The sequence below is a fragment of the Agelaius phoeniceus genome, chromosome 1 (genome assembly GCF_051311805.1).
Source record: "Agelaius phoeniceus isolate bAgePho1 chromosome 1, bAgePho1.hap1, whole genome shotgun sequence".
Lineage (NCBI taxonomy): Eukaryota > Metazoa > Chordata > Aves > Passeriformes > Icteridae > Agelaius > Agelaius phoeniceus.
This window is the reverse complement of record NC_135265.1, coordinates 135033062-135177240: the sequence shown is the minus strand read 5'-3', so window position 1 is coordinate 135177240 and position 144179 is coordinate 135033062. Positions and strand designations below refer to the sequence as shown.

Sequence of the window (144179 nt, the reverse complement as noted above, 5' to 3'; positions counted from 1 at the left end):
TTATTTTGATGGTGATTAGCTTTTCCCAATTCTAATTTCCTAAGTCATTATTGGGTGCCACCAAAAAGCATGGGCTATGATGCTACATTTGGGATAATGTGTTTTCATGAGAGTTTCTCAGAATTATCCATATTCCTAACATAGTAGGCCTCACCATCATTTTTTTTTTCTGTTACAGACATTTGCAGGTGAAACCCTTAGTCATGCCAAGTGGATAATTCCTATAGCAGTGGCCATGTCTTGCTATAGTGGCTTAAACTCGTCAATTATTGCAGCATCTCGGTATGGAATAGAAGATTTATTTTAAATAATTGAAGAGGAATCTATAATCTGCCTTCTTTATTAGTTTGGTAATTTTTGCCATGTGAAGTGGTACATTTATGATGGAGGTATTGTCATAATCAGATGTCTTCTCATGATTAGCAACATTTGATAAACTAAAGCCACTTAAGAAGAGAACAGCACTTACAACAGAGTAATAAAAGAATTGTTTCTTTGCTTTGTCAGGAAGCAAAAAGCTCTTCCTGTGGTTGAGTTTCCTTAGTCTTTTTTTAGGCTTTTCTATGTTGGAGCCAGGGAAGGACACCTCCCTGTCAGTCTGAGTTTGATTCATGTGAAGTGCTTCACACCGGTCCCTGCTCTCCTGTTCAACGTAAGTGACACCCAGCCTCGTGCCTGGCTGGGCACTTGGGGTTTGCACCTGAGCTAAAACACCTCTGCTCTGCCCTGGACTTCTCACAGACTTCTCCTGCCCTGGAGACATCTTCTGCATATGCCCACAACTTTTAAACTCATTGAGGGTGTGGGAGTGGTGGTTATTTTTTTTGATCGAGGGGGGTTTCTTCAGTGGAAAGAGAATGGCTTGATTTGTTCATGTGCACTCCAAACAATATTAGTGAGAAGTACAATAGCATTGCTGAGACAACAGAGAATGGCTAAAGATGTAATGGTATAGACAAGAGCTGTTTATGTCTCTTATGTGAGCTTTTAAAGTGTCACTGGAGGAGAATATGTCAGGAACATCTCTTCGACCCTGCCATAGGCTGATGTTCTACAACTGTAGTAATAACAGGAATGACAAAGCTCTTAAAATTAAATTTCTACAATTGGATGCCTATAACGCTGTTGACTTTTTTCCTGTTGCCACTATACAAATGAGATCTTGTGTTATAGAATTACTGGAAATTATTTTCATAAATAATCCATGTATTTAAGCATGCATTTAATTTGGTGTCTGCCATTGCTCTGTTACATATTGTTTATGAATATCATACTCATCCTGCTTGACATCAAAAAATTTACTAAAAATTATAATCTCATTATAAAGACTCTTCTCACAGGAACTCTGTTTGCACTAGCAAGTTGATTTATACTCTCTCAGTATACAACCATTCACATTTTTCATGTGGAAAGGGGAAGTTTTTCTGCTCATCTGTTAAAATAGACATTGAATTCCTGGTGGTTTAGGTCTTTCTCTGCAGGCAGTATACCACACCTGCAGGGCACAGAATTTACTCTAATGGTCTCAGTTTATGAGTAGACTTATATATAAACTCTCAGTTTATGAGTGGACTTTATATGAGCTTAGGAAAAGCTCATATAAATAGGCTGAAACAGATCCGTTTATAATTTTACTCTGTCCTTATTTTCACCTTAAAAAGTCTTTGTTTTTTATTGTTTCTAGGGCTTAATGACTTTGCTTTATCTCCTTGTGGAAGATGTTTTCCTCCTTATTAATTACTACTGCTTCAACTACTGGCTATTTGTGGGTCTATCTATTGCAGGACTAATCTATCTGAGATATACTCAGCCACATAGACCACGACCTGTTAAAGTAAGTAAAAAAGTCAGGAAGAAAGCTCTAAAAGCCACCTAATGCATGTGTTTATATGACCTTTAATATCACAACCATAACAGTACCAGTTATATTATAGATTATTTATTAGCCATAGAAATTCTTTCAAAATACAAGATGAAGGAGCAAAACCCATTAAGAGTCCACAAGAACATCTGTTCTGGAAGTTTTGCTGTGATATTGAAATGATATATACCATTTATTCTTCTTTCATTCAGACTTATTATAATTTTTGTTTCAAAACAAATAAGGAATAAAAAAATGTCTGAGGTTTTTAGCCCATCCTGGGAGAACAGCAGACTCAGTAGAGCTGGTGATGGAAGCTCCAGAGAGGTTAACACTCTGATCAAACCTACATGATTTAACAAACACAGTAAAATCCATCCAAAGCCCCTAAATGTCCACAATTCTGCCCACACAGAAGTTAGCTTAAATTATCAAATATATTTTGAAGGTTCCCTCCCACTGGGTAGTGGTTATAGACAGTAAAGTGCAAGTTTAATGATTGACTTAGAAGAGCATTTGACTATCAGTTAGACAAGGGCGACTGCACAGAAACAAAGTGTGCCTAAAACCTGTTTCTAGTTTTAATCCAGTGATTGTCCAGGAAGCAAGGATGGAAACACACAGCAGGCACACAAAACCTGCACTGCCTCCTGTTTATTGGCTCCATGACCTGCATTTTGGCTCTGCAGTGATGCAGTAAAAATCAAGAGAATTACAAATTAAAACCCCCCAAATATTTCTTCTTTGTCAATCTCTCTTCCTAACTCCTGCATCATTTTTACAAACACCCTTTCTTTCCATTTAAGTGTCACATCCTGATTAATTTTTAAAAAGTTCAAACAAAGGCATAAAATATTCTAAGTATCTCCTGCTAGAAACCTTCCTAATTTTCCACAGCAGACTAAATTTTCCTGAAGCATGTTCACACTCAATTTCCAAACTTTCCCACAAAATATGTGGAAGATAAAGATTAAATCTTGCCTTATTGGCAGTTTTGCCTCTGATTCTACTAAGGATTACGGTCCGATTTTACACAAAGACTGTTTAATTCCTGTCAGCATTTGCCAGCTTAGTCAACACCACAACTCCACATACACCATTTCCTTTTCTGAAATGCAGTAGTTGGTTTTCATCAACTTACATTTTTAACCTTCATAAGGAAAAGAAAAAGTATTTATAACAGTAAATTCTTACTCTCAATTTCAGCTGGAATTCAAATGTCAACACCTGGACCCTTGAGAAGGCTTACTACTAGAGACAGGAAAAATAAAAAGTGAAAAATAAATTCATAAAGAGGTTTTTGAAACCTTCATAGAATCATAAAAAGTCAAGGTTTGGAAGGGACCTCAAAGATCTCCTAGTCCTAACCACCCCTGCCACAGGCAGAGACAATTTCCACCAGACCAGGTTGCTCAAGGATTTGTCCAACCTAGCCTTGAACTACTGCCAGACTTGAGGTATCCACAACCTTCCTGGGCAGCCTGTTCCAGTGTCTCACCACTTTCACAGTGGAGAATTTCTTCCTAATGACTAACCAAAATTTCTCCTCTTTCAGTTTGTACCCATTGTTCCTTATCCTATCACTACAGCCCCTGGTGAAGAATCCCTCTCCAGCTTCCCTGTAGGCGCCCTTAAGACACTGGAAGGTTGCTGTGAGGTGTCCATGCAACCTTTTCTTCTCTTGGCTGAACAGCCCCAGCTTTCTCAGCCTGCTGTTGTAGGGAAGGTGCTCCAGTCTTCTTATCAGCTTCATGGCCCAACTTTCCTTATTTGTCATATGACATTTGTTAAGTGCCCACAAAAAGGGTTGTAAATCAGTCCTTTAGTTCTACAACATCAAGAATATAATTGAAGGTCTAGAGAGGTAGTTCCCAACCAAAAATACACGTAACAATTCTTAACTGAAGTTGGAGAGAAAGCTACCCATTACTTAAAGTACTTCTTTCAAAGGTTGATCTTTTACTAATTGTAAAGGAACTGAGTTTATGCAGGCCTGAAAGAAAATAAAATAGATGTTCAGATATGTACCAAATAAGAGATTCTCAGTAGTGTACACAGAAGTTAATAAATTATGCTGACTGTAAGCAGTCAAAAAGATTCAGTACATTTATTATTGACATGTCTAACTTTAATCTGCAAAGCCTGAATTTTTACAACAGAGTGTTTGTTGCATCTTTTAATAAATGCTGTATTTTTTTTTGTCTTCACAGCTTAGCCTCTTCTTCCCTATAGTATATTGTTTGTGTTCCCTATTCCTGATTATAGTGCCTCTCTACAGTGACACAATCAATTCCCTTATTGGGGTTGGTATTGCCCTCTCAGGCATTCCTGCATATTATTTGGGAGTCTATCTGCCAGTTGAAAAACGACCTAAATGTCTACTTTGGCTCTCTGGTAAGCAACATCATGTTCCAATCACCATGTCAAAACCTTGGTCAGAAGAAGGAAAGAATAATTTTTCCTAAAATCCTTATTTATATGAAGTTTGGCTATGCTTTGGTATGTGGCATGTCTGAGATCATCTGCTTTAGCACATGGTCCTGAAAACAAAACCATGCTCACCTGTACAAAACAGGCCAATATGTAGGTGTCATAACTATGTTGGCTCAATAAAAGCCACGTAGGATTGTGAATACTAAACCTAATCTTTTTAATACCCTGGAAGGCAGAAATACCAGAGCATCTTTGCTTCACTTTCCATCCAAGAATGGAACAATCCAAATCAGAGGAGTGCACAGATTTTCAAAAACAGTGAAATAATTAATTATTGGTTTGAAGGGTAGTTGCCAGTCCTCAAATTCAGGCAGTCTTGAAAAGCAAATCTTTAATATTTTTATTTATTATACTTTGAATTCAGCTATCAATTCAATGAAAATGTTGATGAAAACCTGATTAAACAAGAATTTCAGTTTAATAGCCTTATAGCCTTTAATAGCCTATAAATAGCCTTTAGCTATTTATAACTTATGCCTAATTTTATTGATTAAGGTGTTTCAAGATTTTTCTAATATCTGTGTAGTGTTTTCAAATCCTCAAAATCCAGATGTATGTCTAAGATATATTTAAATTTCTGTCACACATTTTTGCCAGTACAGCTACAACAACGAAGTATGTTCAGATGCTCTTCTACTGTGCTCTGTCAGACCTGGACATTGACGTGGAACCCACAGCAGCTAAGAGTAAATAGAGTTGCCTCAACATTGAGAATTGTGCCTTGACATCTCCTATCTGGAACAATTTTTATCATCTGAAGTTCTCCCCATATGTTCAGTCATACTAGAGTACCAACCACTGTACTGTGCATCAGTTTGATGTCAGTTAAGTTGTGATGGTTTTATAAAACACTCTGTTTTCCAGGATTTCTTTTTAAAATTCTGTTTGTTAATACTGAGTTATCATGCAACATGTTGAAACTATAAAGCACTTTGTTGGAAACGATGAAAGTTTAACAAGAAAGTTTCACAGATATGTATGCTTGGCAGAAGGCTCTTTGAATGTAGAATCTGAGAATGAAATAGAGATGGAAGCAAGTTTTGATATAGAAGAATAATAGATGTCTAAATTGACAGCTGCTGAGCCAGTCGTTACTGGACAACGAAGAAAGCAAAGGTTAAGTCGAGTTAGAAGGGTGTTTTATGACTAGAGCAAAGGATATGTTGACCACAAACAAAAAGATATTTTTACCAAGCAGAAATAGGTCTTAGGAAAAGCAGAAAGATACCATAAGCAAACAAGCATCCCAATGTGGCAAGTCGAAAAAAGATCTAAGAATTTTCCACTGCAAGAAAACTGAAAAACAACTTTAAGTTTAAACTGTAACATACTATGTTGTGATTGGATAGTATTGACCATAATACGGTAATGATAGTAGTTATGATAGGCTATAGGTAATAGTAAAGGTATTAATTGGTAATGTATTAAGATGCTCAGCAAAGAAAAATATATAATGCAATGTAACCAAAACTAAAGGGTCTTCAGGCTTGTCTATAGCTGAAACTGACAGCTGTAAGCATGGCTCTGTCTCCCACAACCCAAGACTGCTTTAAAATCTTGTATACAATAAACAGCATTTTGAAGAGCCGCCTGGAGTCCTGCATCTCTCGTCTCAGGCTCTTACTAATGGCGCCCACATTTTAGTAGGCAAACTCGGACTTTTAGCAGTAAGAGACCTCCTGGTGAACTCAGAAAGAAGAGCCCAAAGGAGGAACAGGCACCTGAAAGGAAGGTGACCGGAGGCTGGACAGGTGTTGCTGCTGGACAGGACCTGGATCGGAGCTCAACGTACGGCACCTGCTCCAAGGAGGACAGCAGGTGAGCACCGGGGAGTCAATGGGGCAGAATGTGTCTGCCAATCAGAGAGATGTGTATCAGCATTTAAAATCTCTAATTAAATCCAGTACAAGTAAATTACCAAAACAAGAGCTTAAAAATCTTCTACCATGGACTGAGACCAACTTCCCAAATGCCGATTCTACAGCTGTTTACCAGAGACCTTTGGGACTCTGTGGGGGTCAAATGATATAATGCTGTTTCTCACCACGACAAAACAGCAGCAGATTTACTCCCCACTTGCTGCGTGCTTGTAGAAATCTTTTCCGGGAAACCCCCTCTGCAGTGCCCTTTCCCCCCACCATTCCACCTGAACCCTCCGTGCCGCCTCTCCAGCCAAGAGAGGGGGGAGGAGGAAGAGGGAGAAGAAAACACCAACTGCAGCTGCAGTAAGAGAGGCAGACCAAACTAAAAGCTACTCTGCCTCAGAGGATGAGAGGGATCCCTTAAATCCAACACCAAATCCTTAAATCCATCACCAATAAACCCCAAAAACCAACCAGATTTGTTTCCAAATAATGCCAGGGCTTCCCCCATGACTGGAGGAGATCTTTTAACCATGTTGCCACCGCCAGCAGGAAGCACTGAGGGACCCACCAAATCATCCCCTAGATCTCTTATGCCTGCAGCTTGCAAAGTTTTAGAGAAAATTACTGATGCACTGCAAAATAGACAAGCACATCGCTATGTTCCAGATAAACCTTTTTCCTTGCAGTTTTAGGAGAAACACTGAGACTGTCCCATCTTTCAATGGGACTCCTCTCAAAATGATCTTTTGCTAATAACTGAATGGGTTTTTCTTGCTTACAGGTCACCAAAGACAATCTTTACATCTTTAGAGATGATTTCTCAAATCATCATCAAAGGCAGAGCAAGGCTTCTTTTTATATCAGGTTGCAAATTTACAATTGTCTATTTACCTATAATTAAATCCTATTTTGATTGGGCCATGCAAAAGTCAGAAGATTTGTTGTATGCCTTGTTAGATTTTCCAGGTGTTTGCTCCATTCATTATCCAGCACACAAATTGATCAAAGCTAAATTATGCTACAAAGAGAAACCCCTTATCAGAGAAGAACCTTTAGAATCTCTTCACTGATGGGCCAGGACAAACACACAAGGCAGTAGTTACATGGCAAAATAAAAATACTAAATCCTGGGAACAAGATGTTCAAAAAGTCAAAGGTTCTCCTCAGATTGTTGAATTGGCAGCAGTGGTAAGAGCATTTCAGCTCTTTCCAGAGCCTTTTAACCTAGTCACTGATTCAGCATACGTTGCTAACACTGTCAAGAGAATTGAAGGATCTGTTTTAAAAGATATTAGGAACAAAAAATTGTGTCTTTTCTCACCTGTCTTTATCAAATTTTGTTACACAGAACTAATCCCTATTTTGTTGCCCACATTAGAGCTCACTCTGGTCTCCCAGGATTTATGGCAGAAGGGAATGCACGAGCTGATGCATTGGCATCAGCAGCATGTGGTGAGGGAGCTGCAGGAGACATTAAAGATTCCACTTCAGTGCTTCCTGCAGCTACCTTGCCTAACATTGTTGAACAAGCTAAATTGAGTCATGCATTTTTTCACCAAAATGCACAGGCGCTCAAGTGAGATTTTCACATTTCCCTAGAGCAAGCACAAGCCATTATACAGGCTTGCCCTGACTGCTAGCTTGTCCAACCTATCCCTTCTACAGGAGCCACCAACCCAAGAGGGTTGGAAAGTTTTCAAAAATGGCAAACAGATGTCACAAAGTACCCTTCTTTTGGGAAATTTAAAAATATCCATGTCTCTGCTGATACCATTTTCAAAAGCAGTTTTTGCTGTACATGTCCATATGTCTGTACTTATAGGAGAAATAGCTAAGCATGTTTGGCAGCATTTTTCACAAGCATTTTCCTCATTAGGTGTCCCTCAAGAAATCAAAACTGATAATGGTCTTTCATATGCTTCACAAGAATTGGCCACATTTTTAAATGACTGGGGTGTTTGCCGTGCATTTGGTATTCCCTATTCTCCCACAAGCCAGGGAATGGTAGGAAGAGCACATCAAACTCTGAAACACATTTTAGATCAACAGAAAGGGGGGAGCCCAGGATATACCTCAAAGGAGATTGAATAAAGCTTTGTATGTTTATAACTTTTTGAATAGCTCTGCAGAAGAGCCTGATCCCCCCATTTACAGATATTTCATGAACAGCAAAAAAGCAAAACTGAAAGAGTACCCCCCAGTTTTAATTAAAAATCTAGAATCAGGACAAAAAGAAGGACCATATGGTCTTATAACATGGGGCAAGGGATTTGCATGTATTTCTACAGATACAGGATTCAAGTGGCTGCCAGCAAAAAACGTGAAACTGCACCACCCATCAAAGCCCATTGATGCTTCCACACCAGCCAGTGACCCTGCAAGTGGAAGCTGAGAAACCGGCACCCAAACATGAGCTACGCAGAATCACCCAGCGAAAATTGTCTGCCAGAAACAGTTCAAGAAAATAATGGAATTTTATTATTATTTGTGTGGGTGAATGCAGCTTTTACCCTTTTGTTTTTATTTTTACAGTGAAGCTTTACCTGTAACTCAACCAAAGATGAATGTTTGGGTTTCTTTAGCCAAGTCTGCAGGCTCTGACACCATCTGCTTATCCAACACAGTCCCCTAATAAAACTCTTTCAACTTGTTTGGTTGGAGTGCCTTTCCCAGAAACTTTTGATAATGTCACTTTTGATAAATATCAGCCATATGACAATCATCACATTTCCCCAACTCCCAGCCTGAGACACCAAACTTATATTGGTAATTATAAAGTTGATAAATCTGACATTCAAGAATTAGAATTTTTAGGCTGATTAACTATGGACACTTGTTACTTGTTTCATTTTGTGGGAAAAAACAGCCCTCATCTAAATGTTACTCCTTATCACCCAGTTTATAGTAATATGACTTGGTGTTGTCAAACTAAGCTTCTTACATATGATGAACCTCACACAGATTGTTTAAACAAACTTCCTATTCGATTTCTTAAGGAATTTAGCTCATCTGTGGAGACAGGGAGACAGGGCAAGGTATTCCCTCAGAACCAGATGGTGGCCCTTGTGCCCTGGGACAACTTACAATAATTGCTCCCAGTGTCAAAAGAGCAATCAAAAAGAAAAATAGAAAAATAAGATCTTCCTTGGGGCATCATTATCACAGCAACTGTGATAGTAAGTTTCACCCTTGGAACTCTGGAAAATCAATTGCTACAAGCATTTTTTTGCCTCAGTTGTCCTCAATTGCACTGAAACAGTTAAACAAATTAGGGTGTTGGCACAGTAAAGAAGTAAACTTTGCTATGATTAGTGATTTCCTGACAGCTGAAGAAGTCAGACATGCCACTTTACAAAATAGAGCTGCTATTGACTTTTTTTTACTAGCACATGGGCATGGCTATGAAGATTTTGAAGGATTGTGTTGTATGAACTTGTCTGATCATTCTACTTCTATTCATAAACAGCTGAAAAACTTAAGAGATTTAGCTAACCAAATTTCAACAGATGAAACATCTTGGCTAGACTGTTTGATGGTTGGAGCTTTGCACCTTGGCTGAAGGAACTTTGTAAAGTAGGCTTGATTATTTTAGTGGTGGTAATTGTAATTATAGTAGTGGTGCCCTCTGTACTTCAATGTGTGAAGAGAATGATGAATAAGAAGATATTTTGTAGCATCTTTGTTGTTCATCAGATTGGGGGAGATGTTGGAAAGGATGAACGTTTGACAAGAAAGTTTAACAGGTATGTATGCTTGGCAGAGAGGTCTCTGAATGTAGAATCTGAGAAAGAAATAGAGATGGAAGCAAGTTTTGATATAGAAGAATAATAGATGTGCAAATTGAGGTTTGCTGAGCTGGTCTTACTGGACAACTAAGAAAGCAAAGGTTATGTCGAGTTGGAAAGAGATTTTATGACTTAGAGCAAAGGATAAGGTGACCACAAACAAAAGGATGTTTTTACCAGGCAGAAAGATACCACAGGAAACAATACATGTCAATGTGGCTAGTATAAAAAAGGTCTAAGAATTTTCCACTGCAAGAAAAACTGAAAAACAATTTTAAGCTTAAACTGTAACATACTATGTTGTGATTGGATAGTATTGACCATAATATGGTAATGATAGTAGTTATGATAGGCTACAGGTAATAGGAAAAGTATAGATTGGTTCTTATGTTTTAAGATGCTCAGCAAATAAAAGTATACAATGCATTGTAGCCAAAACAAAAGGGTCTTCAGGCTTTCTATAACTGGAGCTGACAGCTGTAGACACAGGCTCTGTCACCCAGGACCCTGGACTGTTGTAACATCTTGGATACAATAAACTGCATTTTGAAGAGCCACCTGAAGTCTCACATCTCTTGTCTCAAGCTCTTACTAGCCACACCTGCTGGAGGGAGGGAGGGAAGGAAGGAGGGAGGACAAAAAGAGTTTACACTGGAAGAAAACCTGCTTGATGATGTTTGAAAACATTCTACCTACATGCAGAGCCCAGAGGGGGGAAAAAAGAAAAAGGAAAAGAACATGTACTGGTTTAAAACTGTAATAAATCCTTACTCCATGTAGAAATGCAAAGAGTCATTTAGAAACAGAAGAAGGGCAAATTTGATAGTAATGGTCATACGTTAAAGGACAAGCTGCTGAACCAGATGCCTGATGTGCAAAAGAATTTCAGAACTATTGCAATTCACAGCATGTGTTTGGGTCAGAATATGGTCTTCATAGTGATATTACCTTATTTTTGATTAGACCTTCCTCTTGCCTGTATTGAGCCATCATATGAAGAATCCTGAAAATTGCATCCATCTCTCACTTGCTATCTTAGGATTTCTGTCCTGTCTGTCTCTGAGACTGGGTGATCATGGAAGCAGAATTTAAATTGCCAGTTGAGTCACATTTGACTCCACAAGAGGGAGAACTCCTCTGCCTGGTGCTCTCAGGAAAAAGAGCCTGCTGTTTTCAGATCTTCTGCTTGGAGCAGTAGAACCAGAGCCACGTGCATATTCCTGCCCCCTGCAAAAGTACTGAGATGTACAGGCTTAACTCCAATGTAAAGTGTCACCTACATATTCTGAATAATATGTATCTATAACAACCTGCAGCAAGTCCAATGAAGATGAGGTTAAAGTTCAAACATTCCTCTTTCTTTACAGCATTGCCTCGATGTCTGTAGCAGCAGACAGATTCTTTTCATTCTGGCTGTTTCCAATATGTAACAGCATGAATGAAAAGGATCGAGGACAGACTTTTCAGAATTTCTATATTAACCATAAATAATAAATGAACTAATCATATCTAATAGATAATAAATTAGCTATTTTATGGAAATGAAAAAAATTGTTCTGCTTGAATGTCTGAGTAGTTTTCCATCCTTATACTCCCCTTTTTTCTTCTCTATCTTTTTGTCAGATAAAACTTGTGAAATATCCAAGTCTCTCTGCTATTTGGTAGTGAAGAAATATTTATAAAGACACTCTTTGGAAAATACAATGTTGGTATAAGATTCCTGTTGACCTGCTGCCAATATGATGTCAGTACATGGGCAGCTATAGCCTTTGTTCTATATTTGTTATTTTTCTGTATCACTCTGTTGAATTCACTTCCACTTTAACTGCCTTCTAGAGCAATCCCCTCGCTCTGCTCACTTAGTGGAATACCAAGCCATCCTCACCTTCCATCTCAGCTTATGATATTCATCTGCTGCCAGTAATTCTCTTGATACATGAAGGTACTCTTAATCAGCTCCTCCTAGTAATATCTGCAAGTAAACAGTAGGCACAAAGTGGGCGAGATATCTGTAAGAGGTAGGCAGCAAAAGGTAGCAAAAGGGGAAGGGTATGCAGATTTCAAATTATTTTCTTCATTTTGCTTACTTTACTCCCAGGCAGAGTATCTGCATTAGTTGTTCTGCTTGCTACAAATCCAGATGGTAAAGAAATGGAAGGAGTACAGGGATGATTGCCAGTTTTGTATGGGCAAGGTCAGGAAGGCCAAGATGCAGCTGAAGCTGCATGGGATGCAGCTGAAGGGATGCAAAGGGAAATGAAAGGGTTGCTGCAGGTGTGTCTGCCAGAAAAAGAAGCTTAAAGAAAGCCCCATCCTGGAAACATTCAAGAGCAGCTTGCAGGGGCTCTGAGCAACCTGATCCAGTTGAAGATATCCCTGACCATGGCAGGGTGGTAGGATTCTTAAAAGGTCCTTTCCAACCCAAATTATTTTATGATTCTATGAGTCTGAGTCTATGATTCTTCATTATGGCTGAATTGCTGAGGGGAGCAGAGAGAGCCCTGAGCTCCTGCACTGTAATTCTTTTGTCCTGTTGATATCCATGGCAATAAATTATTAAGTTCCAGTTTAGAGAAAGGATGGGGACTGACAGCTCAGCCTCCTGTGTGGCTGGGAAGATGTATCAGCACAGGCCAGGGTGGCATAGTGCAGCTTCCTGAATACAGCACAGGCAATCAATTTCCACTAATGGTTCAAAGCAGGGTGCTTTTGCAAAATCAGTTCCCTGGAAACAAGACATAGGGCAAAAGATTTTGACATCATCTTCATGGCTTCAACACTCTGGACTCAAGCCATGCTGGTTTTCAGCTGCTGTGTGGCTCTACCACATTGCTTTGGTAGAACAAAATAGGCTGGAACACAAACATGGGCACTAGGAAATAATCAGCCAGGAATGATTTCGGTGTGAAGTAGAGCCACAATATATATTTCTCATCCCTAAGTGCACTTTAGGGCACTGTCAGAGAAATGCTGTGCTCTGGCTGAGCACAAGCATCAGAACAGTCCTGTGGTGCCAGGGAGATCTGAGGATAAATGACAGTAGCTTGAGCAGAGCTGAAGATGACAGCCAGGTAGACAGAGCAATAGTATTGCTGAGGACATGAAGAGGGGTACAAGTAGCTTTCTGCACAAAGGGAACAGACACTCAGCATCCTTCAGCCAGAACAGGAATACTCACACTCTGACATCTACCAGGATATAAATAATCCTAATGAAGTGGCTGCTGCATTGATAGACTGGAGGCTGTCAGCCTTTAAGTGGTGTGAGCTCTCTGTGAGAGCCAGCATGGGTGGGCAGTGCCTGTGGGGAGCAAGGGAGGACAGAGCTGGTATTCAGGCTCTCAAATTAATTAACCTAAAAAAACCCTGCAATCTAATGGAGCAGTGCTGAATTCTTTCCTGTGAGGCCTTTTAGTTTCTCTGTTTATTCTTTAGCTGCATTTCAAACCTTGCACTGCAATAATGGGGCATGGAAAGGGCATTTGTTCAGGTAGGTTTGTTCTTTTATTAGTTACTTTTTGGTTTTAAAAGGAAAAAGTACTATAGAATCAAAAGATTCAAGTTCAGGTTTAACCACAAATACAGAGCAGTTAAAAGCAGAAATGCAATTAACAATTCCAGAATGCAGAGAGCTGATATGGAACAAGGGTAGAAATCAGCAACTGGTGTGGAAGGAAAACATCAACGTTTCTGCAGCAGCTATGCCAGCAGAAAGCCCACAACAGTTTTAGAATGCCATATGCCTGGTTTTTTTTTTTCTTTCTCCTTTCATATACCAACAGTTTACTCCTTTTTGTTTTCTTTCCCTTGCTTTTCCCTTACTCTTCCTTTCCTTACCGTTTCACTGCCATAACTAGAATTCACATGAGAGTGATTTTACTTTGTACAGAAGTATTAAGGACAGCAATTTCTTCTCATTGCCTCCTTTTTCCCCTCCTCCCCCTCAAGATTTGCTTTAATGACTTGTCCTAATTAAGTTTGAAAAAATTCTTTATTATGTTCCCAGATTTTCTGTGGTATGATCACTTAAACCTGTAAATTATAATTGCAGATTTGGTACCCATGCAGACTGATTATTATAATTAGTACCTGCTACCTCCCTTTTAGCTTTCATTACATCTGTGCACTCAAGGAAGCTAAGACAGTTACATTTTAGGAATAAACAGGATACAAAAAATAATATGTTTGCCTTTCAAGTGTTTATTGCTTTCATATAATACCATTAACTATTAAAAAGAGAACCTGCTGAGTACTATCTGGGTATGGTAAGAATTAGACCACAGTTTGAAATTAAAAAATACTTCTGAGCACATTACAAATGGACCAAAAATCAAGCCAATGTTTGTGGGGTCAAAATGAGCTATGTTACCTGAAAACTTGATTAAATATATTTTCAAAAACAGCTCTGCCTTGCTGTTGCATTGATAAATCCAGTGCTTTTCACTGAAAAGATGAGTGATGGATGGTACAGGCCTTCTTTCAGTAACTTAGCTTCCTTGAAGTCTTCCATGTAATGAAGAGAACTGTACGAGATCTGAGTTAAAGAACTTGTAGGAATGCCCTGCAAAGCAGAAAAAAAAATCAATACAAATTGATCTGAGTTTGGTCTAGCAAGGAAAGGATAAAAAGAAAAGTGAAACAAGGCTCTGAAACAGTCAAAATAGACTGGTTGACAAACACCATTAAAATTGCCACTCTTTTTCATAAAAATCATGCTCTTGTAAAAAGTGTTGGACATGAAAAATTAATCAAGTAATCTTCACAGAATTTGGCTAAAGATTTAATTGGTGAAAATTTAAGATTTTTTTCCTTTCATTCACTCTGAACTTGGGTAAAAGGGTAGAAGAAAAGTTATTGAATTAGAAAATTATTTTAAGCTGTGATATTTTTAATTACCAGCACATCACTGATGATGGGTAAAAATAGGAGCCCATTTTCATCTGCTATAAATGGCAGAAATCAATACAAATTGACATTATTCTCTTGCCATCTAATAGTATGTAAAACCAAGACACGAAGATTTAATTTATAACTTTTTTTGGCTTTGTCTTTGATTGCTTGTTGTACCTCTTGTGCACTACCATTTCATTCACAACAGCACTTAGATCCCACCTTAAAGGTTTTAAAATGTTACTGACTTTGTATCTGTATCTTCATTAACCTATCTGATTTAACTCCAAACTTTTATCAAACCTAGCCTGACAATTTTGCCCTGCATTCTTATTTCTGAAGGTGTTTTACATTTCTGTCTGTATTCAGTCTTAGGAGATGCAGATTTGCCAGTGGAATGGAGAGCTGCAAAGGCCTTCTATTGCCCTTGCCAACACATTGTTTCCAGCATCAAGTTTCTCTTATTTAGTTCTGTGCAGATTTGATTCAGATGTGGTTTTTCTTCCTCAGAATGGGAGAATCATAGAATCATTTATGTTGGAAAACAACACTAAGATCATCAAGTCCAACTGTTAATCAAGAATTACCACTGAACCCTGTCCCTAAGAACAATGCCTTCTATCTTTTAAATAACTCCAGGGATGGTGACTCCACCATCTCCCTGGGAAGCCTGTTTCATTTTAATAAAATTAAAATGCAATACATAAAATTCATGAAATGATAAAAGAAAATAAGTGAGAACTACACTACTACTACTACGTAGTACCAATATGTACTGTTTCTATAAAAGAGAGATATAAATAAAATGTAGAAATGTACATTTCAGCTACTGCTATTGAGCAAACCATTTAATCCTACTGGTGAAATAGTTCTTGGTACCAGCACTAACTCTGCCCTGTGGCTGTTTTATGTGGTGCATTCACAGGCTAGTGCAGCTTTCCCAGTGCAATGATAACAGAGACATTCTGCAACTCATCCAGCAGAGCTCAGCGAAGCAGTACTGTGCTCTCCCTTCCACATTTCCTTTTCTGTGCAGCTATTCTCCCTTCCTAGGGAGCTTGGAAGGAATCTACCTGCTTCCCCTACCGTTTCTGTCTTGGTTTCCTCATTCCTCCTTGCCCTGATGCCTGTCAGCTATCGCATCATTCTCTATCCAGCTGTTTTTCAGCCCTCCTCTCCCCTTTCACCCAGTCTAGTTTACAAGCTCTGTGGGATGTGGAAGCATTGCACTTATGATTGTTGCAAGCCTATTGTTTATAATGCAGGCAGTCTTCTTAAGCTATTTGCAAATTCAAAATTCACTGTGTTGTTGCATATTCACAAACCTTCAGCTAAAAAGCATTCCTGACTGTTGTTGTAAACATCAGTTCACACCAGGGACATAAGAAATCACCTCCAGGAAAGAAATTGTTTCCACTGGTGATCATGCTACTTTAAAAGGACAGAGACCCTGTTCCATCACAGAATATGGACATACTATGGACACGTTGTCTAGATTAATTTCAAGCTGTGATAGCATAGACTGTGTCAAGCTTTTCACAATGGGTAATGTGCTAAAAAAATTAGAATCAGAGGAGTGAAATCTGCTGAAAGATTTATTTTAGCTGTTTTTCCCTAAGGAGCAGCCATGTCCTGCAATGCTGTGGAGGGAGCTCTCCTACAACAACTGGCACAGAGTGGAAAGTTCCCTTTGCAACCCAGGGAGGGCCACTGCTGGGACCAGATGAAAGAGAAGCAATGACAGCCTGGAGAGGTGGGAGGGGAAAAGTCCAACTGCCAGGGAAGAAGGGGACACAGGGCTAGCAGGTCCCCACAAGTGAACCACAGAGCCATACCAGCCCTTGCTGGAAATGGGTGGCCATCCCAGTCCAGATGAGAGCATTCAGAATGGATTTGCACTCTAAGAAGGGCCATGTTATTTAAAATTAATTAAAATACTAAATAATGAAGCTGGACTTGTGCTAATAAATGGTAAAAATTGGCTGAGAAAGGCCTGATATCCACTTGTCTACAGTACAGTTGCCTTCAGAAAGAACTAGGCTGCTAGGTCATGGAGCTTGGTTTACTGATTGTATAGATGCTGACTTACTCAACTAATTAAAATCCTCATTAGTGAACTTAACTGAAAATCTGCAATTTCCAGGTCAGGCTTCTGTCTGCATTCATTTGTCTGATCCTGGGGTTAAAGCACATGGACTCAATAGCAGAAAATAGCTCTTCCCAGCTACTTCACTCTCTTCTGGTGCGTCCTTGACAAGACACTTGATCTATTTGACTTTCTTTGCCAGGTTGTAAATGTGAAGGCAAGAACTTCCCACTTGTCAGACACACAGAAGCTAATTTCTTAGCCTTTGAAAAATAAAGTGTCTGATAAAAAGGTGTCAGTTGTATTTATTTAGTCACTGACATTAGTCTGAGCAGTGTGTAAACATAAAGAGGGTGACTGGCTAAGTGCCCTGAAGACTTTGTGTTGCAGCAGACCTTAAGCTGTTTACACACAAGTTGCAATAGCACTCTGAAAACCCGTGACTGAGATACCCAGCAGTAATATTGTTGTGTGCAGGCAATACAGACTAGCTTGGTTAAACAGGGAGAGTGAAGGATTTGCACACAGAGGTGTGCAAGATGAACACTGTTGAAAGTCAAGTACTGAGTCATCAGCTTCCCCAAAGCACATTGATGAAATAAGTTTTCCATGGCTTGCCATGTTTTTAAAAAAGGGAGAGTGAAGGATTTGCACACAGAGGTGTGCAAGATGAACACTGTTGAAAGTCAAGTACTGAGTCATCAGCTTCCCCAAAGCACATTGATGAAATAAGTTTTCCATGGCTTGCCATGTCTTTAAAGGTGTGAACAGACCTCTGTTCTTCAGGTAATCAGTTCACAGTACAGTGTGGCTGCAGTGCACTTCAAGACTTCTGCCTTTAAACAGATTATTCTGAGCCAGTATAGTAAATACAACTGCCAAAATTTATGCTGATTGAAATAAATGAATGTCTGTTAAAGCTGAATGTAGCTACAAAAAACAGAAATGGTACACTTGAGTTTATGCCCTCTACCTCCTCCTCATTCTCTCAGGAACAAAGATTAAACTGGGTCTAAGAACATTTGAAAAATTTGTGTCTGTGGTGAAAATCTTACCCTGTTATCTTGTCACCAAGGATGTTTTGCAGTTTGTTTCACCTATATTTGAATGTGTAGTCTACAGCTGCAAACACAAAAAACAAAATAGTGAAGAAATCTTTCCTTATTTTTTAAATACTGTATGTTTATAATGTGTAAAATCCCATTAAACCTTGCTGATTAATACTTCATTTTCTACTTTAGAATTATTATTTATTATTATTAATTAATAATGGCAAAATGCTAGTGTAAATTGCATTTCTCTAGAAAATAAATTTTTACCAGTTACTTTACTGGAGAATTGCATAGTATTCTCAGCTAATAACAAAATTACATGCTTTCTGTTGTTTTCTAAACATTGGGAAAAAAAGCCCTTTTCCAGATGACAAATCCTAATACTTAATAAACTTATAAGAGGTCATCTGGAATTAAACCATTTTTCTGCATCCCATGTAGGATATAATGACCCAGACATATTCTGAAAAATGATTTCATATTCTGAATGATGATTTCATAGACCAAAGAGAAATATCACTCAGGGAGGTGATGGCTTTTGAGCACAGTGGTGACTGGGGGAAAGCATGAGAGGACCCTCAAAGGTGTCCCCGGGGGGGGGAGAGCCTCTGCAGGTATGTTCTTAGGGGCTGCTGCTCTTCAGACATTTTGTCTTCCACAAAAGACTAAGAATTTATCTCACATTATACTTTGTATTGAACATACACCATTACAAATGGCTTTCCATAATATATGTCTTTACTGGGAAAGGATGAAACAATTCTGGTAGAGCCAGCTGGAAGGTATAGAAAACACTGTGGGAAGTTTTGACATGAAAGAAGACAAATTTAAAACAAAAGGTTTCTGCTCAATATTTTACAATCAGACTATGAAGTACAGGTCACAAGAGCCTTTATTCTTAAATTAGTATCCTCTAAATGCTGAAAACACCAGCATATGATGCCATTATTAAAACCGCAGGCTTTTTCATGTTTCCTGTGATCTTGAAGGATGAAAAAAAAAAGAAAGGCATTTTGGAAATATATTGTTCTAGCTGCAAATAAGGCAGTTGCACACTATGAATTGCTTTTGAAGTGTCTGGCTTCTAGTGAGAAGTAGAGAGAGAAACAACTTCAAGTTCAGGAAGCACTGGACATCAAGAACTGCTGCAATGCTCCATGCTCCTTTTTTACTTTTATTATTTTATTTTCCCATGAAGAAGTGTTACCTTTATCTTCTCAAAACTCATGGTCTATCTGAATGCAATCTCTCCTTTCCACTCTTTTCAACCAATGAAGACTTAGAAAAAATTCTGCCCCAACTGCAAGTTCCTTAGATCCTTCTCTCAGATGGGACACAGCCAGAACATTTTCACTGCCCTTTGCCAAATAATTACAAGCTCTTTTCCCTTGTGCTCCCCTAAGAAATATGATGCTTTGTGGAAGTTTTCCTGAAAAGCACTGTCATCTCCAAACCCTGAAAAATTACAAGTACTCATAGCATCACTTCAGTACATTTTCCAATGTTTAATACTAAATAATATTGCTGATATTATTTGCTGTAATACTCATGTTACAAACATCACAAAAGTCAATTACCCACCTATACTATGTACTTGATGAAACTCTAGAGACTTTTCCCTCTTGTGGAACCCGTGGTCATGTAGGAACAGAATATACAACTGGAGCTTCAGGGAACAAGGATTTGAGGAAAATACTTGGCTGAAAGAGAAGATATCATGAGACAGCTTTATGGAAACCAGGGAGAAGTGGGTTGTAAATCATGACTCAAATAGAGGAGGCACAGTTGTCTGGTTATTTGGACACAGATTGGATTCCCTACAGTGAACAGGACAGTGTAGACTATTCACTTGGACTGTATGGACACAGTATTTCAGCACTGTCACCAAGAAAGATCCTTGGTAGCAGAAGTGAAAAAGGTTGATGAAGATGAGGTTAACAAATGTTAACAAGGCTCATATACACTGATCATCATGTTGTACTCCTTCCTAAACAAAAAGATTTAGGGAAAAGGTTAAATGTAACACTAGAAGCAAATCCTCCCCCACGGAGTGATTATTAAATGTTGTTTTAACTACAGTGCAATCAACATTCTTGGCAAATGGTGACACAGACTGTACAAAAGCTAATCTTAACATCATTTATCCTATTTTTTTTTATGTTAGGACTTATTTTTTAAAAGCAAGTGCGTATAATTATTAATAATACACATTTCTATTATTAATAATATATTTTATTAGACTGACTGTTACAAATAGAAAAACAGCTCCAACTGTAGGACATGCACAGTGTTGAAATAGCATAGTGGTAGCAGATCATCAAGCCCTTGTACATCCTTCCCACTTGAAATTTCATGTACTGGAACACACATACAAACATTGAAAGATGTGTTAGAAAACAATCCTCTTTTGAAATAGGGCTCTCCAGATCCTGCCTTCCAATTGCACAGGCCCCAGCCTCACTAAAACCACTAGGAGGCAAGCTGCCTGTGGCCATAACAAACTAAATGAATTTAGGGCCTTCACAAATACAAAACTTAACCAACATCTCTCCACTACCAGCACAACAAATATGCTTTAACAGTCCAATCTGATGCCTGTAATTCTGGGACCTTTGATCAGGTGCATTGAGGGCTCTCAGGGTAACCATGCAGGTGAAACTAAGCAACTGCTGGGCAGCTGAAAGAAAGAACACACACAAGTAAAGGACAGAAGTTCCCCAGTCATCAGGGAGAGAGTATTTCTCACAAGATAACCACTGAATTTTGAATATCTTAGGCCAGACCCTCAAGGATTCCTACAACATTTTCCAAAGAAAAACTTGGGTGCTTTCACAAATCTGCTGGATATCAAAACCAATGAGTTCGGAGTCAGTGCTTCTGGGAGAAAAAAAACTTCCCCATCTTCCCCTTGATGTATCATTTCCTCAGACTCTTCTTTTTCTTACTGTTCCCTCCTTTAACTTTCCCTTTGAGATGGTCTGAGCAAAACTAATGTGATAAGACAATGTGCTCAACTTGTACTTAGCTTTGAAGACTTCTGATTCTATTTCAGACCTGAAAAAGGACTCACATGCCCAAAAACTCATCTAATTTTGCCAGTGGTACAAGCTGGTCTAATAAAAGATACTGTTTTCAGCAAGAAAATCTATCTTGATTATGTCTTTAGGCTGTCATAACAACAGCATCACCACCATTATTTTTCATGTGATACAGTCAATCAGTAGATATTTTCTGTCTTTCCATAAGTGATCCATAAAGCTAAAATAAACCAGGCACTGGGGTTTTTTTTAGATTGATGGCTCAGAGAAAGGAGAGAGCACTACAAATAGTAGTTCAACCAGCAGAGCCACAGAATGTGTGTGGGGAAGGAAGGGGCAGAGGCAAGGGAACTTGTGGTTTCAGAAGACATATAAAAAACACCTGAATTAAAAAACTAAATTCAGAACCACAGTATGGGGATAACAGACAGATATGTTCAACCAATGACATCTAAAGTTCAAATAAACACATGAATGAATATTATTTGTGTGAAACTTATAATGTTGAATTAAACTGACTGTTACTCTTAATCAAACACTGAGGTTGAATACTTCTGGTTCCAGATTTCTTTTTATTTCTTTTCAAGACTCACATCTATTAGGAGTGTCGTTTTAAAAAAGAAACAGAAGAGAAAAAAAAAAAAACAGATGTAACAAGAGAAGGAGATAATTTGCCAAACAAATATGGGGGTGAATACAACCATAGAGAGAAAAAGGATATAAGCAAAATAAGGAGTCAGGAGTGTTTGAATAAGCACACTGAGGAAAAGGAAAATGGAGAAAATAAAAGAGATGCAAATATTTTATTAGATGTTCAAAAAGGCAAAAAAATGGTGACTCTTAAAAACATGATGTAGATCAAAAGAACTTGTGAAGAGACAGAGGGGAATGATACACAGCTTGATTAGCAAGAGAGGAAGATGATTCCTGTGGTAGCATTGTAACCTCCATAAAAGACCATACAGCAAAAAGAAACAGAACCAATAGCTTTACTAATTATGCATCACCTGAAATTCAAGAAAGCCAATTTTTTTCCACTGTTTTCACATGATTTCTGTTATAAAATGTTAAAATTTACTGTCAAACTACAGCATTTATTATAAAACTCAGCTTCTAAATGTGATAACTGCTTCATATATTCAGATTAGTTTACTTTATTAAGTGCCTGATCTGCTAAATGTAAAACAAACATTGTCACATCAATCTTTTTCATTGACTACTGTACTGCTTTCAGGGAGTAACAGCAACCTGTTTCCAAGTATGTATTTCCTTGAAAAAGATGTCTATTTAAAGAAATGAGTGGGGTGATTTTCACATGTATTTTAAGACTTCCAGCTTGGATCCATCAGAGTTTTAGTCATACAATCATTCTTCAGCCTTCTCCAGGGACAGTCATAACAACCAGACATCTGAATTTCAGCATAAGAATTTATCTCTACTGAGCATCATCTTCTACCCAGGTGCAATTATACTCAATTGTCAATGTTAAAAAACGTGGATAAGTCAAGAATGCCTGTTATATCACCACCATTATTTTTCATGTGACACAGTCAATCAGTAGATATTTTCTGTCTCAGTAGATACCTTCTGTCTCCACTCCATTAAGACATGGAACTCTAAACAAAAGCTCTGAGATGTGAATTACCTATTGTATCTAATTTCTGCTCTTCCTTAGGGTATTTGAGACATAAGTCCTGAGCTCTCCAACACCATGTGAGCAGCAGAAAGGGTGTTTTGAAAAGGACTCTGAGCTGGGCAGTGAGAACATAGTACAGTAACAAAATTTTCTGCATTAGTTTTCCTCTGCAAGATAATGCTCCTCAGCTATCCTGTTGTGGTTTCCTTTCACTGTTTCAGGTACAGTGACCTTTTCCTTTGATCTTGCTCCTTCTCACATATTACTTTGAACTATGAGGAGCTTACTTTCTTTTCTCATTCATATTTCAAAATACCAATCATGCTTGCTAACTCTCTTGCATCCCCTTTACTTTTTAAAAGTTTGCATTTTTCCTGTTAAAAAAAAACAACAAAACAAGAAACACAACATAAAACCATACAAAATACCTCAACCTTAATGTCATAAGTCCAATTATCCTAGGGCTTGGATAATCATCAGGAGAGGTCCTGCTGAAATGTACAGAACTGAGCTAACCACACCAGTAGGTTAATACAAACTACTCAGTTTTTTTTCTCAAGAGGCTCAACAATTGCTAAAGATACAGGCATGTTGCAGAAAAACATCTAATTTCCTAAAATAATGCTGTTATTTCTTGCACTCTGGTCTTCCCCTACTAAAAGTCCAATTATGTGACTATTTTCCAAAAGAATTCCTGTTGGGTTTTCTGGTCATGCTTTTAATTTTCTGTTCATGTAATCATAATAATGAATTACTTGGGCAGCAGCTTTCCTTCTCAAGAATGAGGTGTCAACTGAGTTCATTTGTAATCTGAAATATGTGCACCTAGCAACCAAGCTTAAAAAATGCTGTATTTGAATTCCAAATGGTGCATTCATTACTCCCAGATTTCAACAATCATATCAGCTTATATAGAAGTGGAAAGTCTGATTGTATGATGTCAATTTAAAACAACACTATTTTGGTAAATTTTGTATTCAAATTCAGACAATTTTTTTATAAACTTTTCACTTTAAGTACTCTCAAAAAAAAAAAGAGAAAAGAAAAAAGCAACAACAAAACAAGATTTTGCTTTTTAGTATCTCTGTTAATGCTGAATATCTACATATTGGACAGTCTTGTAATTTAATATTTATAGATGTAATTTAATATTTATAGAAATTAAAGTAAAATTTAATAGTTCTGCCAATAGAGTAAAGTTTGTAGTATGTAGCATTTCTTTTTATAATCATTTACATCCTTAAACTGTGATAAATGACCAAAATAATTCCGGTCAGGCAACAGGGTAAAATTGTTTACTAGCTAAAATTCATTTTATGTTTGAGTTCTTTCTTGATTGACACACATCAAAGCAAGTAATGTACAAGACAATTTCTCCTTGCTCATTGAATTGCTCGTTTGTAGTAAGACTACTGTGCTTAAGTAAGACTGCCAAGCTACAATAGTGAATTCCCTGTTTTTAGAAAGAAAAAAAACAGATGTAGGTTTTTTGCAAGTAGTGTCTGTTCAAACAGTAATAATGTGGCCTCTGATGAAAAGACCATTATAATAAGTCTGTGATTTGCAGTGGAAACCTACTACAAATACAAGAGAGGAAAAAAAATAAGTAGCCTGCAGTGGAACATGTCCTTGCTCTCAAAATTCATCACTTTCTGTTCTAAACTGAATTATTAGTAATACTTGCAGAAGGGACTTCTAAGTTACAGCTTTCCTACCTTCATTTTGATGAATTTGTTGGCATGAACAGGAGTCTTACATAAAAATAAGGTTTGTGGACTAAAATTGGAAAACATTTGCACCACCAGCATATTTAGGTATTAGCATATGCACAGTTGTCATCCCATTCCTGTTTCCAACCATGAGCAAACCTTGCAACAATGCTTTCACCAATTAGACTATATTTCTTATTTGAAATATAATTTGGTCTGTTGATGGGTGCAGACAGTTCACCATTATGGGGTTCCTAACTGGCTGGGACTTTTTCACTAGATCAGTGTTGTACTTCTGCTAATAAAGTCCTCTGGCAAGGGTGGTATTCACATTCTCTGAACAGAGAGAGACATAATTCTCTCTCTCAGGATTTTTCCTAGGGAAGGCAGTGAGAAGCAGAGAGAGAAGAAGAGAAAACAATTCTTATCTATATTCACTGCTCCTGTTGTTTTGCACATGTGGAATGTGTTATGGAGATTGTTTACCCAAAGTGATTGTTAATTGGACACCAGTGAAGGTTGTTTTGGTTCCTTGGCCAATTGGGTCAAAACTGTGTCCTGGCTGTCTGCAGACAGTCACAGGCTTTTCTTTAGTATCTTTATAGTATGTAATTTAGTATAGTATTAGTGTAATATAATATAGCTTAATAAAGCAATTGTTCAGTATTCTGAATCATGGAGTCAGAGCACATTATTCCCCGGCTGGGGGATTGCCCTGCTTCTACAATAGGAAAGCAGGGCTTAGACACAGTCATTTATTCAAGTGTTCTGCTTTCAGACCAGAGCAGAATTAAAATCTTGCCACACACACTACAAACACAGCAAACATGTACCTGCCTATCTGGAGACAGCATTTTATTTTTCTACAGTGACAGGAAATGCTTTAAGCAATATTCATGTTTGGGGCTTTTCCCCCTATGTTTGGCAAAGCATTAAAACTGCGAATTGCTAGAATAATATTTTAAGTATAATAGAAAAAAAGTAGGAATATAGGAACATAGTCAAATAATGTTGTAATTTCAATAAGGACATCTTGTAGAAGAATAATAAAAAGTAAGACTCATGACGCCAATAAAGCTGGTAAGATGGAAAATCCTTGCAAAAATGTAGTTGCTCAGACTAGCAAATCTGATATGGACTTAGTTTTTATAACACTGCTCTATTTTACACAAATAAATGAAGTTCTGGCAATATTATTCACCTAGACAAGGGTGACTTTCAACCTCCAGCCCATGCTTTGTGTCATGTATACTTATCATCTGACTGAATAAACAGTTTAAGTTATATATTAGTGGTAGTAGGTTTTGGTATGAAGCTATAATTTACCACTAAAATGAGCTTGAATGTAACTTTTTCCCCATTGATCTCTGCTCCAATTTGATAGCTCTTTTTAGCAGATGGCATTTTTAGAAAACAACCAGATTCCAACTGTTTCTACCAAAAAGAAGGTCTGGATTCAAGGGGAAAAAAAAGGTTTGGCTAAATGCCAGTTACTACCAATTCCAGATCTGGTAATTTAAGCTGAACTCTGTTGACTTGGATGAAACAGCAAATTGATTCACAGGCAAGAAAGAATTCTCACAAATCCCTGCTCCCCAGCTGGCTGTTAGCTACTAAAATAGGGTCAGTGGTTTGGTGAATGGTTCTCCAGAGCAGGGAAAGGGACGTAAAATGAGAAAGAATTATATATTTTTTTAGCAAAAGACTTAGAAAAAAACCTCCTGAATTTAACATACAGAGGAATAATGGCTGGAGCAAAGTATGCCAGAGTTTATTTGTAAATTACATTAGACAATAATAATGTGAACCTAGATGTAATAACAGTGTCTACACACTGAAAACACAGGTGTGCTGATTGACAACAGGAAACTGAAGGATTTAACAGTGTAATAAAAAGTACACAAAATACAGATGAGGATGTATGTTCTGCAGTAACAACTCCACTGCAAGTCAGATGCTTCAATATGTACCAGAAACTTTGGAAATTAACAAAGTGTCCTCTGCATAAAAATTACCTATTCATTTTGTAATAAGTGTTCTGTGCTTATTTTGCCAAAGAAATTAATTGAGCATTTAATCAAGTATGTGAAGTGTTAAAATGCTATATTTAGAAAGAACAATCTTTTTGTTTGCCAAACTGGCAATTTGAGCAGCAAGTATTACTGGTTTTCTCTTTCTGGACTAAACACTACCTTACTTACAAGGTGAACGAGTGGTACTTGTGGACCCGTCAGTTGAACAGCCCTGTGATCATAAGATCAGAGATTTTCCCATTATTTCAGCCACATTAGTAACAGCTCAGCTAATTAGCAATTTTAAAAGGCTCAACTCACTAACAAATTAAAAGAAGTATCTGTATACAAAGAGGGATTGTTCGATTTGGCTCCAGTCTTGATAGTAATAAATAAAAGCATCTATTGTGTGAAAGCAGGGAAATGTCTCATCTGTAGTGATAGGGATTCATTTTGGATGACACAGTCACATTTTCTATTTTCTCAGTGTTTTGTGGGGTATGTTTTGGTTTCTGCTTATTGAGAGTGAAATTTAAGGTCAGAGGCTAAATGATGTAAAAATGCCTTCCAATCATTTGATGTGACAAGGCAGCTGAGCTGTTCAGGATGTGTCCCGAACGCCACAAATATGAGGCAATGTTTAAGGGCGCACTGTTGGTGGATTTACCGCTTCTTCTTGCAGATAATTTTTCAAAAGTAAAGTTAACAAGGACATATTTGAAAATATTGCCATACCCCTCTAAAAGTGGAAATGCTTTTATTCTAAAACAAAGAGAGTGCAATATAAAAAGTGATTCTAGAGGCATTGGCTGAATGCCCTGTTGCCCCAGGCACTGTGATGTCTTTTATGGATTCTATGAAACATTTCAGTTTGCCTTGGATTAGGACACTGGCAGTACAGAGCATGTGATCCCAGCCTCAGCAAAGCATTCTTTCTCTTTGGGATACAGCTATGGAGTGATTTTTCCTAGGAGATTAGATGAATTTAGCCCGGGCATCTGCAATACTTTTTTCTTTCACATAATGGAAAGCTTTTAATCAGAAATGCGACACAAGCTAGTTACAGGAGCCCTCTTGGTTTTCTCAAAGCAAAAGCAAAGACATCAAACAAAATAAAAACTCCAATGACCTTAAACTAGTACCCTAAATATGCAGCAGAGACCTCTTATTACTGGGAGAAAACAAGGAACCACGTGTTCCAAGAAGAGGTTGTTACTGCAAGTTTAAAAAGTATTCTAAAGCAAGCTACTTGCTTAACATAACATTATCCTTGTATCACAACTGAACAAAAAAGTTTAAATTACTTCATAATTGCTAGTCTGAACATATCAGGAGTCTATGAACACAGTGCTCTGACTTCCAGGGGGGCTGGTATTAGGCACTAGGGAAAGAATAGATGGCCAAAGCCACAGGGCTTTACTCTGTGACTATGGAGTCAAGAGATTTTCTAAGTGAATGCCATGACAGGATGCCTAGACTACAACTCAGCAATTTCTGAGAGGAAGATTATGAAAATACATTGCTTTTAATATGTTAAAAGCTCTGGTGATCTTTCATGCAGAAAGCGCTCTCATGATCTGTCATCTTCTGAGATGAAGCCTTTCTGTCACTGTTTCATACTGAGCACAGTAGCCCACTGCTGCCACAAGTAACATCAGACCAAAAAAGCTAAAATTTTGTCTGGTGGATCTCCAAGGATTGATTTCAAACTGCCCAGAAAGAGTCCTGTATGTTTCGATTGTTGTTGAGATTATATACAGTTACATATATTCTGCTAAGATAATTTCTTATAGCAATGGAGTTTTGTTGTTCTCAGCTGAAGCATTTCTAAACAATATGTTAGATAAATCACAACAAATAAAAACAAATAAAGGAAAGGTATTAGCATGAAGAAAAGTCCTGTAAGAAAAGTAAGTTTAATACAAGCAACCTGAACACTGATGTTCATATGCTGGTGGTCTGAGGCATGAAGTATTGGAGAAAGGGTTTGGAGAAACTGAAATGGTTTTAAAGCAAGAGAAGAAGGAAATTATTTCTGACATTTAAAATAGAAACAGTATCATAAATATCTTCAAGTATTTAACCCAAATAAAAAAAGCTGAAGCTAAGTGAATTTTTTTAAATAGAGAACATAATTGAAGAGTGAAAAAACATTAGTGCATATCAGAAAAAGCAAAATTATATAATAATCATATAATAACCATGGAATCAAGAAACTAAAGGCAACCAGAAAAAATCTGGTTTTCATACTAAAAATTATCAAGAGAAGTAATTTTAATTGTAACTAGTGACCCATACTCAGGGAAAAAAAATCACAAAAACTAAATTCTAAACATATAAAGCTTTGCTTTTCTCCTTCCATTGTCTCTAGTTTATTTTATACCAGCTTTACAATGTAGAATTTACAAACATGAGCACATCAAGGACCCAAAAGGACAAGTGCAAATAAAGAGACTCTACACTATTTACATCACATTTTGCTAAAAATCCTTTGCTAATTTATCAATGCCTTTGCATGCCAGAAGAGCTGTATAGGTCAACACTAAATAGGAAAGATTATGCTTTTCCCAAAGCCATCTGATACAGCTGTGGAAAGCAAACCTGGCTGGCTCCAGCTGATGCAGGCTGCACACCTAGCTGGGCTCTGCAGGCAGCAGCTAGAAATCATTCCTAATTCCACTTCCAGGAGGGTTACTAGAATCTCATACCTTCCTTACCCTGCCAGATCAGTGTAAAATGAACAAACCTAAATTCTGTCCTAGAGTCCCTGGAGTTTCCAAAAATTAAAACAGTATCTTCACTTTCATCTGAATATGTGACAGCAAAATTGAAATGCATATATAACACATCGTTTTCCAAAGATGAGGTCCCCAATACTGATCACCCCAGTGCATCAGGGCTAAGTATTCAGATCCCACATTGCCAAGTAGTTTGGCTGAATGCTACTGAAACACTAAATGCTTGCAATTGTTTTCTGTAATATGCAAGGGCCAGTTGGCTGGCATGTAGAACAGTTAAGCCTTTATTGCTGCTAGACTTAACATTTTCAGCAAGGTTGAATAAAGCTATTATCAGTGAGACTTCCATCTGTTGTTTCAGGAATATAGCATGGGGCTTTTTAAGCAAATGCAGAGACCTATGCGCATTACTGAGGCTGAGCCCAAAACAAAGGTACCAGAAACACTAAGACACTTAAGAACAGGCAAAATTAAGGGTTCTTGTCTGCTTCTGAACCAATTGTTCACAGCAACTTGTTTACAAAGATTTTCATGTAATCCCAGCTAGGAGGTAGATGACTTTATTTCCATCAGGCATTTATCAAAAAAAAATTCCTTGAAGATGCAAATCAGTACATCTGGTCACCAGGAAAGTATATTTGACTACTGAGATAAATACTTCAGGGGGGAAATAATAGCATCTATTTTTACCTGGTACTGAACACTGCTTATTTATTTAAAATATAATTATAAATATGCCTTTATATTGTAGTATTCCCAATGATTACAATCCAGATTACAGTATAAGAGCACTGCATGCTCTAGAAATAAAGCAAAAAAACATTACTTTTCCTTCAGATTCTGTAGAATTTAGTACCGAAGTGACAAAATATAAAGAACAGAGTGATGAAGATCATCCTATAAGTAGAAAAATAGAAATATTTGTTATAAATACTTTAAAGTGTTATTATTAAATAGCCCTTAGATTTTATTTCCCTACTTTTCTCCCTAAAGTAATTGCTATTGTTTTCCTTCAGACATTGCTAAGGTGAAGCAAGTCTTACTGTTGAGTTCAGGTAATGCACCACGGTTCATTTGGATGGTTTGGATTTTCTTATCTGATTGCATCATTACTGTGTTACTCATGCAGATTTAATGAAAAAATCAGATCGCTTGTTCAGGGTGGTTACTTATACCTCTTTCACTTCTTCCACAGCTGAAGACTCCCTAACTCCATAAAAAGTACACATTTCAGCTGTGAAATGTGTAGGAGGTGGCCAAATGTTTTACTTTGTTTTACAGCTTGCTGGAAAAAAAAAGATTTGCAGTGGTGAAGCTGCTAATTTTGTCAGACAGAAATGCTCTTCGAGGAATTAATGTCTTTATATAATACTGATCTTAAAGTATCTAAAGAGCAGTTTCTTTAAAGATTTCTTTTTGGAATTCATCCCAGCTATTACAGGTGGTCTGTGACATGATCAGTTGTCTGTATCAGAATCAGGTGAGCTTAGCAAATATTTCCTACTATTCTTTTATATCAAGGAGTTTGGCTCAATGATCCTGATGGGTTCCTTCCAACTCAGTATATTCTATCCTTTTGTCTTCATCATATGGGCTCTATAGCTTAAAAGCATTTGCCGCTCCTCACCTTTGGTACTAAATGCCCTTTGGTATAAAAAACATTATTGGGTCAGGTAATTGGCTTGATTTTTAACAGCTGTTTTAAAACATGAAGACTTTACAATTTTAAGATAAAATTTTATAAAATTAAATTATTTAAAAAACATATATCACACCACATCAGATGTACTCATTACTTAAACACAAACATACACACACATCCTCTTTTAGAAATTTTATGGAAAATTTTACTCTATAAATCTAAGAAGGGAAACTGACAATATTTGGATCCAAATTTTGATATTTCCTAAGGAGCAAAACCACATAAAAAAAATTATGGCACTTAGCATTTCACACCAAGAGGTGTGTTTTTATTCTCAAAATGTGTCCTTGAAATTGCATTTCAGTCTGCATTTTCTCTAACATAAAGAGGAACAAGTGCATTGGAATCCATCACATCTTATGCAAAATGCTGCTAAATTTGCAGCTATGAGAGAGGAATAATCACACATTCAGGCAAATGATCCTTTAGCCCATGTACAAGGAAATCAGAGAGAGAGAAAAAAAAATTCTGGAATAATCCATTTACTCTCAGACAGGAAAACATATAGTAAGTTCTTATTTATTTATGTGCCTCAAATTGGGCCTTAAAAATGCCCATCTAGTGCAATATCTACTTTCTTTAGAAAAACAATCTATGAGTACAGTTATTACTGGCAAATGCTTCCAAAAATTTTGCCAAGTAACCAGGCAAGACAAACACCATTCTATCCTCAAGATCATGTAAACCAAATGCAAGCTGCACACCATTCCTGTGGTCTGCAAAAACAAGACAATGCAAAACAAAAGACTGCTGGGTTATAAAAGAATGAGAAAAATTATGGCTAGGCAGGCATACAAGAGGCTTGAAAATATATTTGGCACAGTGGTACAGAGCAAAAAATCCTGTTTGTTGTTTCTAGAGCTTTCTGCAATAATTGTCAATGGGCTGGTTTGCTTTTTTGGGCTGGATTTTGTTACTCTTTTAGGACACCAATGTGTAGTTAAAGCACATATAGAGGCACATGCATGGTAACACCCTTTTGGTTCCCTCTCCTGTAACCTGCAGTCTCTGCTTTCCACCTACTTACTTCGTTCCAGACTGGTCATACGTTATTTCACTCCTTAAGTTCCAAGGTCTGTGCAGTCTTATGCCTTTTAAAGACAGGAAGCAGTTAATAGATGTGACAATTAAAACAGTGTGACTTAAAATAATGAGGCACGTTCATATGAACTGCAAAGTGTGGTTGAAGTGTTGTTGCTATGGAGGTGCAGCTATAACCAAGCTGTCAGTGGGTACTGGGCTCCTAGAATACAGAAATCTAGCACTCAAAGACAGAATTTTTTTTTATGGCTGTTCTTTTGTTTCCTTTGGTGCCTAATGGAAGGAAAGGCAGAAAGTTTGAAAGAAGCATATGGTGGGTGTTGGATACTGTGAGAAGGGACTTCCCTTAATTTTCAGCAACTGCATCTCTCATTCTGTGACGAAGCTGCAAATCACTGGCAATAGAGGAAAAAAACCCAAACATTTGTCACTTTTAAGTATTATAGGTCAACATTAGGAAATTAGGGTATTAGAAACAAACAGAGACTAGCATTTTGATCATCGTGCAGCAGAATCATAAAAGTACTGACGGTCTTAACTACACTAAAGTGACATTGACTGCTACATAAAGTTTAGTGAAATTCCAATTCAGCATTAACTGTCATTTTCACTAAAAGGTTTTCATCATCTCCTATTTTGTGGGTTTCTTTTCATTCCCACTAACTGAATTTGGTTTACTGCACAAGTTGAAAGGCCTAATCAGAAACAAGGATCCAGGACAGCAGTGCCCACCCAAACACACATCGCTCTCCCAAGAACAGAGTCAGAAATAAAATATTACAAATAGACCTTGCAGATAATAGAAAAAGCAGGAAAGAAAAAAACAACTGTTACTCTATGACCCAGTAAGTAATTGCATTGTCCAGTTCAGTAAATGAAAGCCTTTTTTCCCTTTTTAATTAAATATCTTAAAGAGCTATTTTTGAATGCTCCATCTCTCACTACTTGATATCTTCTCTCCCATAATCTCCTTCACTCCCCACTTGGGCAGTACAATCCATTTGTGAATTAAAGAAATGTGTAAAGTAGAAAAAGCAATAGGCTATTTATGACAGCTGGATTTTGAATAGATAAAAGGAGGGAGGAATGCAGAAGTCACAACAAAAACCCTTCAGTAGGCTGGAGCACAATAAATTCAACCTACAGTAACTAAATAATTTCAGCTCTTTCATGCCCTGAGGTTTTGTCCTTGTTTTGAAAACTATTGTTATCATTCTTTATAATATTCTTCAAATCCCTTGGGCCTTTGTATATGCCAGCCTTGACCAGTTTGCTTGGCACACAATCTTCTCCTCACACTTTTCAAACAACCATGCGAGCACACAGAGCTTCCCCATGGATTTGGCACTATCCCCAAGAGATGCAACCTGACTTTCATAACAGGTAGCTTGGGCAATGGCTGCGAGCAATCTGCGTTTCAAAACAGAACTGAGAAACATGAAATAAACATGAATCCAAATGCAGTTTTGAGTCTTTTAGAAGTATGTTACCCTTTTCCAACATCTCCTGTGACATCTCAGTTCCCTACAAAGTGTGCCCCACTGGCTGAGAAGGCAGCACAACACATCCACTGGACACTGTCAGGAACAAGCTGAGCACTCTCACGTTTACAAAAAAAATGCTGTTAGTAACACAGCACTATATTGAAAAGAAAGCAAAGTAACACAATACAGATAGGCCCACTTCTTTATGAAATTATAACTCAGACTTACAAAAATATGGATTTAAAATTAATTTATAGTTAAGGAGTTACTTTTTACGAGGTTTTTGCATAATCAGAAATATGATTGAGACACATTTTGCAGGTTTTTGGGGGACAGAGGATTAGATGTAGCCTATATAATAATTTATCTCTGGGAGATGTACTTTGGCAAAATAACAAGCACAAAGAAATATCTGGCAGAAATTGGGAGGGGGAAAATCTATTCTTCTAAAAAAGTAATTTTTATAAATATGAAAACTCTGAGTTAATAGGAAGTCTTTCCTAATTAAAAATTGCAAATTGCTTCCCTAGAAATGAATGTGCTTCTTGATAGTTACAGGTGATATCAAGTAGAATTATTAGTTTCTAGCATCAATATCATCATGATTTTTCATGGGATTATTTACAGAATAAAACATTAGGGCACTGCTCAGGAACTGGCTTGGCATTGGAGAGCAGATGGTGAACTTTTGTATATTCTTTTATAGTTGTTGTTGTTATTTTCCTTTCCTTTTCTGTTCTATGAAAGTGTACTTATCTCAGCCTGTGAGTTTTACCTTTTTGCTGATTATCTGCCCCATTCCACTGGGGGCAGTGAGCAAGTGGTTATGTGGTGTTTTAGCTTCCAAACCCAGTTAAACCAATGGCAGAATTCTTTGTCTCTTCTTTAATCACAGAATACTACATAGACACCTTTTGGGATGTTGAGGAAAATTGCATCCTGAGGTGCAAAAGGCCCATAACACTGTCCTGTCAAACATCTATAAGATAATTAGAATAAGATAATAACTTCTAGTAAGATAATTATTTGACACAGAAATTGTTGAATCCTTATTCTCAAGCAAGTATTATTTCATTAGCACTTAGTAACATCTGAAAAGGACCACTGAAAATAACTTTATTCATAGGTGATGAAAATATCCCAGGAACCTTACAGACCTGCTCCTTTAAGATAGTTTTATCATCATCTTTTCTTGGTCCCTCTTGACAAATATCTTGACTTTCTGCCAGGATCTGTTACAACTGCAACAGAAATTCTTCACCGAGATTCCCCCATTTTTACAATTTTTTTCTTTTTTATTTTTAACTTGGCCAGGCAGAAAGTTGTTTTGCATCTAGGCTGTCAAGTTGCCATCTTGCTTAACAGTATTGAGAGCAAATAAACTCAACCCTTCCTAATCTCTCCTGGCCTTTTTTCAGCACCTCGTGCTTCAGGCTGAGTGCCACAGGCTTGTGGCAAACTTTCTATTTGCTCATGTCAGAAAATGTTTCACTACTCTGTCACTTGCTGGGCCTTGCAGTTCACACATCTTTTGGAGTCATCTGGTGTCACAGGGAGCAAGTTTGCCCTTGATGAGACATCTGTCCTGGGTAAACTCCAGAACTGAGATACTGCATTATTCATTCAGACAGAGTTGATAATAACCCTGTAGTGACATTTGAAGCCTTGCAGGTTTATTTTCTACTTTTTTTTGTACTTCAATCTCATATTGCAGTGGGTGGGACCTGGGAATCTTACCAGAATGTTGCAGTCACTTTCCTTGTTTCCCATGCTCTATTACAACCTGCAGGTTGCATTCAGCACAGTTGGTGTCATTCTTCAGCTACTCACTGACCATGTCACTTCTACAGAAGAGGATGAAGTCCTTTTTTCCCATACTGTGTATCCTGATTTGAGGCAACAGCCTCCTCTTTGGATGCTCCCACCACAGGCAGGATTTTTAAGAATTCTGTAGCATCAAGTACTAAACATATTTAGTTCCCAGTCAGTTGATCAGGAGAAGCTACAAGTTTTGTTAAAAATACCCCTGTGCTTAACAAAGAGCTGTTTAATGCATTTTCCAACATCAATAGTTGTGATAATGACTTCCTGAATACTTGGGGGAAAATATTTTCAAATTAAATTGATTTTGAAAAAAGAATATTCTTGAACAAATGTACAATTTTATTACGTAAATTAGTATAGTGAGTGTTAGCAAAAGAAAGGAGATTTAAATTAGCTAATTGGCTAGCATGATTTAAAATGTAAAGATTGGAATGAAGCTAACAGCCAATAGCTACCTGAATCTCTTTACAAAAATGAACTCAAAAGGCAAAACAGATCCCTTTAAAATGTGAGGAAATGTTTGCTGTGGCTTGATATATTTTACTCTCTTCCCACTTGTTCCAACCTTAGTGAAAAGACCTAATACAAAGGTACATCTAAAAAAAATGCATTTTATTCTGAGACATGGAATTTAAATGAATCCCAACCACAAAACTAAGACATTTGAAAAATCCAAGTTAACATGTAGAATTTAAAGGGAACAGAAAATTTTACTTCTGGGAGAAACATAATTCATTGAAAATCAGGACATCCATGTAGAACATAATTTTCAGGGAGGCCTCACTAGTACTTTTTCCAAACTACCTCTTTATCTCAGAAACATAAGGTCCAATATAATCTTTTAATTTTAAATGTGAAAGCATGCTGGGGGAAGACATGTCCTGATCTTAGACATGGACACAGATGTGTTTGCTTTCCTTCTCAAGTGCATATACATAAAGATAGCACAAACTAATAATAGGACCAGTATAGCTGAGGTTCTGTGTTATATTCTAGATAGCCAGATTTGTTTATGGGAGGAAATAAGGGTGGTACTTAAAGCCAAATACATCGATTTTGAAGTCAATGTCATCTGATGCTGCCACCAAGTAACTGGTGAAATCCCAAAAGCTTTTGCTTGGTTACAGCTAGTTTCCTTGAAATGTGAGGTCCTGAAGACATGGAGTTCTGTATCTGGGAGGAGGTTGTCCTGACTATGAGCAAACTTTTATGTGGAATAAAAAAATACTATTTTTTTCAAGTTTTGCGGTAGTTTTCTGCAACTCAATGAAAAGCAGAACACAACTTTAATAAAACAGTATGACTATTCAAATAGTATGAGTTATATGGTCAACAAACAAATCATTCACATAGTTTCCTGGATTAAAGGCAGTATTTTTTGAGGACAGAGCAAGCTAAATGCAGCTTTATGTTGTTAATTCTGGTCTCAAGACATATTAGACCTGGTGCTGCACTTGAAGAACAATGTGTTTAACTGAATAGGTTTCATCCTTTCAAAATACAGATTTTATATCACTATTCTGTATTTCCTCTGTGGTACAGCTCAGTTCCTGTGTTCTTTTACCTTAAGCTTTCACAGAGCTCATATCTAATAAAGTCATCCTTTGTACTGGAACCAGACATAATGACTATTAAATAGTAAATATTCAATTTAATAGTCAATAATGACTATTAAACAGTAAATATTCTCTGGCTACAGTCATGACAGTGTTGAATGAACAACCTCGAGGTGACCTGGGACTGTCAGCTGCCAACAGCTACTTCAGACACAGCAAGTCCACAGCTTTGTAGGATATTGGTATTGTGGATTTACAGAACAGATTCACACTGAAGAAATATCTAATTGTCACATTTAACTCTGTGCAGAAGGCTGTAATTGTTTAATTAACAGTCATAGATTTATTGTCATTCACTCTCATTGTTTGGTAGACTTTGAGAGAGAAAAGCAGTGTAAGACATTTTGGTGTCTCAGACAGCAGACTGACTACATGAGCAGGAGCAGAGGCTTGGAAAGCTGAGACTGTTTAACCTGTGGAAGAGAAAGGCTGGAGGGATCCTTAATCCATAAATGGGAGGGAAGAATAGAGATCTAATCAGAAAATGGGAGGGAACTCAGTGGTTCCCTGGGAAAGGATGCGAGTCAATGGGCACAAACTAAAAGACAAGAAAATCCACGTGAACATAAGGAAACACGTTTTCATTCTCACAGTGGTCAAACACCTCAGCAGGTTGCTCAGGGAGGTCATGAATTTTCCATCCTTGGAGATACTCAAAACTCATCTGGCCTTGGTTTTGGGCAGCTAGCCCTGCCTGGGCAGGGGCTTGGCCTGGATGACCTCCTGAGCTCCTGCCAACCCCAGTCACTGAGACGGGTGTGACTAGGGAAGGAATGCTTTCTCCCCAGATACGCACTCCTGCAAAATATTTATGGTAAGACACATTCGAAGCTATTAACTGATCATATATGAAGCATTGTCCCGAATAGGGGGCTGTCAGTCATAAGGTGCGTCGTAATTTTTTTAATTGTTTGATTTCTGTCAACTTCTTCATGCGCGTCTCTCTCGAAACCCGATGGGGAAGAGCAGGACGCTGCGGGCCGGGATCCTCCCTGAGGTGTGAGTCCCCTCAGGAACGGCAGCCCCCTCACGGGGCCGCGGGGCTGCCTCGCACCGCTGCGCCGCCTTCCGCCGACCCTGCGCCCGTGCCGGGCCGGGGCTGCCCGTGCCGGGCGGGGGTTCCCCGTGACGGGCCGGGGCTGCCCGAGCCGGGCCGGGGCTGCCCGAACCGGGCTGGGGCTGCCCGAGCCGGGCCGGGGCTTCCCGAGCCGGGCTGGGGCTCCCCGCCCTCCCCGGGGGAGGCGGCGCAGCCCGCATCCCCCTGCCGGAGCGGGCCCGCGGGGCCGCGGCAGCGGCGGCAGGGGGAAGCGGCACTCTCCTCCCCGCTCCCCTCCCCTCCCCTCCGCTCCTCTCGTCCTTTCTGCTCACCCCGCTCGTCCCTCCTCCTTGCCGGTGCTGGCGGCGGCTCCTCCTCCCGCGTGTGACCCGGTGCCGCATGTGAGCGGGGAGGAGGAGGAGGGACCGCGCGGCGCGGGTCCCTCTGTGGCGGCGGCAGGAGGCGGAGCGGGAGCCGGCGTGCGGTGTCCCCCCGCAGCGTCATCGCTGGGCCCCGCCGGCGCTCCCCATGCCCGTGTGGTGCTGCCGCTGCTCCCTGGCCGGTCACTTCAGGTGAGGCGGCGGCGGGGGGCGGTGGGGCGGCGCGGAGCCGGGCCGCGGGGCGGCGGGCGGCGGCGGCGCGGGCAGGACGGGGACACCGGCGGGGCTGCGGCCTCCGCGGGGCTGCGGCTGCGAGCGCGGCTCTGCCGGCCCCGCACGGCCCCGCCGAGGAAGGGATGGCGACGGCGGGGCCCGGGCGGGCGCGCCGTGACCTTGGGCAGCGCCGAGGCGCAGCCGGGCCGGGGGCAGCCCGCGGCCGCTGATGCTCGGTGTCGCTCCGGGGCTCGCAGCGCTGCAACGCCCGGGATGCCGGCCCCCAGGGGCTCCGCTCCGCCCGCGTACCTGAACGAAATCCAACAGTCTGGCAGTGGTGAATTCTCTTCTGGAAGGGTCAGGTTGAGACCAAATTCAGATTCCTTTTATATAACGAGTTTTCTGTTAACCGCCCACCACAGTCCGTTTCTTTATTTCTTTTTTCTTTTTTTTTTCCTGAAAGTACGCAGTATATTCTAGCATCTTTCAAAACAGCTACCTGGAAAAGGTGCCGTTTATTTTAATAACCTGCAACAAATTACGAGTTGTTATCAAATTATTATTATTAGCTTTTTCAAATGGGAGAAAAACTGTTATGTGTATGTTGTGTTTTTTCTCTTAATGGGTTAAAAAAAAAAAAAAGCAAAACCGTGAAGGCACATTTTTACATATGTTTAGAATCTGAGTGACAGAATGTAATTCCCCAGGTTGAGTGATCAGTATAAGATAAATTAGGCTCTGGTGTTGGACCTGACTCATCTTGTGCCCATTTGCACGTCTGCAGGACTAGAGTCGTAGATGATTGTGCCAAGTCCCCACCACTGCAAAGCTGTCTACCGTGAGTTTTATCAAGATACAAGCTGCTGGTACTTGGTGGCTTTCAGTGCTGCTCAGAGGTTAGGAAGGTGTGGCCCCTAACTTCAGATCTTGCTAGGTTCTGGTATGATGTTCTTGCAAAGGAAGAACATGCTGCTGACAACACTCCTTCATGTGCACTGCATTTTGTGTGCAGGTATTCCGGTGCAAAGAACAAGAAACTGCACATTGTATGCAGATGTTCCTGTGCAAAATCACCAGTTTGGTAATTTGTCATACACTAAGATGCATTGAAGCAACATTTTTATTGTTAAAAGATTCTTCTGTAGCCTATAGCATTGTGCATATATCTCTTAAAAGAAGTTTTGAAATGTTTGTTTTGGTTTTATGATACATCAAGCACAGCAAGTACAGTAAAGCCACACTAAAGCATGCGTGCTCCCCTTAAGCCTGTCTTTTGCAAAACATAAGGTAGTATTGCCTTTGTCAACTTTGAGCAAAGGCCAGAAAATAAAACGGTCTACCTGCTCCTTTCTAAAAGCAGAGGTGAAAAAATCAGTATGATAATTAGATATCCCCTCTCTGACTCCTTGTCTTCATCTAACTCATGCTGTTTGGATGTTAGGTGTCTGCAAGAGCTAATGTGCAGCTGTAATCAAACAGTAAGCAAGTAATTTGCTTTTTTTTTTGCTTTTTTTTTTTCTGTTATACCGCAGGGAATAGTGATATCAAGTACTTTCCAAAATAAATGCCACCTCAGAATACCTCCCCAGCCTTTTTAACAATGCCATCAGAGAGATGTGTTACAGATTGTGCTACTGCTGTTGTTACTGCACCGCTCTGTCTCCAGTTTACTTCAGACTTCCCCACTGAGGAAGGGCTTTTGAAACAGAATCTTGGGTGCTGTGGGAGTTGAGGCAGTACATGGCACTGGCTTCTTGAAGGCCCTGGAAATTGGATCAACATCTTACAGTTTTGATCCTGTGTAGAAAATAATTGCTGAAATGCTAGAATAGCTTTAAGATATGCAAAGCCTTAGGAAATAGATAAGAGTACTTTTATTTATTATTGATAATTACCATGTTTATAAAGAGAAATTTGTTAGAAATTTTTCTAAAAAAATAGCCCCTTGTTGTTACAGATATTTTTGATTAAAAATTGGTTGTCCTTACTTTACAAAAGACTTGACAAAATAACTGCAGTAACAGACTGTTTTAATTTGACTCTGTCTTTCTAGCTAGACTGATAGTTTGTGTGCTGCTTCAATGACCTGGAAAGGTTTCAGAAAGGACTCCTAAATAATTAAATAGAAAACATTATAAAACAAGTCTTTGTATTCTAGAAGCACATCTACATGGTGAAGAGTTACAAGAGAAACTTAGGTGTATTTTTCAGAGAAGCAACTGAAAAATCTAGAAAAATGGCCAGTGGTGAAAGCAGTCTGCTGTGTAGGAGCTGACCTGACTACATGGCAATTCTTTCTGTAAAAACTTTTAATAGTGGTAGGACAGGTTATGTCTAGGGCTTAAAGGGATCACTTCACAAGGATTCATCCTCACACCACTGCCAACTTTAACCAGCCTCACTTCTCTCTGAATGGAAATTTGTTGAGGTGAAGTCCTGTGTGCTGCTCAGCCAGCAGGAAGGGATATGAACGCTGCTGTTGTACCTTAGCTGCTCCTTCAGGCTTTGTCTGGCCTTAATGTTGTTAATTGGCTAGGCACTGTGTATCTCCTGATTTGATAAGGATAATGAGGAATGAGTTCTACTGTGTGTGGGATCAAAATAATGCTTGTGGCTATACTTTGGCTTTGTATAAACTGAGATTAGAAATCTGCACTTCTGCAGAGCCATCTGTGCTTTTTTGTTATCCTTCTGTAGACTTGCTAGGAGTAACTAGTTTTAAAAAATTTTCTGTTAGAAAAGCTGTGCTGAAGAGTAAAATTGTGTAGATTGGATAAAACATATCTGTTTTGGTCTCAATTTCACCAGTTTCGTAGCTTTTAAAGTAAAACATCAAAAGTGACTATTTTTGAAGAGACTGTTCTGACAACAGTTCACTGTTTCAATTTGGTTTTCTCCCATCTGCCCTTCTTAATTAGAACTTACAGCGGCACTGAAAGCGAAGGACAGCTTTTGAATTCCTTTGTTCAGTACTTTGGTGACAGCCTTGGGAGGAAGATTAAAAGAATGCCTTTAATTGAAGAAACTGTTCTGCCTGGGGACTCCCTTCTTACCCTGCCTGTAGTAATAATAGGTGAGTTTTTTACCTTTTTAAAGATTCACTGACATTGCCTTTATCAACCTGCTGCATGAAATAATTTATCAATAATAACTAATGTTTAGAACCCTTACAGTGAAGATCTTTATTAGAGTAATACAGTTGTTATAATTAACAACAGTAGCATTATATTATGTTAAGGGACTTGTTGGAGTATATTTGAATTTGAATTGTGCTTTGAAAAAATCAGCTGTGTTATTTAGCAGCAGATATGGGAGTATTAACAGAAGAACTGTATTGATTCTAGTGTTGATGACATAGGATTTGATTAATGTGATACGTCTATTTCTGTATGCATGGAGGTTGTCAGTGGTACACCAGTAGAAATCTGTGGGCTCATGTGGAAGAGTGAAAAGCATAATGTGTGCTCTGTGTTGGTTAGGTGCTAAGCTCTCATTATTGTCCTTTTTCTCTGTTGCATCCATCACTAATATCTAAATATTCTCCTGTCTTTTCCAAAATGAATCCAGCTCAATTCGGCTAGTTTAAAATAATAAATTGTAGTCTTGATTGAACACTTAAGGGCTTGTACTTATGAAATGACAGGGTAACAGAGGGAGGAGGCTCCATGGGTACACAACTTAATTGGGAGTGCCAGCATAATGTGTATTGGCCAAGGTTTTTCAACAACAGCTGGTCACCAGCTCATTCTTGCCATGACTTCATGAGGGGATAAAGAAAAGATTTGAAGTAAAGAAGGTTTTCAATAATCTAGTCCAAAGCTGTTGGGACTAGAGCAAGTACCTACCTGTAAACAAGCAAAGATTTTGGAGATTGATGTTGCAATATAATTGTGTTCACGGTGTCTCCATAACTTTCAAAGACTCCTGTTCTCAAAGCTCTCTTTATGATAGTTTAAAATAGTGCTCATGGAGCAGACTGATGTGTGTGTGACAGACGTGAATCACTTGATGAATTCTGCATGACAGTCAAAGAGAATGGTGCCCTGGCATTTTGTCAGCCTTAGTATAGGTTTGTCATACGGTTTATGATTCAGTTTCCACTGTTTAGTTTTGCAAATATGCGTTATGCAAATACCTGTGCTCAATACTTAGTTTGTCTAGAGCACCTTTCTAGGTGCTGACATCAAATACAGCTGCCTTGACCACTTCTCCATCATCCAAATGCTTCTTCACAGATATATTTGAGACACCTTGCGAGCTGATCTTCTCCACTGACAGCGTATTATCACTGAAGAGCCTTCAAAGGGATCTAAAATGATTTGATAATGGAGTAGAGGAGTATGAAAATAGTTGTCATCCCCCCTGCCCCCCCGTGTATGAACGCACTCTCTACTGGTTTAACTTCTGTGCAGTACCTGTGTTGGGAAGAAACAGATACATTCCATCAGGGTTCAACAATTTCATGCTGAAACTCTTAAGTTTAGAACATGCTCTGTGCTAAACATTTTCATCTTCTGCACCAGTTTTGATCATTACTATGTGGAATGTTGTCACTTCCTAGCCAAATAACAAGGTTGTTACGATACCTGAAGTTGAATATTTGCTTTAAATTTAGACACATAATGTAAGGGTGATTGTACTACAGTTTGCTGTTGATCAAGAGAAGATTTTGCTGATGTTCAAACAAACTTCTAATTGCTTCTTAAATGAACAGGGTCATGAGGTTTCTGATTATATCATTGTACAACTAAAGTTTGTGTAATAGTAGTATCTCCTAATTGCAGTCACAGGTCTTATCAGAGGCACCGTGTGTAAATAAAAAACAAAATTTGTCATTTCAAAAAGATTTTTTTCTCTTTTTCCCAAGAATTTTCTGAGAAAACCATAGCAAGTCCAATTGCAGACCTTGCAGCTGAACATTCATTCTGTGTGTTCTTAACAGCATATCCTCAAGGGATTTCCTTTCCCTTGGATTCAGTCTGCTTAAAGAATAGGAGCTAGGTTTGGATCAGCTCCCTGGATGGTCCAAGAAAAGTTCAGGGAACTCAGTGACAGTAATTCACCTTAACATCACAGAATGACTAGTTTGGAAGAGACCTTCAAGATCATTGAGTCCAACCCATGCCCCAACACCCCAACTAAACCATGGCACTGAGTGCCACATCCAGTCTTTTTTTAAACACATCCAAGGATGGTGACTCCACCACCTCCCTGGGCTGGCCATTCCAGTACTTTATCACTCTTTCCATAATACCACTTTTCCATAGTATCCAATATAAATTTCCCTTGGTGCAGCTTTAGACTGTGTCCTCTGGTTCTGTCAGTTGCTGCCTGGTGAAACAGACCAACCCCCACCTGACTACAGCCACCTTTCAGGGAGTTGTAGAGAGTGATAAGGTGACCCCTGAGTCTCCTTTTCTCCAGGCTAAACACCCCCAGCTCCCTCAGTCATTCCTCACAGGGCTTGTGTTCCAAGCCCCTCAGCAGCCTCATTGCTCTTCTCTGGACGTGCTCAAGTGTTTCAAACTCCTTCCCAAACTGAGGGCCCAGAACTGGACACAGCACTCAAGGAACAGCCTCACCAGTGCCGAGTACAGGGGAAGAATGACCTCTCTGCTCCTGCTGGCCACAATGCTCCTGATACAGATTAGGATGCCCTTGGCCATCAGGGCACACGGCTGGACTTGACCTCAACAAATTTCTATTCAGAAAGAAGTGAGGCTGGTTGAAGTTGGCAGTGGTGTGAGGATGGATCCTTGTGAAGTGATCCCTTTAAGCCCTAGACATAACCCATCCATCCCCTCCTCAGTAATTTCCTTGGGCCTTGCCAGTCTTTATTTGGGTGACATTTGTTAACCATTTCCTTCTTTTAGCCTTATCCAGTAGGAATGCTCTTTAGCATGGCATCTTTGGCTATGGCACACATTTTCCTCTTTCCATTGTGGATGAGCTTTTTTTATATGCCAGTGGGAAAATAAAGCTAGCTGTGCAATTGTAAAAACATTAAAAAATTCTTTACTGCATTCAAGTTATAATTCTAAAAACAGTTAAGAATTTACTTAGCCATGGAAATGCTTGTGAACCACTATGATTAAAGTGTTTTCATCAATTAATTTGATTTTGTTATGGATACAGTTTCTCTGTATTGCTACAGTTCTCTCTCACATCTATCTCATGGCAAATGGGTGACAGTAGGTGCTTGCATCTTCTTTAAGCTTTAAATTCCTGGACTGAATCACATCCAGCTATCTTATGTTGATCTGTTTGTGGGAGGGCAGAACAGTGTGAGAGTAAGGAAGAACTTTTTCACTGTCTTTAGATTCTTTAGATGATTTCCGTAGCCTCTGGCTGTGACCAGTCTATGCACAGCATTGTAATAAAGTATGGGATATTCTGCCACTGGGGACCAGGTGAGTACAGCCTGGTGAAAGAGGAAAAAGAGATCCAGCATATGAAGAAACTGGGAATGAACAGGCCCTCAGTGAAGTAATGGGGGATTTAGGACAGAGGAATAAGGAAAAGGAGAAGAGACAGGCATTGGAGAAATGGGATTGTTAAAATTGTGTGTGCAAAGGTGATGGGGAAAAGTAAATGACCTGTGAATTCTTGACATCAAGAGATGAAGTAAGAATAAATATTAAACAATGCCTGCTATATTAAAATATGAATGAATTAGTAACTTAAACCCAGAATTTGCAATGTGTGCTAAATACCATGTGTCCAAACAAAGACAAAGTACTGACAAGTGGCTCATTAGGAGAACACTGTGCTTTTCATTCAGTTAATGAGTAAGAGGAGCTATAGAAATAACAACACGTAGCCACATATTTAAATTTTGTATCGTAGCACATACTTTCTGATTTCACTTTCTGTAACTTTTGATGTCTGAATTTGCAACCTGAATGTTACTTCTGTATTTGCATGTGATAAATATGGTCCCCTACTTTGTTTAATACTGTCAAATAAATAAAAATGTTTACCTTATTGTAATGTTTTGGTCCCATCTATCTCATACTTTTAATAACATTTTAAAAATAATTGTCTATTAAAATTTCAGCAATACACATATACAAATTAAAAATGCTACAAAGCTGGTTAAGGTGTTTGACTTGATACTCTTGCTGAACAATGAATGTGGACTTACATGAGTTTCATGTTCTCTACCACTTACCCACAGGAGGTCTGTGGTCACTTAGCTTTTATGTTGTTGTTTTGCATTGTCTGTAACTTCTATTCTGACTTTCAGTCTTAAGCTTTCTGCTTGTCTTCCCTTTATTTTATGGACAGACCTGAAGAGAATATAATCCAGATTGTCCTTCTGCTCTGTGTTGTACAGTGCCTGTGAGAATGCAAAGTTGTAAGATGACAATAATATTCAGCTATCACTGTGACTGACAGGCAGACCATTATCTGTCAGGCCATTTTCACCCAGTAGCGAGTTTGACATAGTAAATTAGGGAATTTCTTTATATGCATTTTGCTTCCTGGTGTAAAAGTTATACATTTGTTTCTCTTTAACTGAAAAAAACTTTGCTCTGTGTATTTGGAGGATGGTCCTATAAAATTCTATAAAACTCTATTTTACTGCAAAGTTTATAAGCTGCTTTGAAATCAAGGCAGTCTAGCATTATACTACTTCAGTATTATTTTGTTGTTTTATATTTAGTGATTAACAAACTGTAGATTATAAACATTTTTACTAAAGCAGTAAATTTTTTCTTTAATAGGAAATGGACCTTCAGGAATTTGCCTTTCTTACCTGCTCTCTGGGTACAGGCCATATTTGTCTCCTGAAGCTATACACCCAAACCCCATTCTGCATACAAAATTAGAAGAAGCTCGACATCTTTCCATTGTTGACCAAGTAAGCTTTGGTTGCCTTCTTGTCTAGCTCTTTTCCTACTGCAAGCAATAGTGCATTAATAAGTTATTTTGTTATTCTGTTAGTTTAAATAGAGTCAACTCATGGCCATTAGATCCAAACCTGGGCTGTGTAGTGTTGTTTGTGGCTTTTAAAGGCTTTTAGTTTGTGGTGTCTTTTGGTTTTACTGCTTTTTGTTGTGTTCTTACTACTTGCTGGGAGCGTCTAAAGCGTGACTTGGTCTGTGACTGATGCAGGAATTCCAGTTGTCATGTCCTGGGATGTTTGGGCATTATCACCAAGGAACACGTGCTACTAACATACATAAAGTACACATAGCTCAAGTTTAAATATTCTTAAATACTACAATTCTTACTAAAATTTCATTTTTAGTTGTATTGGGCACATATATCCTCTATAAACACAATCCATTTATCTTTTTGGAACAGTATGCATCTTTCAGTATTTGTGTTGTATTGACAGTTGCTCTTGTCCTGTTGTTGTTACCCATGTACATGTCCAATTTTTCTGTCTGATTTGATTGGTTAAATCTTCTCCAGCATTTTTCTTTCCACTTGTCCATTGGTTTGCCATCTTAACACTGTTTTCCACTCACCTCATTGTACTTCTGATGGATTACTGACAATGTTATCACTGTATTGCCTTTGTGACTAATTTATTTGAAATACAAACATGGATTTATATTTGTAGAGAGTAAATAGGAATTTGTTTGGCTTTGGATTATGGAGGGTGTTTTTGTTTCAGTGCTGTGCTATTTGCATGTGATGTTTACCCTAGGTCTCAAGGGCTTTTTCTTTTGCGGGAGAGTAAGTTGCCTAAGTTTTGGCTACAGATGTTTCATGTACTTCATCTTCTCCCAACCCCCTAATATTTTGACTAATTAGGAGGCTAAGCTGTACTGACTTTGTCAGCCAAAATTGGTTTTATGTCCAGTTCTTTCTTCAAATCTCTATTTTCTCTAAATATTTGCTATTGTATAATTTTTGCAATTATTAGAACAAGACTGGTTAATAGATCTGAAATGTGAACTTTACAAAGTTCTAGAAATTTTTCTCAATGTTAACTGGTGTGTAAAATAATCCTAGTTTTACTTTTTAAAAATAATGCTAATTTTATCTTCATTATTTTAAGATATAATACAGTTAGTGTTGGAACAAGCTAAGACTGTCAAAAGAGCCTTTTCTACTCGATGTTTAAAGCTTAATGTTTTTAGATTCCAATTTTGCTTTATCAAAATGGGGCTCCTAGAAATATTAGCAGTCCTTTGTTAAAAGAAGTCTGCTGTATATAAATATAGATGTTACTAAGTTGCTCTGATCTCTGTTTGTCCACATACTTCTTTGTTCTGCAAATACTGACTTGCCCCAGAATTACTGTTATTAACATGTAATTTTAAAATGAGTGAGATGTACTATTCAGAGTTACAAAGAACTGAATCATAGCAGTTATTTCTGAAAAGCGTTTTGATTGAACGTCTACATTAAATACCTTTACCTAAAATGCAATTTGAACTGTGTTTTCTGTTGCAATTCAACTTCTGCACATCAGAGTAGCATGATGGACATGAAAAGTTTAAAATTTGTCATCCTTCAGGATCTGGAGTACCTGTCAGAAGGCCTGGAAGGACGCTCCTCAAACCCAGTTGCAGTGCTTTTTGATACCTTGCTTCACCCGGACGCTGACTTTGGCTATGACTACCCGCCTGTTCTGCACTGGAAGTTGGAACAGCATAATTACATTCCCCACATAGTGCTTGGAAAAGGGCCACCTGGCGGGGCCTGGCATGTGAGTTAAAGTTTCATCTCGCTCCTAGAGTGACTTGATAACTCTGTGGTTTGGGATTTTTCTTACTGCCTTACTCTAGGGCTGTTTTAGATGGTAGTGCCAATTGCAGTTTCAGCTGCTCCTTAGCAAAGCCCAAGTAAGTGGGGGATATGAGAAAGGAAGGAAGAAGTTGCCTTTTACTTGGGTGTTTGTGACCATGAGTGCTGTCTTATATTACCAGGTTCTTTGTTAGTTCACATTTAATGAATTATAATGAAGAGTATATTCTGTAACTTTTTTTTCTTGTCTGCATTGTTTCCAGGTGCTTTTATACCCAATCTTAAATTTTGGTGTCTTTATATGATGCTGCTTTCACATGTTTTGTGTTTCCTTCCTCTTTTGCATCTCAAATAACTTGCTTTTAGTTTTCTTTTCATATGCTCTCTCTTCACCTTTTTTAGCTCATGTGGTTGCTTATTATCTAAGTGTAACACAGAAATAGTTCTCAGTTCTTCATTTAATGTCCTGGTTTTATGTTGTTTTCTGGTATTTTGTTGCTCTAAATGAGTACAATGAGAAGAGCTTCACTGGTTTTTACATTTGAATATTTTTTTTTAATTTACATTTTACATTTGAATTGAAATTTGAATTTGAAATGTGTCTGATCACGCATCTTCATATTTTCTCCATAGTCCATGGAGGGCTCCATGCTAACCATCAGTTTTGGAGACTGGATGGAATTGCCTGGCCTCAGCTTTAAGGAGTGGGCAGCTAGCAAACGCAGGTAAAGATACTGCAGAATCTACTTGGGAATCCTAATGGCTATAAAAATCCAGATAACTGGAAAATATTCAGACTTCACTGTTCAGAGGAGGGCTTCTTGTTTAGTTTATTAAATTGCTTGATGGCACTGGAAATTCTTCTGCTGTGTGTATTCTGATGGAAAAAAACTGGACAATGGTCAGGCAGAATAGTTGCTGGTGAGTGCACTGAAAGCAAACGTACAGGCAGCAGTGTGTTCCAGCAGCATTTCAGAAAGAGGCACTTGCTGAAAGCAGTTCTGATCAGAGGTGAGGGAAGATGAGGGAAGGAATTTCAAATCCACTGAAGGAGGTACTGCAAGTTCCTCTTTCAACACTCATGCAGCTGAAGTTGCTGCGCACACCAGCTTGCTTGCAATTCAGGAAGTTAAATATTTCAGCATTTGCTTTTACAGGCAAAGCTGCAGCATCTGAAATCTATGAATTTTAATTTTAAGAGAATAATTCAGTATTTCTGTGTTAATTTGTGGCAATATATTTCTTGAAAAAACTTGAGAAGAAAAGTTAATTTTGTGCAAGCTCACCAGTTTTACTTCAGTTCATAAAGGTCTGTGTCAGCAGATGAACCTAGGAACACTCTACATAAGCTTTTTCTAAAATTTTAATTTTTTTTTTACTTTGTTCTAGCAAAATTAAAGGAAGTTGGTTTTGTACCATGTATGGGAAAAGAAGAAGTACAGTTACTCAAGCATATGACTTTAAGGGCAGACTTATTCATTTCAGGACAACCCTTGAAGTGAGGAAACTGTAGCTTTGTTCTTTAATCCTTTTCTTAGATAACCACTGCAATCTTGCCTCCTTGTCTAACTAAAATCCCATAAGCTGCTTATTATCTGAAGCTATGTATTATAGTTTTCAACAATGCTAAAACCAGGAATGCTGACCTGTTATACTACAATTAAACAAGCTTATTTAACAGGATTGATGATAATGTAAAATTCTAGTTATGTAGAATAGTTTCCTAAGTTTCCTTGCAAGAGGTGTTACACTGTCACATTATTCTCTTCCTATAAATATCTCAGAGGATTTCCAGAGTAGTAACCTGAGCATTTAAAAGAACATGTGCTATTATATTGTTAGTCTAAGAAAATGAGTAGCTTGATTACTTGTAAATATGATTTTAAGTGTAATTTAGTGGCAATCCTGATGTTCACTACAGTTTATTTTGCCCTTTTCCTAGAGCTTACTTCTAAAGAAGCAGCAAAATTCATGCAACTGTTCCAAATAATTACACTGTCAGCTATTTTTCTTATAAATGAGACTGCAATAATCATGAGAAAAGCACAGATGTAATAGCAGGGTTGCAGTGCATAAATGGTTTTTATTGAACACTTGAACCTCACAATCCTGTTTACATAGTTGCATTAACACTCTGTGTCATGTTTGCTTTGCTCATTCATGTGACATGGAACTACTTCATTTGATACTTAGTGAACTTAACCGTACCCAAGGGAGAGGCCTTTTGTAAAGTATAATGAATACTTGGTTCCAGTAACATATTGAACCTAGAGTTTCAAAATTAGCACTTAACTATGACATTTAATTAATTAGATTGTAAGTAAGTGTATTCTCATAGGGTACAAGTTTAGCCAGTACTGTATTGTTTATAGTTGTGATGTTAAACTTTGTGAAACACTTCCATATGGAGCTGCTGGGGTACTCCAGAGCTTTGTTACACCTAATTTCTTAATCACCATAGCAATTTACATTGCATAAGCACTTAAAACTATGTTTAAAAAGTTAGCTGGTCTTGTGTATCAGGAAACAAGAGAACAAATAAATCAAATGCCTTTAAAGATGCTGAACTCAGAGTCATTTACACTGAGCAGATTCAGTCCTCATAAACTTGACCTGCCATGTGGTATATCATATCTGATATTCAAATTACCAATAAGGTCAATTTATTAACCAGAATCATTCAATTTTCTTTCAGAAATATAAAGAGTGATCGAGTAATGCCAGAGGAAATAGCTTGTTATTATAAACACTATGTAAAAGTCATGGGCCTCCAAAAGAATTTTAGAGACAATGTTTACATAACATCAGTGTCCAGGCTTTACCGAGAAAAGGATGATGAAGGTAGGAGTCACCAAAATGAAGATATTTCAACACAGCATTTGGAAATGGAAGATGGACAGAAATCACTTCATAAGAGAAACTGGGAAGTCAGAGGTTATCAGCGAGCAACAGATGGCTCTCATGTGCCCTTCTGCCTCTTTGCTGAGAATGTGGCTCTTGCAACTGGAACCTTTGATTCTCCTGGCCGACTGCAAGTTGAAGGAGAAGACTTTCCTTTTGTCCTCCATTCCATGTCTGACTTCGGAGCCGCAATCAGCAAAGGAAAGTTACGTGGGAAGGCAGACCCTGTGTTGATTGTGGGTGCTGGACTAACAGCAGCTGATGCAGTACTATGTGCCTATAACAACAACATCCCCGTGGTCCATGTGTTTCGTAGAAGAGTTACCGATACAAGCCTAATTTTCAAACAGTTACCTAAAAAGCTTTACCCTGAATACCATAAGGTCTATCACATGATGTGTACTCAGTCTCATACCATGGACTCTAACCAACATTCTGCTTACACTAGTTTCCCTGAACACAATGTACTTTCCTTCAAGCCTGAGATGAAATGTGTTCTTCAGAGTGCCTCCGGACTGAAGAAAATTTTGAAGTTTTCTGTAGCCTTAGTTCTGATAGGTTCTCACCCAAATCTTTTCTTTTTAAAGGACCAAGGACATAGCATAGGTCATCACTCTAATCAGCCCATCACATGCAAGGGGAATCCTATAGAGATTGATCCGTACACTTACGAATGCACTAAAGAAGCCAACCTCTTTGCTTTAGGGCCTCTGGTGGGAGACAACTTTGTACGGTTTTTAAAAGGAGGTGCACTGGGCATTGCACGATGCTTGGCAATAAGACAAAAGAAGAAACATGAATTGATTGAAAGTGGGGATGGAGGAGGTGAGGGGGTACCATAAACAAGACATTAGAAACTCTCACATCCAGGGTTACAGATGTAGTCTTAACAGAAAACTCACTGGCAGCAAAAGTTGATAGCAGTCACATTTCTGTTGTGTACAAGTAACCTGCGCTTGTATTGCTTGGTAAAGGATATTACGATACTTCAGTCTTTAAAAATACAAAAAATTGATCTGCTATTTCAACTGATCTCAACTGGAACTGCTTCCAGATAAACAGAAAATGAGACTAACTTATATTGGCCTGCCTGTCTGTCATCTCTTGCTCAACTACAAGAGCAAACTTCGTTTGTGAAAGGCAATGCCTACCAGAGTGGTTTTACATTTTAGTGTCAAATGTGACAAGAATACTCTTACCATGCAATTGAAATAACTTCTAAAAGCAGAAAGCTTGTTTGTACAAAGTGATTCTTTGTCCCAAAGCAAATTTGGAGCCCTCTGCTTGAAACAAGGATTTTATTTATTTGCCACAGTAATAACTTGGAATGAGCACTTAGTAAAATGGTTTCTACTATAAGAAGGACTTCTGTAAGCAAGAAGTATTCCTCAACAGTTTTAAATTATCCTGGTAATTGGAATAAAAGAATAAGCATTCCCATTTACTCTTTAACGATTTGACACAATCCATTAATGTTTCTTCACACTATGCCTAGACTTGGGTGAGTGCACAAAGACTAATATGAGATGTTCCCCTTCAGTGACATGTACATTTCTGAGAATACGCATTAACATAAACAATAAAGTACTGATGTAAGTGCTCTTATTACAGTGTCAATATCATGAATATCTAGTGTACTACTGAAAAATTAGTTACATGAGAAAATTGAGGGGTTTTTGCTTCCAAGATCAGGAATACCAAATGGGATTACTTGGCTGATGAAGGTGGGGTGGGTGATAGATATTCTCCCATTTGACCAAAAGTGGGTTCTGTTTTTTTTTTTTCTAGAGCAGCACATGATAGTAAAATATTTTAGCCTGCAGTTTTTGAAACTTAAGAAAGGCTTGTCTCTTACAGCCACCTAAAAAACAAACCAATTTCAAAACAAACATGCAATAGTTCCTTTAAATCTTAAAGCTTTTAATGAAAGACAAAGACTTAACTCGTACCTACCTCTGAATCCAAGTTCCATCTTTCCACTCCGTAATGTAAGACCTAGATATCATTTGCTGGGTTTTACAGTAGTTAGTTCAACTAAACACACTCGTATTTACTGTCATGAGGTTATTTACTGTCATGAGGTTAAGTTAGGAAAGTGAATTCCCAGAACTCTCAATAGACAAAAGTGATTGGTCTTAACTGTTTCTTTACCAAATGTTTTCATTTGGGTCCAATATGTTGGAAAAGGTGTTATTTTTCTCTTTGGGAGTTTTTTTTTGTTAAAGAATGTCATGTTAGTTTCAAGTATTCTGTTTGCGTGATTAAAAATCTCCATATTGAACTTCAGTAGATTTTAAAAAGGAAGTTAGGCTTTGTGAAACTGCTAGTGGTTGCTGGTTTCCCAACTGTCTTAACTTTCATAAATGCTAGATAGCTATATTCAATAAATGCCTGTTTTCTGTGCCTACTGAATTACAGGGTTCTGTGGCTACTGCAGATCTTTATGCATCTGAGTAAGTTACTCAGGATTTGGACATAGAAGTTGAAAAGGTAAAGGATACAAGGATTAAAGTTACTATTTTCAGTGGAAGTCCAAAATAATTTATTAAATTATGCTACTACTAATAATAAATTTTAGTCTAGAGCCACTTAACAGCATAAACACAAAATAAGGAGCATTTCTATCAATTTCTGCATTGCCCACATGGTTGGCTTTAGCCATGCATTGTCAGTACTAGTTAAGGTACTTTTTTATACTGATATTGAGCTGATTTTAATTCCACTAAAGTCTAAGCTTGTTTTCTTCATATTTTAATTGCAATTCTACAATTTGCTTTCTCTGGAAGAAACTCTGTATATAGAAACCAATTCTAAACCTGTGATACCTAATAATTTTAACTGTTATAAATACTTGATTATAGAATTTTATTGCAGTTTAGTTATTGGGAATACATTTGCACTGTGACTAAATTCCTGCAGTTTTGTGTCAATATTAATGTCCAAATACAACACGTGGCATGTTACTGATTTTTCATAAATCACAGGAGACATTTAAAATGCCAGCAAAAAAAAAGAGATTTACTTAGCAGTTATTTTGCAAAATGGGGAAAGAACCTTCAGCCCCTTTTTGAGCTTCAGCTGCTGCAGCTACTCACAAGTTCTGTGTGTTGTAGTGACAATTTTGTAGCAGAGATCTTTGACCTAATCTTTCACTGCAGTCTTACAGCACCTTGAGGTTTAATTGCTTTTTTTTTTTTTTCCATCAATCATGCCAGTATTTTTGAGATAAAAAGTTGCCTGTGAGACCCCATAGTTGGGCAGAGAAAACTCAGTGGTCATGTTTATTTAGCCAGTGTAAAAATACTTTTTTCAACCTAAGTTTGCTAAAAGATCATCTTGTGTCTTCTAGGAATTGCTAGATTGTAGCTAGACTTTTTAATTTTTGCTTTTCTGATTTTGAGAGAAATTTCTGTTTCTCTCCTATTTAGTATTTTGAGGAACTAGGTGATAGAGAAGTTTGGGCTTTACCTTAAGATAGTTTTACCTACTGCATTTATTGTGAATTAGATGTTGGCACTGAATAGTTGTCTTTTGGGGAAACACCTTGTTTCTCAGATTAAAAAAAAGCCCAAACATTTGAATTTCTTGTGTAATATAATAATTTACAGAAGGGAGACTTTCTTTCAGCTCTTCTTTCATTGAGAACAATAAACTTTTAAACATTGTGTATTTTAAAGGGGTACTTCCTACTTAAGATTTATCATGAAAATGCAGACAGGAAGAACATAATTTTTAGCTGAAGTAAGTTAATTTGGATTTTCAGAATTTTTAAAGCTGTGTTAACCCATACTGTGTATTTTCTAATAGGCTAGGGGCAAAACAGCTTTTACACTTGGATTTGGTTCTTAATGCTGTGAAAATTATTGCTAAGAGTATTTCAAGTAGTGTCCAGATGCTGAACTGGGAGTAAGATTTCTCCTACTAGATTTTGCTAACAACCTGACTCTTTCCAGTACATCTTCTGACTGAATTGTACTTAAAACTTTTTCCACACAGGAGTAAGCCTAAGTTTCACCCAAGTGAGTAAACACAGGAATCCTTTCTGCAAGTAATCCAGAGAGAGCGGTGACAACACCACTGGATTCTTCTCTCTCTCAGCAAAGTGCTTTCTTGGACTAGAAGCCTGAGCTTGCCAGTGACTGCATGAAAAGAGTACGGCTCCCCAGTGGTTATGCACTGAGAAAGGGACACCAAAGTGTATCCCACAGCTCCAGGTCCCTTGTCCTCAGCACTTGGGGAAGTCTTGTATTTTACTTCTGGCCTGGTGGATGTAGGCAACTTCTTTTTAATAATTTCATAGAGTGATGTTTGCATAATGAAAAATACTCATTTTGTAGAAGGAGGTGGCTATAGCTTCTTTCTCTCACAGCTCAAGAACTGAAAAGAAAGCTAGAGCCAGAAGTTGAGAGTATTTACTCAAAGCTGGAGGAAATCAAACTCAAACTTAAACTTTGAGAGAGGCTTGACCTGCATACCCAGTTGAAAGGAAAGGCCATTTTTAGGTCAAATGCTCTTAAAAGAGAACAAAAGGGAGTAAAATGTGCAAACTTGTAGTGAGTCTTCACAGCTGACAAGTGATGACAAGTGAGGGGTGATGGGAGGAAAGCAGTGAGGAACATGTGCAGTATGAAGTGCAGATGTACAGGTGCTGAAGTGCCAATAGTGGGAGTGTCCCACCCTCCTGGGGGAGATGTGGGGCTGTGAAAAGAGCCCTGCACGGGAGCTGCTCCTCCAACAGCTGGCTGGGATTTGTAACGTGTGTGAGGACTTGTCTTTGCTGAAAAAGCTGTAGGACCGGATCAGCGACGTGGGCTGCCAAGAGATAAGGCTTTGTTACTCTGCTACCATATTTTCTACTTCTGAGAAACAAGCATCTTCTTGTAATAGCAGGATCCTGACAGTGCTTCCAGACCTTTCTAAACAGGAAGAGGTAGCACACATGTGCTTTAAGGGCAGCTGATTTTATCACTGTCAATACAGCAATGATTTAATTTTGAGTAAATAAGGGAACCAAAAATGCCAAAAGGTTTATACTATTACATCTTAATTTAGATAATCCATTAGAACCATACAATAACAATGTTCTGTCTTAATTTTTCGGTTCTTATTTTAAAGTGGGAGCAAGACAGGAGCATTCAACAGATGTGAAAGCTTGTTGTATAAATATTTTCCCCATTTCTCCTTGCCCAGCCTGAAAGAAAAGTTTTGTTTGAAATAACTATAACAGTTGATTTTACTTAGCAGAAAGAATGAAAACTGAAGCATCTTTGACAGAAAAAGAAGGGCTTTGTGACATTTAGGGGCATTAGGGGTACAAACCTGAAGTAAGGAATTATAAACAGCTCTTTTTCTGAAACAGTGTGTTTTTGGGAATATGGTACACTGGGAGTTTCAGTTTAATTTATTTTTGAAGCTTGAATTACATGGAGAATTGTGTGGTCAAGGATTTGGTGTAAGGAACAAGGATTACAGGCAAAGGGAAAAGCATTTCTAGTGTTATTTAGTAGCTATAGTGAATCTAAGTGCTGTTTTAAAGATGGTTTTGTCTACAGACACTAGAACATTTCAGCTCAAACATACCTTGAACTTGGGTTCATATTATACCTGTCTGCATGTTAGGTAATTTTCTAACTGATAATTTTGTACTTTCAGGCCATCATAAACCAACTCTTAAAACCTAGGTGTAATCAGTAGTCATCAAAACCAGGAAACAACTTGTTTTGAAGACTTAAGTAACTCTAATTTGCACCTTCCTCCTCCCTCTCTTTATTCTGAGATCACTGGCAGTAAGTACCAGCCTACAGTGGATGCTTCAATAAACTGTCCCTAGACACCCTCTGTAGACTTACATGCCAGCATAAAGAAAATTAACAACTAGGTTTGCTATGTATTCACAAAATACCATAGAATCCTGGCATTTTTTAGGTTGTCCTTTAACTAGATATACAAATATTTCTCATTGGTTTGGATGCTAGGACCAGCTGCTGTGTGAACAGTGAGCTATTGTTTGAGAACTGATCCTGCTACCTTACATCTCCCTGGCACAATTAACTGAGTCAATACTCTGACCTTGGCCATTTCTGTTAGACCTGCTATGCTGGTTGTATGCTGGAATTCCAGTTTGAAATTACATAAAGGACTGTATTCATCTACCTGTGTTTGCTCACACCCAATGCACCTGGACTTGGAGATATGTGTAAATATAATTTCTTTATGTGTGGCAGTGCCAGTTTTCATCTTTTGCTGGAGTATGCTTGCATCATACTTCTTTTTAAGATGAGAAATGTAAACACAGAACATTTTCTGTAAGCAACTTGTGAGCAAAACCTCTCTTTTGATTAGATGATAAATATTCCTGTGATTTGCATGCTAGGCTTGTTTTATCTTAATGTGTGAAAACTGATTACAGACTGAAGGCAAAAAAATTAAAATAGTATCACCTAGAAGTCAATTATCTTGATTTTGAAAAGTAGGGAACCCAAGTCAAATGAAAGATCAAGCTGCAGAGGAAAAGGCATTCAGAGAGCTGCAGTGTTCAGAATGAGGGAGAAGGTGTTTTGCATGGATCTGGTACTGAAACTAATGACTGACAGATTCCAGTAGTAAAAGCTGCAGCAGAGCAGTAGGGACAGAACGCTAAAGCAAGTGGTAGAGAGAGTTGCTAGTGAGAAATATCTGATATTGTGTAGCATTTTTGTAACTATCTCACTGGAATGTGATGATGATGGTGATCAAAGACTGCAAGAGAAAGAGGGAGGAATAATGGTAAGGAAGAGGGTTCATTTTTTTGGCACATTTGGCTTGAATTCTAAGGAGATACCAGAAAAACATCAACCCAATTGGAATTTGAAAATCAAGCAAAAATCAGTTTGGGAATTTGTGACTCAAACCAGACGTGGCCAAATGTGACTGACCATTGATTCAAGAAAGGGAAAAGAACAAGAGAAGAAGGTGCAAGACTCCCTCCAGTTTTATGGGGGAGAGACAGGACTGAGAAATCATTTGTATGACATGGACTGAGCAAGATGGGGAGTGGGTTAGAGGTAGGTCTACAGTAGAAGCTTCAGCTACTGTCTCAGTTAGGATTTAACGTGGAATAGAGCCTATGACACATCAGAATGAAGGCAAGGAAGGGACTTGGCATTTCAGAGGAAGGTGATGGGGAGGTGGCTGGATGGAGGAGCTCAAGCTGACTGCAAACACAGTTTCCACATACAGGAATGGGTGCAATGACAAAGGAGAGACCAGCCCTGACGCACAACCGCCACCACTCTGGGAGAAGATGGGGGAGTTAAGGGTAGGAGAAAACAGGACAGACTCAGAGATGTGAATGGACAGAAATAGAATCACACTTCAACAGTACAAGTATCTTGGTAGTCTTCTCCAAAAAAACCAAACCAGTGGCTTCCCCAGCTGATGTAGAAAATGAGAAGTCAGCTGAAATTGGTGTGAATTAAACTGAAAATTAAACAGGTTTTTATGCAGGGATACAGCACCTATCCACAGTTTTAGTAGTACCTAGAGTGATTCAATCCGCTTTAAACTGTTTTCGTCAGCTAAGCTGCTGAATGCAAGACTGTATGTTAAGAGCCTTGCTAATAAAAAGTTTATTTAGTTTATATATTGTGTGCATCTCCTTCCTGTAAGCAGAGTGAATAAAAACATTGTAACAAAAAAAAAAACATCCCAAACAAACCCTCAAACTCAGTTACACACAAAAAATGTAAGAAACAAGATCTGAAGTTAAATGTTTAGACGTATTTTTAAGGTGAAGAGCAGAACTTTGTCAAAAGGGAGGTATACTTGCAGACCGTAGAGTGGCAGATGAAAGAAACCTTAGACATCTTCCTGGATTTACTGAACTTTTTTTAACCTTCTAAAGAAAAGCAGCACCAAACAAGCTCTCCCAGAAACTGAATGGTTGAAACCAGAGAGCACAAGCTGCCCAGTGAAAATAGAGCATGCAGCAAAATTTCTGAACTGCTGGATGCAAAGTTGATTGCCCTTGCTTGTGCTCACAACCTTTGGCTTACCTATAAAAATGCCTCCACCCTTGAGCTTTCCATCCTTCTCTTTTCTGACTCTATGATTTTCCCATCCTCCTGGGGAGTGTGTGAGTGGCTGCCTGGGGCTTACAACAGTATGCTCTGTACCATAAAGGAAATACCAGGTGAAGTTAATGCACTAGCTCCAGGGATAAGGCAGATACTGATGTAATTTTTTGGAAATTGAAATTTATTGTCATGTAATTATGTCCTTTATCATCTACCTCAGAAACTTCAGTAACAGAAGGCCAAACCAGTAAGCCAGCAAGCATATTTCCTCTAATGTCTTGAGGTGAAAATCATAACAAAAATAAGTTAAAATGGAAGGAAGCCTTCAGAATAATGAATAGGACTTGCCACATGAATTTGGTGTTACAATTAAAGCCATGGGGGGTTTGTCTGTCTAAGCTTTTTAATGCAAGCTTAACTTTGTATTAAAATAGTAGAAGATCAGGTATGCTAACATGTAGGCTTTTCATCAACTGGACAGCAGCAGAAACTGGATTACAAACCAAACTATATCACTGCTAGGCACCCTCAAGTTGGAATCCTAGAATATTCTGAGTTGAAAAGGACCCACAACTCTTAAATACTAAATTAAAAAATAAGTATCAGAGCTGGTTAATTCAGCTGTCTGGAAAACTGGATTTGAAGAGCCCTAAATCACAAAACATGAACAAAAGAGTGCTCTCAGCTATGCCACCAGGGTTGCTTGAGCCCCTAGCAGATTGCAGTCTGGGCAGCAAGGGACTTAGTCTTTACTTTCTTGCAGAAGGCCCCTATACATTGCATGTCTTGTCCTTTCACCTCAGAAATTCTCCAGCTACTTTTTACAACTGTAAATACAACCTTTCTGAAGAATCTTGGAAAAAAAAAATCTTGTTCATTGATACTCTGCTATTCAAACTATTAGCTTGAATTTAGTAACAACAATCCAAAACGTCAGCAGTCTACAAGAGCTGTTGGACCAGTAGGTCTTCAGCCCTTCAGCCAGAAAACCTGGAAATTCTCACAGTGATAGCAGAAAAACTCACCTGAGGACAGAACAGTCAGTACATCTCCTTCAGAAAGAATTTCTACTGCTTAAGAACTGCTTAAGTCTTTTTAAAGGTGTTTGGTGGGTAAGATTTGATGTGCCCTGATGCAAACAATCTCACAGCTTTTGTGGAGCTCAGAAGTATTGGGCTGCACTTTGTGTATCACTCTGGACACTGCTGACCAGGCAAGAAAACATTGGCTTTGGAAGGCCAAATATGTTCTGCATGTTGCAACCATGATGACTTCAGCACATCTGCTACCTTGACATGCACAGATCTCACAATGCTGCTCCTCAGATCTGATACACATTGGAGCGGCTTCAACGGAGTCTGTTTGTGTCAACTCAATTACATCAACCAGATTACTTCTTCACATGAGGAAGGAGATCCTCCCCCTTGAAACAGGATGCAATAGAGCTACTGTCCATCTTTATCTGTATGTGAGACAGACTTCATACACTTGAGCAGGAAGTCTGGAAAGTTTTTCTCACTGTACTTCCAGGGCAATCTCACTAATTGCAATTCTCAGATCATTAAGATGAGCTCTCCTAATCCACAAACAGGTAATTGCTTCATAGCTTTCCCTGTCAATCGAACTATTTTGAAGGCCATAGTTTTGCACAGTGATTGCAAAAAGTAAAGGCATAAGAGAAAGAAATGGGTCATAAAACTCCAAACTGGAGTGTAACAGCTCTTTAAGACTTTGTCTGGCTTGGAAGTAGGTTTTAACAAATGAACATTCAACCAAACCGATTTAAAGGTGTAAATGAAAATATGTTCAAGCAAGAGAAAAAGAAGCTGTTTTTTTCAGTTCCAAGATACTCTGTACCAGTAACAATAGCATATGCTCTATAAAATGAACCACAAAAAAATGGTTCATTATGAATCATATAATGATCATATCTTATCAACCATATCATATCATGATCAAATACCAGTTGCATCTCAGCCTCAATAGATTTTCAATTCTTAAGATAATACCTTTGAAAATGCCTAATTAACAAAGCCTTTCTAAAAAACTAAAAAATAGCCTGATGCTAACTTCCTTTTTTTCCCCAAAACAGTACCAATAACCAAACATTAGAAATAGCCTAAAATGAAATCCTAACTATCTAAGTATTTTACTGAGCATTACTCTGAAGTAACTAATGGGAAGGTCTTGACAATGGTGCAATCTGTAAGTACCAAGCAGTGAAAGGAACTTTTCTTTTTCTTTAATAAAAGCAAGACTTAGAAAACATGTCTTACAATAAGAGATATTCAAATGGTCACATATAGGAACATCATACACACTGTAACCAGGAAACCTAAGAAACAGAAAGCAGGTTTTGCCAGAGAAACACTGTAAATCTAGGTCACAATTTATCTTCTTCTTTTCACGTTAGGATCATATCTGCAACAAAAAAATAAAATCTATGTCACAAATAAGTAAAACAATGATATTCAAAGTTTATATAGCTAGACAATGTGATGCAAACAGCTTTATTACATATTCATAACAAGGGAATAGCCAGTGCTCAGTCCTTTCCCTGACTACACTCCTATAATTAACTACAGTTACTACTATTTGAATGAAGTATGCATGAGATACAAGAACCTCTGTATGAACTTAAGACAACTCATAATGAAATTTTCAGAGATGCTGACAGTCATGAAATCTTTTCATGTCTTCTCCTCCAACTCACCTCCTCCCATTTTCCATGTTAAATGAAGCCTGAATAGGTTGTTTTTTTCCCCAGAGAAATTGTTGAACCACTTCTGACTACATTTTATATATGAGAATACATGAAATTTTATAAAGACTAGTCAAAGTAATCTCTTCTAAAATCAGAATTTGTCCAAAAAATGTGATGCAAAAAATACACATTTTTTAAGTACAAACATAAAAGTCTTACCTAAAGAGATCATCAGCAAGTGATTCTTCTCTTGCATGTCGTTTCTGTTCCTGAGAAAGTTGATTTAATATTTGATTGTTAAAGATAATTCTAATGAGCTATCTAGAAAAACAATATTCCTGCACTAACAGAGTTTTCCCCGAAGAAGTAAGTTTTCTCTAAGTACTCCATTTAGTGCATATTCACATTAGACAAGTTATTTCACTACTCAAATTTGGCTACTGCTACCAAGTAATGAAATGGAATTGTTTGTGAAAGGTGTCAATTTTGGTCAGAAATGTGGTTTTTTTAGGTTTTAAGCACCATTATAGAAATATAATTTTTTAAATCTGATTATTTGTGTATAAGGGGAATTTTAATTAGCATTATCTATATTCAGAGATTAAAAAAATGAGATAAGAAGTGTTGATGCAACTGCATCTCAATCAGGCTGTGGAAACAGTATGACTCATCAGCAAGTATTTGTAAGGAAACTATCCGAAAATGAAACTGCTAAACAACTGCCATGATAAGTGTTTTTTTAGGACTTCTATATCTAAAGAGATGCACAAAAGAAAAAAATATTAAATTTGTTCTTACTACATCTCTTCAGTATACTCCAATAGAGTTTTACTCATGCATTTTCTGTTCCATTCAAGACTAGAATATCAAATGTACTGTAGAACTATTTGAACACAGTTAGCCACACAGAAATTCTTCCTAGCTCCCTGTCACATTTTTACAAGTCACGAGTTTACATAGCGCTTATTTCACTCATCAAAAGATTGTTCTCATTTAGGTTACTGGTTTTCCTTTCTATAAATATTTCTGATTACGTGAGTGTTGCATGCCAAATGAATTTAAATAACCAGAAAAAGATGAGTGTTACCACTGACCTCTGACATTTAGTAACTTTACTACTGTACATGCTCCCATGAGCATGTGTGGATGACTAACCAGCTGAGGTTTTATCAAAAAATAAAATCCTGAAGTATTCCAGTAATGATCACAGGTTGGTATGACCACTTACATTAGTCAAGTTTTTATTTGATCATGTTTAAAAACTAATTTCTTACCTCCATTTCTTGCCTTAACCAGTCTTCTAGCTCTGAATTCTTTTTAGCATGGTGAGCAATCAAATCTGATCCTCCAATAATGTGTGGAAGTTGTCCTGCCCCAGGGTAAGCTACCTGTTGGACAATAAATTGTTACAACTACAAGGCAAACAGAGTGCAAATAAAAGATCTATTTTAACTAATTGAGAAAGTGTATTCAGATATCACAGAAGAAAGTCAGGCAGTCTTTTTCTGATTAACATTCAAAGATCATATTTAAAAAAGTTAAAAAAGCATTTACAGAAAGCTATTAACTCCCTCCTTTCACCAAAAGAAACAAACAAAAATACATCTGGTAAGTTAAATATAATAAATGAATTTCATAGCGCATTAAGTGGTGTTTGAAATATCGATAAATATCAGTTTATATTTTACTGTCAGATTGCATAAGCATCTGTAACAAAACAGTGGAAAAGAAACTATTATCCAAAATTAAAACATTATCTAAAAATGAGAGCATACTCCCAGCAAGTAGTATTATCTGATCACATTCTATACATAGTATTTTACTGAAGTGCCTTTCTAGTCATCTCATACCATATGATTTTACTTTTTATTTTATTTTTAATATAAGCTGAAGTGGTACTTTTACACTGAACACCATGAATCATTTTGCAATTGTCTTCAGGACCCAAGCAAGCAATCATCTTACCTTCTTTATGATATAACTTTAGTTCTATTTCTAAATACAAGATTTATTAGTTAAAATGGAAGATTCTGAATCAGCCTATGCTGTATATATAGGTCTTTGGAGAAGTGGAATTGCTAGCTTTTGGAGGTATAACTGAAGTTATGGTAGTTATCACTTACCAACTTATTCCAAGTAACAGCTTAGAACAGGGAATACAAAGTATCTAAATCTAGCACAAGGTAAGCCTTTGTCAACCTGGTACTTCTTCAGTCAATTAACAAAATACTTTTTACAGTATAATGTGGTATTTAAATTGTTTCTTTCTTTAGTTATTATCAATTTATAAAAAAACTTTAGTAACACATTTCTACAATCTGAAGGCAACACTTTTTAGTATTTTTAAATAGTGCCATCTTGTGACCATTCAAAAAACACACCAACCTTTTTGAACATTTTGAAATTTTTCTTTCCCCCATAGCTGTTATTTCCAGGGAGATGACTGTTCTGTCTTGGATGGCTGACAACCAGTGACCTAAACTCTGTCAACAGAAGCCTGCTAGGAAGATTGCTGGACTCATCTTGCAGTTTGCTGTGGTTCTTATGTAGGAAGAAAAAGAAAGAAGCATTCAAGTGTGTTAACAGACATACAGCATATCTCACAGTACAAACTGTAGAGATATTATCATAAGCAGAGCTAAACAAAAGTTAGGATTACAAAACAGTGAGGGAAAGCAGGAGCAGTGCTAGAAGCTAAGATTATGTACAAACTTCTCAGCCTCCTTATATACTATGAATAGAGTAAATTTGTTTTGCTTGTGTTTAGATACATATTTAAATGCTCCATGGCAGACAAAGTTGAACATCTTCAGCTCAATTCTAGCCTATAGATATCTGCCCAACATTCGGGCTGCAGGCTGAATTTGATTAATATATCAAATTTTTCTTGTCCATGAGAATGCTCATACATCAGCAAGTTTGCATGCACACTTTGCTGCCTGGGGCTACATCTATGTGGATTCCAAAGGAGTCTGTGCACAGGACAAGCTCACAAGTAACATTGAACTATGTTCAAGGACAGCTGAGCCCAGATGCAGTACAGCTGCTTTATAGTAAAATATAACAGTAAGTCCTTTAATCTGAGCTGACCCTGCACTTAGGTATACCTGCTCAGCATTCCCTCTCCTTGGTTTTTTTTTTTTGTATGGGGGTGAAATGGTATTATTCTGTCCCTTGTTGACTGGCTACACTCTATCTCTTCAGAACTTTTTTTATTTCAGTTCCATTCAGCCTAGTCTCCTTTCCTCTGCCTCACTGCCACTCCAAGCAATTCTCCTCTCCTTCCTTCATCTCACCTACAAAAAAAATCAGCATGCTATCTACTGTTAATCACTGTATATGACATCTATTTTCCCCATGCTCCATCTCTTCCATTTTAGTTGTGATCTTACAGCAGACAAGATTACATCCCTGGCAGGTCTTTAAGTAGTAATCTAAGAAAATCATCAGTACAACTATTAACCACAGCAAAGAGTTAATACAGTGACATATAGTTTCAGTCACCTTTAAGTATCCACCAAATGCCATTACAGAAGCACCCAGATGAACTACTTTTTTTCACAGTCTACAAGCTGGACTGCACTATTCAAATTTACATAGGATTATGTTAAGGAGTACAATCCTCCAAACCTCCTTTACCCTGAAACAGGATCCAAAAATACTATGTTCTGAAGAGCAAAATTTTGATGTCTTTTTGTAATGCTTCTTAAAGTTCGCTGTTCAAACTTACAATTGGCTGGCTCCTTACCAAGACTGGAGACTCCGGCTTGATATCAGTTTTCATTTCTGAAGTTAGAACTGATCCAAGTTCGTCTTCTTTCTATTTGATTAAAAATTATTTTAAATATAAAACTGAAATGAAATAGAAATTTAATTACATAGCATTGTTTTCTGCTCTTTAAGGTAGAATAAACATATTCAAATCAATATAAATCTTTAGACAGGAAAGAAATTGTCCTGTACATTAATTTTTTAATGATTTTATGCAAACTGCAACAATCATTGGAGATTCTCTCTATTAAAAAATCACTACTGTTTGTTAACTTGTTTTTTTTTTCTTTCTTCCTTATACACTAGGAAGTTTTGTCCATCTGTACAATCTTCAAAGTTCTGTCAGGTTCTGGAAAACTGTAAAAGCTTTTGAATATAAAAAGTAACATTTTCAATTTGATATTTGAAGTGTACATATGTGTAGAAAGGGCATTTTATTACCACGACAAGAAAGTGTTCTGCAGGTTGATTATGTCCTACAGTTTAAAACTAGATTTGCATTACATAAATTATTTTCAATGTTTGATAAAATACCAAATCAGCTTTATGCACCTTATGGTTTTTGAGTCAATTGCTCACATTCTTTGTCTTGTCAGATACACAAGGTGCATCTGTACTTAGAGAAAACAGTTATCAAATTTGCCTGGGGACCTTTATAATGAAATCTCCTTCCTAGTCCACTGGAAATGTATTTTACATTAATAAAGTAGGTCATTATTAAACTATGAAAAGACTTCTTTTCAGCAGAAATCTTTAAGTGCATATCTGCTAAAGTACCAGTTTAGTGGCACATAAGATTATTTTTCTCCTTCCTGACAAGAAGTTAGACTAGAAAAACTTTCCCAGCACCAAACAACAAAATTCAATAGACTATTGCAAACACCAATTTTAGTCTGCCAGTATGCTCAGACCTAATAAAAAGTACCTACTGTCTGATAGTGTAAAAAGAAAGAAACAAAATTCTCTATATTAGAGGACTTGTCTTTTTAAGTTTGCCTGTTAGTAACAGACACAAAAAAAGAGCATTATAATGAAGTTAAAGTTCACACTTTGCCAGAAGTGAGCTCCAGTAAAGCATCAACAAGGGTGTCAAGCTGCTCTGACCTACGCATGCATGGACAATTACTAATTCTTATGTGGTCCAAGGAATCTTGCAAATTCCAGTTAATCATGCATTCAAACTTTTAAACACTTAAACACTGTCTACTCTGTAAATGGACTGGACAGTAAGTGCTAAAATATATATTCTAAATAAAAAATAAACTTTTGCTCTTATTCCTATTGTATTGTTAATACTCTAGACCTTTCAACATTGTCGGAAAAAAAGAAAAGCAAGTTTATAAAGGAAAACAAAGTGATCATTGTTAACTCAATGTGTATGGTTTTCTTCATACCTCTTAGAAAATTTCCTTAGTGTCAAAAACAAAAAACAAGAAAATAATCACAAAAACACAAGCTGTGTTTTGGTTTTGCTGTTGTTTTTGTTGGGTTTGGTATTAAATTTCTCATACGGGAATTTTAATAATCTTTCACACAATATCAAAAGACTCAAAAGATGTTTGACAGTACTGTGGTATTCAACAGAAGAGATCAACTAGAAGTTTCTTTAGAAAATTAATTACAAAAATATAATTGAGTACTATCTTAGTATAAATAACAATACTGTAATTAACACAGCAACAAGCATTATGAAAAATTTTTCTTGGACTACAAATATATTCTCCTGTTCTACTTACAGTATATAAAGTTAAAAGGAAATGTTCAGAATACAAGCAATAAGCAAAGACAAAAATGCCCAGAAGAATGAAAAAACATTTAGCTAGGTGTAAAACTGCAATGTTCACATGTAAAAGATGAATCATTCTGAACTAAAAATTGATGTATGAGATTTAAGCAAACAAATATTACAGAGCCATTTTCTTTATGCAGGCAACCTCCTCCTTAAAGGAATTAATTGCATCCTTCTAACAAAGTTGCAAATTTCAAGATTAGGCACCTGAGAAGAATATAAAACTTACCAATACTTTATTCTCCTCTTGCTGATTTACAGTTACTTCTGGAATCCTGCTTCCTTTGGCTTCCAAACATCGTTTTTTTCGTTTAGTTCTTTGAGCTTCCTGGTCATGATCTGCCATTTGATCTTCCCAGTCTATGTCTCCACTTCCAAACACAACTTCTAGTGCTTCTGTATCTTCAGATAAATCATCTAATTCCTTTCTCTTTTTTGGTGCATGATTTTCTCTAGAAGTGGTTTTAGTGTCTGTTCTATCACTTGTTAGTTTGACACTTTCCCTCATAGGCTTCATACCCATGTCTTCTGCAAAATTTGGGTTTGGGTCAAGGATGTTATTTTTCTTTTGATGCTGTTTTGCTTCACTATTGCAGATCAATGAAGTTGTGGATTCAGTGCACTTGGGAAGAGGTGATGACCTTTCCTCCAATTTTGCTATTTTGGGTACAGATGTTTCTTCTTCTTCAGCTCTTTCCCTTAGCCAGAAAAAAATTACAAAAGAAAGAAATTACAAAAGCATTTTTGAGTATGATTAGCTGTACCCACAACATAACAGCTTCTGGAGTTTTAGGGACTGCATTGTGAAATTTAAAGTACCCTTGAGGAAAAGCTTTCTATTCTAGGAATTTGATCTAAATACCTTTTTAAGTATATGTCAAATTTAAAGTACATTGCTTGAGTTAAAATTTTCCAGAAACATCATGAACATACCAATAAGAGAAGTAATGGCAAGAACATTTCAAGTACCTTTTTCTGGAAACCTGGAAGTAATTTGTAATTGGGTTTGGATGACATGAAGCACTCTCACAAGGTTTGCCAGCTTCTGGAATTTTAGATGGTGAGACAGGCTGACTTCTTTGACTGAATCCAGATGTTCTGTTCCCTCTAGGTATCGATGTTCCTGCATTTACACTGCCACTTGTACCACTGCTTTTCTTTCCAGTCGTATCCTGGAAAGCCATTTTCTTTTGTCTATGCACCTGGGAAGTATTCTTTATCTCCATACTAGATTAGAGAGGAAAGAAATACTAAATGACACATGGGAGGTTACCAGAGATACATCAAATCAGAGATACACTTTTTAATAAGCTATACCTGTACTTTGAATAAACTTATAAACAATGTGCTAAAAACAAACTGTGAAACCTGCTATGATCAATACATTTTTATAATTGTGAAATGGCTTGAAAATTTTTAATAGTTCAGACAGTCAAGACAGATGTGCAGTATCTACATGTGTATTTGAAAGTCATCTAAATCCTATGGGATGCTTTCTGTAATCTAGTACTCAAAAGCAGAAATTATCTCAAAGTGACAGCAATTTAGTGAATGGCATTTCTAACCCTGTATATCTTTCCCCACGGCAATGATACAGTTCCTCTGCCATAAAAGACTGCTCTATTTGCAAGTATTAGCTTAGAAATTGCCATGAATACTTTACCATGTCTGCTCTTCTGTATCAGCTATGTATAAGGAGCTGCTCTCTGCAGCAGTTGGCATTATGGTTTCATCCACAGCCAGACTCTGGGAAATGGCTCGGCCTACGACAGCTGATGCAGAACTTTCAGGTACAGCTGCAAGACCAACACAAGAGAAGAATCAGCAGGTTAGTATCACATCTGTGATTCTTTGCATGTGCTATTTCACATTACTACCTGATCATGTGAGATCTTTGTAAAATGATCTTAAAGCAGTTTTCATTAAAAAATAAGCAGATTTATTCATTTTAAAAAACCTGACAGCAATAGTTCTTAAGGACCATATTCTGGAATTCAGATTTAGTTAAATATTCTACTGATTAAATAATGAAATTCTGCTTAAATAAAAATGAAACATAATGAGAAATCATATACCAATATGTACATAATGTACTTTAAAAATCGTGGGGTATATATTTTATGCAAAAAAATAAAATATCTATCATACAATATATAGATCATGCAAAACTGTCAGAGCACAAAATTCCTTATATTAATCCTTTATGATGATCTCTAATGTGATTATTGTATCTGGGACACAGGTTTTTTCAATTTTAAACTCTGCTCCCTTTAAACTCTGATATATAGTCTGTTTACACAATTTCAGACAATTTAACTTTTATCCACTTAAATCGTTCAGACTGGAAACAGGAATCAGCATCTCTGCCAGTATTGCATAGATGTCCTTCTCTATTCAAAATACATTTTCAAGCAAGTAACATTCTTGCATGTAAAGACAAACTTACAAGGGTTGTTCTTTGATTTTTTTTCTTTGATTTTCTACTTGATACAACATTTTGTAGAACAAACCAGAATCTATAAAACATTATTCTGGAAATTTCATAGCAACGAAACATAGAATAATATGAAGAGGCATGAAAAGAGAGAAACAAAACCTCTTTCTGTCTCTCCAAGACTTTTGTTATTACCACATTAGCAAATACAAGCTTCAAATCAAAACTTGGAATGTCCACTCCCAAACTACTACTGCAGCAAATGTGGTGATCATGTCTCATTGTCTTAACTTATGGAAAGATTAGTTTTAGTTTTGAACTGCACAGGAGATGTCTGTATTTTCCTAAAGCAAATTCTGTTTAGAGTAAAGGGCAAAAAAGAAAAAAAAAACCCAAGCCTTAACAAATTGCTTCCATTCTTATTCTCTTGATTTCTGAAATTCATCTTTAACTTCCTGATTACTCCAGTCTTTTAGGAAAAGACAGAATAGCATGGAATTCAAACTACTACATACATATGAATTCAGTCATCACTAAAAATATGAACTTCAGATGTTTTTAAAGTAACTTTTCTTTCAAGGTCACTGTTCTATGTGTCTGCCTTTTAGGCTAGTTTTAGATCCACTTTTTTATTTATGTAAGAGTCATATAATTTTCATTGCAATTTACTGCAAGACCATTAAAAACCAATTACATCTTTGGAGTTGTATACATTTTACATAGAATGTCTCTCCTTTTTAGTGGTCTTGCAAAACAGAACAACTTGAACATTATGACTGATGTTCCTACACAAAAAGAAATACTGCTTCTTTGAGGCTGTAACTTATTACTACCCTTCTTCCAGTTACCTTTGGAAGCAGGCTGCTTTTGAGGGTTGCAGTACTTTTCTGTAGACATGAAGATAACTGCCAATCCAATTTCTGCCTCTGGAATAGCCCTAAGATTCTTACTGTTAATATACAAATAAAAAAAAAAAAAGCTTTTTCAGCACAGATTGAAAGACGAACAGGCAATAACCACAGGTATGGCAAAGTACAAAATGTTCCATTCTTCCTCCAAAAAAATCAGCCTCCAAAAACCACTACCTTTTTTCCCATTACAGTAAGTCAGCACAATTATCCTTCATTAGAGCCATGTCCTATATGTGTGAACTCCCCTGTTTCCTGCTGCTGTAGCCACTGTCTAGCTCCAGTAATCTGGCCCATACATCTCTCCTTTCCTGATTTTTTGGGCATATAACCAATTATGCTTTACTTCTGATTCAAAAATGTGTGAAAAGAGACTTGAAAAATCGGACCACTTCTTACAAGTCAGGCACCCTTTCCCCACAAATCTTCTGTACTACAGTCATGAGGAGAGATTGAGTACTGTCTTGTCTACCTAGCAGGAAAATTTAGGGGAATTAGGTTTATGTGTTAGGATTAGGATTTTGTTTCATTGTTTTAATAAAATGGCATAATGATAATCCTAACATTTATAATATATGCAGTCTGCCCTCTGAAACAAATCCTACCACCAAAACAAAAAGTAATTTTCATTAAACAGCAGCTGTTCTTTAAAAACACTGTACAAATAATTATACAACAGTGAACCACATGACCTCAAGGTGCCATCTCATCTCCTTTTGAAGAAATACATATAAACAATGAAATATTATAAAATATCTATTTTGAATTCTTAGAATATATTAATTTTAAGTTCTTTTAAACAGTAGATGAGGAACTATTTACTGCCTGTAATTTTAAAGCAGCTTTATTACAATGAATTTCTGTAGAACTGAGTTCTACAAAAATATAATAAAAAGAAGAAAGCAGGAATTCCATCAAATCCTCATGGAACTGCCAAGTTCTTTCTTTAGTTACTCTGCTAAATACTTAGAACAATGTAAAAATGACCTCTTTATAAGCAGCCTCCTGCTTAAATATGTATGCAAACACCATGACCAAGTCTCTGTAGAAGTTCTGAAATTACCCTACCGCTGTACAAGAGAACAATGCTGCACCTTTCCAAGTCAGTCAGAATGGAATCAGTCCAGTTTGTCATAGAGTCAGATCCTGAGATCTGAGAGTTTGCCAAACCCACATCAACTACACAAACTTCAGGAGAAAGTAGTAAAGGCATTTCTTTTCTTCCTTCTGTCATCAACTTTACTTCTCCTCCTCCAAGAACAACTGCTGGACCCAGTTTCTTGTGCTATAAAGAGAATGCAAAAAAAAAAAATCTTAGAATGCAGTCAGTTCAGAGGTATCAGAATACAGAACTATCAGTGTAGTGCTTCTCACTAATGCACTACTGCAGATGTAATATGTTCTGGACCTTCTCTACATTTTATCTTGCTTAGGCCACTGTGCCATAGGAAATCCTTCTTTCCTGATGAACCCAGAATGAGTGTGATTTCAGAGTGAATAAACCTGTACTTAGCTATCCCTGCAATATTTTTGCAATCTAAAGCCTGATTACCTGCTTGGCAGTTAGAAATACAAACGTTTTTCCACTGAATATTTTTTTCCTTTCATGATGCTCAGATAAATCCAAGTTATCACTGCCAATGGAAGGCTCATCAACTGGAGGATAAAAGCTGCAAGAACAGAAAATAATAGTTAAAAAATTCAGATTTGCTTATCAGTACTGACTCACAGTCCTTTCTGTTTTAAAGTTCTGAAGTTAAAATCCTACATTTCTCTGTTAAAACTACTTAGATAGATAATTTTCAAGAGATTGTTAAGAAGAAACAGAGCCCCCAATTTCTCAGCATCAAAGACAAGACCAAGACTTTCTACTTCAGTAACTAAGAAAACGCTCTAAGAAATGCACTCACCCAATCTTCTGTACACATATCCACATTCTTACTAACAATACTGACAAATGAGACTGCAACTTCATTCTGCACTTACTCTAAATAATATTAAAACTCCACAAAAAATTAGTCATCCTGCTTCCTCCACTCTCCATATGTGGACAGTCACCTCTCATTCTCTTCTACTGTTTTAAATTGTGTACCACCACACTCGAGAACAGCCTACAACCTGACAGCAGACAAATACACTTTTTTTGCTGGTGGGATGGAGAACAGAAGGGATTCACTCTGCAGATTCTCTATTAGTTCATCCAATACAGGGAAACTGAGCTGGACTTTAGCTGGGAAATATATTAGGCAAAAATAAAACTCTACCCTGTAGTCCTAAATTATGTCACAGCCTGTGACCTCAGCTCCAGTTAATGATGGCCTGCCCAGAGCATGAAAAACCTCTGGAGTTAGGACATGCATCTAATAATTTCAGGATACTTACAAGATCTTTGAGCCATATATTCACTGCTACAGCAAGTCTGACAGACCAAGATGAAGGCATATGTCAGAAAGAATGGAAACTATAGGTCAATTTTAACCAAACTATACCACATCTGTACCCAAATAGCTGTTTATGTACATAGTTTGGCTGATCACAGAACTACTTATCTTTATTCTGACAGCTGATTATGTATCCTTTACATACTACTATGCAAGAAAAAAAAAAAAAAGCACAGCAAAAAATTCAGTTTAACACCAAAGATTGGCAGATTCCAAGGAAGAAACCTATGAAATGCTGAAATATTGACGTTTCAAAATGTCATGGTTTGACGCTGGTGCAATGCCAGTGCCCCCATGAAAATATATGCTCCCTGGTGTCTGCTGTGAGATGTGACCAGGAATAGAGCAAAGCAGGCTCCAAGTTAAAAATGAAGAAGAAAAAAACTTTATTAACTTACAACTATATATAGAAAGAAACACACACAGAACTCAGAATGAAAACCCTCCAAAAACATTCCTCCTCCCCCCCAAATTTCCAATACATCCACCCCTCAGATCATCAACTCTCAGTCCATCACGACCCTTTAGATAATCAATTCTCAGTTCATCAAGGAGTGAGGAGTCCCTCTGTGCCATAGGCTTCCCCTGGAAACACAGTTGAGATCTCTTGTGTTTCCATGTCACACATGGCACCGCCCGTGGATCATTGCCATCATGACATCTTCCTTCCATGCCCAGTGCTCTCACCACTGCACATGGACCAGAGCTGCTTCTAGGGTTCCCCTTTTAGAGATGCTTTGCCCAGTTCCAAAAAAACCACAGTCTCTCACTTTTGGGACACCTGTCCCCCCCAGATTCACCCCCTGGGGCTGAGGGGTCTCAAAACCAGAGATCTTCTCCTTCACTGAAGATCGAGGGCACCGACCACCCTCCTCACCCGTCCTCACCTGTTGTCTCTGTTCACGCACTCCTTCACATAACATCACTGCACTCTCTTGGCTCCAAGCCATTGCCTCCCCCTAAATGCAGTCTTTGTGTCACAGGAAAAATGGTTCTGTCCATGGCTATACAAGAAAAGTCCAGCCAAAGGTCACTCCATCATCTCCACCTACTCAAGATTCTTCTCCATTTCTCTCGTGGCCCATTTCCTCTTACCTCATCTCTATCTCTCTTCTCATTCAACTCCACAAGGATCAGCATTTGTAAGGTTTCCATCATCCAAGAAAAGGGTTAAAAATCTTCTGCCCGTCCAGAACTCCCAGCTGTCCTGCTGGGCACCTTCTCACTGCACCCCGCCCCCTTCTCCTTCTCAGCCCGATGTGCTATCGAATTTCAAGGTGGCACAGGCACAGACACCGGCTCTCTCTCTCTCTGGGGGGCTGCCCGATGCCTCTCAGTGTTCCTCCACCCTTCCATCCTGCAGGGGCCTTCCCCTCCCCTCTGTCCAAGGCCCTGGCTCACCTCACCCGGCCGCGTGGCTCCCCCTGCCCCGCCCAGCCCGCAGCCGGCAGGGGAGCTCTGACCGGGGCTCTGTTCCGGTGTTTCACCCACCGGAACCAAGAGAAAGCTTTCCTGGGCGTTCTCTGCTTTTAACCCCCTGTGTTCTCAGAGGCGTATCCATGTCCTCAGTGGCCACACCAGATGCCAATATTCAAATCTGAGCACCTATTGGTGTGACCACAGCATCCCAAAAACCTCACTTTCTCTCAAACCAGGACACAGAAAAAAATCAATCATATGTCAACAGAAAAACATCCCTCGATCATAAAAAATAAACCTATATTTAAAGGTGAACACAGTAAAAAGCACATAAATTTTCCACTTCATCCAAATATGCAATTCAATAACTATAGGCTAAAATGTGTTAGGAAGAGGCTATATAGTTACAGGTGCTTTTAAATAATCTTCATTCTTACGTGTTCTTCACAATCAGTTCTTCAAATTTTATGTACACAATGAAAATTAGGCAACCTAAATCCACCAGATTTTGAAAGGTGAGTATTTGATCTATTTCAGCAGCCTGTTCAAATCTGTTTACAGAAATATTGTTGCATTGAATTTGAATAGATATGATAAAGCCTACTAATTTCAAGTAGAAGAAGGGCAATTCAGATTTTAATTATTATGCCAGAAGATTTCTGATAGCAGATTCTCCAGAGACAGTTATTAACCTAAGATAAATACAAGGGACAAAGTCATCTTTAAAGATGAAAGGACAAGTAAAAATGGAAAAACAAGTTTTCACTACTTTGAAACTAGACTCCAGTTTCTTTATAAATATATTTTAAAATCTCCATTTTTTAACTTTGCTTTTTTGGGATGCAATCATAATTTAAAGTTGTATGCTAATCTTTGATTTTCCTTATAAACTCTTACCCAATGCTGATCTAAGCTCAACAGGCAACAGTCTTTTGCAGTCAGGATTCTGAAGTGATCCTCATATTTGGCCTCAAGGTTTTAATAGTAACACCATTATCTAGAAAAGATCCTCTACAACCTTGAATCTCTCATTACATAGATTTTGATTCTTGGTGAGTTTCTGTTAAAAACTCCTTACTTTTCTTCTTTTTCAAAACCCTGCACTATTGACACTGGCCTGCAGTAATAAAACACATTATTTCATACAAGATTGTGCTCATGCAGCCATTTGTGAAATCTTCAGTTATTGTTCTTCCTCACATAGGTTATCAGAGAGCACCAGAGGACTGGGGGTAACACCATAAAAAACTCAAGAAGTCACACATTCATATGGGAACTGCAGGTTTGCCATTACGTGAAGTCTTACTGTAAACAAAAAGACACTTTAATTATTTTTTTCTTTTTAACTTTAAGATAATGTTTCCCTAGGCCATTTGGGAGGGACCAGCTCTACAATAATAGTAAAGATGTAATTAGCAGTGTCACCCAGTATTGCCATCTCAATATACTTTTCCTCTTTCACACCCAAACCAGTTTTGCCCCATGCTGTCTGGTGTCCTCTGGCTATACCAGCTCAGGTCAGCTCTAGCTACAATGCACAATAGAGAAATTCCCAGCTGAAGTTACAAGTAATTTTGGAAGTTTAATGAAAATAGCTGCTAAGCAAATTTTCAGCATCTTCCCACAAGCTACATCTCAAAAATATGACCTATTTAAAATGCAGCAATCTGTGTATTAAATCAGCAGTTTCATTTAGCTTGATGCAGAACTCTCTTTGAAAGCTACATAATGTGCATACTGCTAGTGTCACTACCTTTAGCCAGTTCTGGTCCTCTCAGCATCTCAAAAGTTAGCAAAAATATTTCAGAAAGGTAAACATATCCATCTGCTTCTTTTTCAGGGAGCTCTTAAAAACCAATTATACTGTCACTTTTGTATTAAATGGACACACACCCTGGCTGCAAGACAAAGACACTTTTTACTTGTTCCTGTAACAGACAGGAACAGCAGCATTACCAACAGGTAATACTCCACCAAACAAATTCCACGTTGTACAACCAATCATTAGCTTTTGATGGCTTGTATGACCTGTACTATAAAAGAAAAAAAAATCTCACAGGAAAGTATTTCAGAGAGTAATAAATAGTTTGTTTAGTTTTCTTATATCCTCAGAAAACAATGCAGAAGTTTAAGTAGAAGGGAAAGTTAGAATTCATTCAGATTCTCTCTTTCTTCTGAAACTGAAGAACAGATGAGTTTTAAGCCACTCACAGATGACTGATTTGACATATTACATAAACCCTGCTAATGTAAAGCAGCATCTAGAAACTAAGGAGTATTTCCCACCAATTTCTCCAGATTGGCATCTGTATTTTTGTAACAAGGTAGTGTCATGTTCTGTGAAATATACGTTACCACATATCAAGCACAGCTTATTGTGAATCCTCTTGTGTTGTTTCTATTTCCATGTGTGCACCAGAACCTAGTTTACTATGTACCCAGCCTCAGTCTTCAAACTGTTCTACCAATGGCTACTACCACACCTACTAAAGAACATAAATTGCCATTTCCTAACATTTATGCATATTTATGCCCATATGAATGTATATACATAGTGGGAATTTCTAACCTGTATAAACCATTTGTTCATACAATAAAAAAACCAACAACCACAACCCTCAAACAAAACACAAATGTCTCCCTTTTCAAGGTAAAATGAGTAGCAATATGGGCTCAGATGAAATTGTCACATACGATATTATGACTATTTTACATTTTCTCACATCAAGAAAATAACCAAAAGAGCTATTCTGCAGTATTTATTGATTCCAAATTAAGAATTCCCTTTTGAAGTTAATTTAACCATGAAAACAATGAATATTCTATTCTCATTTAGTGAAAGCCAATGCACATTAGTCTCACTTCATCTCTCAACAGATAATTAAAAACCTCTTCTATTTCAGAGAATTCAATGGTCAGGCTAACTCTGTTCTGACCGAAGTTTACAGTAAACTCAGTAACTAACAGCACACTGGAAAAACACGTCTAGATAATGAAAGAAACTTGAAACAATTTCTTTTATAAAAGTGTAATTTCTTTATTTTTATGTATCAATTCCCAAAAGTGTTTGAAGCAACATTTAAATACCAACAAACAAGTTCCCTTTCAGAGACAGTAACATCTCTAAGCATAGAGTCAATTCCAGAGCTCATTTTATAACTCTAGAGATGAGAATAATAAAATTGCTGGAATATTAAAATGTTACTCATATTAAGCATTCCTCCACAAATAAAATTACTATGAATTGTGTACTATGTAAAAGTCATCAGATAAATGTGTAGTTATCTGATAATCTCACTCCCATAAATTTCATTCTGCAACACAGTAAACATAATGATTTGGCAACTTACCTTACATGATTTGGCAACTGTTGCCTGGACTGAACAGCTCTGATTAATTCAGAAAAAAACTCTGGTTTTATAATTGGTCGAGCACAAATCAAAGCACATATAGTCTGAAAAAACAGAAAATACAAATTTACTTCATAGAAAAAGTTCAAATAAAATATGGTTCAACTGACATTAGCTTTTTAAGATCTAAGATGTGGAAAATAAAACAATACTGATTTGTGCTTCTAGAATTGCTTTGCTTTTAAGAGCCCAGCTTTTAATTGCTGTCTTGATTAAAGTTATGAAACTGTAGAAGGTAACCAATAAAAATCCCTAAGTCTTCAAAATTGGCTTTTTTTGTTTTCTTTCCCTTCAACCTCATGTTGACATACACATCTTCTAAACTTGGAGAAAGAAGAGTTGGCTACAGTTTTGCAGAGAAAAGTCTTGAACAGCTCTAGAATTTAATTAGCAGTTGTGGGAAAACTGCAAAACAATGCTATCAACAGGCAAAAGCTCAACATACCTTAACAGTAACTTTTACTGATACCATTACAAGGTGGGTACATTCTTTTGTCCATTCATTCACTACAAGGCCTCCAAGCTGCTGGATGGCTTGATTTAAAGCATTTTTCTGAGCTACATCTAAACATGAGGAGCAGACAACCAAAGGTTCATATTCCACTCTGCAAAGAGAGAATCGCTTAAGTTAACTCAGCCAATCATCATGATAAACAGAGCTGACTTAACTATCATATTTTGTATCTCATGGAAATGTGAAGGAAAAAAAATAGAAGACCCATACTCTAATCTAGATCAAAGTAAAATCTTCCTGCTTTAAAATTTCCTGAAGAAACAAAATACTAATTTTTGTTCAGAAAAATTAATGTCAGTTTGACCTGAAATATTTCTATGGACTTGTGGCCCTCTTACAGACATCACATAGAATTAGTGCCTCAAGAATAGAGCAAGGTCTGGGAATATCCAAAAGAAATTTGAATGTGTGCCTCCAAAAGCAGAAGTATGCTCAAGAGGACAGGTGACCAACAGATCAACACTTCAAAATACAAATGTCATAAAATGCAATTTCAAGTAAGTTTCCTAACATGTCCATTATCCTTGACCATAAGCCTTTATATCTATTTTAGATCTTCCATATCAAATTATATTATTTCATTTTTAGATTATTTAAATTTCCTTCTACTTTGCAGACTTTCTAGTACAATAGCCATGATGTATCTGGTCTCATGGTATGATTCTTGTATCATGTTTCAGGTATGTTTACCTAAAATATTAAAAAAAATTATTGTAGTAATAGGAGGAGAATGCCAAGTTTTTTCTAACGATAAATAATACCAGCAGCATTGGTAAAACTGAATAAAATTTCAAGGCACAAAGCCACCTTCTGGTTACTTTAACATTGATTTTAATGGTAATTACACTTTTTCTATTTATCTGCTAGTTCATTTTTAGAATTCTTCCTGTAAATAAACATTAGTACTGGCTACCATGTTAAATTTGGAAAAAAAAAAACAAGTTGGTTTCACATCCTCCTGCAATGTCAGTTCTTTTCTCATTACATTCTAACAAGGGCTCCAACAAACTCTAAACCTTTCTCCCTTCTTCTCATTTGGTGTAGGATTTTGTTCTTTGCCTAAAAGAGCCTGAAAATACTCTCTGTACATGACATATTATCTTCTAAAATGCCAATGTTTTCTTATCTACAATTTTAATCTCCTAGTGTCAAAATAAATTATGCAAAAATATAAGGGAAAACTATTTCAGAAGCAGGTGTGGAACACCGGCAAAATACTATGTACCTCCTTTGCTTTCTAAAAATTAATCATTGCTGTAACACTTGCAAAGTTTCATGATATACTCTTCTAAAAAATTAATTTTTTACTTGATATTTTATAATCAAAACACTTACCTAAACTTGCTCTCAAAGACTCCAAAGTTGATTCTGTCACCAGACTGCAAAGACACTGAAGCACCATTGAGTTTTGATCCATTAACAAAAGTGCCATACTTGGATGTATCTCTTACTGTTAATACAGGTACTGTGAGAGACTGACTCTGAAGATAAACATAAACAAGCCATTATAGTTTATCAGAATGAGACAGTTTTATCAGAAACAAGTTACTATCATTGTGAATCAAAGCAATGGATAAATAAGAAGCAGCCCACAAAATATCATCTTATATAAAGACTTTGGACAATAAGGCTTGCTATATATAATTATTTATCTTCTGTTTTTTGCTATAGAGGAATGAGAGAAAATATCCATGTTTTTAGCTTTAGAACTTTTGTGCTTCTTACACTTAGTCTTTTTGGAGATAGCACTTCATCTTTCTGGAGACTGTGCATGGCAGTCATTCACTGGCCCAAAGCCTGAGCTAGTGCAATTTAGCAAGGCTCTGAGATTTATTATGTTTTCACCTACCACGCAGTTCTATCCTGGGCATCAGGCTGAATAGCAAGTAAAAGCCTAAGGTCACCTGAGGGCACTTTCTTGTGCTTCCTTCCATGAGGAATGCTAGTCTTCCCTGAACTGCAGGACATGGAGACACCAGCATCTCTTGAGGTTAGATACTGTCAGATTTCCTAAGTGCTCACAAGCCAATGAGAACACTGACAGCTTGTTTTTATGAAATTCTGCCATGCAGTTATATGCTACTAGACAGAATGGATCAGGTGTGAAGGGACCACTGGAGGCGATCTAATCCAAGCTGCCTGTTGGAGCAGGTTTCCTTACAGAATGCTACTTGGGATTGTCTCCAGGTTCCTTTGGAGTATCCAGAGTAGAGACTCCATAACCCCTCTGGGCACTCTGCTCCAGTGCTGAGTCACTCTCACAGCAAAGTTCTTGTGTTTTCAGGTGGAACATTCTGTGTTCCAGTTTCTGTCATTCCTACTGTTTGGCACCACCAAGAGCCTGGCTCCATCCTCTTGACACCCTCCCAGCTATTGACAGACATGGATGAGGCCCCATCTCAGCTGTCTCTTCTCAAGGCCGAACAGGCCCAGATCCCTCAGCCTTTCCTCACAACTGAGGTGCTCCTGTTCCCTCATTATCTTCACAGCCCTCCACTGGACTCACTCCGTATTTGCAGTATTAAAGGCACAAATATATATTTTACATGTTTTATTTTAAACACTACATAAGGTTACATAAATGAAATTTCTGTTGACTGGCTTCAAAACATCTGTAACTGTCACAACACTCAGTGACAGTAAATTGCTGATTGCTAATTCTCCTTGGTATATTTTTCTTTTCCGTGCCCTAAGCAAATACAGAATTAATGATGTGAAATGAAACAGAAGCTAAGTCTGCAGTAAAACAACTAAAGCATTTCCCAGAACCTAAAATTTATCTGTGTAATGAAACTTAATTGCATCATTTTCCTGCTATGATTATTTAATACAAATTCCTAGTGAATCTTTGGGATAAAAGGAAGCTTGGACTACTAAAATTATGCCACAGAATTCCTCAATGAAAGCAAACAAACCTAAGGAAAAAAAAAAACAAATTTCAAGATTAAAAAAAATAAACTACAGGTGATCAATGGTTCTACTCCAAGCATAAAACTGGTGAGAGCAAAATGAGAGCATGCATGGTCATGGCAGCCTGGATCAGCCCCACAGAGCACTGATAATGCAGTAAAATGGTGGCTACTTACAGGGCTTGTTTCAGGCCGACTTACGGTCAGAACTGCGTGACTTCGGCTGATGGACTGATCATCCTGAATCAAAATTGTGCAGTTCCTGCGTCCAACAACGTATTCTACACCGCTTAAAAGCCGATAGGGCTCTCCTGGAAATCAACAAGAGACAGAAAAATAACAATTTAGAAAAAAACCACACCAAAATACCTGAAGCACATGGGAGAGACATTGAGAAGTCTGTAGGACATCTAAACCTCAGCTCTGCCATGCATCATTTATGGTCAGAGCATGGTGCCAATAATGCCAAAGTTGTGGGTTTTATCCCCATATGTTCCATTCACTTAAGAACTGGACTCAATGATCCTTCCAACTTAGACTATTCTGTGACTCTGAATTCTGTGACTCTGAATAGAATTATCCATTTAGCTTATAGACAAAACCTCTTTCTTTCTTTCTTGCTCCCTTGCTCTGTCCATTATAAAGGGATACATTTTATGATAAATCAGTTTCAAAAGTGGCAGCACAATTTTTTTAAGGACAATATATTTTTACCAATACTTTACTGAAGATTAAGTGCAACATCTAGAATAAAAAAAAACCCTCAATGTAAGATAGGTTTTCTAAAACACCTTTATAAGGGTACCTGATTTTTTGAGGTTTTATTATTTATTCACATAACTGATTAAGAGGTTCAGAGGAAAATGTCTTCCTAATGAATGTAAGGAGATCTTCATGGAAATCAAATTGACACTTAGTAAGTCCAGCCTCTGACCAATGCTTATGCTTTGTACCTGTCACCTGGACCCAGTGGTGGCTTCCCAGTGAATGGCTTGACTTCCCGAGGGTGTGCTACCACTGGTCAACAGAAACAAAAACGTTCCTTGATGAATACAAGTACGTAAAGATAGACTCCAGTTATCGACCCTGGCAAATAACTTTCAAAATATGAACTGTGCAGAAATTATCATTCTGAATAGAATGAAGAGTGTTTTGATTCACTCAAGAGCTCTCTAAGCAGTAAGAGGTAAATCAGTTCATTTCAACATGATTAGCTGCTGTATCCACGAGGAAATAAATCAAACATCCCAAATTTCCTCCCAGTGAACCAGGAAATAGAGCAGATGCAGTTGTGTTAAGTCTGTTCCTTACAAGCACTTAGGAAGAAATATACGTATTACACGAGACCTATTATTAAAGTTCCCATCAACAAGAAAACAAAGAAGAGTATAGAGGAGATTTAGTTTCAAAACTCTCCATGCAAGAAACGCCATGAACTTCAACACTTGGTCCTTGAAACATCAACACAATAGTTACACATCGTTTCTGAGGCTGCTGCCTCAGAGTTCAACTCTCCGGCTATTTCAAAGCAGGACTCTGTAGCCTGTAGCACCCTAAGACATCCCACACGGGTTCGAAAAGCAGCCCTACTGCGTTTAGCAGGCGCTGTGGTCGGCAGTGCTCCAGGGAAATACGGAGGCTTCGGCGAGGACGAACGCCCCGAGCGACCAGGATTTAGATCAGCATCGGCCCGAGGCAAGACGGACACGCCCGCCCGGCTGGAGCCAGCCCTGGGGCCGCCATCAGCCCTGGGGCAGCCATCAGCCCGGCTGGAGCCAGCCCTGGGGCAGCCATCAGCGCTGGGGCAGCCATCAGCCCGGCACGCCCGGGGACCGCGCAGCGGCGGAAGGGGCGGCGAGGGGCCCGCAGTGCCGGGGCCCAGCCCGCCGGAGCGGCGGAGGCGTCTGGCGTTCCCTCACCTTTTCCCGAAGCGGGCACCAGCTTCCACATCCTGGAGCTCCGCCCGGCAGCCCCCGGCGACCCGGACAAGGCCGGGCCGGGGAGAGAAAATCCCGGGAACTACCGCTGCCGCCGCGATCCCGCGCGCCGGGCCGGGATAAGGGGAGGGACGCGACCGAGGGCGCCGCCTACTGGCCTCGCGCTACCTCTGCAGCCGTGGGCCGGCGCGCGTGCGCGGGGCGGGGCCGGGAGCTTGGGCGGGGCCGGGAGCTGGGCCGAGACGGAGGCGGGGCGGGGCAGAGGCGGGGCCGAGGGCGGGGCCAAGGCTGGGGCGAGGCCGAGACAGGGCCAGGGCGGAGCCGGGGCTGGGGCTGGGCCTGGAAGAGGCCGGGAAGGGGCCCGGGGGCTGGGGCGGGGCCGGAGGGCTGGGGCGGGGCCCGGGGGCTGGGGCGGGGCCGGGAAGAGGCAGGGAAGGGGCTCGGGGGCTGGGGCGGGGGCCGGAGGGCTGGGGCGGGGCCCGGGGGCTGGGGCGGGGCCGGGAAGAGGCCGGGAAGGGGCTCGGGGGCTGGGGCGGGGCCCGGGGGCTGGGGCGGGGCCCGGGGGCTGGGGCGGGGCCCGGGGCGGGGCCCGGGGGCTGGGGCGGGGCCCGGGGCCCGGGGCGGGGCCCGGGGCCCGGGGCGGGGCCCGGGGCCCGGGGCGGGGCCCGGGGCCCGGGGCGGGGCCCGGGGCCCGGGGCGGGGCCCGGGGCCCGGGGCGGGGCCCGGGGCCCGGGGCGGGGTCCGGGGGCTGGGGCGGGGCCCGGGCGAAGCCGAGGCGGGGTCGGGGCGGGCGCTCTCCCGCGGCTCTCGGAGTGGCTGTGGCCGAGAAGGTGCCCCTGTGTTGTTCCAAAATAGGTTCTTTCACCTGGTGTGCACGAGGCCAATCCACATTTGATTTATTTACAGTTCTGTGCAGAAAGGCGTGTTGGGTGACAAATCCACACGGCCAGCACAAGGAAACCAAAACTTTTTACTATTTAAACATTTTAGCAAAAAAGGGCATTCATGTTCATTGCCTACCAGTTACCTAGTTCTCTCATTAATTAGCGTTCTATGTTCTTTGGTTAATGATTCTCTCACCTCTCCTGCCGTTTAGTCCTTATACTCAGTCTTTCTCTTCTTTTGGGTCAGTGGGTAATCTCCCCTGTCAGAAATACCCAGTCAGACCTGATCTGAGCGAAGTTGCAAAGTTGCCTTTATTAGATTTTGTTTATCATGGGGATTCTGCCAAATGCCCTTGTAGCCCATAAATTCTGCATTCTTTGTGTCCAGTGTCAGTAGTACATCTCTCTTCCCAAGTTTTGTTAATCTCTCTCTAGGTCTGAGATCACTGAAACGTATCAAGCCCTAAGCCTTAGCAAGGCAATTCCACCGATAAATAATTTGTATTTCACCTGGACATCGCTTAGAACTTGTTTGCTCCTTTCTTGTTGATTAGGCTTGAAAGTATACAAAGATCAAGGATCAAAGACCGTCCTTTTTAAAGAAAATTTTTACATATTCTACGTTTTGCAGCACCTGGGGCGGGGGCGGTCTCGCCGGTTCCCCGACGCCCGCGGCTCTCGGTGCTCGCCCGGCGCCCGCCGCTCCTCCCCACGGAGCAGGCGCAGAGCGCGGCGCGGAACATGGCGGCGGCGGCGGTAGCGGGGCTGTGGCGGCGCGGGGTGCGCGGCCCCTGCGCGTTCGGCGCCGGGCGGGTAAGGCGCTCCCTGGGCTGCCGGGCTGAGGGCGGACGGGCGGCGCCGCGGAGGTGCTCCGCCACCTGCTGCCCCGCCGTCCCGGCTCTGCCCGGGCGCCGGTGTCCCGTCAGAGGGAGGGCACGGCGGGGCTCTGCGGTTCCCGCAGCCGGGGTTAGGGAAGCACCAGGAAGGGGCACCCCTCTGTTCTCCTCAGCTGCCGGCCCTGCCGGGGTTGGGGAAGCAGCCAGGAAAGGGGCACCCCTCGGTTCTCCTCAGCTGCCGGCCCTGCCCGCCGCGGAGCCCCGCCGAGGCGCGGGCTGAGCTGCCGGCACACGGCCTGCGGCCCCACCGCCGGGCGTGCCGTGTCACCCCGTTGAGCGTGGCGCCCTTTGGCCCCGTTAGCACAGCTGTGCAGGGCCATCCATTTAGGTAAATGGCTGGAATGTTGCTGTCCGAGCAGCGGCGCGGCTTGACTTGTGACCGAGTTGGCTTTATGGCAGGCTTCCAGTACCTGAAGGGGGCCTACAAGAAATCTGGAAGGGAACTTTTTGCAAGGGCATGGAGTGACAAGGGAGAATGGATTCAGATTGAAGGAGGGTGTTTAGGTTAGGTACGGACATGTTGCCCAGAAAAGCTGTGGATGCCCCATCTGTGGAGGTGTTCAAGACCAGGTTGGATCTCTGGGCAACCTGTTACTGTGGAAGGTGTTCCTGCCTATGGCAGGTGGGTTGGAACAAGATGATCTTTAAGGTCCTTTCCAATCCAAGCCATTCTATGATTCTATGACTGTGTGGATGTTGCTGGAGGCTGTTTCTAGTGATTTCTCCACAAGAACAGTGCTTCTTTCTAGTGACTGCTTTTGTTTCTGAGATGGCTTTCTGCATTTATTTCACAATTCACTTCCACCCCCTGGGTGAGGGTTGTTTTTTGGTTTGTCAGTGATTTGTGTGTTTGTTGTTTGATGTTTGGTTTTTTTAAGTTGTTTACTGGCTTCTTTATATCTCTGTTTACACCTGAGATTTAATTTAAAATCTCAGCCTTAAGCAGTGGAATGATTAAATTGCATGGATGCTGTCATAGAAGCCTCTTGTGCAAGCCAGTAAGGAGCTGATAGCAGTCTGACTAAAAGATTGCTCAATTATACCAGCTTTACTGGCTGGTTATCATTGCCATACTTTATTAGTCTTGGTGCAGTGTTCTGCTTTCCTCTGTAATGGCATGTCCTAATCTTCCTGCCTGGAGCAGCAGGAAAGCTGCTTGCAGTGTTATTTTCATGGAGGGCAAGAAGACTGGGCTGTGTCTGTCACTGCCAGAGCACCTGATCAGGGAGTCTCAGCACTCATGGGGGTTATCTCCATGTCCTGAAGGAAGGGGGAGTCCAAATGCCATTTTGATTTTCAGCTCTGCTGTGAGCTGAAATTCTCCAGAGGGAGCTTTTTTCCTGAAGAGAGATGAGCAGGGGGCTACTAAGAAAGTCCCAAAAGAGAACCTTCACATTTCCCTTTCCTGGAGGCTTAATAGTATCCTGGTACTCCGTGAAAGCATGCAAATTTTATTTTCACTGGGAGAATTCAATAACAGCAGTGTTTTACAAATGTGATAGTTCTAGCTCTGGTTCAAGCTTTGCTTTCTGAATTTTGTCCTGTGTAGTGGCTCCAACTCTTCAATTCAATTCAATTTTAGGTTTTCACAGAAGCTGGAAGGTACCCACAAGGATTGAGTCCAGCTCCTAAATGAATGTCCCATACGGGGATTGAGCTTGTGACCCTCGTGTTATTAGCACCACACTTTAAGTTGTATTAAATTGTGTAATTCCATGGTTGTTCTCTCTGTGTTCACCTGAGTTACTAATGCATATGTATTACCAGACAGATTCATGTGCACACTTCTGCAGGCCAACTTCAAGCTATGTGAACCCCCCAATGCATTGTAACTGTGGGAAGTACAGAGTAATCATCTACCACTAAATATATTGTCTCTTAATTTTAGTGTTCAAAATGTGAATTAGTAAACAGAACAAAAAAGTGCAATATTTTTAATATTTTCAGACTACCTTTCTTCTTCATGTCAGTCTATTGAACAATTGCATGGTTTTCTTAAGAGGATCATACAAGAGTAACCACTCACACTTCTTTCACAAAATTGTATTAGATTTTTTTTCTTTGTATTAAAATAAACACATTAAAGGCTCAAATACAAGATAAAACCAGAAAAAATAAGTATAACTTAGTCTTATAATTGCTTTGCACATCAAAAATAAAGTAAATCTAGTTTTGTTAAACTTAGAAGCATTTGCAGGTTCAGGTTGTGATAACTTCTGTCTTTTAAATAATAGGGGAATTTCTCAATTATTACTGTAGTGCTGCTGTCCCAAGGCATTTAATTCAATACTTAGATTAGGCCTTGAGTTAGTTTAGCGTATTAGGGTGCTAGAAATATCCTGTTTGCTATTTTTGCTGCAACTTTCTTGGTGACATCACTAATTTCTCATTACATTTGTGGGGTATTTTCTTACTAGCATAGTTTTCTATATGTAATACTGAGGTTTTTTTTTCATGTCTGTTTTTAAACATGTTCCAACCATGTGTCTTTTTGCAGGGACTAATCCTTCCAAGGCTAATGTACTGTAGCTGGTATTTCTGCTGGGATAGAGTGTGATGCTGATAACCTAACCCTGCCCAGTTTTTTCTGGGAGATGGCATTGGTTTCCTTAGCACCTCCAGTGGCCATTAGGGCAGGTCTTGTGAAGTTTGATTCTGTCCTGTTCTCCAGTAAAGAAGAAGGTTTGGTTGGATGGAGTAGTAAAGGATCAAAATCATGGATCTATTACTGAAGATTTTAAATTTGTAAATACATACATATGTAACCTAAAATCACATGGATTTGTTTGTGCATAAATTACAGTGCATATATCAATCTGATGCCCAAGTTCTTCTGTAATTAGTTGGTAATGGTTTTCCACACACTTTAGTAAAAGTGATAGATACAAAAAATGCACGAAGTAGCAAGAAGCATGACTGAAGTATTTTTCAGTAGTTCTCTAGTTGCAGTATAATATATAAAAATAGCTCAAGCGCTTTCCTAGTCTAGTGATAGAGTTTATGTAAAGGCCCATGTGAGTTGGTATAATGCAGTCTAGTCATTCTTATGTTCATATATATTTACTTATAATAAGGGAGTTATGATTGTTACCTCCATTGCCATAGGAAAATCTGATCTTGTGTAGCAGTCCTGCATACAGAAAGGTGAAGAAACTAACTTTTCTGGGTTTTTTTCTTTCAGTTTTTCAGCCGTGGGCCAAACGTGCTGCATCAAGACAGCAGTGCACCACAAGCTGCATTCTTCTCACCTCTTCAAAAAGTGATGTTGCCACCAAATACCTTCCAAGGGAAAGTGGCCTTTATAACTGGTGGAGGTACTGGGCTTGGCAAAGGGATGACAACAGCTTTGTCCAGTTTAGGTGCCAAGTGTGTTATAGCAAGCCGGTAAATATTAATGAAGATGTTTTAGAACTTTCACTTAGTACTGACTGCTGAATAGATGTTTTCTTCTTTACAAACCAGAAAAAATTATTCTATTTATTCTGTTGCAGTACACGTTTAAATTACAGTGTCATATTGTGGATTCTAGAAAGTTGCAGATTTATCTGCAAATGTTTAATGGTATAAAAATCAGTAGGAAGAAATAAACTAAGCACATTTTTGTGAAATGTGGCAGCAAAATGAACAACCTCAAATATTAGACATAAATTCAACTAAAGCCTTAAAGACAACAAAAATGTGCAGTGGGCAGTATGGAGCAGTAATAAATGTTATTAATACAGGTGTTCTTGATACAGATTAAATTACAATAAAGAATTAAATCCATTCCTCTTCTGACTTTCAACAAGAGCCCTGATTTTCCTTTAATGATGATTTTCTACAGCTCTCAAGTACTGCAGTAGAGTCTAGAAGCACTTCAGTAAAGTCTAGAAAAACAATCTCATTTTAAATCAAAATAAACAGAAGTGGTGTGACATTCATCCTAATAGTAATTTGTTTAGTTTCAAATGTGAATATGTATGTCTGTTATTAATACTAGTAGAGTAGTAGCTAAAACTAAGTTTGTTATGATTGTGTGCTTTTTTTCTGGCTTATCATATGTTGTTTGGCTTTAGAGTCTCTGAACCATTGTCACCTCTGAGTTGGTTTAAAGTAGCACTAACCATAAATTACCTAAAGTTTTCTTTCAGAAAGTTACTGGTTAAGCATAGTCTTAATCATAGTTTTAATTGATGAAAATCAGCAACATGCATATGCACACACAGATATTTTAAGTTGTAGTTCATATTTGCTCAGAAAAAAAAGATTGTAGTAATCTAAATTGTAATTGCATTTAACTGACATAAGGGATGTTAATGATTATTTCTAGGAAGCTGGATGTTTTGAAAGGAACAGCAGATGAAATTTCTTCTAAAACAGGGAATAAGGTAAATTTTTACAGAATTATGAATATGTTACATATTATACTCTACATTTTATTGGATTTTTTTTGCATTTGTATACTTCTATGGACTTGTTTAATTTATGAATGATACAGTTTTTAAGTCTTAAAACTGCCTTTCCATTATTCTTTAGGTTCATCCCATCCAGTGTGATGTGAGAGATCCTGTTTCAGTTAAGAATGCTGTTGCTGAAACAATCCAACTGGCAGGACATCCTGATGTAAGTATCCTAGGGAAAGAACTCATTCTTCATTACTGAAAATACTTTGCATAATAGGTGTGAAGAAACTCAATAAGATAGAAAGTTAATGGAATTTAAAAAGACACTAGACAGAGCAGTGGCAGTACTTCAAGATAAAGCTAACATTCATAGTTAGACCAGTTACTCTGTTCCTGTGGTTCTTAAAATATTTGGTGGCCAAGTAGACAAAACATTTTTACCCTTACTCTGAGGTCTAACATCTCATTTCAAATAATGGGACAATTCTGGAGGCATTCTTTGAATTAAGGGAATGGAGTATCGCCCTTAAATCCTCCTAAAAATGTGATTTACCTGTGTTTACTGAATTACATCTTAACACAATGCTTCACAAATTAGGAATGGAAATAAGCATAAATGTCTTCTTTGATCCTTGCTTAGCTTATTAATATACACAAGGAAGGTTCCAATTTGAAGATTAAGTTCTCATAAAATGAAGAAAAAAGTCTTCAGTCAAGCCAAGCATCTGCTTTTTTATAGTTTGGCAAAAAGCCAACAGAGCTCTTTACATCAGATTGTGAGGAGGGTGATCTGGTGGAGTCTGAAAGATGATGTCACCAAATTCTGATGTGATTGTGAGATAACAACTTGGATTCTGCTAGCTGATAGAAAGTGTGATGATGTAGCATCATTGTAAAGGACAGATTTAAAACTATTTACTGTAAATTTAAAATTATTGTATGTCTGTCGTCGACAATTTGCATTCAGGAGGAGCTTCCTACACACGTGGTAGAGAACCTACTGAATTTTAAATATTGTAAGAAGTAGAGAAATTGTAGGCTATATAGCTGTGTGCTATAACAGTGCTAGAAAAAAGGCAATTCACTGTCCTGATTTGTAGACAAGATTCTCTGGATATTATTTTGACTGTTAGTTAAGGAAATTTTTGGCCTAAGTGAAAATCATGAAGATTTTACATGTGTGCAGAGAGGGAGGAGATTTCTTCCTGTATAGTGCATTTTTAGAGCACCAGTAATTTTCTGAATAAATGCTTTCCGTGATTTGTTCTTTGCAAGCATTTACCTTCTCTTTAATTTCATGTATTTTGTGTGTTTAAGATAGATGTCAGAGTAAATTGAATATTCAGTTCTTTTTGTCCAGTTTTTCTCTTTGTTGCAGACATGAGATGTTAGTTTATGAATCCTGAGTATCACTCACTGCCATACTGCATGTGAGATGAGATCTCAAAGACAGAAGTTAATGGCAGTAACTTGAAAGTCCTTCCAGCTTTGTTTTGTTCATTCCATTCCCAAGAATGTTACTCACAATTAGAAAGCAATCATTCTTTTTTCATGGCTTATTTTGGCAGTCCTACATACCTCAAAGATCACATGGTACAGTTCTTAGTTCACTAGTTTTATTGTTGTGTCTTTCCTGTATTTATTTAGTGATTCAAGTAACCTCCTTAGTATCTCAAGGTGTTGGGATTTTTATTCCTTCAAATTTTAGGGAGGCCTTTTAATTGAATTTGCTCTCCATATGTATAATTTATGGCTGTTGTATATTATTAGTTTTACATTCATGTAATATGTACTGTACTCTGTTTCGTTATTGAAAATTCAAATATCTTCATTAGACTTTAGCCCAGAAGTTCTTCTGGACAAATTGTTTTATGTCCAAACCTACATGAATCAAGGTGCCATTCCATTAATAGTACATCATTATATTCTTCAACACATTATATTATTAAATATGCCAGATCTGGCTACATAAGTTTTGGTTTAAATACTGCTAATGTGATGCTTAGTCCCCTGAAGTGAAAGAATCCTCTGCCTGATGATTGTTCATAGGAAGTGACAGAGGTGCATCTATTCAACAGAAGTTTTGTAGTGGTTGTTTGCAGTATGTTGTATCAAAATATTCTCATCACATCTCAGTGATTTGAATTCCTGTTATACAGCAGTCACTACATCCAGACTTCAGTTATCAGGTGCTGCCTTTTGCTTCTGTTCCCATGCATCCATTATATTAAATAGATGTGATGCTGGAATTTGATGGAAGCAAACTTTTCTGTTAGGATGCACTTGGGACACTATGGAAAATAGTGACTTAAGTCAGCCTCTACATGATACAGTTCCTCAATACAGTAATTTGGAAATACAGTCCATTTTCTGTTACTGATACTTTATCTGTGCTGCAGATGGTAAAATTTCTTCTGGATTTTTCTCCCTCTTCCCATGCTCCCCATACCTCATTCAATGAGGGTATGTTTACTTTTGTCCCCTGGAGCCCCTAAAAAGCTCCTTGTAAATTCTTTACTTATGTCTCTCTTTGGAAGAGTTATTGTTAGTTAACTCTTTTCCTTCATGTGTTTCAGGTTGTGATAAACAACGCAGCTGGAAATTTTATTTCCCCTTCTGAACGACTTTCTGCTAATGCCTGGAAAACAATAACTGACATTGTACTTAACGGTACTGCCTTTGTAACTCTGGAAATTGGAAAGGAGCTCATTAAAGTAAAAAAAGGTATCTTAGGCATTGTGACATGCTATTACTTGCTATGCTTGCATTGTCATTATAGCCAGTTTTGAGAGTTCATGTGAGAAGAGAAATACAATTTTTAATATTCTTCTAGAAAGGAAATTTTTCAGTGAAAGCTGTACTTAAGTATCACACAGTAGATCTGGCTAACAATTACTTCATTGTAGTACCAGGCCTTACAGTTGGACCCAGAGGCCAACTGAGGCTGAATATAAAAATCTAATTGCAGAGTTCTAGTTGCAAAACATTTTTAAAATTAAAAAATAAAGCTTTGTGTTAAAAAACAAAAAAAGCTGTTATTTCTTCTGAATTTTCTCTGTGTATGTTAATTTCATTGAACTGAACATGGGATATTTCTTTAAATGAACAAGAAGTCGGGATATCCCTTTGAATTTTCCTCCCACAGTAAAATAAAATTTACAGCTGTGCTGTATGACTAATAGTACTAGAGAATATTACGTTTAAGGTCATTTGAAAAAGAACTTTGAAATTGAAATCAGTATTGGATTTTATTTTCCCAGGTTTCATTCTTAATTCTGGACTACCTAGAAGTTTAATTCAATATCACAGTTTCACCTTAAACATATGACAGTCCTTTATATACTATTTAGCCAAAGATTTATTTAAACAGATTATTGTTTTAAAAGGAAAGGTGATGTATGCCCTTCTATGTTATATCATAGATTATTTACAAAGAACTGCTTTCATTTTACGTTCCAGTTATAAATTGAAAATGAAGGAGTTTATTTTATGAGATCAGCATAATATAATGTCAAATTCATTTAAAAGCAGGGAGATATAATTTTGGTTTTCAATGTGCCCTCACTACTGAGCCCTGTTTTCTATGTACAGCCACTGTGTTGGAATACTACTTTTGTATTTACATTGGAATTTCTTTAACCTCTGAATTAGTTTCTTCATTTCTTCACCTTCTGAATTAATTTCTTCCAAATCCTCTCCAAAAAGTATTCCATGAGCTTATACTATTTAATTATAACAATATGAAGTTAATATTCTTTCAGTGGCTCTGTAACAGTTTTTGTTAGTATACAAGTGTGTCCCCTCTATATTTTAGCAGCACATGAAAAATTAATTTCCACCATTCTAGTGCTGATATTCCTACATGAGAAACCCATCCCCAGCTATGACTTACTATATCATTATGGCAGACCACTGAAATAGGTTGTCTTGTGGTCTTCTAGGTGCACGTGGTGTGCCCATATAGTAATGTGAAATATGAAATAAAATATGCTTTTGTTTTTGCTGTTGTTGAATGAAAACAACATTACTTTCCTTACTTCCATCCTCAAATTTGGTAAAATCCAGATGTCATTCACCTTCATGTTGTCTCTCTTTCTTTGACTTCTAAGCTTCCAAAACATTGGAATTTTTTTTGCTATTACTTGCATGTCTTCTTTCTAGGGAAGTCCATCTGTAAATAAGACTTTTTGTTGAAGGCTTTCTTTAAGGCATGTTTTTGTAAGTCATATGTATGTGTTTGTCTTCTCACCTTCATTTTCTTTGTATTTGCTTGTGGTTTTTTAGTTTGAGCAGAGGCCTTAGTTTCTAAAGTGATGCTACCTAGTGCAGATATTTTAGAGCAGTCTGTGAGGACACTAGGAATCTGACAGTTTCTAGAGCACTGGGATGTCCTTTAGGTCTGCAGTGTGACCTACATTAGGTCTAATTTAGTAAATAAAAGTTTTCTGCTTTTAGACTGCAAATTTGTGCTGGTATTTAAAAGGAATTTGTAATCTGCTAGCATGTTAGTTATTTTTACAAAGTTAGAGGAACTAATTGATCAGTTATTGTCCATTTTGTGAATATAGGCTTTAGAAATAAAAGTTGTATACGAGCTGAAGTGTTCTTTAAATATCAGAGCTGTAAATTTCTCAGTTATTCTTGCTTCTGTGTTAAGTTCACCTAGCTTACATCTATTTAACCTTTATTTAAAAAGAAAATCAGTGGTTTAATTCTACAAAATGTGTAATTAACAATCATCTCTAGATAACTGCAAAGTTGTTCTAGGGTTTTTTGCCTTTCAAAGTCTCTCAGTGAAGACTCCTTTTTTATAAACAGGTCCCATGATTTCTGGATATCTGCTGGCATTTCAATTAGTGCTTGTTTTTGGTTCTCTTTAGTTTCTCTTGTGTTATATTACTGTAATTTTTTACCTGAGTCTACTTACATCCAATCTATCAGTAGTGTATATTGTTTTAGAAATATTCCCTGGGCAGCTATTTTAATGAAATTATTTTTGAAATATAGTAAGTAGAACAGTTATTTTAGTTACTATGACGTAAGCAGTGAACTGTCTTCCCTTGTCCTTCATTTCCCAGCTACAGTAAGCTCATGCCAGTCATTGATCAGATATAATTTGAAGGATTCTATAAAAGAAAGATTAAATAAGCAGTTGCAGTTTCCATTCTATTCTAGAATGTTTTTTTGCTAAATCTGTTATAAAATACAGCATATAAAAGAAAGTAGTTCTTTTATAAAGGAGTTTGTTTTGATAATAATAGGAAAAGTTATGCAGGTTCACTCTATAATTGGCTCTGCTGCAGAAAAAGCTTCTGGAAATTTCTTTAAAATATTTTATTTTTCTGCATAAACATTAATTCAAGCCTTCACCTGTTAATTGGAGATTATGCCAAACCTAAGTGTTAGTGCTGATTGTTTTCCTTGTTTGTTTTTGTTTGTTTTTTGTTTTGTTGGTTTTTTGGGTTTTTTTTCCCCCACTCAGTAATTGATGAATTTAGGGCAAAATGTCTGGTTAGTGGCAACTAGACTAGGGCAGCTTCTGAAAAAACACTGTAAGATCTTAGGCCTTCACTCTAGTTAGACTAATTTATGCATTAAGTTCATTATCAGTGGAAGTCTGAGGGCTTAGACCTTCAGAGCCTCATCAATGGCTATTTGCACTTACCTAGAACAACTCTCTTAACACTCATGCAAAAGAGGAGGAAACTGAAATAAACAGGCTTGGGAAAGAAAGTTTCAAACACTATATTTTAAAAATGCCTTTTCACTGCCCAGACTGAAAAGGTATCCCTACCACTTGAGCTGAAAACATCTGTACCATTTAGCTTGCTTTTATCTGAACTTGAGAGTTTGATCTTCAGGGTTGTTTGGTTTGTGTGGTGTGGGTTGTTTATTAAATGTTTTTTCCCCTTCTAGGAGCAGCATTCCTGGCTATTACAACAATTTATGCAGAGAGTGGTTCAGGATTTGTGTTGCCGAGTGCCTCTGCCAAAGCTGGCGTAGAAGCAATGAGCAAGTGAGTAATACAGCAAAATGTGTGCTTTGATTTTCACATCCTTAAGATAGGGTAATTGGTCTATAAAAATGGAGCTTATTAGTGTAGACCCCTATATCACTGTTCCACAAGAGTTCAATCCAGGCTCCAGTATCCTAGCAAGAAAATAGTATGCTGGCAGTTTCTTACAAAGGGAAGTATTAACTGCTACTGGTTGTTTTTTACAAGACCGAGATAAGGACAAGTAGAACTACTTATTTTGGCAATTGCAAGTTCCAAAGTTTGTTTCACGGAGTTTTGATAATCAGATTCTCTTGCATTCTCATTGGTGAACCAGCACCTAAAGACAGCTATGAGGGGGACTGTTTGGGTTCTGTAGCATCTTCTACATTCTTTTGTCTGAGGAAAATACATGCCTGTTATTTGGGTGCAGTATAGTGTGGCTTCAGCACTGTTTAGATTACTCAACAAATTTGTTTCCTGTCACTATTTAAAATTAAAGTCTGCAGTTCTGCTTAGTTCAGAACAGTATCATGTTGATATATCCACTGAGTATCATGTTGACATATCCATTGTGCTCAGCAAACAAAAGGATTTCTCTCATTTTTAATTTCAGGCTAGTCCTTCATAGCACTTTGATCTTTCCTCACACATAGATCTTTCCTCTGCACTTCAGCAGAAAGAATTGAATAGATTTGAAGCCTTTAGTAACTAGAATTCTGTATCTGGAAGAAAATGAGGGACTGAGTAATGGTCTTGATTTCTATTCTACAGAGCTGTAAAGGAAATGTGTAGAGAGACTTTATGACTCAGCTAACTCATTCACTATGGTAGATCCAAAGACATGCAGAGAAAATGTCATAAAGCAAAACTATTCTAGTGGTTCTATTTTAAAATGTATCCTCTGTTTTATTTCAAAACATAATGTGAGAGCTGTGTTGCAAATGTTAGAAATGTGTACTTGTGGGATAGTTGAAATTGCCACAGAAAGATGATGGCCTAACGGTTGTTTGGTAAGGAATTTGGATGCCAACACCATCTGTGATTTGCAAGGGAGAAAGAATTGCTCCTTCACCCTACTTTACATATGATTCCTCTGTTAAGTCAATATTCCTCTAATGGTGAATGAGATTTTTTTTACTTCTCTGAAATTATTTTGTTAAGCACAAAAAAACCCTTTAAGCATAAATTGTCTGCTTCAGGAATGTTCTAATATTTACACATTTGATTAAATTTTAATTTCTTTTGAATAGGATTTCAATATTGTGTTTAAAATATTGATGCATTCTGTTAATGAATTTTTAGGTCTCTTGCGGCTGAATGGGGTAGATATGGCATGAGATTCAATGTGATTCAACCAGGTCCAATAAAAACAAAGGTACATGGCATGAAGTGAAACACAGCCTTGAATGTGCTTTGTAGTACAGACTTAACTTCACAACAGTCTAACTTTTCTGTAGCTGTAAATTCTAATAGGATTTCCTTGATAGTCAAGACTATGCTGGAATATTGAACACACTTCCCTCTTAGTCTTTTTATAAAATAGGATTTTTTGAACTTCTGAGACCTGCCACTGTCCCCTCTACTACACTTGATATAAACAGAACTTCTTTTTTTAGTGTTTCAAATAATTGATATATCAAAGTACTTAAGGATGATTCTTATTTCTGTGTATTTAGTTTGTCAAGTGGAGTGAATCTTTACAGTTGTTGGAGTAAAGTTCCTGTTTCTGCTTAACTCCTAATTTTTAAATAAAACATCTGAAACATTCCAAAATCTTAGAATCTCTTTTAGGTAAATGAGAACAGAATCTCACTAGTTTTGTTGAAAATCTCAAAACTAGAAAGAGAAAACTAAGTTGGCAAGGAAATGAGAAGCTTTGAAGTGAGTGAGAAGGAGGACTGAAGGGTTTGAAGGAAGTAACCCAGAGAGCTGGAACAGGAAGAATAAAGAAAGCAGTCCTGCAAGAAGAGAAAGGAGGATCCATTTCCCATTGAATCAAATTATTATGATTATGAGCACTAACAACTAATAATGGTATTACTTCTTCCATAAAATATTTCACAGTTGTTTTTGCTGTTGTTTTGGGAATAGGGGTACAGAGTTGGTTCTTTTTTACTTTTTTGTGTGTTTGTTTTATTTACTATTCTTTCCTTTTCCCCCTCTTGTCTGTTTTAGATGCTACACTGGAACACTTAGTTTTGACTCTTTTCACTAAAAAGAAAAATAAGTGGCAGAATTAGCAGGATTATAAGAATGTTGAGATACCATTAGAGGATCAGACCAAAAGTTCTCCAATCTTGTGTATTTTTAAGTAAGAGTAGAAGAAAAACATTTGGCAAGTTACAGGATTTAAGTGTCTGTAATGCTACCTCCAGTTAATGTTCCTTTTTTGAACTAATAGTGTATAATCTGTTTGAGATAATGTGTGTTAATAAAAGGCTACATTTGGTGTATGGTTCCAACCTGAAATTTCCCTGAAAGCATAAAAAGGCAGAGAGCATATTGCAAAATCAAGGGTTTCTGCCTTAGGGGGAGTATCAATGGCTTTAAAACATAACTGTTTTAAGTCATGTTGGGAAAAGAATAAGGCATACAAGCACAACACTCTTAGGCTTATAAACTGGCAATTAAAAACATGGCAATAGAAGACTTAAATTGCATGCTTGCAGCCATGATTACATAAATTACAATGTGCTTTAAATCATAACTCCAGTAATTTAACATAAATGTTACTGATACATTTCTGATTTTGAGTGAGGTGGTTATTTCCTTGTGGAGGAGCAGAAAAAACTCCTTTTATTTCCTGTGCCATTTTAAGCTATTCAAGTACTAAAGCTTCCAATGACTTCCTTTAGCTTTAGCAGTTGCTGCAATTTAACTGAACTTGATGTTTTTTTCTTTTCCATTTTATTTACTCAGTCACCTATAATTTATTTTTGGTCACTTGGCTGTTCCTCTTCTCCTCTTGTTCCTCTCCTCTGTCCATGCAGCAATTTTGAGTTTTGGTTATTTTCTCAGATGTTTATCTAGGGTGTTTGAGGAAAATAAGATGATTAAATCCTTTTGTTTTGCACAGATAGATGGTGGGTGACTATCCCAAATGGATTAAATTCCAACTTATCAGTAGATGCATATCAGTTCAACAGGGATAAATTGCTTTTCTTCTCTACTTCTTTCTTTTTCATTCTACTGACAATTAGGGTGTAGACAGCTTACAAATATTAACTTCCATATTGTGTGTGTGGAGTCAAATCTCTAATGGATTTTATTTTGTGATGTTGTTATAACTTTTTTTTAATGTTCCTTTTAATTCTCAGGGTGCTTTTAGCCGCCTTGACCCAACAGGCGCATTTGAGAAGATGATGATTGAGAGGATTCCCTGTGGTCGTCTGGGTACTATAGAAGAAATTGCAAATCTTGCTGCCTATTTCTGCAGTGATTATGCAAGCTGGGTTAATGGAGCAGTGAGTTTTGGTTGATCTTGTTTGTACAATTAACCTGATGATGGTGTGAGTATTGCTGATATTTCTTCAAGCCCCTGGTTTCAGAAATGAAGCAGAACATCTTGATTTTAAATTCTTCACAAGTATTATTCATCTTTTAAGTGTAGTGCATGGTTGTTAGCACCTTTAAAAAGAACTTTTAAAAGTGACTGCATTGCATTATTTTGAGTATGGGCATTTTTCACCCAAATCAGTAAAATTTATTTTCACAGTTCATAACAAGGGAATATTGCAGAAATCACACAATTCCTAAATACACTGTTTGTGCTCTTTCTAGGTTATCAGAATGGATGGTGGAGAATATGTTTCTATGGCAGGAGAATTCAATGCTTTGAAGAAGGTATTAATTTCCTTGTTCACTATTTTACATTTAGATACTTTGATGTGCAAGTATTATACGAAATGCCAATAAAATCTCTTTTCTTTTGTTAGGTTACCAAAGAGCAGTGGGATATGATGGAAGCAATGATTAGAAAAACAAAAGGCTCCTAAAGTACATAACTTTATGGTGGAGATTCTTGGAAATGAACCACTACTTTTTCATTAATATTTAGAAATAACCAATTGAGAAATAGCCTTCAAAGTCTTTTTTATGCTAATTTCAATAAAATATTTTGAAATTGTTGTATTTTGAATATAGTTTGTATATTTTTCCAATGTAAAATCTGTTCTGTTGCCAATAGTGAGCAACAGTTGGTCACTAATATTTCATTGGTCTTTAGATTGTTTTACATAGCCATGCTATGGTCTACAATCAGCCTTTTTTTTTTTTTTTTGATCTTCTGAGGATTTTTTTTCTCATATATATGCAAGTGTCTATTAATATTGTAATACCAATAGCATTTCAGTACTATCATAACTGAATGTAATCATTAATCTGAAGAGAGAAACAAACTACTAAGTCCTAATCTTCACACTTCAATAAGAAATTCTAAACTTGCAGATACAGTTTCACATTATTAGCAGGACTACATACACTGAGAAAAGATGTAACTCCTGTGGTTACTTAGGAAATCTTGAAATGCCTAACTGTCTTGGTCTCATCTTTTGTGACATTTTCAGTCTGTTAATTATCTTTTTCTGAACTTTAAAAATGGCATTTACAGACCTGCTGTGCCTTTCTAAGGAGCTTGCTCTTTGTCATGATGAAGTTAATGTTCTTGAAAATGAGAAGCTGAAAATCATTTGTTATTACATATGTGTGACTATGGCAGCTCTCCATAAAAAGCAGTTTTTTTAAGACTGTTAAAGGGATGCCGGTATATTGGGACTGAAAGTGTTGAAACCTCATTTGTTGAAATGTACAAAAAATCCCTAGGTTTCATTTGCATTCACAAGCTGGTACTAAAGAAACTTTTAGATGGCATTACTTCTGAATCTAGTCAATTTATCCATTCCAGATAAACAGGTGATAAAAAAATTGTTCTTCCTCTTTTATCCAAATTTACAGAGTTGGTAGATTTTGTCCCTCATGTCTCAGACAATGGCTGGAATTCTTCAAAGAAATTATCAGCCTCTGGCCTTTACAACCTGAAATCAATGCTTGCTTTTTTTTTTTTTTGTTTTGGTTTGGTTTTTTGTTGGTTTTTTTTGTGTTTACTAGAGCTCCAGCCGGTCACCACATACAAGCATGTACATAGTTTTATGTGCTTTGAGACTGATACAGTGATTTAAGAGTCAGGACAATAGAATCAATATAAGGATGTCTTCCTTCAGGTGATGGTGGCAGTCATGTATTTTTCCACACAATCCAGGGCACACTTAACATGTGTAACATGTGTAACAGATGTGCCAACATCTGACTTTGAAGTCACTTGATTGCCTTATTACAAATCTGAAGCAAGCTAAGATGTATTCTGCTCAAAGTGTGGACTGTATTAGTGCAGGCTTCCATGTGCCTTTCTCCTGTGAGTGATGGTTCTGTGTGGGATTGAACAGCCACTGATAATAAAACAAATCAAAAAAACAAATGTGTTTATTGGAGCAGCCTTCAAGGTGTTCTTGAGCACAATGTAAAGCTTTTTTATGGTAACTTGGGCTTGGTAGGTGTGTTGTCAAGATCAAATTCTGACATGACAGCCATGTCTTTTCCTCAAAAAGTGATTTAATTGAGAAGTTAGGCCCATATATACTGTTTTTTGCTTGTCATCCTTTGCATATATTGTCTCCTTGTATGGGACACAGTTGCATATGAGACTTTTGACATTTAAAAAAAAGTGCTTCAGAGAAAAATGTATGTTTGTGAGGTGTGGTAACATCAATTATTTCTCTGGAATGCCTAGCAGGTTATCCTCTGGTGACAGGCTGTCAATAAAAATAAGTTCCTATCAGTCTCTTGCATCTGTGGGTTTCTGTGACTTACTATAGCTAGGTGTGTTGTGTGATTGAAGTACTGGACTGAGACTGTAGATTACTATCTCAATGGTTCAATCTCTGAAATTGCCATGGACTCCATGTGACCTGAAGTGATTTCTGTAGCCTGTGAACAGCAGGACAGGTGTACTGTGCAGTGTTCCCTCAGAGCTGGTCATGTGAAGCAAGAAGACTGGCAAGTTTCTTCTAGCTCACAAAACAGGTCCTGTGTGGGGCATAGGTGGGAAAGATCAAGAAAGAGGCATATTCCAAGTCTCAACATGAAGTTGGGATCCAGTTTGTACTTGGTTTTGGGTGCTAGGAAGCACTTCTGCCTGTCATATAGATCTCTTCCCTGTGTATAAAATAATGGTAACACGATAGCAGATTTTGCTTCATCTGACATTGTCAGAATATTGAAGGGAGGCCTCTTAAAGCCTGTCTTGCAAAGAGATACTGGGGATTTATTTACTAACAGAATGTTTGTCATTTGTAGAAATGGATACTGCTTCTGAAGTCTTCTACCTGTTAACTGTTCATAGCTAAATGAATTATTAATTGTAAAGTGACAAAAAAACCTATTTTTAAAGCGATGGAGCTAGAAAGCACGTTTTAAGTTTTAATGAGCATCTATAATAAGAATAGGGTATCTTTTATCTTGCTTATGCCAGTGACATCTATTTCAAACTACACAAGTTAGTTGCTTTTAGATGCTGAACATTTTGTCTTGACAAGGTGTGTATACAATATGTAGATTTTAGAAATGGCATTTAATGTTTTAAGAGTTATATGTTACTTAACTTACAAAATACTTGCTAATATATAGACTTAGTTAAGTGAGAAAACATAACTGATCTTGTCATCCACTGCTACAGGAGAATAGAATAGTCTGGCTGGGACACATTTCCTTCAATAAAAGTTCTTAGATTTGGTAGGGACAGAAAAGAAACATTACTATGAAGACATGAATCCTAAACATCTCAAGTTTATGTTTTGCTTAAATACAGTGTAATTGTTACTGAAGTAGCAACCCATGATATCTGAACTCGGGGAAGGAATACGGGAAAGCTTTATAGCTACTACTTAACCCAGGCAGTGTCTGATTTGGAAACTCCCAAAGAAGCTGTTCCTAAATGCTGATGAGGATTAGACTGTCCTGAAAAAGGCATAAAATACTGCTAAAACCCAAGAGGTGTCCAATCCATAAGCATGCCCCACAGCTTTGTATTACTCACAGACTGAAACAAAGCACAGTCATCACAGCTACTTTATTCCAAACATAGCTAAACTGGCAGGAGAGGTAGGGTCTTTGCTGTCTTAGGCTGGCATATTTGCCCTGAGGTTATTACATTTCTCACCCTGAGATTGCCAGTGAGACCCAATGAAAAGGGAAGGATAAAAAAAGTATTGCTTTGTGGCAAAATCATTTTATGAAGTTGGAGGGACAGGATCATGGAGAAATGAGTCAGAAAAGGTGATGGTGTATATTGGAGATTGCAACAGGAGTCAGTAGGGGTGCAGAGGCAATTTAATTTTCATGAGTCACAAGGATGTTTCCCTAAAATCCAAATACCTTTTTAAAAATAACTTTTGCATGGTCCATTAGTGGAAGGTGGTGTAGATTCCATGAACTCAACTTGGAGACACCCACAAAGAGGATTCATTGTTTGTTTTCAACTGAAAAGTACATCTTGTCTGCTTAATTAAATCTTTAAATTACCCTTTTTATTTCTGCTGGTGATTTACTGTCTTTGGAACCTGTTAAAATTTATTAGATTAATTCAGTGCTGCAAAAGTGTTATTGTGCTATAGTAGAGGCTTATCAACAAGTTATGAAAATCATTTAAGATTGCAAATGAGAGAAATCTATTGTATTTCCTCTTCATTATGATACCAGAACTGCTGTCAGTCTTTAGTTCTCCTAGTTCTGGGAACTCTCTCCTCTTTAATGTTTTAATTACTGTTGAGAATATTTCTTCCATTTCCCAAGTTGAGGATTGCTTTACAAACAGAAGATGATACTGTTTGAGGGAACTTTGAGTTCCTAGCTGTCCGTACTGGCTTCCAAATTCATGTGAACTGCTCATTTTTATTTTCTTTTTTTCCCCATACTGATAACATGTAACTAAAGACACTGAACTGCAAGAAACTTTGTACCATTGTCTTCCTCCAATATAACATCTTGTGTTGCAACTGCTAAATAAGTAGTGCCACTTGAACAAAGGTAACCCCACAGTCTTTTAATATGCAATAATTTAATATGCAATAAAATAAAATAGTCTTTGGGATTTGAGTGCACTGACCTGCTTTTAGTTGCTGAAGAACAACTTCAATTGATTTCATAGGGAATTGGAGGTGCTCAACACTTCAGAAAATCAGGCCATGTATATTCAGGTGCCCAAGTATGTATTCTGTATCTTTTCAAAACCTCGGTAAGTAGGAGTGGATTTCAGTTGCCCTCCATAACCAGGGGCTATAACCATGATTCTGATGAGGGCTTAGTAAAAATCAGAAAAAGCAAACTTTATGTAAAGAAACACAGCCTTAACTGAGGTTTAAGGGGAGTTTAGCAGCAGTGTGTATGTATTTTATTCATTGATGAGGTTCATTTTGCATAAAAGTGCTGATGACTGTCAGCACCCCTGTCTGTATTTGACATTTGCCCATGGAATATAGTGTTTAGAAATTTCATGTTTCAGCTTGTGTGGGTAATATTGTTGAAGGTGGATAACTAAGTTCTAAACAGGGAAGATTAGATCAGTGCTATGATACTGCACATGAACTGTTGATGACAGAACAGTGAAGCAGTGAACAAAAGAAAGCCTATGTATCTGCTTCAAGGGCTGTGTTCAATCCTGATTAAGTTGTTGGTGGAAATTCACATGGTGTTCTCCAGAATGGTTAGCTGGGCAGTGTTAATGGTCCCTGAGGTGCCCTGGTGGACAGTGCTGTGGGCCTAGGTGGAAGCAGGCACTCACTCTGCCTGACCTGGTACTGTTAAGGTTTACTTCTGTCAGCAAACACTGCATTTATAATGCCAAGGCTTTGAAGGGCCTCATCATTACTACTGTTATTTTTCTTTCAGTTTGCTGGTTTGTGCTCTAAAATGTCTAGAAGGTCACCTTCTTTGATTTGACTACCTAGTGCTACATTAAGTTTTAATCTGTACATATTTAAACTAGAATGGGCTAAAATATTTTACATCATACTTGTAATTTGTAGGACAGTGAGTTTTGGTATTCGTTAGCTTGAGTGTTTCTTTGTGTGTTTATTGTAGTAAATGACATATTTATAGACAGCAAAATGGTTAATAGCTTCAGTAAAGGGGATCCCAAGTAGCTCTGTCTCAGTTTCTGTATTTAGCTGGAATACGGCATATCTGAACTACATCATGTAAATAATCTTCGTACATGCTATGATTTTTTTTTGGTCACCAGATGACTACCAGAAGGAAGAAGAAGTCTTCCCTATCATTACCTCTCTTGTGATTATGCCTTGTTCTGCCCTGACATTTAAAAATCAGTCTGCCCAGGAGTGATTTAGAGTTTAAAACCAGGGGGTTTTACAGCAGTTTTGTCTTAGCCGTACTTGTCACAATTTGCTTTGCACTGACAGTAGGCACCTTTGCTAGAACTGGGGTTCTCAACTGCTGCCTTTTAATCCAAGTTTTACTTAAGAGAAATAACTGCAGGAAACACCCTGCCTGTGGGTGACTGAGACTACTTTCTGCATTGTGTCCTGCAGCAGAGCCAGCTGGTGGGCAGCAGCAGTAGCACAAGGGTGACTTCAGAACGGGTTTGTGACAGTTACCTTTACTTATGTTCAGGAAGACAGATTTCAATTTCTGTGGTGACTGTCAAAACACTTTAAAAGCTTCATCTCTCACTGTAATGATGTAGCAAACATATTTTTACACACAAGGTTTGGGGCTTTTTTCTTTATACTTTTAAAATGTTAAAATAAGGCAAAATCCAGGATTTCAAGTGGACAATATGAACAATATCAATCATTTATTGTACTGATAGGCAGATTCACTTTTCCTTTACTTCATGTACACAATTGTATTTCACATTGCATAGAGAAAAGAGGAGACAAGCAGGTAAGACATTAAATCACTGTGCATGGAGTGGGAGTAAAACAGTGAGAATGGACTGGCTTAACCTTATTTTAGTTTTTTGTGTGGTTTTTATTCCCAGCAAGACCCCATTCAGTACCACCTACCCCTTAACTTTCTGAGGCTCAGGCTGGAGAGAGCCCAAGGCCATTAGGCCTTTCCTGAAATGGTATTTAGTTGCTTGAGTTCACTGAGGAATTCAAGGATTCATTTCAGTGGGAGTTCATTGACTGTAATCTTGAAGGACTGAGCCTCATTGTTTGAGACACATTTCAAATAAAATGCATTTGCTTCCATATGTTAAATAAGACACAGAAGTGCATCTGAGAAGTTGTGTATAGCTAATCTGCTAACCTGGAATTGCTTCCAAAACAGTTGTACATGGAGGCAGCAAAAGTTTATTGGCATTAATAGACCCCCCAGTTTCCTTCCTTCTCCAGTACTTACTGGGAGCAGTGGCCTGGACATTCATGAAGTTGTCTGGCATAAAATTGGTGTAAAGTAAAAAGGGAGCCAGGCCCAAAAAAACCCCAAGGATGCAAGAAGATAGGGCTGCTTCATAGTATAGTTCCCATTTAAAAAATACATCTCTAATATAATAAAAAGCAGAGCCCACAATGTAAACTAAATTACTAAATTGTTATAAAATCTGTATTATTTTTTCTTCATTTAATGTCAAATTTTAATGCTAGTGAGATAGACTAATAATTCAGTGTAAGATCCAAGGAGGCACATTTTTTAAAATAGTCAGTTTGTCCTTTACATGGTACAGATACAAGAATCCAGGAGATACACAAACTAGACACCAATAATCTTAGGATATTAAATTTAATTATAGATTACACAGAATATGATGTAAAAACAGCAATTTACTAGAATAATTATAACCTGCAAAATGTGAAAATAGTTTAGAAAATGGATTGTCATATTCTCTGACACAGCAATAGTCATGAAAGGTACACTTATAATATCATATGTTAATCTGTGTATTAACTATACTACCTGTCATTTAGCCAGGATTTCAAGACAGATTAAAGGCATTTATTTCTGAAGTGCCTATGTTTAAATTCAGTAAAACAGCTAGATTGAGAACACTATATTTTTATCAACTACTGCATGGAGATCTATTCCAGATAAATGCTTTGTCTATATGCTATGAATTCGCAGTGAGAAGAGTAATTGTAAGACTGCAGAGAATACAGACCTGTAAGTGGGAGGTTTAACAACTCAAAATATTTCTTAGTGCCTTATTAAATTTTTGAAATCAGACATGCCAATGTCTCTTTCCTATTTCAGACCTAGATCATATTTAATCTGAATTCATGTTTCATATTTAAAAATCCCACATTTATTTGTTTTGGGAAAGATATGTGTTTATGTGTCGATCTTTTTGTCATGTAGTTTAACAAGAAATGTCGCAAGTGTCAAAGGATATGATGACCACAACAATGTCAGCAGGTTTAATTTTTCTCCAGCTGTGTTTATGAAAGCAAAAACCCAACCAAAACCAACCCTGACATATTTAGTTTCTTTTTGAATATATAGACTGGCCCAAACACTGACATTCTCTTTATCAATCTTATTGTTACAAAAACTGTACATTACAAACAGTATAGAAACAAACTGAAAGGAATGTGCCACACATCCTGGCTAATTTTCTATATGCAGTTTAAAAATACAGCCTACTCCCTTATAGTGCACAGTTATTGTGTAGAGTACATCACTAGTTAAGTGGACATGATAGAAGAGCTCTAGTTTTCCTCAGCACAGAGAATAAGAGCCAATTCTGCTCGGTAAAGCTTTCCTCCATCAGACAAGGCCATGATGCTTTTCTTGTATGTTGCAAGGTTGGTAATGTCTAGTTCCTATTTAAAGAACAGATAATGCTTTATAATCCTGTTTAGTTATCAGCATGAACAAGTTTACTTCCAATGGCAGGAAATGAGAAAAAATCTCAGGTATTCTCAGCCTGTCCAACAGTAACACACTAAAATGTTTTTTATATATTTGTATGTTATCCATTATATGATAGCCATGTGTTAGCTTGCTGCTAGCTGGTGTCTCAGAAGCAAGCAAGCTCTTGACAGTGTAACTGTGTAATCACAACTTCCTTAGTTCAGGATTTACACTGCTATTATTTCCACCACAATTTTTAGTTGTACTTTGACTTCAGGAATTATGACTTAGAAGCTCTATATTTATCTTATTAGGGTGGATTAAAGCGTCCTTAAAATCCAAATTAAATCTAATCTCTAAGGGGAAAGAAGCCCTCTAGGATTACCTTTTTGTTCTTTTCACAGAGATCCTTCAGTAGGGCATCAAGTTCATTTTCATCTATATAGCCATTGCCATCCTGAAAAATACCATTAAAGATAAGTTTAAACGTTTATTTTTAATTCCAGAGGTTATGGCTAGTTCTTCACAAATTCAGAAAATAAGTGCCAATAAACTACACCATTAATAAAAAACATTTTTTAAAGACTTACTTGATCATACATCTCAAAGGCATTATTGAATTCTTTTGCACACATTTTGACACCCTAAATGCCAAAAGGAAAACAAACCCATTAATGACACCAGTTATGTGTGATCGTAACAGGTTACCTGAAGAATGTGAATATTCATACCTGAAATTTAATAAGAAAATTTTCCTGTACAGGGAGCAGTCTTTGGAGAGAAAAAAAAACAAAGGTCAAAATATTTAACTGTTCCCATTACAGCACTTGGTATATGATATTTGTTGTGAAAAGAAACAGAAGACATACCTGGCCAGTTCAGTAAGCTCCAATTTTCCATCATTGTTTGCATCAAACATCCTGAGCTGAAAGAATATATATATTTAATATATCAATCAAAATTAATCAACCTAATGAAGAAAACACTAATTTGGAAAACTTAAATCCAATTAACTTTGTCCTGAAATGATGTCCCCAGGTCACATTTGCTGTGTAATACGTTTATTTTAAGTACTAAGTAATTTATAGTAAATAATTCTACTGCAAAATCTTGATAAGAAAGCAGCTGAGCAATTCTGATTAACCTGCAATAAGGTAGGTCTTAGCCTGCCTACACTGCTGAATGAATTTCCTGTATGAGAAATGGTGCATGTTATTATTTATAAATGAGAGGAGTGTTGATGTGATAACATTTTACTTTTGACTTCATGGCATGATTGGGTAATAGAATCATTATTCTCTATTCATAAAGATGTAAAACTGTTGGGTTAAGTGCAATAGAATCCAAGGCAATCAATTCCCAAGAAAGAAAACAATTGACATTTCATTCAATTGAATAGGTCCAACTATTTAAGTAAAGACAGTATTTTTTTACTGTGAAACATTAAAAAAAAAATGAACAGATGTTGCAGATGATCCTATTTTCTTGATGGTATGAAAATAGGAAAATAAATCTCTCCAAATAAGCATAATTAAATTATAGTAATAACTATGTTAATATAATTTCACAAAATAAGTTGTTATTATTATTTCTAATAATTTTAATAGCTCTACTATTAAAGTGTTTTGCTTTGAGGCCTTGAAAGAATGAGTTCCTGCCACTTGAAAGGCACAAACAGCTTATAATAGCTGTTAGAAGTAGATGAAGATATTGTTCCTGCTTTTCCAGTATTTAAGTCTGTATAGTTCCATTTTTCTACTTTTGAACATTATATTGCACTTGCTGTGCAATAAAAGAGTCACAAAAGCAGCAGACTACAAGGCATTGTATTGAAAGCACCACCACCCACACTGCATCCCATCACCTTCGATTCCAGTAATTTGAGATGTCATTTATAGGTAAGAGGAAAAGCAACATCCTGTACCAAGGTATATACATAAACATACATCCTTTTAAAGAGGGAGCTAATGTAAGGCAATGAAGAAAGGCCTAATTTCATTTTGTTAATACACAATAAATGATAAAGGATACCAGAAAAAAGTGACCAATTCTAAGAACATTTATTTCTACACAACACCATGGTTCCTTTTAACACTTCCTTCCTTTACATAAAAGCATCTGCCTTGTGTGCATTTCCCAGGAAAACAGATTTGCATTTGAGGGAGGTAAGCAGAGGCAGCTGTGAAGTAAACTTATTTTGTATTTTGATGAGTTAGTGGCTGGCTCTGCCTGCCAGCAGCTGCTCAGGACTGTGTGTTTTTTTATTATCCTTCTGTTTTCTGCAGAGACAATTGCAGAGCTGGGCTTATTTTTTTCTCTTTTAACTAAATTCTTTGTCAATGTGTGTCTCTTCAGAGGCCAGAACTTATAGCACACTTTAGGATGGAGGTCAAAAAGCTCCCTGAATGAAAATGTTATCTTCAGCAGTGAAGGGACAGTGACAATTCTATGTAAATGGTTTATACTGGTACAATGAACCAGCAGACTTTTTCCAGGAGAAACACAAGTTTTTTTCAGCCAATCTTAAGCCAGTTTGAGGCCTAGTGCATCTACCTAGCATATTTTTGATTGTTACAAGTATTTTAGGATGAAAACAAGCTGGTAAAACAAAAAATGTGGATTTATACATTTCCTGAAGACCAGAATTCTGTCTTTTTTTCTTGAAAAGCCCATGAAGAAGCCAGTACTAGTCCTTACCATGGTGTGCCATAGCAATGGATGGATGGATTGTTCAAAGGATGGGATGACTAAGGAAGCAACAGTTTTGCTATAGTGTTTATCTAAAATATCAACTATCTTCCTTAAAGCAAGGGGAGAAAGAGTGAGGTATTTGTAAATTTAAGGAAGCCACCATGCAGTGATATCTTTCAAGACAAGAGACAGACACAGCTCTGAAAGAAGGCAAAATATAGAAAGTAACACCAAATTAATTTGATCAAAACAATGTAATTACGACAGGAACAATTTTGCTCCTATGAAATGTGAAGACTGTTGGTTTTACAGCTAACAGCACACGGGAGCAAACCAGGGAAAACACAATGGCTTGGCATGATACTATATAAATACCAAGAAGGTTAAAAATTTCTGGACTTCTCTTTTTGAGCAGTACTGCCCATTAACCCATTATGGGCAGTTATTGAGTAACTTCCCATTAACCCATTATGCTTTTAAATAAACTTACCATTATTTCTGTGTATTCCGTTAGCTTTGAGTCTTCAATCTGCTTATTTGCTTTCTGTAATAAATCTTTCAAGAAGCTCTGTTAAAATAAATAGAATTTATTTTGAATTTTTATCTACAGTGTAAAATGTCTGACTTGCTAACTTCAGATTAAAGTAATGGGAAATACTATTTTACTTCCACTTTAGTATATACTACTGCAGTGCCAAATAAGTAGGAAAAAATATTTATTAACAGCTAAGAGTATATGTTTCTTTTAGTAAGTTCAAGTATATTGCATTTTATTTGGAAAAAGTAACTAATAAAACTTCCTGCATTGTATGACATTTGTTGTATTGTGAATTTGGAAAAAAGTTTGGCTTTTAAGTGTACTGCTTCTAAATATGCACTATCAGTAAACTAAACTAATTAACCTTGGGTCTCCTTGAAACTTGTATGCCTAATCACTTCTTGCAGCATCTGAACAATTTTAAAGAAAAGATCAATGATTAATTGAGTTTTGTCCTTGCCTATGGCATTACCTGATGCTAGAAGCGAACATTGCTTCTTCCTACTTTGTATTTTAAATGTGTGCAGCCAATTTCATTGCATTTTTGAATGAGAATTTGATGTCACATGACTTGAAACACAAGCCATTTTCACTTTAAAAAATAAGATGGTTTCCACCCATTCCGTGTTTTAAATTTCTGTACTCGATCTGTGACATTCAAAACAAGGAAGGTACTAAATTGTAAAGCAAGGGCATTACAAGACCTGATGAAGGACCTAATTCCTGTCATCTGTTGGAGTGTCATTATCCTTGCAGAATTTTTGGCCACATTTCAAGACAGAAAATGGGAGAGCTTATAGGAAAATATACTTGTATTCCTGGACCTGAATGCAAGCATGTCAATACTGGTATGACTAACACTCCCTACAGTTCATACAGCCTGGCCCCCTCCAGGCTGAAGGCCCTTCCTGGTAGCTTGTATAACGAAGAACACGACTGAAATGTTGTGAATGGATGTTACAGAAACATGTCTAATATTTAATCTTGTGTGCTTCAATGGAAAATAGAACTGGAAGGGAAATTAAAAGGCTATTCAGTCCATGTCTCAATAAAGGATTCTATCTATCTAAACTTCCTGAATTAGTCTCTGATCTGAGCTATTGCCAAACCTTTCCTAAATATAGGCAGTGATGAAGAGTCTGCCTCCCCCTTACACAACATATTCTACTGCCATTAATATTGTTAGAAAGTTTTCTTGATTTTTTAGCTTAAATTTCACTTACAAAGTTGTAAGTGGGTGTACACCTCCCATAGCAAATACTTTAAAATGTTTAGGCTTGCCAAGAAATACTGATCTAAAAATAAAACTGGACATTTATGTCTTATTTTCAGTGTTAAAATGACCTCTTTCTCTGAGGCAAATGAAACCTCCCAGCACAAGAGGGATGAACCATTAGAGATTCAGTTTAAATGTCTTCATTCTTCAGCTGGCCCTCAATCAACCCTGCCTTTTAAAATCTATTTTAAAATATAGCAGTCAGCAGGCATCATCTAACAGCTGGAGAGTTCTCAAGTGCTACCTTTTCCTGATCCTGCAACTTTAAAAACTGGTCTGGTGCAACCAGTCAGCAGAAGAATGGGCTTGTCTGCCTGAGCGTTACCCTAAGCTTAGATCCTCAGCAAATGTCACACAGATATCAAACTCAAAAGAGAAAGGGAAAAGGAAAAAAGATGTGAATTTTCTGTGATGGATTTCTTTTCTGAGCAGAAGAACAGTAAAGATTTTGAACAGTTTGATCTCCTGGTGCTTTATTTAAAACTTACATCACTCTTCTTTATGCCACATATGGACAAAATAGTCCAAATTAGATGGATAAACACAGATAGTTCTCTTGATATGAATTGCTTTGATTCCTTTGAATGTAAAGCTACAATAATGAATCAAATGCAGTTGAACTCTGGAAGATGGCACCTTTCTACTCAGAAAGCTGCTGTATATGAGCATCTCTGCTATGAAGAAAGGCAGAGGGAATTGGGACACTTAAGCTTGGAGAAGAGGAGCTTCAGGAGAACATCATCAAAGTATATAAAAACTTCAAGAGAGGGTGCAAAGAGGATGGAGCTAGGCTACTGACAGGACCAGAGGCAATGGTCACAAAGTGAAACACAAAATGTTCCTTCTGAGCATCAGGAAATATATTTTCACTGCAATGATGACACAGCACTGGCACAGGTTGCCCATGGAGGCTGCAGAGTCTCCATTCTTGATGACATGCAAAGGCCATCTGAAAAAGGTCCTGGGCAACTGGCTCTGGGTGGTATTGCTTGAGCAGAGGGGTTGGACAAGATGACCTCCTGAGGTTCCTAACAATCACCCTGTGATTCTGTGACACTAACTCAGCATTGACAAATTGGTGTTGGTTGTATGACTAGGGAAAGGAAATCACTCTTGTTTCAAGATTTCTTAACTGTGCAAGGCCGAGATGGCTAAGGGAGTAACCTTGATTCTGCTCTTATTTGTGCATATTAAACCAAGCAGAGGCAGCACAATACCATGTGTGTTAGTCTAGCAGTATTAGAGTTAGGAAATTGCAGGGTTATGTAGTACTTGAGACAGCATCAACTGTTCAGCAGCATAGTGATTAATAGTAGTGATGCTCTTAAGAAAAAACACAACAAAGCAGTTCTTTTCCCTAAGAGGCCAAAAAAGATAACCAATATAGCTGACAGAGACTCATCTTGCTTTCTTAATCTTTCTTACTTCTAAGCTGCCTGGTACCCTAAGTCATTTGATACCAGCACTGATCTGAATTAAAACATGGCTTAAAAAACATTGATCAGATTAGAGTTTCACTTTAAATAATTTACTGGCGATAAAAACATCAGCTAGTTGTATTGCATTTTTTGTCATGTTTGAAATGCAAAAACATGCACAGTTGGGTATCTGAAGAAAGAGATAGCAGCACAGGCTGTAATCCAACACCTGTTCTCATGTTGTGCATGCTCATAGATGATACTGGTTTACCTTAAGCTCCTCAGAATCAATGAAGCCACTGTGGTCGCTGTCATATTTCCTCCATGTCTGCAATCAGAATGGGAATGCTTTAATGATATGTTTATGGCAAGCAGGTCTTTGATGGTTTTGTAACAGACAACTTTTCACACTGTACCTGCATGAAATCTTCACTTGACTTTAGCTGCTGGCATCTGAAGAACAACAGGAAATTCTCTTCCGTTGGCAATACCTGAGCAAGCTGTAAGAGAATTTAAGAAAGAATGAATTTTGGCTTTTCATCAGGCCAGCTGAGCCTGTAATAGAGTATGAATATTTTTTAAATGGTGGGGAATTCTTTGTGCTCATACTGCTGCTGCTGTATTGTGGCCCACTTGGAAGCTTCATGCTGCTAGCTGCAGTGTTTGGAAGGTGCCTCTGAAAGGCTTCTGGCCTGCAGCTTTGTCATAGCCATCAAGGTCAAACAGAACTTGAAGTCTGAGAGGAGGGAGTGAGGTAGCACTTTACCAAAAGGATAGCTGGGGAAAGGGGAAAAAAATTCACCCCTGCAGAATTGTATTAAAATCCATTGAATCAGCACGAAGGGAAAGCATAACACAAGGACTCACAGAGGGTAAGTGTGAAGGACCATGAATTAGAAAGCAGAAATATAGACTACTCAGATACCAAGGAAGAGCAAGAAAGAAAGGAACGCTGACATGAAGAACATGTGTGTAATGTAAATGGTTAAATATAAGGAAAAGCCAGGAGAAAAAACCCTGGAAAACAGGGAGGGTAAGGGATGGCAGTTCTCATTTGTCAGTCACAGAGACATGTTAAAAAAGAGCTATAAATAAAAGAAAGAAATCAAGAGGGCTTTTAGCCTTGCAAAACCGGGGATGGTTCTTCCAATGCCTCTTCTCTACAAAAAGCTTTTTAAAAATCAGACATTATTGTACTGATTATTGAAAATGTTCATTTACTATAACTCAATTTTGGCAAGTGACAAATGTAGAAGATGGAAAGTATGCTGTATAATTTAATGTAAATTCATTATTTGTTTTTAACAAAAGCCCAATTTTTTTTTTCTGTTCTCAAAATGTATGAAATATGTTTTGATTAAAAAAAACTTTACTTGAAGAATAGACCAGCTGTGCTTACTATGGAGAAAATGGAGGAAGACAGATTTCTTAGCTGGATTCTTTTATGTAAAATGACATCTGCAGACTTTCTGGAGTCCCATCTTAAAATTTTGATTCAAATTTTTGTTTTTCTGTCTTCGTTTCACACCCTCAAATCTTTTGTTCTGCCTATTTCAGTGCTATTGCCTAATTGCTGAGGCTTTTTTATTGGGAACCAGCAGAGCTATAAGTGACTTCAGCTCTCACCTCACAGACACAACAAAGTTATGGAGACATATCTCTTGTTTCTCTAAAATCTTATGTGCAGGAATCAGTTAAATTCTTTCATTGTTGGTACAGCTGAAAAGACACATCAGAGCCCTCTCCTTACCGAAATGGCGCAGCTGATGACAGGCTGTCAGCCCCATCAGAACCTTCTGAGTGCTTTTGCTAAGTGGCTGAACATGAAATCAAAATCAACCCAAGAAATGCATTTTTGTCAGCAGCTTTCAAAACCTTCTCCATCATAAATAGAATATACACGTATGGGTGAGTATATATTTACGTGTACGCAATAGCTAAATGTGTCTAACTCAGTCCTGATTTATGAAAAAATGTCTTTATTCCTCTCATGACAGAAAGGCTTTGATTTTTAGAGTATGCTCCTATTTAACAGCAAATGTTGAATGGAAGAACTATTCAGAATAAAAAAGATAGTTTGGTAAAGTGACTGATTATAACAATGGGAAAGGATTTGCTTGTGTGGAAAATATAAATAAGATGTCGTTCAATGACATAGCTAACTCCTGTGAATTTTGCAAGGGCACCATAAAATAGTAACTGTCCAAAGGATCATTAACAGCTTATTAGCAGTATGAAACTGTAATTGAGGCACAGAATATATTACCTCTGAAAGAAAATTACCTTATTTTAAGCTATACCTCTCACCCTCTGTAAGTCTCAGGGGAAAGCATTAAATTTCTTTTTGTGGAAAACTCTGCAGTATTAAAGGGATGAGTAGATTGTGTGGAAACTGGTTCAACTTCCCAGCCCCAGTTTTATACCACTACCAAGAAGAAAGATGAAAACCTGGTGCTATTTTAAGTGATGACTTTTTTGTGGGGATAAGCATAGGGGGACTTTGTGAGCATCTTTGAGTAAGAGCGCAGACCACTGTAACTCTGTGTATGGCAGCAATAGTATTTTAGTGAGCCTTGAGCTTTGCTGCTTTTATGGAGAAGGTGGGTTATCTCTGGACCACAAATAATAGAGGACAACTACAAAACCTGAGACTGGTTTGACTCTTCTCTGGTCAGCTGCAGGCTGAGGTGTGTCTTTATAGGCTACCTAGCAGAAAAAAACCTCTCAGTACCTAAACCAATATCAGAACTATTTTCTTGACATTGTTCTCTAAGTAAATTCCACTGATATTTAATGCTATTTAAAATGCCTTTTGCCTGATAGCGTGAATTTGCTTTTTAAAATCTCATAATAGAGCATGGGAGTACAAAGAATATTTTAGGCTAATAAGTAGTCGATTTTTTGGCAGCAGTAATCTTCAAATAATTTGAATGTGAAATTGCTGCAGCTCTGAGTTTTGAAAACCTTGGGTTTCACAGCCACATTTTAGTAAAAGCATTGGTCTCAATGAGTACAAAAGGTGAATTAGAGGTCTCTTACACAATGGAAAGAAAGTGGGCAGGTCAGGCTCTGCCTTTAGCTGGAGGACACTGGATAATAGCCAGCAAACTAACTGCAGTGTGCTTGCAAAGACAGAATCAACACTTGATCTGAGCTGAAAATCCACTTTTTCCTCTATGAAGCCACCCAGGCCTCCTCTTTATCTCAGTCAACAGACCTTTCCTGAAAGCTCATTATTGGCTAGCACATTCTTTGTCAAATGCTGGGTGTCCATTTTGAGGGCCGGGAGTCTGAATGGCTTTACGTAAGTTTTCTTGAACAGCGTCCACACAGCTTTCAGAAAAAGCTATTTGATGTACTATGTAAATGGGAACAATCTGGAATTACTGGATAATTTTTTTAATATAAGGAAGGAGAATCAAGTCCAAGTACCAACTTTAATATCATACTGCTCGGCACGTACCACACATTTCATGAGTCCCATCAGCAGTTTCCAAATCAAGCTTCATGCTGATGTAAGAGAAACAAAATACAGCTATTGGGTTTGGAAACTGCTATATTAAGGGAGAAAGTCCCTTCAGCCGCTGAACTCCATACTATCACTATTCAGTTGCTTCCGTGAATGCTGAGCATGCTTGGCCCTTCACTGGGGGTGGTGAGCCGTATCAGACCCTATTGGATTTTCATTAAGTCAATATCAGAATCAGAAATAGAATTTGAAAGGTAAAACTTCCAGTTATCTTTCCTAAGTGAAGAAGCACAGTGTTTTTCAAGCACTGTTCACACATTCTTCTTGCATCAGTGCTGGCTCCACAGATATTCAAAAAGACTAATTTAAATAAAATTCTTCAATAACAAATAAATTACTATTTGTTAGTCCAAAACCAAAAGAGTTGTTATACCTCTTTCTAGATGCAAAGCTATTTGATCAATGCTAAGTATTGTTAAATAATGCACTTTTAAAAACCAATTATGGCTGCAAGTGAAGCAAATTGTTCACATTTCTGTGGCAGCTTAATCATAATTACATATGCCTTTAAACAAGTACATAAAATTCAGATATACGATAGAAGAGAAAAGATATCTTGAAATGATCTATTGTATCAGCAGTGATACTTTCTATTGACTTCTACACATTCTATTCAGTCCTCAGTTTTAAAATTAGATACTGACCCAAAGGTGGTCACTGTAGAAATTTTGCAGGCCTGGCTTGTTTCCAGCTGTTTTTTAATTAGCTCTCTAGGTCAGATTTCTTATTATCAGGAAAAAAATACAGAATCATTTAATAATAAAACCGCAGTCTCACTGCACTCAGAGTGACATAAATGAGTCGTTGATTTAAGCTCAGAGAAGTGAATTCTCAAACTGTAACCCTATAACCCAACAAACTCTCTTTTTTGAATTGCAGTGCTGAAGAGTGAAATTCAGAGAAAACACAATGGTTCCCTGCTTCCTATCAAGTTGTCTAAGTTATACAATTGTTGAGCAGCTGTATGAGGAGAAGCTGGTTATCTTCAGCCTCTTCAGAAAATGGGAGTAAGGAATGTGAGAATTTTCTGCTTGCAGTTCTGTTAAAGTTCCAGAAAGGAAATCCTAAGAAATTCATTCTTAGCCATAATTAACATGCTGACTTACTTGGGTTACATATTTGGGGGTTTTTTAGAATAGACTACATACAGTGACTGCCCTATTAACTTCACTCAGATGTTATCACTATTAGGAATGGTGACAGAGCATGAGTTCAAAATCACAGGTAGCACAACATCACATTACTTCTTATCAAATTACCTTTTTAATTTAAATTTCTGAAATAGAACTTTATTCTGCGTTGTAGAAAACTTAAATTGCTATTGGTGCTTATTTGTATTGAATGAAGAGAGAAAAGTTAAATGACTTATGGTGAAGTGTCTGGAATGTGGCAAGGAATAAATTACTTGTAAATGAAAAAGTTTCATTAGTGAAAAATAAAAAGATCTTAAGGGCAAGGAAGAAATATTCTGTGTATCTAAAAATCGAAAGTATTGGCATATTATGCTCACATTGCTCTGTGCTAAATATATTTTCTTCAAGTCAAGTTACAAAGTAACTGTCTTACCTCAACTATGCCTATTTTTCCATCAGTAGATTTCCCGTATTGGTCCACAAAAGCTTTCATTTCAGGAGTTAAATCCTACAAAGTTACAATGATAGAATTATTACTTTAAAATACAATAAAAATATATAAACATACTTGAATAATCTATTATTTGCCAAATAATATACCACCTTTAATGAAGTATTCACACATTGCAGCTAGACTCGTCAAGTTTAAATGAATTTTTTTTTCATTTTACTTCCTAGGGAATTCTATTATAGCCAGTGTGAATGATTGACATCTAAATGCTTATAATGTTATTTTCATTTACAGAATGAAAAACTATAAAGACAGATGTGTTGGAAGACGTGTCTAACAGTTCCTTTGTTTGAGATGGTGACAGTGAAGTTCATAGGCAATTATTACTGCATTTTCTCAGTTTTCATTTTTAAATTAGTAACTTGAAGGCAGTGCAGAATCTTTCAAAATAAGGAAAAAATTTCATATAATACACCTGAACACCAAAATAGTCTTTCCACGTCTTTGAGTGGATTTTTCCCGAACAATGGATGCTATTTTAGTCTTAAAATCTCATCACAATATCATATTTTTCACTGTTTAGTATTTGGTTATCATGGAAACAGAGTCAAAATGTCACTGCTTAAAAGTAGAAAGGGAGATTTAGTCAGGAGAAAACCTTATGCAGTACCTTTAATCTGACAGAATAAACCATCATTGTTGTCCATACAAATTATGGTCCCTCTATACATCTGTCTTCTAAAGACTATTCTCATTCTAGGCTACGGCAAAAAGTGCCAGCCTTGGGGTAAATATATAAATATTTGATTTCACACTTCAACTTGACCTGCATTTCTTTGACATGAGATGTCATCAACCTTCAATACTGATTAAACTTTTAATTTTCATTGTATTTCTTAGAGGTGGAAGCTAGTGAAACCATTCAGCAAGAATAGGGTTGCAGTTATATTGAAACCATGGACAATTCTACAGTTATAGATGAAGTTATGTCAGACTTTGGAAATTAAAGGTTTAGTTGTTATAATAGATCTGATTATATAGGACCTAAGTGATTTTCTCACTGGAGACACAGGGACTCTCAGCTGTACAAAGTCCATTGTAGCTTGTCCCAAATTTCACCTGCCACAGCTAACTAAAATGTCAGTTCCTTGTGGCTGATACAGCCACGGCCTAGTATCCTATTTCTGTCAAAGTCATCCATAGCAAGTTAGTAATTTGCCGTGCCTTTAATTAGAGATGTGGTTATTAATACAATGGACTTCAAAGTCACCTTTCATCTAATGATCCCATAGTGGGGACAAGTTTGCTTAGCAGATAGAATGGAGAATTAGACACTTGGATTTTAATTAGTCCTGGTTAAATATTTTACTAATCTTTCTAATAGCAGCTCTGCAGTGCTGGACAATGTCCAGCCATTGAAAGAGGCACAGTTGATTACAGGTTAAACAAACCAGGAAACTTATCCTCTAGTTCATTATTCAGAAATTATGGTGAGGTTTTTTGGTGTTCACTTAACCTGCTCATGAGCTGCTTGAAGAGTTATTTGAGTTATGTTATTCAAATAAATATTTTTGGTCAAAAAAATTGCCTAAACTTAACCAAGTCTAGTCCTAAACCTGGTACAAATGCAGTGCTCAATTTTTGAAATAAAGAAACCAGCCCTTCATGCCTTAATCAGACACCTCAGAAAAGATACTTTTCCAAGAAGTGGAAAAAAATTAGCTTTTTCTGAGACGATTTGACAATGTAAGGATAATTGGCACTACGGAAACACTGACATAATTGTACTCATAAATAACATACTTCTGTGCAGAAATATTGTCATTATCTATACAGGCAGGGAAAGTTAAAAACAGATGTGGAATAGCTCAGACAAGACCCACCTATTGGCACTTTATCAACCTCTGCGCTGGTCACTTATTCCCCAGGGTTTCTTTTGGCACTTGGCACTCCCAAATAGAGAATGTATTGCATAAATGTGGGTCCAATAAACAGAAACTATGTTGATACACTTTTGTGGCTTTTGTCTTTAAAAAATAGTTCATTTAGCATGGCTGAAGTTATACCAGATAAATTCAGTATCTACCATAACGCATGAAAAAAAGGCCTAATGTTTCCAAAGCCCAAGCACTAAACAGTAGACATTCCCCCCTTCCAGGGGGGCTAGCCTGAATCAAGCTGCATGCCACCTCTCTGTCTGAGAAAAAAGCAGCTGTGAAAGTACAGGCTTACTGAGTGGATTAATGCAAGGATTAGCATCAGAACATAATTAGAACAGTTCTGCAGTTGGGAAGAATATTGGAAAATATTAAACCATCCTATTCAATGACAGCATCAATGTGATTCTTTAATGCATATGGCATGACTGATGTAAAATCCAGCTATGAAGAATGCATAATTGAATATTTCAAAAATAGTGAGCAGAAGAGCGACCTGAAATGCAGAAGTTAATGATGACAAAGAAGCTTTGGGGTGTTAAAAGAAGGACAGACAAGGAAATGACATATAGCCTACACTAGTTTCTCAATGTGTCCCTCCTGGCAAAAGAATAGATATTCAAAGATACTGAATTAGTGTCCCATGAGACAAGAAATGAACTAATGAGATGCTTGTTTAGCAAATGAGCCTTCAAGTGCAAGAACCAGGTTAGATTTGAAACCTAAGATGACATAGAGCTGTACTCCAGAGCCCACAGAGCAGGTGTTGAATTTGGTTTTGCTACTGTAGATTGCTCTTTCCAACAGAACACTCCAAAGCTAGGTTTCAATCAGAGAAATAGGACAGAAAAACCTAAACATCTGAGCATTTTTAAAATAGTGTCAGATACTGTCAGGAGTTATTTTAAAAAAACCCATATACATTATAACATTTGTAGCAGATAAGAATAATCCTGCAAGGGTTTACATGTTGCTTTGAGTAGTCTATGTTTTTAAGAGATCCACACTTGCTTTGAGAGAGAATAGATCCTGACCTTAAAATTATGAATATTTTTTACCTTGAGCCTCTAATAAATTTTTAACTACTCAATAATATATTAGCATTTCTACTAACAATGACATTCATACTAAATATAAAAAGGCTTCAATATCTTCTTTCTAGTGAGCAAACTTCAGTTTCCGGCACTTTAGCATAGAAGAGAGATTTGTTCTGTTGCAGTACTTGAAATGTATCAAAGTTGTTTAATCTTTTCTGTGAAAAAAAAAATAGACCTTTTCCTTCTAAAACACCCACACTGATTTTCCAATTTTGTGTTTTGTTTTGAATTTTTTAAACTTCAATTTTGCTTTATTTAATTTTTAATTTTAGTTTGAACTTACACTCAGGAAAATGAGAGCCTACACCAACATCTCTTGTCAGAATTAACTGCTACCTAGACTGCAGTCACATTAGAGGCATTACTGAGGGACAGATTTTCATACGTGTAAAGTTTGTGCTCATAAAACTTATATGATACAACTTTCCACAAAACCAATTAAGGTTCATATAAATTATTTTTTTCTGAATTTAGGTCTAAAATATATAGGAACTTTCAAAGCAAAGTCAATTATTGAAAAGCTATTTCTCAATTTGGAGGCATTCTTATTAGAAAGTGTAAACTATTTTCTCCATGCACACATCATCACTTAAATTATTTCTTTTTCTGTTTTTTCAGAATTCTTTTATCATAGATTCACTTAGACTGATTCTATTGAGTTATATATTGGGCTTTGATGCTAAAAGTGGCTGTATTTTTACACAGAATCTTTAATTTCTTTCTTTCTCCCTTTTCCTTTCCCTCCCTCCATGGGTATCGTTTGGAAGAAATTAATAATAAATTTTTCAATAACTCATACACAGATGTGTTTTGACAACACTTTCAAGAACTTCGCTGTCTCTCCGAGCCATTTAAACAGTCAGGATTTGGTACTCATACTCCTGGTGAAGAGCAATAAGTGTTTAGGAGTCATCTGCAGATCTATTTAGTGACCACCAAGGGGCAGAAACGCATTTCAGCCCGTGCTGCCCATTAGGTGAGAAATTAAGAGTCCAACTACCCTGAAGTGATGGGTTTTTTTCCTCTGTCTTTTTTTTTTTTTTTTTTTTTTTTTTTTTTTTTTTTTGGTGCGAGAGTGTCTCTCCCCCTGACCCCGCTAGTTTTAATGAGTGCATATCTGGACCAGAGCAAATTAATTGCCGTGGGATAAGGTCCCATCCAGGCATCCAGGACAGAAAGACAGCATCCATACATTTCTTGACTTTTCTTTTTCAGCACTGTCAGAAGTATCAGCTTGTAGCCTCGCAAGGTACGAGCGGGAGCCGCTCATCAGTGAGGCGGACCCTGGTGTCACCTTTCCAAACCAGACGATTTATCGGGTTTGCAACCTGCTCATTCCTAACCAAGCTATTTCCCTTTGCCCGGTGCGGCAGGTGCGTGAACCGCGGGATGGCAAGAGAGAACACAAGGAACCGGGGCACTGGAGTTTGCTCAAGAAAACTCTTCTTTCCCGAAGAAGACGGAAAAGTGGGGCGAAACATTAACCTACCAAGCCTGCCTTCTTCCGTGCCTGCTGCAGCTCCTGGATGAAGTTTTGTAGCTCCTTCCCGTCCATGAACCCATTGCCTGAATGAACAACAGAAAGAGTTACGGCTGCCGTCACCGCTCCCTCCAAACTCTCTCCGTTCTCCAGCGCCGGCAGGGGAGTCTCCGACCCGGCCGCTCCCTCCCGGCGAGCGGCTGCCCCGCGCCTCTCCCGGCACCGGCCCCGCTCCCGATGGCTCCGGGGCTGCGGCGGCGGGCGGGGACCGGGCCGCTCCGGGCGGGCAGCGCTGCTGTCCCCCCAGCCTCCCGCGGGCTCGCCCCCCGCGCCCCCCGCGCCCCCGCCGCCCCGGAGGGAAAGGAGTCACCGTCGGAGTCGTAGTGGTGCCAGATCTCGAAGAACTGGGCGGCCGAGATCTCCACGCCCTGCAGGTGGGTCTCCGCCGTCATGGTGGGCGCGGGGCGGCGCGGGGGGGGGGGGGCGCTGTCCGCGGTCCTGACTCGCCTCCGACCGCGGCCGGCGCGCAACCACAGCGGCGGCTCCGACGGCTCCTCCCGCCGCCGCCCCGCCGAGGGCTATTTATGAGGCCGTCCCGGCCGGGCCACTCCCCCCGGCGCTGCCCTCCCTCTCCGAGGGCCCCAGCGCGCCCTCCCCGCCCTGCGCGGGGGGGCCGGGGTCTCCCGACGGCGGCACCTCGGCCGGGGCCGGCCCGGCGGCGGAGCCCTCGGGAACCGACACCCCGCGACGTGGGAGGGGTGTGCGGGTGCCGAGCGAGCAGCCCCGAGCAGAGGGAGCAGCGCTGAGCGACCCACTCAGGAGTTACTGCGCACCCCTTGCTGCGGAGAGCATGCCCATGAGACGTGGGGACGGAGGGTGAGCACAGCCTCCCAGTTTAGCCGTGGGTTTCCTTGTGGAAGAGGGTCCTGAATTTTAGAGCGTGGCTTGCAGCATCTCAGGATGTCCCGGTACAAGGAAAAACAAAAACAAAAACAATCGTTTGGGGCACCATGTAGGCTGCAAGGAACCTGTTTTTCACTGGTCCATCCCCAGTCCAGAGCTGCAGACAGTTTTTCAGAGGTGATCTCTGAAGAGCCACAACCCTTTACCTGATACTCCTTCTGAGATATAATGGGATCTTGAGATACCCATATTGAGACAGCCTAGAAACAGTGCCGAGGCAAGAGGGACACTACCACAGTCTGCTCTGACTGAGCAAGAGCTTCTTTTTCATAGATTGGCTTTGGAGCCTTGCTCTCTTATAAGCCGTGAGTTAGAGGAAGGGAACAGAGCAGCCTATAAAAATCTTCCTTTTGCAGTGGGGAAACATGGTGCTGTGCTGGTAATACTGACTGAGTCCCTTTTGGAATGATTAATTTTAGTCATTAGGGCTACTTGGATACTCTGAAGCACTGAAACTGCCTTTCTCCTTCCAGCAGCATCCTTCAGATACTATGCTGAGTTACGATGGTTTGATGGTCAAGATGAATGGCTGATAGGACACTGGCAAATGCAGTAGGTAGTACAGTAAAGATGAGAGATGCAAACAGCTGGGAAACCCAGAAATCTCCATGTGTTAAGTGATTGGTAGGGCAAAAGTATGTTAAGACTCACAAATAGCATGAGCATAAAAAAATAGCAGGATAATGCAGAAGACAGCAAAATGCCAATGGGGATGGATAACCCATCAAGATGAGAGGGGGATGTTTAGTTAAAGGCTGAGATGTTGTGAGAGGGATTTCGGTAGATTGGGTGGCTGAAATCTTGTATGTATTATGGAACAAGATGTGGACATAGTGATTAAGAAATCATGAGACCTTATACTTGATTCCTTCCATCTTTCCATTCTCCTGTTTCTCCACCTGTTGTGTGCAGCCCTCTCTCCTGCTGGTACTGCTGTTTGGCTGTGAGTTGTACAAAAGATGCACCAGGTTGGCCTGTGTTTTTTTAGCTACTGAACAAAGCAGCAGCTAAGAGAAAAGACACAAGAAACTGATTATTAATCTCTTCAGTTCAAAATATTTGTATTTGTGAAAAATGTTTAGACTAGTTTTGCCATCACAGATACCCATTATACTCCCAAAAGCGCTGAAGAAATTTTAACATTTTCTTACAATCAGGCTCTGGGTTTTACCATGTAAAAAATAAATAAAAAATTGAGACTGGATCAATTTCCCATCTAGGAACTACTTTTCAGGCATGGCTTTCTCAGAGAAGGAGACTTCAGTGGGACCAATATAATGAAACTTTTGTAATCTGCCTACATCTTTTCTTGAAAATAAAAACCTGAACCTAACACATTTCCTTCCATAAAGTAGCAATAATGACCAGAAAAGAGAGAATTCATGAGGTTTATTATTACAAGGAGCAAGGACATGGCAGTGCTCTGGCCTCAACAAATGGAAGCACAGTGAATCAAGCCTGGGATTATTCTTTGTACTTGGAAAAGACAATGGGGTGCCAGTGACGCAAGGACACTGGAAGGAGACAAAGGTGGAACTAGCATTTCCTTCATTTTTAGATAGAAGATGTCTGTGCCAGTGAGGCAACTTCTTATACGCCAAGCGTATTGAATTACCCTGTCCAGTGCAGAATTTCAGATCCAGCAAGCCTGCAGGAAAAGAAACCAAGTACTGAACCTGTTTCAACAAACCTCTGACTTGCATCTGATGTTGATTTGCTCCTTGCTGCTTACCATTTTCCAATGGCACATCACATCTTGTTCTTGTCCCTTTTCCTTGACCCAAAAGATTGTAGCTGAATGGGAACGAAGAACTTAGCATTGTTTGGGGCCACTTCAACCTTGTTCATCTGACTGTTCAGACTTTTAAACGAACAGGAATTGCAATGCTTACATTTTTAAATGTTCTCAGAATAAAATATTTTACATAGGTCATATGTGGCCAGGAGGATTTAAAAGAAGTCTCACATGAACTTTTGCTGCTTCTCCCCGTAACTGCACAATTGAATGCATGGACACTTTGACCTCTCATTATGCTAACATCAACAAAATCAGGATTGGCTCCAGAGCAATTTATGAATCTTTGTGTGTTCTTTATAAAAGAATATATCAAGGTGAATGGGTTTCTAAGTTCTCTGCTGCACTTGATATTATCCTTCTGCACAGGCATAAAAGTAGCAGACATTTCCGTGCCAAAATAATCACTTACATAACTAACTGTACGCCATATTTTTATGATTAATGAATAAGCAAGCCAGCATTCATATTTAATCCCACTGGACTCTGCTTATGCAAAACTAAATTGGAAACTGGTCATTTCAATTCAAGAAGCTATTAATTTCCATTGAAAGAGGAAGCACTGGAAAAGATTTAAAAATGTAGATATATACAGGATGTGATCCATAACTCAATGAAGTCCATGCAAATTTTCCCAGTGATTCTAGAGGGCTTTATGCAAGGACAAAATTCTTCTCATTTTCAAAAATTATATGTATGATAAGCATATATTGATTAATGAATTACTTTACTGAGAAGCCCAAGCCTTGTCATTCATTTTTCCAAAAGCTACATAAGCCAGATCCATATCTGGCAGAAATCAGAAGACCTACTCTGAAGCCAGCTGAGGATTTGACCCAGTATCCAAGTGATGATGATTTTCTTTGAAAACATTTGTTGTTCGAATGCTTTTCATTAATTTTTTTTTTGTATGTGGCTTTTCTGAGACTTCTTAGCTCCAACTACCAGTCTTCTCTTCTCACTCTCAGGAAAGCACCTAATGATAATAGCCCAAGGATTTCTCAAGATGTGTGGAAATCAAAGATGCCAATTATAACATAGGCTATCCCCCAAATAAATAACAGGGCAGGTAATTCTCAGTCAGGAAACACAAAAATTTAAGCATCATGTGAAGCATCATAAGCTTGATTTTGTTGAGCAGAGATCAAAAGAGATGCAAAATATAAGAAATTCCAAATGAACATGTCCAACATGAATGACACAAGAGCTCCATGAGGGCCACAGAAGTTGTTTACTTGTCTATTCTCAGTCTTTCATCAGAAGTTATATCAAAGGTAGGGACTGTTTTGTTACCTCTCTTTTAAAAGGCCACATTCTTCTGTGATCCTGAATTGTGGCTGGATTTGCCTTATGAATTTCTTCTTTCCTGTTAGATCCTTAGTGACTATTAGCAGCCCAGTCATTCCTGAAAGATGTGGAAGGAAATCCTGATCTTTGTCTGAAGTTGCCAGTTTTTCCATAAGGAATCATAACAGTCAGAAGCTTTTTGAAGCAAGTGATTTCAGAGATTTTAATTATGACCTTTTCATGATACAGAGAAGGTCTCTCTTGCTCTTCTACACTCTAACATTAAAATGTATATCTGAAAAATACCATAACTGGAAGTCTTTCATAAGAGAAAAAGTATGAAGATTATGTTAATTCTCAAAAAGGGAAAACCCTTGTACCTATACAGAGTATAGCATAGCATAGCATAATAAATACTGCTATTGTCAGTCTTAATGGTGCAGATGTACAGACCAGATGATAGATAAGCTTTATAAAGTGATCCTTGGAACCCAAACCTTGGAAGACATTTTTCTTTTAAATTTTTTATCCACATACTCAAATAAGATCCCCAAGCTTATGCCTGACACATAAGCCAGGCAGAGAAGCTGGAGCAGTGTTGGTACCTGGTTTGGGCTGTGGCAGAATTTGTTGGGCTCTAGAATGCAGTTTGAGATGTGTGCAACTACCATCAAGTATGGCTGCCTGCGGTTGGGGGAATGTGTCTTTTCAGAATATTCTCAGAATAAACCACAGAATAGTTTATTGCTTACTTTTTCTTTATCTACATTTCAATCAGTATTTGTGTTCCTTAAAAGTGAAAAAGAAAATGCAGCATTGAAATGCACTCTCTATGTTAAGCTGCCCTTGGATTATACAGTCATTATGGTAAACCACTATTGGCACAGGAAATATATTATGTAAATAGTACACAAGCCTTTGCTGGTTTCTGCAGACAGTATTAGATAGAGACAGAAATATATTTTTCATGCACAGACAGAATTGTCCAAAATAATTTTGAGGATTTAAAATGTATTTTAATAGAAAGTGCAAATTGATGAGTCATTTGTGAATTCAGATTGCAGCACAATCCAAGCCTTGACCTTCTGACAGGTGAAGCTAGGGCCTAATTCATCCCTTTCTAATCCACTTTATATCTTTACCGTCTCATCTGTAGCTTACCAAGAAGAAGCATAATGACAAGGCAATGCTTAATAACAGGTTTGTTAGCATTAGAAGGCAAATAGTCTATGCAACCATGCTTTGTCATGTCTTCCCTCAGAGATCCTCAGAAATCCTTGTAAGGAATCCCTTTAACAACCTCAGAGACATCAGAACATTTCATTTTTCACTTTTCAGCTCCCTTCCTTCAAGAAATTAATGGATGCCAGCACAGACCTCACAGGTGACACTGACTTGACTGCAACCCAGCCATTCCCAAGAGATGGGAGCATGATATCCTGTGGCTCTAGACATGGGGAAACAGCTTTTTTGTTTGAAGGAATACAACACCATGTTTATGTGTGAAAGGTTGTACTGGGTTGTCAGAGTATCAGTACCACCAGAAATAGTCCCTGATGTGGATGGGATCTGTGTGATGATCTGTTCAGTGCTATAGACCAACAATAGCCAAGCAGAAAACCAGTGAAATCATGCAGCATTCTTGCATTTAGCCTCCACTTTCCCAAGATAATGCCTTACTTTGTATTGTCTTGTACTTTACTGCTAAGTCCCAGGCTAATTATGCGATTCAAAAGAGCCTTAGGGATGGCCTAAGTCATACCAGTAGAAAGCAGTTTGGGATGACCTAACTCATGCCAGGAAAAGCAGCTCCTCTTGCCCACCTGCCACAATCCCATAATACCTTTACCCTGGTGGCCTGTGAGGTGGTGTGCAGGTGCTGCTACAGCCAAAGCTACTCCTGCCACAAGGAGACCTTCAGCTGTTGCCTTGAGTGTTCTCCACAGCACAGACTGCCTGGGGATGGGCTGCAGGTCACTGGACCCAAAGCTATCTGTGAGAGCCTGATCCAGTGTTTACTAACATCAGTGCTTATCCTTGATTGAGTTTCAGTGGGATTTTTAGTGGCTTCTGTTGCTATAGGACAGACTTGATCTTTATTTTCTTTTTGTTGGGATTTTTCTCCTGTTCCACTGTTTGAATAATGTATATTTGCATGCAATCCCAAGCAAATGCAGCAGAGTTTAATTGTCTAGCAAGTACTTATCTGGGATGTTAGTGCTACTAGTAGTGGTGGTAGTTACTAAAGCTTTCAGAGATCTGCCTTGCGAGACATTTTGCTAGAAGACAGCTGGAAATTTAGGATCCTAATTGAAAAGGATTTTTTTTGCCTACCTCTTTGGACGATTTTAGAGTTCCTATAGAGTATTTAGGACACTTGCATTCTGGAGAACTCAGACTGTCTAGTTTACAGGGCAGTATGCATGCTTTGGCCAAGCATTAGCTCTGCAGTGGGAGGAGAGCTGGGTGTGTGTCAGTGGTCCCTGTTCCCAGAGTCCTCACTTCCTGAGCACTGACTTCTTTTTTTTTGCAAAGAAACTTGAGCTGACAGCTGAAAGGAAAAATAGTACACCCACAGGTCTTGCTGTCCTGGTGAGCGGGGGAGCAGGGCTGTGGGGAGCACTCCGGGGCACACCTGCCCTGCAGTCCAGGCACATCCACAGGACACTGTTCTGCTTGGAGGAAAAGCTGATTGTGTGACCAAAGGCATGGAACTTAGGGGTACATTAGATGTGATAGGATCCATGTTGAGTGGTTTGGTGGGTCAATGCCCTGGCTACAGAATGAGAGACAGATCTTCCTCTCTGTTTCCTTTGCATCATCTGAGCTGAACTCAATGCTCTTTAAGAAGAGCATGAATCATGAGAAACACAACCTGTGTCCCAGAGTAGTTATGTAGGATGGTTGCATGCATACTGTTAATTTGTAACTAGGAAATGCAGTGTTCTTCATAAAGGTTGAATTAAAAACATAAACCATAGTCTTTTCTTGTTTGAATTCACAGCATAGGCCTATCCCATACAAATCTGTGTGCTGCAAGGGTCTGCCCCAACATAACAGTTGCTTGAAAAAGTACTAATTTTAGCAAAGTTACAGAATATGAAGTTGTTTAATAAGTAGCTTCAACCTTTTGTAAGTAATGGAAAAACTTGTGTTATCTCATTCCAAATTCTTTTATTACAGTTATAGGTCAACCCAAACAACTTCAAAGCCATAAAATTACACGGTGAGAGTCTCAAAGGGTAATATGGAAAAAACAATAAATAGAGCAAACAATATTATAAGGTGAACAGGTTCATCTTCCAACTGTGCTGAACTCAAAACTAGCTCAGCAAAAATAATGTAAGTGCCATTGTAATAAAAATTTCAGTCGCTGCATGCTGCTACACAGCATTGTGAGTTCTTGGTATGGACAAAACTATGTGTGATCAATTATTACTGTAACTAGAAGTCTATAGAAGCAGGCATGTAACTCTGTTTACTTTTTCCACGCAAATACCATAACTATAATTCAGCTGTAAAGTCCATTCTTATGCACAGCTCTCACTGAAGATCAGTGCCTGGTAATCCTGTATGTCAAAGGGAGAATAACTCTTCTATATGCTGTTTGTCTCCCAAATTATATGAGCTGTTTTTACATAGATTTTTGCATTCTTCTATTTTTAACTTTTATTCTACATTTTATATTTCCACCGTCTTATCTTCTTTCTTATCCACATACTAAAATATGTGTGTGATTTTTTTAAAAATATAGAATATTTCACTGTGCAAGCAGACTTTAGAGCACTGTTTTCCATCCCCCTGATCTATTAAAAAAATAGATTATAAAAAAAAAGTTCTTTAGAAATTTAAATAATTTACTTTATAGATGAGTTCAAAATTAGAAAAGAGAAATTTAGTAAGGAATCCCTTTTTTAATTCTCTTAGGCATATTACTTTTGAAGGGAATTGACAGCTTCTTCTAAGTAGCTCCTGGAAATGATTGCAGCATCTGATAAGCACAGCGGCTTCTTGGAACCTTGTAAATTATACATTAAACAGCATTTATTTTATTTCAAAATTTGATCCATTCTACATACCTGCACTCAAGTTCAATATTAGAAGCTTTCCTTGCAACAATTCATAACATAACTACTTATCAAAATTGTCCAAGGTTTGCAGTAAAATTATGACTAGAAGGTTTGATATAAAAGCTGGACCCTTTTCTGAGCAAAGATCAGGGCCTCACCTCATGATTGTGGAAAGAAATGACATTTACAACAGCCAGAGAATGGAAAATGTTAGCAAGTTAAAGCAAACAGAAGTTAAACGTTAGGCTTTCACAACACAACAGTGCAGTGTGTCCAACCTGTTATCAGTTTACAACTTTAGCCTCACAGTCCTCTTTCCAAACTCACTGAGTTCTTTGTTACTTTTTGATTGAGATCGACCTGGATTGCTCGGCCATTCCCACCGTCCCTCATGCAGCTCTGCTGCTGTGGGAGCCAGCAGAAGGGTAAGGGCTGTGCAGACCAACCTGCTGCATTATTCCTCATCACTGAATGGCAGTATTTAGTACCTTCATGGAAAGGTCTTGAGGAGCTTGCTTTCCCTTCTCAGTTAAGGACTAGCTGTGGCCACCAGCAGGGCTGCCGGTTTCACCAAGTGGAAGCAAAGTAAATCAAGAGAAGTTCATCCTGTATTTAAATAGCTCTGAACTAAGCAAAAACAGTGAAATTTTGCACTCAATCATACAGGAAAATATGTAATTCATACTTCAATTGGTCTCTGTACTCTCAGGACACAAACCTACTTGCCCAGGTGGTTTTGTCTTGGTCTCACCAATTGCAACACAAGACTGACCTCAGCTCCAGGTTTCTAGTCCCACGTCAGTTTGTATGAGAATCATAGAGACACTTCCAGACAGCCTCTTGTCTTCCACAGTCCCACCAGCAGGATTTTTACACAGGTTTTCTTTATATTCCACCATTAGCTCTTCACATGAGCAAGTAAGGCTCTTCACATGAATCCTACACATTCACGTGCTTGGGCTGACTCTCAGATGCCAGTTTGTCTGAGTGAACCTATCCCAGACTTGCTGGGAATGAGAATAATGGCCAGAGGTTTCCCACAACTTTTCAGCAACATCTCACTGGCTGTATCAATCACTCAGTTTCAAAATTACTATTTTGAAATGTCTTTCCTTCTGCTTCGCAGCATATCCCCTACTCCTCCCACTGCCTGGAGAAAGGTAAGGAAGTACTTTCCTCTGTGCCATGGAAAAGCATGGAAAAGGCGAAAGTGACAGATAAAAGCTGTACTCTCAAAATGAGTGTGAAACAGCCTGAAACAATATATGAATCTGTGGCCAGAATAGACAGAGGAAAATATCCTAGAAAGCCACAAAAAAATGAATAAACTAGCTGAGAAATAGTGGAACTTGTGAGCTTTAACATCAGCATTGCTACAGCCTGACAGAGCCTGAGTTAGATCTGAAGGAGGACCCAAGAAAGGGTGACTATTCTCCCTCCACCTGTATGAGAGTGTGTCTCTATCCAGGCATACCAAAGAAGATGAACTGTTCTGATGCAGACAGCTCCAGTAGCTTCTCTTGAAGTCATTCTAAAGGACAGACTAAGGGACAGACACACCAGAAAGTAAATATTTGTTCTGGCAGCAAGTTCCATTCAAGCCCAGCATTTAGATAATGGAGCATATGCTTGACTGACCAAAATCTTGCACTGTGGGTACCTCACATACTTTAGAGCAGGCTTATTCTGATTTGCCAAACTTTATTGTTCCCTTCATTTCATGAATATCTTATATGCCTCTGGGGTGGCACTTTTGCTCTTCTCTGTGATATTCTCTAGTGTACAGATAAGTGGAGGAATTAGTGTGTTTCACATGGCTGCTCTTCAGATTCTGAAACACACAGAGCCTTTATCTTTGAGAAAAGTTTGCTAGTTTCAGTGAGCCTTTCCAGTGCTGTTTCTAAAGACTTAGAACAATCTCTTTCACCATACATTTTCCATTGACAAGCCAAGTTCCTAGAGTAGGATCAATCTTTCATCTTTATAGTTAATGTTTCTAGTAGCCTGAAGATGTATTTTTAAATACTGCAAGCTGCATTTTCCCTGGATGCCAGGACAGGACTTTTTTTAGTTCACAATGCACATGTGTGTGTCTGGTTTGTTGATGCTTTGCATGCTGATATAAAAGCCATAATACTTCTCCAGTTTCTTACACAGGACTCATATTCTTCCCTTTTGCTACACATACAGCTTCAAGGTCATTTGTTCTTAAAACTAATGTACAAAGCAGATACAATTCAAGAAAGTGGGAGGAGGCTTTGGTTTCACAGGAGGCACAGTGGGCAGGCTGGATTCTTTAGGCAACAGAGTCAGCGGAAGCTTTCTTCATGGTCACTTCTTCATGGGGAGAGCACCAGTAATTGCAATTCATTATCTCCTCTCTCTCCTTATCATTGAAAGACTGTAAAGCACAAGCAAACAGCAATAGGGTGCTGCTAAACTGTTGGCAACCAGAAAGTATCTGTAATTTGCATGTTGAAGACATGGCCAAGGAAATCCCACCAGAGGTGACCCCCATGGACAGCCCGAGCTCAAGCAGGATCTTTGCACTGAGCTAAGTGAACGCCCAATATGATTTTCTGTTCTTGGAACCAGAGTTGTTAAGAAGTGGTACAAAACAAGTAAAAACATAGCACTCCACAGCTCAGTTTTTCAAGTGGATCTTTCTTTCTCCTAAAAGGAGGAAAGTTTGGCAAGAGAATAACGCGTATTGTTTAGTCAAATTGCCTGATAAAGGTAATACAGTTTAGAGATATGTATCTGTCTCCAAAGTCTATATCTAGGCACCTGTGAACACTGGATAACTTTCCAAAACTCAAATACACATGGATACTATTAAGCATTAGAAACAGCAGATGCTCACCATCATTTCCAGAAGGCTTTTTCCTGAAGTGGTAAAGATTATCATCCTTCTCAGTTTTAGAATTTTTTTTGGTGTGTACTGTAGCTCAAGAAGAAGTGGAATAATATTTTTTTTTAATCATGACCATAGCTACTTTATGATTACAACTGCAAGGACCATTGAAACACACATATTTGTGCCTGAAAGTTCTTCATATTTAGGTGTCTGATGTTTCATTTAACTCCACTGAGCTCAAGCTATAAGTTAGGCAAGTCCACAAATTTCCTGTATCTACAATTTAGTGCAGGCTACATAATGATCAAGACATTGTATCAAATTTTCCCAGCACTGAAAGAGAAGAGATGAAATGTAGTGACTAGTCTAAGATAAAACTAGTTGGATCAGATATAGTTAACTTGAATTGCTTGTGAAGATCTATTTTAAACTTAAGATTAACAAGTTTGTGTTGCTGCAGGCATTGCACTCTCAGACTGGTTAACACCAGTTGCTCTCCCGGACATGCTCTCCAGATTAACCAGGCATGAAGTAACAGAACCTAAATATAGGTTTCTATTTTTGCTAGAAGGTGCTGTCCTTACCAGGTAAAATTTCTCATTCCTTCTCTTAGTAGCATGTATAGTTTTTATACAGTCACTTTCTTTAGAGCAGAGGCAAAGCCTGTATAGAGTGATCACTGATAAGTGTTTGACATTGGCAAATAAAAATATCTGGAACCATCAAAAGGAATTTGGTGCAATTGTTTTAGTAGCTAGCATTAATGATGCTGAAGTCTTTCTAATGCCTTTAAGTATGTGGTGTTTATAAAAATATGACTTAAATCACTGCTCATGCAAATGCTGTTAGCTGTCAGGGAGTGCTAGTCTGGGAGATGTACCTTGGCTTCAGTCTCCACCATCAGCTTTTCTGGTTTGTCTGTTGCTTTATTTTTCTATCTCACTTTAGACCTGAATTCTTTTCTAAGAAAACATTTGTGCATTTTTGTATAATTCAGAATATTCTGGAGTCTTTTTTATTTTGTTAGTTTGTGGGGGGAAAAAAAAGACAACAAAAACTTTCAAATGTGTCAATTTCTGTGGTGTTAGAAAACAAGAAAATTTGTTGCTCATTTTCTTTTTTTTTTCCCTCAAGATGTTAGAAGATGATAAGGAGAGAGGTCCTTTAAGCTTTAGCAGGAAATACCCTTGTTTTACCAGCTCCTGCAATCTTGGCTCAGTAAGGCACCTCGTTACCAGTACCAGGTCACCATGCCCAAGAAATCTCACACCACTGGAAGGAGTCCCAAATACTCTTGTCCAAACACTCCCCTAGCTCAGCTTTGTATCATCCACACAAAGCAGCCATAACATCAGATTAACTGGCCTCCAGATGATCCCCAGCTTGGGGTGACCCTTGGTACTGAGAAAAATCCGTTTGCATGGCACCTCTGTGGTCTGAGGCAGCTGGGTAGGTGAGAAAATTACTCTCAGTAATTAGAGAAATCCTTCAGCATCTCTAATGACCAGGATAGGACATATAGGGAAGACTAAGAAGAGGGTGAACACCCAGGTCAGAGGGCATAAAAGCCACCTAAGTGCTTCTTCATTAAAGTGATGAGCAGCACCACAAGTCTCTGTGGCTATATATTTGTGTTAATGCATTGAACCCTAATTTTTTTTCACTGCATGGTACTCCACATTTGCTGTTGGATTAGTGACTGACCTGCTTGTAAATGAGTTGGGCAATTTCTTGTTCCCACCTGTGCTTAAAAAAAAGAGTGGTTCTGGGAGGGAAAGCCAACTCCTGCAGAATAGAGATAAAAATCTAATAAAGGAAGGGAATTCAGAAAAAAGCAGTAAGTGGGAATCACTTCTAAGTTAGTTGCTGTTATTTGTATTTTCTTAACATTTGCAGCTTCAAGACCTGTAGGGTCTGTATTCAAGATTTTTGCACCTGTGGTAAATATGCCTCCAAAATTGAGGCATCTTCATTTGTATGTAGACAAAGCTTAGAAATACTTTGTTTTACAAGGTATTAGTACAACTGTTGCCTGCAGAGCAAGAGTCTGACCCAGAAGAAAAGAATCCTGTTTTCTCCAGAGGAATTTGAGTGAAGCCTGAAATGCATTTGTATTGAAAATGGTGTGCAGATTTGTCCCAGGTGTGCAGATTTGTTTCTAAAGGTATCTCTTAAAACCATCCAAGACACTATTTCATATCTAGTTCACTTGGGTAATATGAAATGCAAGAAAGGATTAATCAGTCTTCTAAGATACGTGACACAGAGTTCATTATTTACCTGTTAGACATAAAAAGTTCCTGTTTGTTTAATACAGGTTTGAAATAAATTTTTATTGTATAAGTTAACTTCTCGATGGTAACCTGCATCTGATGAAGGACACAGAACTCTTTCCATGCTGGTTCTGCTTGCTCAAACCCTGTTACCAAGGCTTGTGTGGTGACAGCTGGGTATGGCATAGATGTGACAAATTCTCTTTATCCACAGGAATCTCTTGTCTTTCATTTCTTCTGCATAACCTAAAACTCTAGAAGGCATTTGACTCTATGACTCACATTTGAAAATAAGTATATAAAGAGCACAGGTAAATTTTTCAAGGAATATTTTCCCATTTTCATGGGTGATTCAGAGCTAAATAACCAAGGAACGCAAGTCGTGCTTTTACTGATGTGTAGAGTGGATGGCCCTAAGGCAACCATCAAGCTGGGACACATGGATCCTCTGCCTCAATTCTCTCTTCAGAGGTTGTCAGGTCTTCTCCTGAATGTCAGATATTAAACCCTAGTGCTGCTCTTCCCAGGCTTGTGACACCTGCTAGTGCAGCTCTAGATGTCACCTTTCTTTATTTCTGTTTCCCTCAAATCCCTCTTTCTTTGCAGAGGGGTATGTTGAGCTCAGGAGAGGAGAATCCTTCTAGAACTACAGCTGCTCCAGTTTTCAGTGGATTCCAATTCTTGTGGACCCTGGAGAGGAGTCTATCTTAGTCCAGGATTTGTACCTCTCCCCTTTCTCTTCCTGCATCTCCAAAACTGTAAAGAGCAGTTTTACCCTCTTCTTTCTTCCCGTGAGTCCGCACATGGTGAGGTACTTCAGGCTGGGGTTCTCTCCCATCCTGCCCTTGCAGCTGTTTGACACTGAATTGTGTAGCTGCATGTTCCCTTGTCCAAAGAGAAGCAGTACTGTTCTGTGGCTGCCCCATTCTTAAGTGTTCTTTACACTGTAAGAGGAGACATAACTGTTCTGAGGAGAAATGCTTTAAAATACCCCATTGTCACATCATACAGCCAGCATTTGGGGACTGTGAGTAATACCCTTGAGGCCTGGGCAGCCCCAACCAGACTGAGCACTTTGGAAATTTCCACTTGGTTCGTAAGAATCTTCGACCCTGCCTTGGTCCAGCTCCCAGCTCCCAAGTCTGGAGGCAAAGGTCAGAACACATGGCCACAACATTTACTGGTGGAATAGATGGGTTTTACAAGGTCTGAGGACTGCCTTTCAACAAAGTACTGGCCCACTAAGAATTGTATTCTTACAGTATGTAAAACTTAGAAATTCGCCATCTCAGAGTATTTTGCTGCCTAAGTAGGAGCATGATAAAACACACTGTTTACTTTTATGGTCAATAAAGTAAAGCCTGTTCTCAGATGCAGGGCTCTTAAGTGGCTGTCCATTGCTAACATGAGACTTTAGACAGATTTTATCCTTCTGACATTCAGTGGAACAAATATCCTGTAGTTTGCAGATAAGGATCACTCCAGGCTCAGTTTCAGTTTGACACAGTTGTTTCAAAATTCACCTTGGGTATATTTTTTCCCTTCAACTTTATCTAAAAAACAAATCAGCCTGGCTAATGAATTAAAGGGGTCAGAGGAATCAATGGTCCTTATTTGCATTAATTTAAATTAATACATACCTGTTTTATTGAATAGGGAGAGACAGGTATGGTGTCCATAAATAACTGATAGAGTATGAACATAATTCAGTAAAAATATTCTGGTTCTCTTGTTATGAACATACACTGAAAATATAAGTGTTTTTTTAATTAAAAACACTTATCATGTGAAAGTGATCTCTGGACAGGTAAATGGTGCAATTGAAAGGCAGGATGATTGAATAGCTGAGGTCCTGCTGTTAGACTTAGGAGGTCTGGACTCAGTGCTCCCTGAACTGACTCCCTGAATGGCTCTGGGAGCTCTTTGGATCTCTGGTGCTTCAATTCCCCATTCATGAATTTTCTTTCTTGCAGCAGTGTGGTGAAAATGAATACCTGAGAAGCTAAGGATGTCAGATTTTCAGTTGTGCAATATGGTAAGAATAGAAGACCAATACAAAAGAAAAAAGGTCAGTCTCTTCTGAATGGATTAAAGAAATGTAGTGGGAAAACTGGAAGGGCTGACAATGCTTTTTTGTTAAAGTCCCTCTTGTTTTCCCATGACATGCTAAACTAGCTCTGTAATATGGAAGGCTATAAACCTTATTTGAAAGCACGAGTTTTGTTTCCAAAACTGTATGGTCCCTAATCATTCTTGAGACCTCTGGAAAATTGTACTGCATTCTTCTGGAAATTATTATATGTATTTAAGGTAATGGACTTACTTGACTGACTGCAGGCTGCAGAGTCTAAAAGACTCATGACTATTCCTGTAATATTTGCTCAGAAGAAAAATACTCTAAATTTAGGTCCCACTCCTGCTGAAGCATACCTGCTTTTCATTGCAAGGCCAGGGGATGTCAGCTGGCAGGACTATTAGAGTCAGTGAGATGGCTCAGATGGGAAACAAAACTTTTCTGAGCAAGTTCCCTCTATGCAGAAGAAATGGAAGTTCAATGCCACGCAGTTCAGTGCCATGCAAAGAAACCTGACCCATTCCAGTGGCTCCAGCTGGGACCAGGGGAGCTGGGTAAGCTGTGGCAGCCAGTGTGAAGTGCTGCACTAGCATGGCCCCGTTGAGGCAAAATGGGTTCATTTGCAGTAAATACTAAAGGTGAAACATTTTATGCAACCAGCCCATTTTAGTTCCTGAAAAGTTATAAAAATTAACTCCTCAGATTTTCTGTAGTGATCTTTATTGAAAATTACTTTATATAAGGGCCATAGTAACTCTTAGGTGTCTTATTTCTCATATAAACTTCCTCAGCCACTAGACAGAGAAAATATTTGTTCTCCTCTTCCATGCAAAAATGAATGGCTTTTATGTCAGGGAGGAGATGCCTTTTTTGCAGGCCACAAAGAAGCGTAGACGGGGCCCTCATGCTCAGAGTCCAACCCTGTTAGGACAAAAGCAGGAGCTAAATGCAGATCTCTGCATCTCAGACAGCTGCAGACACCAACAGGGGAAGCAGATCCCCATCAAAGGTTTGAATGAAAGGGCTGTGTCATGATCGGTTTAGAAAAGAAACAAACTTCAGCAAGATTCACAAGCACTGTGGCACCAGTTCAGCCTCAAGCAGCACCCAGTGTAAGTCCTGCAGTCAGGAGAGGATTACCTGCTATGACACCAATTCCTGAGAGGCCACCTCCATCTCCCTGAGGACCTCAGTGCTTGCCTGTATGGGAGGAGATTCTGAGCTAACGTTTGCCAAAAGGGATGGTTTTAAGACACCTCTTTGGGGCTTTTCTGCTTTGCTGACTTAGGTGGCTTTCCCTGGGTTACCAGTTTTGCCTATCTCTTTAGAAATTCTGCCCTATTCCAGCCTGTGTAAGCCAGGCAGGCTCCCTCTCAGGGCTATACTTGGAGGGCTAGAGGACAGCTCTCTAAGATCCCTCGTGTTTCTAGCCCTTTGTTGGTATTCATAACAATAGTTCAAAACTGAAGGCATTTAGATCTTTTATGTCTATAGAGAAAGAAATGAAACAAATATTTAATTTGATTTAACAGCAGGGCAGGAAGGAATGTTCCACAGAGCATCATGATGTTCCTATTGACTTTCTCTGTTCATCACGCTTTTGAATTTCTTCCCTCTTATTTGGTGAAAATGTAAGGACAAAACTCCTCAAGCTCTTTTTATCTCTGCAACAAGTTCTGGTTTTAACAGGAGTCATTTTCGGGGTGCTAGAGAAAGAAGAGGGAACACTGGACCCTGGGGACACATTTCCATAGTATAATGCCATTGAGCTGCTTGATTTGTGCACAGCATTCTGCCTTGGGATTAAAGCTAGGAAGGCATTTGGAAAACTACCTGCTCACTCAAGTTATTTGGTTGAAGTGTGCTCACAAAGTACCCATTTGTGTTTATAACTGCTCTGTGCAGATTTTTGGCAGATGTTGTGCTGTTAGCCTGAAATATGGCCCTTTCTTTTCCTTAATGATCAAGAGCTGTTAATACCATGCTGTGTTTCTGATGTCTTTTTGTTGGTCAGTACTCTCCCTCTTTGCTCCAGCAGAAGCAGGAATGGAAGCAGTGATAGCAGACCGTTGCAACTCCCACTCATCTGATGTTACAGGCTGGAAAAGTGAGAAGATGTCTGGGAGGAAGAGCCATTTTCTTTTAATCAATTATTAACTGGTAAGTCACTCCAGCTAATCTTTGCTCAGCTGAGTGAACCTTGTGAGCAGGTTTTTGAGCAGACCAGGCTTAGCTGAAAACAAGTGCTAGAAAAATAATATTCTGGGCAAACCTACTGAAAAAATTAGGCAGATGACAAACTGTGGAGAAAATGAGTGTATGCCTACTTATATTTATAGACATGTTCTTATCCTAAGCATCATAAAGCTCTTTAGAAACCTAGAAATACACATAGTGTGTGAGGACTGTTTTGCTTTGCCCCTAGAAACAATAAGTGACTGAAAGAGAATTTCTATTACCACACATGGTAGCACTGCAGTGAAGAACACCCTATCTAGTAGCAGGTTATGTTGGCCAAATATAACTACCTAGTACCAGCTTGGCACAGTGTTGTTACTAGGACAGCTATTTTTACTGGGACTGATATAACACCTGTAGCTGGTAGATGTTGTCAAAACATTGATGATGTCTTCATCACCACAATACCCCTTAAAATGGAGAAGTGCAGAGATGCAGTACAGAAATAAAGCCCTCATTTAAACCCTTTTTTTTTTTCCCAGGGAAAAAAATGCAAAGCTTCTAAATTATGGGGTTTTTTAATTTTTTCTCACAATAAATACCAATTTTCCTCACAATGAACACTAATTTTTAATATGATAAAAAGAAAGGTATCTCCAGTTTAGTAGTCACACAAGCTAGGCATTATAACAAAGGTCATGAAAAGGTGCATATCATTTAAGGGAATAGGGTCAAAGTTTTGGATTTGCAATGACATTGGAAGTAAAGCAAGTATGATCCAGATTAAGGTACATCATAGTAAGCAGCCAAGTTGACCTGTGGGAAAAAGCAATTACTGTAAGTTTTCTGTTTAAAGCTGATATATGTTCTTTACCTCTGATTCATGGTTGACAAGACACACAAACCTTGTCACCTTTTAACACCAGGAAGACTTTTTATGGCTTTGCAATTGTAGCTTTCTTGGAAGAAGCCCTCTGGGACCTCAGATTACCAGACATATTGCAACAGTGTGCTAGAGTTTAAATGGGGACCTGAAGTAAACAAAGACCAAACATTTGTTAGAAGTGATTAAATGTTCTCAGAACACTAGTTTGTTAAAAAAAATGCATCTGTGTATAATTGTTATAGTTGTCTTTAAAAGAGAACTTCCTCTAAGCCACAGAGGTGTATCGTTAATGAACAGCAAATTAATCAAAACATTCTTCTGATAATGTGCCTTTCTTACATAAGCATTACTTTCAGCAAAGAATTTGCTAATGAGTTTCCTGCCACAGGAGGACTTACTTAACAGAAAAAAAATTGAACGATGCACAGAGAGAGCTATGTGAGGGTATAATGCTTCTAAATTATCAGAGTTATTCAGATGCAGTCCTCAGAGCAGCTCCAGTGTGAGCTGTCACTTCTATACATTAAAAAACCCCTGCTTTATATGCTTTTTATTTACTTTAACGCACTATTTTGGATCAGAAGAGTGTTTTGAAACAAATGTCTCTGCTCATGCTTTGGTTCCTGTAATATATTTGAAACTTGAACTGGATTCCTTTTGCATAAAAGTAAAGGGTAAAATGCTCTCTCGTAGTGTATCTAATGCATTGAAACCACAAACAGGTCGTCAGTCTGTGAGACTGGACTAGAGCTGCTCTGGAGAAAAAGGCAAAACAAAACCCTGTGAGAGGTACTGTGTGGATGTTGGGTTCTCAGACTCTTTCCTTGTATAAATCAACTCCTACTGATCCACAAAATTAAATAAGCAGATGGAGGTTGTATCATCAATTCTTGCTGAACCAAACTAAAAAAGCTGCTGTTTGATTTTGTGTGTCATTTTACAAGTTTTCTTCTAGTCCAGTCATGTTCTAGTCCATTCCTATGTACAATCAACAGTCTTGCTTAATGAAATGCGAAGGATAGCATTTGGCAATCACACAGAAGTAATAAAGGTTGCAAAGGTCTCACTGCAGAGTATTTGAAATGCCATGGAGTCCATACACACAGCTTTATTTGACCTTGGCTGTCTTATTAATGCAAGTAGGAATAATATTTTTAGTACTGATCCCCTGCTGAGTTCTCTGGGCTGTAGTGCATGTACCTCATATGTACAGGTAAGATGGTACAGGTAGATCCTAGCAGTACTGCTTTCAGAGAGGAGAAATGGAGTTGACACGAAGAGACCCAAACTAAGAGATTGGAGAGGGATTTTAATGTATAATTAATGGACCAAGAGACAGCATTCATAAAAGACTAAAGCTGTTTGGTTACTAGAGTTCTGTAGTTACTTTCTGTGTTAGTTGATAATGTGTGGGTTTGTCTACTCAACCCGTTTGTCTACTGAAGCTGTTACAAATAATCCACCTGGCAGCAGAAGGACAGAGCCAGGGTCCATCAGGAACAAGCACAGGAAAATACCATCACATGCATAAACTCTAATGCACTCACCACTGCCCTGGTGGTAATATATCAATCTCTGTATTAGATTTGTATGTCTCTGTATATAAATGAAAGTGAAACCAATGTATATTTCAGTGGTAGTGGTACAATGATAAATTTTAGAAAAAATCTAAGCATGTGTATGTCTTCACAGTGAAAATTCTTCAGATTTTTGATAGGATGGGCTTTGGCTAATACCATTCTGTGATGTATTTATATGCCTTAGATAATAGTGTAGGTTTTCAAACTGCAGATGGAGGTGAAACAAGTATCTCTTTTCAAGTTAATTTCACTTCCAAGCCATCTCAGTAGTGCTAGTAATGAATTTCTGTCTCTATGTATATGATATTTCTGAATGTCAATCACCAGGGTACCCAAATGTCATTATAAATTTAATGAACAGCTGCTGCCCATTAAAAGTAAGTGTAACTTCTATTGCTTAAATTAAACTAGTTTAAAGTAAAATGAGCATTTAGGTTAGGCAGGTTTTGCTGCTATTTATATCCAAAAGTTGAATTTCTCCCAGACTTAGAGCTAGTTTCAAATTGCATTTTTTTCTGCCACTGTTATTTTGACAGGGAAAAAAAAAGCTCCATAAATTAGTATCTAAACTGCATCTCAGCTCTGGTCATTTCTAAAATATAAGTAATCATGGCAGAGGATTGAATGATATTAGATGAGGAACTTTTAGCATTTGCTTTTTATATTGCCAATTGAAGATACTGTGCTGAGGTTAATTGGGCCATTCAGTCGTGCTCTGCCACTTTGTCTTTCTGAAAGGATTCAGTGAGATGGCTTGCTAAAATTCCTATTATCTCTGTAACAAATCTTAGTTTTACTACTGCTGGTCTAAGAGCAGAGGGAAAAGATTGGGGCAGTTTCAGAGTAGAAATAATTTAGTGGAAATAATTTACTTTAGAAAAAAGTAGAGCTCTTTTGAATACTCCATTACCAGAGTTCACAGGGGTGTCCAGAACCAAACTTTGTCAGGACAAACATACCAGGACAATTGTAAACTCTCTACCAGGTAACTAATAGCAGCAAAAAAGGCCAGGTTCAATGTGTCTGAGACTGCTCTTCACAAGTGACTGAGCAAGGTTCAGTCTCAAATCACAGAGCAGTGCCCTGTGCTGGCAGAACATCCAACTGCTAGCTCTCTCTAATTGTAGCAAATCTGTTTGTTAGGGTGCAGAAAATGGACATAATTGTAGGGAAATAGAGAGGCATGTCACACATGCTCAAATATTGACAGCATCTGCAAGTCAAGAGGAAATGATGTTGTAAATAAGCCATTGAACATCCTTCCTCTTCACCAATGAGTATCTCT

General features: G+C 38.2%; 5 protein-coding genes and 1 long non-coding RNA gene across 8 annotated transcripts in view; 3 read left to right on the top strand and 3 right to left on the bottom strand.

The window, feature by feature from the left end:
* Window positions 1–5329, top strand: part of LOC129120245 (Y+L amino acid transporter 2-like) — an 11950-nt gene extending 6621 nt beyond the window's left edge. The window contains exons 5-9 of the mRNA XM_054632687.2: window positions 179–282; window positions 556–652; window positions 1685–1834; window positions 4072–4255; window positions 4957–5329. Of these exons, the coding sequence (XP_054488662.2) occupies window positions 179–282; window positions 556–652; window positions 1685–1834; window positions 4072–4255; window positions 4957–5048 (627 nt within the window). The 3' untranslated portion in view covers window positions 5049–5329. The remainder of the gene's footprint in view (window positions 1–178; window positions 283–555; window positions 653–1684; window positions 1835–4071; window positions 4256–4956) is intronic.
* A 134-nt stretch (window positions 5330–5463) lies between these two features.
* Window positions 5464–38333, bottom strand: LOC143695481 (uncharacterized). Of its 3 annotated transcripts, XR_013184706.1 has the most exons (6): window positions 38200–38333; window positions 19613–19731; window positions 18035–18101; window positions 14373–14564; window positions 13183–13304; window positions 5464–11976 (listed from the first exon to the last, which is right to left on the bottom strand). It is a non-coding gene; the product is annotated as an uncharacterized LOC143695481 (long non-coding RNA). The 3 variants fall into 3 exon arrangements; XR_013184708.1 differs by lacking the exon at window positions 13183–13304; XR_013184705.1 differs by lacking the exon at window positions 5464–11976 and having other exon boundaries at window positions 11985–13304.
* OSGIN2 (oxidative stress induced growth inhibitor family member 2) lies at window positions 38306–58685 on the top strand. The gene is made up of 6 exons (XM_054635532.2): window positions 38306–38439; window positions 41379–41533; window positions 46188–46324; window positions 47936–48127; window positions 48799–48890; window positions 50861–58685. Exons 1-6 carry the CDS (start codon window positions 38396–38398, stop codon window positions 51906–51908), a joined length of 1668 nt encoding a protein of 555 aa, XP_054491507.1. The 5' UTR covers window positions 38306–38395; the 3' UTR covers window positions 51909–58685.
* A 2660-nt stretch (window positions 58686–61345) lies between these two features.
* NBN (nibrin) lies at window positions 61346–83504 on the bottom strand. The gene is made up of 16 exons (XM_054631836.2): window positions 83339–83504; window positions 81597–81730; window positions 79846–79991; window positions 78442–78601; window positions 77937–78040; window positions 72279–72396; window positions 71821–72011; window positions 70667–70767; window positions 69048–69180; window positions 68354–68611; window positions 67614–68082; window positions 65573–65644; window positions 64210–64365; window positions 63099–63212; window positions 62044–62093; window positions 61346–61541 (listed from the first exon to the last, which is right to left on the bottom strand). The coding sequence occupies exons 1-16, from the start codon at window positions 83367–83369 to the stop codon at window positions 61511–61513; spliced, it is 2268 nt and encodes a 755-aa protein (XP_054487811.2). The 5' UTR covers window positions 83370–83504; the 3' UTR covers window positions 61346–61510.
* A 1430-nt stretch (window positions 83505–84934) lies between these two features.
* On the top strand, window positions 84935–101349 carry DECR1 (2,4-dienoyl-CoA reductase 1). Its single transcript, XM_054647011.2, has 10 exons — window positions 84935–85053; window positions 88318–88520; window positions 89446–89503; window positions 89652–89738; window positions 92095–92242; window positions 95435–95534; window positions 96819–96891; window positions 98834–98980; window positions 99297–99359; window positions 99452–101349. The coding sequence occupies exons 1-10, from the start codon at window positions 84982–84984 to the stop codon at window positions 99509–99511; spliced, it is 1011 nt and encodes a 336-aa protein (XP_054502986.2). The 5' UTR covers window positions 84935–84981; the 3' UTR covers window positions 99512–101349.
* A 4948-nt stretch (window positions 101350–106297) lies between these two features.
* Window positions 106298–123655, bottom strand: CALB1 (calbindin 1). Its single transcript, XM_054631272.2, has 11 exons — window positions 123302–123655; window positions 122941–123017; window positions 118400–118474; window positions 113721–113804; window positions 113576–113632; window positions 110563–110640; window positions 108251–108306; window positions 108113–108152; window positions 107972–108025; window positions 107767–107838; window positions 106298–107350 (listed from the first exon to the last, which is right to left on the bottom strand). The coding sequence occupies exons 1-11, from the start codon at window positions 123381–123383 to the stop codon at window positions 107237–107239; spliced, it is 789 nt and encodes a 262-aa protein (XP_054487247.1). The 5' UTR covers window positions 123384–123655; the 3' UTR covers window positions 106298–107236.
* Window positions 123656–144179: the final 20524 nt, after the last annotated feature.

Coding starts and splice junctions, on each gene's coding strand:
- DECR1 (XM_054647011.2), top strand. CDS start 84,982: ATGGCGGCGGCGGCGGTAGCGGGGCTGTGGCGGCGCGGGGTGCGCGGC. Junction 92,243..95,434: donor GCTCATTAAAGTAAAAAAAG/GTATCTTAGGCA, acceptor TTCCCCTTCTAG/GAGCAGCATTCCTGGCTATT. Junction 96,892..98,833: donor CAGGTCCAATAAAAACAAAG/GTACATGGCATG, acceptor TTTAATTCTCAG/GGTGCTTTTAGCCGCCTTGA.
- OSGIN2 (XM_054635532.2), top strand. CDS start 38,396: ATGCCCGTGTGGTGCTGCCGCTGCTCCCTGGCCGGTCACTTCAG. Junction 48,128..48,798: donor CACCTGGCGGGGCCTGGCAT/GTGAGTTAAAGT, acceptor TTTTCTCCATAG/TCCATGGAGGGCTCCATGCT. Junction 48,891..50,860: donor TGGGCAGCTAGCAAACGCAG/GTAAAGATACTG, acceptor ATTTTCTTTCAG/AAATATAAAGAGTGATCGAG.
- NBN (XM_054631836.2), bottom strand. CDS start 83,369: ATGTGGAAGCTGGTGCCCGCTTCGGGAAAAG. Junction 79,992..81,596: donor GTCGGCCTGAAACAAGCCCT/GTAAGTAGCCAC, acceptor GTTTATCTTCAG/AGTCAGTCTCTCACAGTACC. Junction 62,094..63,098: donor GGTTAAGGCAAGAAATGGAG/GTAAGAAATTAG, acceptor CAACTTTCTCAG/GAACAGAAACGACATGCAAG.
- CALB1 (XM_054631272.2), bottom strand. CDS start 123,383: ATGACGGCGGAGACCCACCTGCAGGGCGTGGAGATCTCGGCCGCCCAG. Junction 113,633..113,720: donor CAAGTGAAGATTTCATGCAG/GTACAGTGTGAA, acceptor TTCTGATTGCAG/ACATGGAGGAAATATGACAG. Junction 110,641..113,575: donor TTGATTCTGAGGAGCTTAAG/GTAAACCAGTAT, acceptor TTATTTTAACAG/AGCTTCTTGAAAGATTTATT.